The sequence below is a fragment of the Pipistrellus kuhlii genome, unplaced genomic scaffold, assembly GCF_014108245.1.
Source record: "Pipistrellus kuhlii isolate mPipKuh1 unplaced genomic scaffold, mPipKuh1.p scaffold_m20_p_10, whole genome shotgun sequence".
In the NCBI taxonomy this organism is placed as follows: Eukaryota; Metazoa; Chordata; class Mammalia; order Chiroptera; family Vespertilionidae; genus Pipistrellus; species Pipistrellus kuhlii.
In genome coordinates this window covers 2,569,233-2,713,411 of record NW_023425405.1, presented here as the reverse complement: position 1 = coordinate 2,713,411, position 144,179 = coordinate 2,569,233, and the positions used below count along the sequence as shown (strand labels likewise).

At 36.0% G+C, this 144,179-nt stretch overlaps 1 protein-coding gene and 1 long non-coding RNA gene across 5 annotated transcripts; one reads left to right on the top strand and one right to left on the bottom strand.

Moving 5' to 3' along the window:
* Positions 1-65,255: 65,255 nt before the first annotated feature.
* Positions 65,256-142,110, top strand: TFEC (transcription factor EC). 4 transcript variants are annotated; one of them, XR_004985768.2, is made up of 8 exons: positions 70,158-70,406; positions 94,775-95,002; positions 121,605-121,719; positions 123,875-123,931; positions 127,561-127,636; positions 137,611-137,758; positions 139,068-140,297; positions 140,573-142,110. XR_004985768.2 is itself a non-coding variant. In XM_045576137.1 (7 exons), the coding sequence occupies exons 2-7, from the start codon at positions 94,823-94,825 to the stop codon at positions 139,440-139,442; spliced, it is 951 nt and encodes a 316-aa protein (XP_045432093.1). In that variant the 5' UTR covers positions 65,256-65,701; positions 94,775-94,822; the 3' UTR covers positions 139,443-142,110. The 4 variants fall into 4 exon arrangements, 3 of the variants coding, with proteins under 3 accessions (XP_045432093.1, XP_045432086.1, XP_045432099.1); XM_045576137.1 differs by lacking the exon at positions 70,158-70,406 and adding an exon at positions 65,256-65,701 and having other exon boundaries at positions 139,068-142,110; XM_045576130.1 differs by having other exon boundaries at positions 139,068-142,110.
* Positions 80,609-112,468, bottom strand: LOC123651727. Its single transcript, XR_006740601.1, has 3 exons — positions 112,326-112,468; positions 100,301-100,394; positions 80,609-80,888 (listed from the first exon to the last, which is right to left on the bottom strand). It is a non-coding gene; the product is annotated as an uncharacterized LOC123651727 (long non-coding RNA).
* Positions 142,111-144,179: the final 2,069 nt, after the last annotated feature.

Genomic DNA, 144,179 nt, shown 5'->3' with positions numbered 1-144,179 from the left:
TTTCAGTTTCTCTAATTGATAACTTTAATGAGGAGATTAACAAATAAGCTGATTGAAAATGTCGAAGAAGATAACAGATTTAAAGTGCTTAGCAAAATGTTCAATATATAAGTGGTTATTGATTCCTTCTTCATGAGATTTTAAAGATCAATGCTGCTTTGGAAATAAAACTATGAGAAGATGATGCACAATAGAAGACTTGTGCTGCTATTTAATTATGCTCATAGAAACATAACTTAATGAATAGTTTCTTCTAGACATCCTTGAGCCAGACTGTATCTACCGATTATACACAGATAGCTATTTTATTATGCTGTCTACCTTTAAAACAGGATCCTATTATGCTAGTTCAGAAATATTGCTGTTTATGCCATTAAAAACCTCCAGAGAATCTGCATTCTCCCTTGGATCACTCACAGAGGCGCCTCACAAACCTTTACAGCCATAAATTATTAATCTCTAAATTAAATACCTCCTACTGTACTTTTGGACTTTTCTCTTTGGTAGTGTAATCTTTTATAATATGTAACTATTGAGTTTATTTTTGTTTGAAAACTGTCAGACTATACTAATCATGTGTAAATCTTTTACATTTGCCTCATTTATTGCAGTGAAAATAATGGAAGAGCCCTGAACAATTGTGTATAAGTGCACGACTCATCAAGGGGGTAAAGGAGGTGCCAGACAGCCTTAAAATTAATTTCCCCATTAGAAAAAAATGCCAGGAGGCAGTCCCTTGGTAAAAAGAAACTCTTTTAACTTTTTGTGATGCAGACACAATCAACTGGCTACTTTTAAGACATGATTACACACAAACATTTTAGTGAGACCTTAATAATAACTGAATAATAATGTCGATTTTTTTTAATGTCCATTATTTTAGAATTTGCAAACATTTTATTGTTCTGAATATATTTAAAATGAAGAAAATAATGGAATAGAAAGTTTTAGTGTTTTCTAAATGCTGAGAATTTCTTCTTCTTCATTTGACTGACCATCAGCAGTGTGGTATTAAACAATGATTCAGAGACAGGGTGAGTGACATGTCTATTCTTGTCCCCAGTCAAGACATTCGCTGAAAAATTGCTCCAGGCCATAACTTTGGCATGCCATAGGTTAAATAAAGGTCAACTGCGAGTGCAAAATAAAAATCAGTTGATCTTTTGGTGTGAAAGAGGCAAAATAGTTATCATTTTAGATGCTTTTAGTGCTCTTATAATTCAAGGATTTTGCATTTCTTTTTTCCTCAACTGAGATTTTTCAGGCCAGTGGTGTCCATAATGAATACTTGTGCCTTGGGGCATTTTGAAGGGGAAGAGATAAAAACTTACCATATTTTTAAAAAATATATATATTCTTACCTATACAGGCTCTTGCATGATACTAACAGTGATATGGCTAGCCCTTAGGGGCTGAGTACGTTTTATATTTAAATTAATCAATAGTGATTTGGATAACAGATCTCCGGAAAACTAGGTTCTAAACCCATGTTGACTCACTTGATTTCTGTAAAGGATATTTCAATACGGACTTGTAATTACTTTTTAATATTTCTTCTAACGTGTTTTTGTTAGGGAAGTAGTCAAAGGTTATGGAGGCAGTTTATCAGTCCGTGGGGCTCAAGAGCTTCATGTTCCTTTGGGTTTTAATCTTGGCCACATCACATTCTTTACACACCTGCCTGCCAGGCTGTTGAAAGGATTGCTTTTGATGGTTCACATGATGTGACCATCACACAGTAAGAGCTTATGAAAGGTCATTTTGAATTAGGATTATTTTCATTCCTGTTCTGTATCTTCTGCCAAGAAAATATTGTAAGTAGCAAAAATTAAACAGAGGACTATCCGATTATCTGGTTAATTCTGACCCATGCTAACAGATGCATAATAAATGCCGCTGAGTGCTGTAGGGTAAAGAGTCTTATGGTGATATAGATGCTACCAGGCACACTCTGCTCTGCGGCTGGAGACTTGGATTACCTGTGCAATTCTGATAATTTTCCACAAGGAATACCCTGAAGGTGAGAGGTAGGTAGATAGCCTTTGAACAATTTCCAGGTCAAACCAGACAATACATTTCTACATGAACTAATGTGTTTGTGGGTCCAGAAGAGTGGGTGAAGTTTCTTTGTTGGAGACAATGACAAAGCACAGATCACAGAGAGCCATTTAGCCTGTGCTTGAACATCCCAACGGACTGAAAGCTTATAAAACTCCGAGGCAGCTATTTTCATTGGTGAATCACACTAATTATAACAGTTTTTGTGTGTGAGAGCCAGATTTTATCACTGTGCAATTTCCGACCTTTAGTGTGGTTTTATGGGGTAACATTAAAATAAATCTATTTCCCCTTCCACATGAAAGTTCATTACATATTTCAAGACAGTTAATATGTCCCCGTAATTCTTTTCTTTTCCAATCTAAACTACTGTTTTCCAGATAATAGTTTTTCTAGTTTCCTAAGCATCCTTATTCTTCTTTTCCCTAGTTCTTACAAGTTTTTGGTTAATGTTCCTACCATATTTATTTGTTTTATCATATACCAGGTAAATGAGTCCATTTTGTACAGCAATAGTGATAGCTATTATATATATATATTATTTAATCTTTACACTAATCATATAAAATAGGTTTTTCCAATAAAACATCTAATAAGGCACCTCTTGAATCTATAGTGTCTCTAAGTAACCACCAAACCTTGTGTAACTTACCCTTTGTGTGCCTCATTAGGAAACTGGGGATTATAATAATCCCTACCCTATAAGGCAGTTGTAAAGATTAAATTAATTGTATGTAAAACACATAGAAAAGGATCTGGCCAATAAAAATGATTGTAAGTGTTTGTGAAGCAAGCAAAACCAGGTTATACTTTCACTCTATACTGTAGTCCCTCCCTATAGTGCTTCTTTTGAAGTGGATTGGATATGCTGAATAAAGGTCCCTCAAACCTGTCAAAATCATAATCTCTCAAACCTGTGAAATATTATCTTATATGGTAAAAGGGACCCTGCAGTTGTGATTAAGTTAAGGATATTGAAATGGGGAGATTAGCCCAATATAATTACAATCAGTTTTTAATTGATTTTTTTACAGGGAGGAAGGGAGAAGGATAGAAAGTTAGAAACATGGATGAGAGAAAAACATTGCTCAGCTGCCTCCTGCACACCCTCTAGTGGGGATGTACCCGCAATCAAGGCACATGCCCTTGACCGGAATTGAACTTGGGACCCTTCAGTCCACTGGCCCATGCTCTAGCCACTGAGCCAAACCGGTTAGGGCTACAATCAATTTTAAAGAGGGACACAGAACTCAGAGTCAGGGAGAAGGACATGTGACTATGGGAGCAGAGACTGAAGTGGCACCCTTAGAAGATGGAGGAAGGAGACAGAAGTCGATGCTGGCGACCTCTGGAAGCTGACTGCAGCAAGGAAACGGATTCTCCGCTAGAGCCTCCGAAGGAACCAGCCCTGCTCACACTGACTTTAGCCCATGGAAACCGATGTCAGATGTCTGTCTTATATGATAAACTAAAAGTTATATTTTTAAAAATATATTTTATTGATTTCAGAAAGGAATGGAGAGGGAGAGAGAGATAGAAGCATCAATGGTGAGTGAGAACCATTGATTGGCTGAGTCCCCCAGACCACACACCCCTTACTGGGGATTGAGCCCACAACCTGGGTTTGTGCCCTTTTCCGGAATTGAACTGGGATCCTTCAGTCCTCAGGTGGATGCTCTATCCGCTGAGACAAGCAGGAGAGGTAAAAAAAAAAAAATAAAAAAAAAAAATAAATTGTATTTTTAAGACACCATTTACAGCATTCACAGGAAATAAATACAGTGGACATCCCACACTGTCTGAAACCTTGTATTGGAAAATAACTCAAGTATAAAGAATGCAAGTTACTTCTATGTTGTATCTTAGTCAACATACAAGAAAATACATTTTATGTGCAGAAGATTCTCAGTTTCATGTGATATTGCTAACAACCTTGTGAAAGAGATTTAATGAAAAGCCATACTTAGCAGCATTATATCTGCCTACCCTTGCCCGACTTACTTTGGTATCACCAGTGCTCAATGATCATCAACATGGGGACAATTTTCTCTTTTGTCAATCATTGAATGTTATTTCTCCTTTATTTCCATCCTCTGTCAAATGTCTTCCTTTCTCCCTCGTCTTTGGGGCATCCTTTGGATCTTTGAGAGGGAGATGCTCCAAGGTTTCTTCCTAGCTAGTGTTCTCCTTGTAGTCCCTCGAATATTTGTTGCCATTTTTTGCACTCCATCTTCTCTGAGGGAGTCTCTGATGTTTCTTATTGCTGGTGCATTGTGTGGGTGCTGTTTTTAGGAAGCTTCAATTATTTCGAGGGAGAGAAGAAATGTTTTCCACTCAGATCTACTTCTCTTGGCACAGCTTCGCATGCCCTGGGATCTACATCCTTCTATCTTTCTGAAGTTTGGATGGGACTATGCAGAAACTCTCCATCTCTTTTGGAATTTTACCCAATTCCCTCCACCATGTAGACCATGATCAAGTGTAAAGTATAGAATTGCTGCTTTTAGAAAAACAGACCTTTTACCTTTCCTCTCCACAAATTATCACAGGCTTACACCTGCCTATTAATTCATCCCTGATTCTTATCTTTGGTTTTTGTTTTGTTTTTAAGGTCACATAAACACTGTCTGGACAGTGGAAGTCGCCAAATCTCTTTCATGGGACTTAATGATAAACCCGGGCATTTCCCACCTTATATCTATTGAAATTTTGAATCCAAAAAAAATATTATATATTTTACACCTAAGTAAGTGTGATCCATTATTCTATACTGTCACACTATTAATAATAATAGTCATTTATTGATTCTGTACTATTTTCCAAGTACTGTCAGGGGTTTAAAGTATTAAGCTATCATTAATAATGATTGATACATAATAATAAGGTAATAGTAATTTTACTTTTAAATACTGACTTTGTCATTCAGTGAATATTATTTCTTATGACTTCATTCTCACCTGCCTCGACCCACATTCGAGCAGCTTCCATTCCATGTATTACTCTAAGCCATGTTAAATATGTTAAACAGCAACAGATGAATGAAAGGTTATGGGTTCCCATTGATTGCACATGTTATTCAAGGTCAGTTTCCTAAATTCCTGTTTGTCTCCAAAGGACCCTAAAATTTAGACTCTCAAACTTGAGAGATATTTTCAATATACCAACAAGTGAGCATTTTGGGAAAAATTAGATGCATGTTGAATTATTAATCAGGCCTCATTGGTAACGGTGCTTTTAATTACTTTGACCCTAACTAATAATAGAACTCACATAGATTCATTTTGTCAGTGAAGCCCCCATTCAATTCACATTATGAGACTTTGTGAAATGCTTTGCTGAAACCAAGAATTATAATCTTCCTGACAATCACCTTAGGAAGACACATCACTAATTATATTTTATAGAATGCTTTTTCATAACAAATTACTACAAACTTGATGACTTACAACACCAGAATTTTTTCCTCTCATAGTTCTGGAGGCCGAAAGTCTAAAATAAGGGTTTCAACAGGAGTGGTTTCTTTCTGGAAGCTTAGAGAGAGATTTCCATGCTTCTCTCCTTGTCCAACTCCAATCTCTGTCTCAATCATCATATGGTTTTCTACCCTGTGTCTGTCTGTCTTCTCTGTGTCTTTTCTCTCTTTCTAGAAAGACACTAGACATATGGATGAAAGACTTATCCTATTTTAATAAGAGTGCATCTTAACTTGCAATTAAATTAAATCTGCAGACTTCATTTCCAAACAAGTTCATATTTACAGGAACCAGAGGTTAGGACTTTAGCATATTTTTTAGGGGCAGGGAAAACCCCCAATGCAATTCACAACAAGTAGAGAAAAGAAAATAATAGTGACGTGACTAAGACATACGTACAGAACATGAACTCATGACTTTTGTCTCAACACAATACTGTTGACTCCATCTCCCTTTCTCCAAGTGAATTCTTTATTTTTTCATGACTGTGTAGACTAGCTATTTGAATATCTGCTGTGGAAGTTCATGGGGGCTGAAATCAAGCTATTTCTTGGTTTCTGAATCTATCATGTCCCATTTTTAATAAGTTATTATCATTAATTTTGGTTCTTCAACTACTTTTTTCTTCTTCTTTTTTTTGTGTGTTTTTTTTGTTTTGTTTCCAAGCTCAAATAATTGCTCTGGGTTTGGACAATTTAATTTATTTAAATTGGCTTACTGATCCCTTATTAATTTCACTCCTATATTGAGCTCTGTTTTCATTTTAAGGGTTGTTCTATGCATTCTAGTCTAAAGCATAATTCAGAGTTGAGTAGTTCTGCTTTTTATGCTCATATCCATATTCCTGGGCTGTAGTTTGTCATAGAAATTGTTGGTCTCTTCCAAGATCCACCTTGCCTTTACAGTTCTGCTGTCCTCCAGAAAAGAGCTGGCAATGCAAAGTGTGGCACAAATTGTCAGGTGCACAGCCATGTTTAATGGGTTAACAATTGGTAATTACTAATTTCTATTATGTGCCAGAGGCTACATGCAATGAGGATTCTAACAGTGTGCGAAAGGCCGCAATGAGATCTTGCCCTTGAGGAGCTTGCATTCTAATTTGGGGGGCACAGCAGAGGAAACAGATAATTGCAATCGTGTATGGTAACTGTGGGGGGAAAACAGGTGAGCAAAGGGGTTGCATGCATACAGAAGTCGTTCCTTACCCAGCTGTAAAATCATTGCTAGTACCACACTTTTATAATTAGTTATATTCTCTCAAATATTGTTCCCTTATAATTCTAGATTATTATCTTTTTTTTGAAGGCACATGCTCTTTTTATGAATCCTGCTATGCTCAGGACTGGGGCATCCAATATACGTTTTTGCCTTACAATATTGTACAACGTACTAATTATACAAAATCCATATCATTAGACTTGAGTAACATTAACCTCTTCTCTTTTCTTGCAGATTCATATCAATGATATAGTTTTCTAGAGAAAAAAACAGAAAGCAAAGGTTGGTATGATATCTCATAAAAGAGTAAACCAGAGTTTTTCTAGGTGAGGTATCTTAAAGATATAAATTAGGACATTAATTCTAAATTCCCCAGGGTGCCTTTACTTAATCTAGCCACTTCGCATTATTATAATTTTTATGTGGTGTGAGATTTTATAGAGACTAGAAAGAGGAAGACATTTTCCCAGCTACACTGCACAGTGACATGCGTGGCCATTAGCTGCACATTCAGTTCCCCCGGAAGCTCCCCCCTTTTGCTTTCCTGGCTTTTCAAGAGGTTACTTCTAGGACAGCACTGCCCTTCCGTCTGCCATGGTGCAAGGCAGAGAGAGTGGGGGGATGCGGCAGCCATTGTGCTCTGTTTTTCTGTGTGACGGTTGTTCCTATTTTGTGTTTGTTTCTCCTCTAATGAGGAGACAACTTTCATCCAGGGAGATGGATGGGTCACTTGTTAGTGCACTTAACTTAAATACACGGAGGCACTCCACCAGCTGGAAACTGTGACTTGCAGTTGAATTATTTTTGCACAGCGAATGGTTTTCCCTTTGACACATTTTAATATACTTGCACACTGAGAGCAAGAGTGGGTGAACAGAAAACAGGCTGTTTTATTAACCCAGCAGTCAACTTTGAGGCTTGCACATGTCCACTTTTTTCTTGCCTTTGTACGTAATCTCAAGAGACTGGTACCTGACTTTGCTCAGAATAACAAAGTCAGACACAAATCTCCAAACACAATTGTTAGCTGAATGCCAACTGTTTCTTCTCATCTTCTTCTTATTCTTTTTTTTTTTTTTTTTTTTTTTTTTAAACTTGAACGTTAAGAATTGTGGCTCTATAGGTGAATGATAAGCATTAAAGAGTGAGTTTGTTTTTCTTTCAGATGTTACCCTTATAATTTACTAGATGTATTTTATAATATGTAATCTCAGGTGATAAAGTAAAATAATTTTTGCATGCTTTTTTTTTTTTTTTTTTTTTTGCAGCACACTTTTTTCCTTTTTTTCTTTTTTCTTTTAAATCCACTAATACTGAGAAGAAAAGAAGAAATCTATGTTACAAGCTTTAGCTGGACTCTAGTTTCTACTGAAACAACAATGAGGAGAAAAGGAGAGGAGACTTCCCTTAGCCAGGAAGCCAGAGCCCAGCACACACAGGTCCGCAGGCCATTTTTATACACAATGTTTCAGAGACCTTTCTCAGTAAAACCAGAAATGTCTTTAAGTCAATTACCATCCTTTCCCAAGTTATATATATTTTGAGAGAGAGAGAGAGAGAGAGAAAGAGAGAGAGAGAGAGAGAGAGAGCCATAGGTTCTAAGTAAATAGTAGGCAATCACCTCTCAAAATCCACATATTTTAATTTCACTCAAAAGTTGAAGAGAACAAAAGAATAAACATACAGAGACTTCACCCAGCTCCCAGTAAGTGGTTCATTTACTAGCCTGCAAATGTTAGAGCAACAAACCATCCAAAATATATATATTTAACTTCCCCATCATTGTCATTATTGGGATAATAATATTACTTGATATTTGAGAACATTTTTATTTCTCAAAGATGTTTCATATCATCTCATCTGACTGTCTAAACCATTCAGTGAGGTGTGCCATCTAAGTAGGAAGGTTATTAAAAATGGTAGCTTTCTAACAGCATCCCAAGACTCCTAAAACACAGGAAGTGCTGTGAGGTATAGGAAAAGATGCTGTCTTTAAGCTACCATTCTAAGTTTGCATTGTTATATCTGTAATATTGGGCTTTTTAAAGTATTGTTTTGTTGAGAGGCTCAAGGTGAGAGATAATAATTATGTATGTCAAAAGTGGTTATAAAGTTTGAATGGAGATTACTTTTTTTGTAGAGGGTCTATCTCACTATGTGTAGGTACCAATTGTATTTTAGGTGGCAATTTTGTATTGTGTTAAGAGGTTAGAACACATAGCTTCGAAGGACAACACAATGAATATATGACCCTAAGGCTAGTAACTTATTTGAGGGAGCACACCTAGTAAGTGGTGGAGGCAAGATTAGAATCCATTTCTTCAGACTTCCAGTGTGCTTCGATAATTCATTTTAACTTAAATATTACATTCTGAATAGCAACTTTGAGCAAGTTCTTGAGCTACAAATTATAGGGTCCAAATATGAAAGAGACCTTGTTATGAAGGAGTTATAATGTAGAAGGGTATATAAATAAATACAATGAAATAAAGACTATGGACCATAGATGTGACTCATAGTACTATATATTTTTTTCATGAGTAAGACACTATTTTTTTTTCTAAAATCATTAGACTGAAAATTGAGGGGCATCTTAGACACAGAGGTTCCCCTTCCCCCTTGAGAAGGGAGCTGCAAGGTATAGCTGCCCTTACCTTGTCAAATAGGCTTCCTCCAGTCACAAGCCTTATTGTTACGGACGTCAGCTGATGCCTTAATTGGAGGTGGAGGTGGAAGTGAAGAGTGCCCAGATGCGACAGGGACCAGAACTGTTCTGAGTCCATAAAGTTGTCAAAAACTAAAAAGATAAATACCTGTAAGTGATTGTCTTACTTTGCAAAATTTAAACTGTATGTAATCAACTATGCAAAAGAGCATAGAAATAGAGCTGCAGAGAGACGGGAGTGGTCACAAGGCCCGCGGGCCAAATCCGTCCCGCCAGGCCTTGCAATGTGGCCCGCACCGCGCTGTCATCACTGCACTCCACTGCGTTTCCATCACAATGACAGTTTATGACTGTTCAGTAAACCATTCGGCCCGCGATTTAGGCTGGATTTTAGATTTTGGCCCCTTCTCTGATTGAGTTCGACACCCCTAGGTTAGGGGGTGATCAGGATGGCAGGCAGAAGCAGTTAGGGGCAATCAGGAAGGCAGGCAGGTGGGCAGTTGGGAGCCAGCAGTCCTGGATTGTGAGAGGGATGCCCAACTGCCTGTTTAGGCCTGCTCAATAGGTCCCAGATTGGAGAAGGTACAGGCTGGGCTGAGGGACACACACTCCCGTACACGAACTCTGTGCACCAGGCCTCTAGTGTTATTAGAATTGGGAAGGAGTGCTCTCAGACGTAATCTCTAAGAAATTAGCATAATCCAGGCAATCTTCCAATTTGTGGCTATTAATTATATTTAATTGTAATTTGGGTATTATAAATATGTTAACTAACTTGTAGGTTTGGTCATTTCCTCCAGATATAAATATCATTTACATTTATGCTGAACCTTTTGAAGTTGTCTATCTGAAAGACCTCTTAAAACCACAGATTTTTTTTTTAATCCTCACCCAAGGATATTTTTTCCATTGACTTTTTTTTTTAGAGAGAGTAGGAAGGAGGGAGGATGGGGGAGAGAGAGAAACATCAATGTGAAAGAGAGACATTGATTGGTTGCCTCCCGCACGTGCCCTGACTGAAAGGGGCAGGGATGAACCTGCAACCAATGTACATGTCCTTGATTGGGAATTGGATCCCCCACCCTTCAGCCCACAGGCCGATGCTCTAACCACTGAGCAAAGCCAGCCAGGCCTAAAACCATAGATTTTTAATTAATTTCAGACAGAAACAAAAAAGGAAATAGTGCCAAGTGGCCTGGGCCATGTATTATGCCTTAGATATTTTTAAAAAGTTCCTCTGACTCTGTTAATAAAAAAGGGATGGAAATTATAGAAGCCAGAGTGCTGAAACAAATAAAGTAACAGCCATTCATTGCCTGTAAAAACTTAAAAAACAAAAAACAAAAATCAAACAAACAAACAGAATGAAGGAATTTCTTTTCCCAAAGGTTCCTTTCTGTTGGAAGTATGAGAATAAGCAAATGTAGCTAGTATTAGTATCTGATAATGAGTAATGGATGAACTGAAATAAGGCTGTGGTCTATGCTAAAGTCATCTAACTTATGATCAATTTCATAATCAGGAAGCCTGAAGAAGACACCTAATCTCTTTTGTGTTGTCTGAATAACATGTTGTATATCTGAGACTCATAGCATCTCATAGCCTGTGGAAAAGCTTATAGACCCAGAGCTTGCTATCAGAGGATCCTGGCTTACTGCAGCCAAGTGGGGGAGGGCAGGGAGTGTGGTCTGTTCTCTTGGATTCTTCAAGTGTGAGACAGTCTGGTACTATGATTCTTATTAATCAGTACTTGCTCCTTAGTGTCTGTCATGATTTTAGATAATAAAGTTGAGAGAATTATACAACCTTTTGGGTAATAACATCCAGAGATCTTATAATATTATTGTTCTTCACAATGATTGGCATATAATTTCAGTCTAATTTCCTTTTACTTACCTTGAAACATTGAAAACTGGTCACCTTTAAAATCTCCCTCCACAAATGTTGTCCATCTTCAACATTTCATTGTCTGTCCCCTTTTTTTTTTTAAAAAAAAAATGTTTTTTATTGAGTATTTTTTCCATCAGATTCTTTTAGGAAAAAAATACATTTTATTGATTTTTTACAGAGAAGAAGGAAGAGAGATAGAGTTAGAAACATTGATGAGAGAGAGTCATCCATTAGCTGCCTCTTGCACGCCCCCTAATGGGGATATGCCAGCAACCAAAGTACATGCCCTTGCCCGGAATCGAACCTGAGACCCTTGAGTCCGTAGGCGGACGCTCTATCCACTGAGCCAAACCGGTTTCGGCTGTCTCCTTTTTTTGAACCTTTTAATGAATCATTATGACTAGTAGTCACCTCTTCAAATTTCTCGTAACTACCTGAAAATGTGCACCATGGGGATTGGTCAAATATATATTTTATTGAAGCTTTAAGATAATATAAGCTCAACATGTAACTTTGTTTCACTAATTTTTAGTGGCAATAGTACCCGTGTTTCCCTGAAAATAAGACATCCTCTGAAAATAAGACCTAGCGCAACTTTGGGAGAAAAAAATTAATATAAGACACTTGTCTTAATTTCGGGGTAACAGGGTATTATCTTCATTTTCAATTATTTTTAAACATGTAAGTCCAGATACATAGATGCTGATTATTTCTAGTAGCTTCCACTAGATGAATAATGTTGTCTATATGTGGCAACTGACCCTGTGGGTAAAATCTCAAACATTAGAATAGTTGAGAAAAACAGGAATAGTATACATTTCATTCCAAGTTACATTATGTAATATTACTATATAACTATATAAGCTAAAAAATTCAGTACAAGATTTCAGGCACTGTCTTGTCTTGGCGTATTCGTTGTTTTAGCTCACTAGATTCATCAGTCCCTGATCCCTGCACTTCAACTGTCTAGAGTTTGGGTTTAAAACATTGTCTTTGTACAACTTTTTTTGAGACTTGAACAGTGTGATTTCAAGCAGCACTTTGGGCAGGATCACTTTTGCTTTCTGGTGGCTTTATTAGAGAAAACTAACTTTCCATGTCCTGCCTCTTAGTTGGCACTGAGCTGTAACAGTTTCCCTTTGCCCATTGAAGTCCTATACCTATTTCCCACTCTGCTTTTTCAGAGCTTGAGACGGTACATCCTACTTTCTTTCTTTCTTTCTTTTTTTTTTTTCCTGAACAACAGACATTTATACTCTCACAGTTCTGAAGTCTGGATATTGGAAATGTGCCCTCGTGGTTGGTGTCCCCTGAGGCCTCTCTCCTTGGGTTGTGGATGGTCATCTTCTTCATGTCTTCACCGAGTCTCCCCTCTGGGCCTGTCTGGGCCTAAATTTTGGTTTTTTTTAAGGTTAAGAAATGAGGGATTTTTTCCCCTCTCTTGTGTAAATTTCAAGTATACAATGTTATAATTTGATATCTGTAAACACTATAAAGTGATCACCCCCCAAAATATAATTAGTATCCATCACCTTATAATTTATTCCCTTCACCCTTTTGCCCAACCCATTTACTATCTGGAAACCTCTAATATGTCCTCCATGAGTTTTCTTATTTTATTTTATTTTTTGTTTTTGTTTTTGCATTTATGCTGCCCCCTCCCCATTTTTTTTAAGATTCCAAATGTGAGTGATTTATTGCACTTAGTCTAATACACTCGAGGTCCATCTGTGCTGTTGTGAATAGCAAGATTCATTCTTCATTAGGGCTGAATAGTATACACACATCCTCTTTATCCATTCATTTAACATATCAGGTGCCCATATGCTTCAAATTAATGACTTTGTTTTCTTTGGATAAATGCCCAGCTGTGGAATAGCTGGATCATATGGTAGTCCTTTTTTTTTTTTTTTTTTTTTTTTTTTTTTTTTTAATTGTTTGAGGAATCTCCATACTGTTTTTTATTTTTATTTTTTTTAATAATAGTTACACCAATTTACATTCCCACCAATAGTATACTGATGCTGATGTAATAACATGGTTATTATTAAACAGCAAAGTAGGAAAGGGAAGAGCAGTTCAAATACATGCCTAGTACGGTCTGCATGAGCTGGAAAGGTGCTTTCCAGTTAATCACAACTGAAAACGTGTCAGTGGTCAAGATGGGGGTGGTCCCCATTGAAGTCCTCCCCCCCCACCTTCCCTCTCTCTTTCCCCAGGTTTTCCCCACACTATTGTCTGTCCACGGGCTAACATATGCATATACATTCTTTGGCTAATCTCTTCCCACTGCCCACCTCTCCCCCCTCTGAAATTTGTCATCTGTTGCATGCTTCAATGTCTATTTTGTTAATTAATTTCACATAGAAGTGAGATCATGCGATACTTGTCTTTCTCTCACTGGCTTATTTCACTTAGCACGATATGCTCCAGGTCCCTCCATGCTGTCTGAAAGGGTAAGGGATACTTGCCTTGCTTCCTTAAATTGCTTTAGTAAGTTGTCTTTATCACAACGTGATCTCTCGTTTAAATTCATTTATAAAAGAAGACAAGAACTGGGGAGGAAACAGCTCTCTCCCTTCCACCTGAGGGGCTATCCAATAACACCTTTTCTGGGGACCCTGGGCTGCCTGTAACAGTACCCTTCTCTCAAATAAGCAAAAAATCCAACAACAATATTGATTTCCTATTTCCTTTAAGATAAAGTTCAAACTCCTTAAGTTTTTCCTGGTGTTGGGGGAATATCTTTATTCCTCTTACCTACCTTACTTTGAATACTCAGAAGAATGAATGATGGAATCTTGAGCAATTTCCACTGTATTATACTTTTCTCAGCTGGACTATAGCTATTAGAAACACTCCTATATAATAAAAGGTTAATATGCAAATTGTCCCTTTAAGAGTTTGACCAGCCAGGAGTTTGATCGCTTGCTATGATATGCGCTGACCACCAGGAGGTGGCATGGAACGATGGAAGGCCCTCACCGGCAGCTGGCAGCCAAGGGAAGAAAGGCCCTCATTGGCCCTGATTACTGGCCAGGCCTAGCGACCCTACCCATGCACTACTTTTGTGCACTGGGCCTCTAGTTTAGATTACATTCTTCAATGAATACTTTGTTTCTTATTTATCATTTTAATAATTGAGGATGAATTGTTAAACTTTGAAGAAAGAGGAATGTGGTAGTGAGGAGACAGAGGGAAGCTAGTTAGGTAGGGGGTGGGGTGAAAAAAACCTGAAAACCCAGCTGGGTGTAGTTACTAGGACAACCTAGCTGGCGGGGCTAGGGGGTGGTGGAAGGAAGAAAGGGTACATGCAGGAGACAAACTTAAAACGTACGGGCGTCACTAAGACAGGCAGCTTGCAGATAACCAATCACAGGTAGTAAGTTGTATAAACCAATCCCCAGGACATTGTTAAGGCAAAATTCTTCTGAAAGGACCAATCAGGAACTAAAAAGCATATATACAACAAAGCAAATGCTCATCCTCTTCTCTCTTCCCTGCACGTTAGAATCTTAGGTTGATGGCAGGAGATGCTCTCCCCCTCGCCCACGTGGCGTATGGCCATTCACACGTGGACTAACAGACTTTAGTTAGCTGGGATGCTGAACTACTCCCGACTGTAACACGGAAAGGAAGCTCTGGGCGCGGGGCTGCTCCTGCAACTCCAGCTACACCTTGTCCAGGACTGGCTTCTCTCCATGAACTTTGGTTCCACTATTTTTGTCTGAGACTTCATTCTTCAATTTTGCAAGATAACGAATTCAGACTCAAAAACCCCACATTTTGGTTTCAGTAGGATTAACAATTTATGATAAAGACACATTCATTAAGATGAAAATAAATACAAAGGGCTATTAGCAAACAAAACTTAAAATTTTCCTAAAGAATCGTATTTGGATTTGTTCCAACACATGAACAAATGTTTCACTGAATCAGTTTTCAGACAGTATTAAATGGCCAAATAATTTTTTCTAGGAAATTTTCAAAGCACTTACTGCATCTGTCCAATTATAGCCATAGAAGTGTGTCAATAATATCCTCAAGCATTTTCTCCGTCTGAGATATCACTTAATGACATTTAATAATTTAAATATTTTCATACTGTCTCCCACATCAAACTTTCCCCCCCCTGCAATCAATGCTTTTTTAAAAGTAAAAATTTCTTTGCTGGTTCTTGTGAGTAAAAACAGTCCTCTTTTCCACCCAATTATTTGGATAGTCAATCAGGTCTGCTACTGGGGCAAATCATGTAAATGTTTTTAAAACTTTAATCCTTGTATTGAAAGCTACACGCAGGAATGTTAAACTTATTCAAAATGATTACTTTTCGATTCTACCTTCATCTTCTTTTCTCCCATTACCATTGCAGCATATTGCAATTGCCTTCTTTCTTCACCATTATTAACTTTTCCCTTTTTATCAGAAAAAAGATCTTGCTTTCTTTGATTCTCTTATTGATATTTTAAAAGAACTTTTTTCCCTCTCTTGCTGTCTCTCTCAGGCAAGTCACATATCAATTGTACCTTATCATTTCATTGTCAGTCTTTGTGACCATTCTCTTATCCCAGCCGAGTTTCTTCCTTTTTCTATTTTTTTGGGGGGAGGGATGGCACCGGTGTTGGGAGTTTCATATCAGTTTCAGGCCTGAAGCAAAATTCATTCATTTCAAATGGAAATTGCAGTGTGTATCAAAAAGGCAAGGTGTCTTTCTTTCTTTCTTTTTTTTCTTCAATAAAATGGAGCCTGTGCAATTCACACGCATTTAAAGAAATTTTAGTATAGAACTCCTAAATAAGTAATAACTGGGAAATTCTTATCTTGGGCTTTAGTCACTGAAGATGAGGAAAGACATCTGCTTCAATACCCCCATCTGGCTTTTACACATGCATTTAAGACTCAGTATGCTCTTGCTCTTTCTTTTATCTATGCCCATCTGCTTGTATACCCTAACATATTTTCAGGCCCTTGCCATAGGGCAGAAGTGCCAAGCAATTATTTGTTGAGATAGATAGCCCACATGATACTGTAAGTGACATCTGTTTTGTAGGCAATCCCTCCCTGGTGGCAGGAGTGTCATATTGGCAGCTCATAGGAATATTGGAATTGACATACAGGAACAATGGGATGCTTTATCCTATCCTGGATTCTCACTCGGAGAGTATCTAATACCAGATGCTTTAGAGGACCGAGTAACCCCCTGACTCCCTCTTGTTCTCTTTACACCCCTGGTAATCGGCAGCACTGCACTATGGGGAACATTTCTTCCTGACCCAGCTGGTAGTCAAATTGTGCCCTACAGCATAAAGATGGGCATATTTTAAAGTTTATTGTAGTTAAGATGGTGAAAATGGGATTTTAAAATATGAATGTGCCTACTAGATTGTTTGATCTAAATAATAGCTGTAATCATAAGTTCCGCAGATTACTCTTAATAAGTTATATGGCAAAATTAAAATGACAGATGGACATTTAATCTTCCAATAGTGTGGATCCCATGTTTGTCAGGGGTTCTTCTTTAAACTATTTCAAACAGATGATAAGAAAAAAGCTCCTAGTCCATAATGGTTCAAGACTTGACTCTTTGCATAAAGGTGTATTTGGTGAAAACATATTCATTGGTTCTGAGTAAACTCAGAATTTATTGATTTTTTTTTTTTTTTTTTACCATTTGATATTAAGAAGGCAGACAGAAATTGGAACTAAAATTGTTATTGGCATATTTAACATAATTCATGCAAGGTAGGTTCTGGATAAATTTACACTGAATTCAATGTTCCAACTTATCTACATTGATATTACTCTCTTCAGTAATCTTTAGGAAACCAAGAACAACTTCAGATTAAAAAAATTAGAATAGAATTATTGTGAAAGGTCTTAAAGTTTTAGTTGAAATGAAGATGCTCATTTACATAATTTGACCTATTTACTTGAGTTGAATTAAAATTTAAGCATTTAGCAATGATAAGGTGTATTAGTTATGTATTATTGCAATACTTACTACTACTGTATGAAAATTAGTGAACTAAGTAACGACCATTTTTCTTTATGGTTATCTGGGTCAGCCATACGGGCTGGGTTCATGTTAGTGGTTCTTCTGCTGCTCATTCTATTCACTGACCATTGTACTGGGGATTGATGGTCTAACACTGCCTCCCTCAAAGGCCTGGTTGTTGGTATTGGCTAACTGCTAGACTATTTGTCTTTAATAGGACAAGCTGACTTCTTCATATGTGCAGAGTTCTAAATCCAGGAACTAAGGGGGCCAGCCTTAATGTAGAAACATTTTAAATTTCTGCCTGCATGATGTCTCAGCAGCCATGCCAACTAAGCCCAGAGGCAATGTGGGAAAACACTACTTAATGGCATGGATTCAGAGAAGTATGCTTCTTTTGGGTGCTCTACCTATAATAATCTACTACATATTATTATCAAGCATTATCAGTGGCATAATCTTACCTTCCTGATACTCAGCACAGTACAAGCCATCACTAGAATATTGTGCTACATTCTATGAATCTGTAAAAAAAGAGAATTGATTAAATCACATAAAGTTTATCTGTCCTTCTTTCTATATATTTTAAATACAAGTCCCTTTCCATATATATGGTTTGCAAATACTTTCTGCAAGTCTATAGTTCATCTTATGCTTTTAATAAGATATTTCACAAGGTAAATTTTGTAATTGGCCTAAAACTGCAGTTGGACATCCCTCTTGCAAACTGAGACAGCTGGCTCCTAACCACTCACCTGCCTGCCTTTCTGATTACCCATAACTGTCTCTGCCTCCCTGCCCAATCACCCCTAACCCCTCTGCCTGCCTGATCATCACTAACTACTGGCCCCTGCTGGCCTGATTGTGCCCCCAACTACCCTCCCCTGTTGTCCTGGTTGCCCCCAACTGCCCTCTCCTGCCAGCCTGGTTGCCCCCAACTGCCCTCCCCTGCTGGCCTGATCTCGCCCCTAACTGCTCTCCCCTCCTGACCTGATCGCCCCTAAATACCTCTGCCTGCCTGCTCACCCCTAACTGCCCTGCCCTCCCAGACTGATTTTGCTCCCAATGTCCTCCCCTGCCAGCCAATTTGGTTCTGATTGGTCAGTTTATATGCCAGTCAGTGTCCCTGGGCCTATCAGTGGGGCCTGACCAGAGAGGTGGGGCTGATCAGCAGCCCCTGCAGAGATCCAGAGAGAAACAGAGGCACCAGTTGCTGGCGAAGCTGGTAGAGAAAGAGAGAGGCAATGGCTCATCAACAGCTGTCACAGAGGCTGCAGATCAGACCCTGCCTCTCTTTTCAGGCCTCTCTCTGGGCCTGATCTGCAGCCCCCTGGAGCAGTCAGTGGTGGGTCACCATGCCTATAGCTATAGCAGTAGCCATGGCAACTTGTAGACTGTAGCCATGGCAACCCAGCACTGACTGCAGGACTGACATCCGGTGTTGGTTGAGCAGGTCAAGCCTGCGGTCAGTAGTTACAGATCTTGGGTTTTTATATATTAGGATGAACGGGGGACAAGTCTTTCATATTACTTGTTTTCTATTTATTCCCTCTGTTTCTCATGTTTCTGTTTCTTTCTCCTTTCTTCCTGTGGATTGCGTGGGCATTTTTAGAGGTTTTTTTATTTTATTGGTTATAGTGTTTTTGAGTAGATATCATTGCATAGTTTTTTAATGGTTGCTCTAGGTATTATACTATGCATATATGTACTGTCACAGTATACATATGTAACAGTCTACTGGTATTGATATTTTAGTACTTTGACTAAAGTGTAGAAAATTGACTTCCATTTGGGGCCTTTACCCTGCTCACTTTTAAAATATGATTTTCTTACTTAGTTTTTCTACCTACTTTGAGCACACTTCAGATGGCATTATAACTTTTGCTGGAATGATCAAAAGTATTTTAAAACTCATGAAGAATGAACTCTTAAAATATAATAATAAGAAAAAAATACTCTAATTGAAAACTAAACAAAAGATCTAAACAAATAACCTCAACATAGATGGTCCATAGGTATCATTTAGCCTATTCAAATATGCTCAATATCTTACATCATTACAGAATTTCAAATGAAAACAGCAATGAGATAACACTACATAACTATCAAAATGACCCAAAACTAAAACACTGACAATACTGAATATTGTCAAGAAGGTGGAGTAACAGTAAATCTGATTTATTATTGGTGGAAGTGCAAAATGGTACAGTCACTTTGGAAGATAGTTAGGTAGTTTTTTAGAAAACTAAAAATACTCTCATGTAAAGACTTTTTTACATAGATGACTAGGTTATCTGTGAACACATACAGTATTATTTATTCTCAAACTATTTTAAATTTCCATTTCTTGTCTTATTGAGTTAGCTGGAATTTCCAGGAGGATGCTGAAAACCATTGGTAAGAACCTTACTTTGTTCTTGATCTTATCCAGAAAGCTTTGCATTTCTCATCATTAAGTAAAATGTTAGCTGTATGTTTTTTGTAGACATTCTTTATCAAGTTGAGGAAGTTCCCCCTATTCCTAGTTTGTTGATAATTTTTATTATGAATTGATGTTGGGTATTGGTTAAATGTCTTTTCACATTTATTGATATAATAGAGGCCAGGTGCATAAAATTCATGCACTGTGTGTGGGGGGTGTCCCTCAGCCCAGCCTGCACCCTCTCCAATCTGAGACCTGGTGGGATCAGGCCTAAATGGACAGTTGGACATCCCTCTCACAATCCAGGACTGCTGGCTTCCAACTGCTCACCTACCTGCCTTTCTGATTGTCCCTAACTGCTTCTGCCTGCCAGCGTGATTACCCCTTAACCACTCCCCTGCCAGTCTGATTGAGGACTAATTGCTCCCCTGCCAGCCTGTTTGCCTATAACTGCTTTCCCCTGCAGGCCTGGTCACCCCCAATTACTCTTCCTTTCAGGCCTGGGTCCCTTTTGTCTTTCCCTGCAGGCCTGGATCCCCCCAACCTCCCTCCTCTGCCGGCTTGGTCACCCCTAACTGCCCACCACTGCAGGCTTGATTGCCCCCAACTGCCCTCCCTTGCAGGCCTGGTCCCTCTCAACTGCCCTCCCCTGCTGGCTATTTAGTGGTGGTTATCTTGTGTCCACATGGGGGCAGAATCTTTGACCAAATAGGGGCAGCCATCTTGTGTGTTGGAGTGATGGTCAATCTGCATATTACTCTTTTATTAGATAGGATAGAGGCCTGGTGCACGGGTGGGGGCTGGCTGGTTTCCCCTGAAGGGTGTCCCAGATCAGGGTGGGGGTTTCCTTGGGGCATGGGGCATCTGGGTGAGGGGCCTGTGGTGGTTTGCAGGCCTGCCACACCCCCTGGTGACCCAAGCAGAGGCCCTGGTATCTGGGATTTATTTACCTTCTACAATTGAAATTTTGTAGTCTGGAGCGGAGCCAAGCCTTCTGCTCGCTCAGTGGTGGCTGTCATTTCTGTTGGGATTTGTGTATCTTCTATAATTGAAACTTTGTAGCCTGAAACAGAGGCCTGAGCAGGCCAGGGTGTGCAGAAAGCTTGGCTTCCTCCATCGCCAGGGGCAACCCTAGCCTCCCCCTCTTTCCAGCTCTTTGGCTGCCTCCTTTTCTGTTTGGATTTATGTATCTTGCATCATTGAAACTTTGTAGCCTTGAGTGGAGGCCTAGGCCGGCAAGGGCAGGTGGAAAGCTTGGCTTCCTCCATTGCCTGGGAAACCCAAAATTCCCTCCTGCTCTCTGTGGCTGTAGCCACATGGTTGGGTTTATTTGCAAATTTGCTCCTGATTGGCTGGTGGGCATGGCTGGCAGCCATAGTGGAGTGACAGTTAATCTGCATATTACTCTTTTATTAGATAAGATTATGATTTTTCTTTTTCAGTCCATTGAAGTGATGGATTATATTAATTGACATCTGGATTAAATCTAAGTTGGTCATGTTGTATGATTATTTTTATACATTGTTGGATTTAATTTGCTAATATTTTGTTGAAGATTTTTTTCATCTATGTCCATGGGAAGCATTAGTCTGTGTTTTTAAAAATATATATTTTATTTATTTTTCACAGAGAGGAAGAGAGAGAGATAGAAACATTGATGAGAGAGAAACATGGATCAGCTGCCTCCTTCACACCCCCTACTGGGGATGTGCCCACAACCAAGGGACATGCCCTTGCCCAGAATTGAACCTGGCACCTTTCAGTCCGAAGGTCAACACTCTATCCACTGAGCCAAACTGGTTTCGGCAAGTCTGTTGTTTTTTCATGTCTATTTGGTTTTGTTATTAGGTATTAGGTTTTGGTATTAAGGTAGACCTGATCTCATAGAATGATTTAGCAAATATTCTCTCTACCTCTATCTTCTGAAAGAGATTATAGAGAATATGTGTAATGTCTTCCTTAAATATTTGTTATAATTTATCAGTAAACCCATTGGGGTCTGGTGTTTCTGTTTTGAAAGTTTATTAGTCACTGATTCATTGGTGTAATAGATATAGGTCTATTCAGATTGTCTATTTGTTCTTGTGTGACTTTTGGAAAATTGGGTCTTTTAAGGAACTGGTAAATTTAATCTACTCTGACAATCTTTTAGTTGGTGCATATAGATATTGGTGTTCAAAGAGGACACTGATATTAAATTACTGTTTATCATATTTGTTAGTTTTATGTTTGTTGTCTTTGTTTTTCCCCCCACTATTGCCTTCTGCTCTTTTTCTGCCTTTTTTGTTTTTTACTGAACATTTTATGTGATACCATTTTCTGTCCTTTCTTAGCATATTTATTACCCCCTTTTTAGTGTTAGCAATGTGCATATACAACCAATTCAAGTCCATTTTCAAATAACCCTATATCACTACATGGTAGTGCATGGAACTTATTATAACAGACTAATTCTAATTTTATTCTTCTTGCTCTCTGAATATTTTTTGTCATTTATTTTACTTATATTCAAGCATACATATACACACAAGCAAATAAAGTCAAATACATTCTTGCTATTATTATTTTGAATAATCTAAATAAAATCTTAGTTAAAAATAAGAAAAATGAAGGCTTTATTTTACTTTTCTTTATTTTTTTCCTGATGCTTTTTCTTTCTTTATGTAGATTTGAGTTTCTGACCTATATCATTTTTCTACTCTCTGGTATTTCCATTATGTGTATATTACATTTTTTTTAATAGTTGTCTCACAGTTCTTGAATTATCTGTCCTGCATTTTTCAGACTTTATTCTCTCTCCTTTTAGCTTTGGAAGTTTCTACTATCATATCCTTAAACTCAGATATTTCCTCAGTTATATTCAGTCTATTAATAAGCCTATCAAACATCCTTTATTTCTGTTATGGGGTTTTAAATTTTTACATTTCTTTTTTATTCTTCTTTAGATTTTCATCTCCTTATTTATATCATATATCTGTTTTTGCATATTGTTTACTTTTTCTACTAAAACCCTTAGCATGTTAATTACAGCCTTTTGTTTTTGTTCTTTTGACTTATAATTCCTATACCCATGCTCTGACTCAGTTCTGATGCTTGTTTAACCTCTGCAACTGTGTTTGCTTTCTTGCCTTTCAGTGTGCCTTATATTTTTTTATTGAAAATTGGACATGAACCGAAACTGGTTTGGCTCAGTGGTAGAGCGTTGGTCTGTGGACCGAAAGGTCCCAGGTTTGATTCCGGTTAAGGGCATGTATATCCGTTGTGGGCACATCCCGGTAGGGGGTGTGCAAGAGGCAGCTGGTCGATGTTTCTCTCATCGACGTTTCTAGCTCTCTATCTCTCTCCATTCCTCTCTGTAAGAAATCAATAAAATATATTAAAAAAAGAAAAAAAAGAAAATTGGACATGAATTAGGCTAAAGAATCTACTGTAGCCAAAACTGGTTTGTCTCAGTGGATAGAGCATCGGCCTGCAGACTGAAAGTTCCCAGATTCGATTCTGGTCAAGGACATGTGCCTTGGTTGTGGGCATGTCCCCAATAGGGGGTGTGCAAGAGGCAGCTGGTCGATGATTCTCTCTCATCGATGTTTCTAACTCTCTATCCCTCTCTCTACCTCTCTGTAAAAAAATCAATAAAATATATTAAAAAAATAAATCTACTGTAAACAGCATTTTATTAATATAGCCATAAATTGTGGAGAAAGGGAAACATTCTCTTGTCTTGTGATTAACCTCAGCTTTTTGGTGAGCCTGTGCCTCTGGACTGCAAGTTTCACAGCTCCTCAATCCTCACTTCCACTTACCCTAGGTGGGACAAATATGCCAGAGGAGGCTGAAGTTGGGTATTTCCTTTAATCAGGTATTGTAGTTTAGGATCTGATTAAATAGTTTTTCCTGAGAGAAGGTTTTGTTAAGAATAATAGAATGATCTGGTGCATTTCAAATTGGTTGCTTCCCCACTACCTTCTCATGAAGCTAGAGGGAATAATTTTTCTTATTATTCATTACTAGAAGCCTGATGCACGAAGATTCGCTCAAGAATGTGAAAGTACAGTCAATTTGCATCTTTCTCTTTTATTAGTGTAGATGAGAACCTGGTAGCATCCCTGGAGGTAAATCTCATAAAAGTGGAAGGGCCTCATATATCTGGGTATCTCTAGTGCTCTTAACTCTCAGTCTTGTCCTCACCAGGCCTCTAGCAATTCATCAATTAAAGTTTCGGTTTTCCTACTTTGGCACTAGTTCCCAAGGGGTTTCCTGCTATGCATTTCTGCCTGGTTAGTTTGTCCTTTTCAGTATCTGCCTGTCTCTCCAATTTTGGGCCAGCAATTTGCCCTTTAATCTCACTTTTCCGATGGATCCAAGAAGAATTGTTTAATTACCATTTTTTCACTTTCCATTTATTTTTAGGATAGAATGGCTATGTCTAAGCTCCTTACATTCTGGACTAGATACTGGGGTCCAGTGGGAAATCATAGGCAGGTGGAACATAGGCAAGGGAAGACATGGCAGTTTGAGCAAGCCTAACCACAGAAACCAACCAAGTAGAAATAACAAAATGTGTCTGGATTCAAAGTGGGAGGCATGGGAAACCAAGGGAGGGCCTGTGACAACAAGGAGTAAGAACACAGAAACAGAAAAAGTTCAGCACAGGAATGGGAAAGAACACACAGCAACAGGAAAAGTTCAGGTGCATTTCTGGGCAAACACAACTGAGGGGATCTGCTGGGGCTGACTGGCAGACCCTGAGTGACAGAGGAGTGATTACTCTCACACACGCTTCTGTGAAAGATGGCTAAGGGACTGCTTGGCTGTCACTGCCTCCTTTGGTTTTTATTGTCATAACAGCTTGAACTAAAATTAACCTTTAGATACAATTAGAGGGGTAACTATCCTTGAGAAAGAACATGCTTCTACAAGGTCAGGTCTTTAAAGACTAAACATAGAGATTCTAGCAAGACACCCTGGGGGCTCAGACATGTTTGGGAAAGTCAAGGCAGGGGCTGCTGCCTTTCTGCAAGGTCCCCTCAGAGGCCCCCGGCCTTTCAGAGAATCCTCCTTACAGACCTTCCAACCAAGTCCCATGCTTCCCCACAGGAATCAATCAGGTGATGAGACAGATAGACAGAGAGCAGGCTTGTAGCAAAAACATACCCTGGACCACACGGCTTTGAAGGGCAGCCCATTATTGGGGCCCCCTCCCCTTGTGAAGAGTCTGAATCTGCTTGTAATACATTTCCCACACTTTTGCTAAAATCTTCTGGTCCGTGGAGCTCGGTTTTTGACATCATGTGACACAATCGGGGAAAACACCTCGGCTCACTGTTTGGTTATCACTACCAGGAGTCACACCCTTACTTTGTTTTTGCAGTTGGTATAGTGGCATTAGTGAAATGTTTTCCATTTTCAGTAAGACAAACAGCTCACTGAGGAAATAGGTGTTAAGGTGAGCTAAGGCAACAAAGGTTTAAAAATTCAGTGGTTTTTATGGCCAAATATTAGACAACATTTTGAAAAGGTCAATGTCTAGAAAGGATATTAAGTCACTAAATTTGTTTTATGAACTCTGTAAATCTTGAATACCATTTTAATGATATCTTTGCAAGGGGGTATTAATTAAAATTGAAAATATAACCAATTTTCTCATTATTTATATATAAAAGTAGCAATTCATCTGCTGGGTATCATGGGCATATATATTGAAAGCACAGTGTGCTACATAAAGTCAGTGATAGTTTAATTAGCATCTGATGAGAATTAGCAATTTAACTTCAATTTACAGCCTAAAGGTGAGGGGAGTCATTCCATAATGCTGGTGCTATTCTAATAATGAACAGTAAATTGATCACTGAATAAAAAAAAAAACACAAAAAAAACTAGAGTAGAGGAAAACCTTACACATGTGAATGAAAAGGAGACACATGCTAATGGGAGGTCTGAAATTAAAACCTTTTAATTAAAAAGCAGTTTATTAATATAATGAGTAGCCATGTCCTAGGCCAGTATCATCCCCGACAAAGATCGACTTTGATCTTTACTAAGTCTATTGTCTTTTTATTTATAAGATACTATGCCTGTGGAATGTCACTTGGAATTTCTCTTTTTCCAGACCCCCTGGGGCACAACAAATGGCACCAGGGTGAAGACCACTTGTTTCCTTCACTTAAAAAAAAAATTTTTTTTTTTTTATTGATTTCAGAGAGGAAGGGAGAGAGAGAGAGAGAGAGAGATAGAAACATCAACCATGAGAGAGAATTGTTGATCATCTGCCTCCCACACTCCCCCTACTGGGGATCAAGCCTGCAACCAGGCATGTGCCCTTGACTGGAGGTGAACCCAGGACCCTTCAGTCTGCAGGCCGACTCCCTATCCACTGAGCCAAACCAGGTAGGGCTGCTTCCTGCACTGTAATTGTTATCATGTTAATTGTTGGCTGCTAACTATCCTGCACCCACCTCTGTAAAAGAAGCATGAGGCTATTATTTTACTTTGTATCCAGTCCCAGAGCTGTCCTCCTGCTTTGCTTTCTCCCACCTCGCTAATCTATCAATGGGTTTCCTGCAACCTCCTTTGATGGTAATTTGTAAAAATTGGTGACAAACCACCATTCTCAGGAGCATTATACCAATATGTTGAGATTCTGCTTCCTGGCAACAGTTTGGCTCAAATACACTCACAAAAATCCTTTACTGGTTTGAATATTTTTTTATATTAACACACAGGTTTGCTAATTTATAAAGCTATTATATCCCAATTAAAATTTAGTCTAATTTTTAATTTTTAAATATATTTGTCATACACAGTAATGCTTATGGGAAGTTAAACCTGTATCTATGCTGGACCTCAGAAAAATGAGAAAAAAACAATCGAATTAATAGCAGTTGATCTTGCTCATCTAACTTTAAACCAATTCTGATTTTCATAAAATTAGTCTGGTTACCAGATGCTGGGGGCAAATTTTCTGCAATGTTTATCATCTCACACTCAGAAATCAGAATTATATATGTCCTCTTCTACCTCCTTAAAATATTTAAAAGTATAAATTTATTGGTCTCCAACCTGTCTCAGTAGTTTCTCTCTGTGTTCTCTATGCTTTTAGGTTTCTCTTGTGGAATTTGTTTTTTGCAAAGTCACCTCACTTTTATAATAAATTCTATTGATTTGTACAGCCGGGGGGGAAATGGATAATGAAACAAAACAACAAGCCCTCTGTACAACAGCTTTGTGACTTTCAGAGTAACAGTGGGCATCCCAATAAGATGAAACAAGTGAACATAACCACATTTCTGATACCGATTTTTTTTCTGGGTGGGGTTATATCTACACAAACTTTTTTAGGTTGCTCTCCCTACTAAGGTATATCCACATCCTATCTAATAAATATGGCATATGCAAATTAACTGTCACTCCATCAAAATGGTGCCCGTAGCCACAAGATGTTGGTGCCCAGGACCCTCAGTCCCACCAGAGTCATCCTATCTTATCCCACTCACTGATCAGAAAACCAGCAATTTTGCCTTTTTCGTTATAAACTTTTCCTGTGCTTCTCATAAATTGTGGAAAAGCCATGACAAATAAAAGGGAGTTCATCTATACTAGGATATTTAGCAGAGGACTTAAAAATAAACATTTATAGGCAGGAGGGTATACCAACCAAAACCCCTCTCCTCACCCAACTTGTGCTTCAGATTAGCTGAGAGCCAGTCTGAACTTCATAAGCCAGATATGTACATTTGCTTGCCTTGCTTCTTTAATAAATGTGCATGCTTTAATTTTTTTGATAACTTCACTTTAAAAAAATATATATATTTTATTAATTTTTTACAGAGAAGAAGGGAAAGGGATAGAGAGATAGAACATCAATGAGAGAGAAACATCGATCAGCTGCCTCTTGCACACCCCCTACTGGGACTGTGCCTGCAACCAAGGTACATGCCCTTGACCAGAATCGAACCTGGGACCTTTCAGTCTGCAGGTCGATGCTCTATCCACTGAGCTAAACTGATTTCAGCAACTTCACTTTCTTTACATTTTTAAATAAATTCACTTTAAATAAACTCACAACACATACTTCCTGAAGTCTCTCATTTGCATTCAGCCCTAGCCCACTGACTCAGACCTCTGTGGTTCTGTGAGAGTTTACCATCACCAGTCAAATATTAAATGGTTGGTTAAGTAAACTTAATCCTCAGAATTCAAAGCCTCAAATTCTACATTCTGTATGGTTTTTCCTAGAGCTTCCTTGCCCATTTAAGATGCCTTGTGCCTTTAGGATCTCTGGTCCTCACATAAGTCACTGAGAAATTTTCTTTTGCTTTCAAAAACAAAAATGAAGGCCTGTTTTATGAACTGTACCTGTAAATTTTTACTTTCCATTGTTTATACAGGGTGTCCCCAAAATACATACACACACTTTAACAGCTGAGTTTTGAAAATGAAATGTTTTTTTAAATAAATACTGCCTTTATAATTATTCAAAGTGTGTGTGTACATTTTTGTCACACATGATATGTTCTCTAGACCACATTAGAGAGTTCATATATTGTCTTACCATGATTTCATGGATGTCACGTCTTGCCTTTTATTAGGAAATTTTCCCGTGAGGACAAGGCCAAGTCTTCTGCTTTCTTTTAAACTTCAAAGTGTTCAGTCTGCTGATGTGTTAACTCAATAGGTAGTCAGTGAATGGTAATTGGTTGAATAAATAAGCAATTAAAGTAATGCAATTTTTTTTTGCCTTTGTTAAGAATGGTTAATCTGTTCCTTCTTTGGACAGGTTTAAATTGCTGAGGGAATTTGTTGGGGCTGTTTGTGAACTTCAATTGCTTTTCTGTACTCTATGGAAGGTGGCTGGTTCCCTAGCAATGATCATGCTCACTTTTGAAATATGCTTTTGGGCACAGGATTAGAGAGCCAATCTGGCAATTACTCGGTGATTCTTGAGGTGACCTACATTTTCCACATTAAAAAAAATGAATGAAGAGAACAGTAATCATCCTGGAAATCTGCCTTTGTTACTTGGTAGATTTTGCCCATCTCGAACAAATGGAATGTATCAATGTATCAGTAGCATCAGTTTTTGCCATGGCCTTGATCTTAAATCAGAAGAATATTTCCAAGAGGGTATATTGAATACAAGGTCAGTTAACACACACACACACACACACCTCTATCAATCTCTCTTTTTAAATTTGTGTTTTAAAACTTCACCACAATGGGAAAACATATTTTAGTTGAAAACTAAAATACTGAAATATCTAATAATGCTTATTTTGCCTCAGGTAACATATTTATTTTGAATTAATGGGTGCATAAAAGATGTATTTGCCAAGATTTTTGTCTGTTTACTCTGCAGTTTCAAGGCAGTGTTTTGATCCTATTCAAACTAATTGAACGGGGCGTGTAGGCTTTGTCAGTTAGGTGAAGTTCAAGTTGTAACTAGTATTAAAAGAAGGAAAATGTGAGAAACAAACAATAATGTCCAACTTTTGTTGTTTATCCTTTTTTTGTTTGTTTCATTTATTCTTACCGCTTGTATATTAGGGCAATGGGAAAGAGCGCTTTCTGAGTTCACAGGGAATTCCTTGGAGCCTTTGCAGTGAGCTCTTATCTTTGAACGAACAATCAGGGGTAAAAAATGGCCTGTGTTTGGAAGTTTAAATGATGTCTTTATGGGGCATCTAGTAACTTTATTGGAGACAAAGGTCTGACCATATTTCCACTAAAACAGCACTTTCCAGGGCAAACAATGTCAGTGTAAAAATTTGCTCTGGGCTAAAGTTGGCATCAAGATTCTAGCCTTGAAGCTATTTTGTTTTAGAAATTCAGTTGAACCAGTTTAGCTTACTGGTTGAAGAGGATGAATATATGTGTTCTATTGCTTTTCTTATTTTTTTAGTGTAGTTAAGAAATTATTTTGATGACTTTTGCAAATGTGCATTTTTTTTTCTATACAGCTAGATACATGTTTATAAAAGAGGTGTTTGGACCCAGGCACATAACGGATCATAGAAGTTGCATTCTATTTCAGTGCAAGGAGTTTAGCAGCAGCTTACACGAAGAAGGGAAATTTTAAAATCATGACTAGGCTAGCCATTCTCCTTTCCTTTCTGTTGAATTTTAATTACCATTCTTCTAGAATTTGACTCTGGGAGGTCAGATCTAACTTTCTCAAAATATTAATATTGTCACTTTGCATTTGCTAACAATTCATTGGGATTTCTACTTGAGGGAAAGATGGTGTCTTATAACATTACAACTTGAGAAGCAGTGGGGAGGGTAATGGTAAAGATATATTCCAGATCTTAAAAAGCGAGTAACAATTGAACGATCATTTAGTGTTGGCCTCCTCAGAGTTCTTGGTCCTTAATGTGGTGTCATTATTTTAGCAAAGGGCCATGACAAGCCAGAAATAGAGAGAGTAATAAATAGTCTGACAAACGGGACTAGAGGAGATGAAGGGGGTTGGAATGAAGTAATTAGTTCTTTGAATTCAAGGTGGTGGTGGCTAACATCCATCTAGAGCACCCTTCTTTACTGTAAGTATGGAGCTTTGAGTTTAGAGAAGAAAATCATTATAATAAAGCTACTTTTTAAAATTGTCATTTACCTATAATTTATATTAAGAAGAATAGCTTACTATCTTAATAAATCATGTGTGAGAGAAGTTAAATTTAAAAGAGAGTAATGGCATTCTAAAATGAGGAATAGACAAACTACCGGCTCTGACAGATTATTTTTGCAGATGTTACGTAAGAGTCAATTAATTCATGGCACTATTTTTGCCATCCTGATATTAAGTTAGAGCATCTTATGAAAGAGAGGTTTAAAGGATACATTTAATAACTATGGAATTATTTTTGGTTATTTTTGTGTTAATTTTATCAAAAGGTCAATATGAAAAATTCTGTCATTGATAACACTGGGAACTAACCAAATACATTCAATATACAGTTCTAGTTAAAAGCAACATCTATGTAACATGAAATTAAAGATAGGTATAACTTTACTAGAGCTAATAATGTGATCTTAGATTTATATTGGCTATATTTTATTCTTGTGACATTTAATGAAATCTATAAACAACAAAAAAATGTTATTCAATAACTAGAGGCCCAGTGCACAAAATTTGTTCATGGAGGGAGGGTGTCCCTTAGTCTCCCCTGCACCCTCTCCAATCTGGGACTTCTTGAAGGATGTCCTACTGGGTTACAGGGATCGGGCCTAAACCGGCAGTAGGACATCCCTCTCGCAATCTGGGACTGCTGACTCCTAACTGCTCACCTGCCTGCCTGCCTACCTGATTACCCCTAACCACTCTGCTTGCCAGTCTGCTCACCCCCAACTGCCCCCTGCTGCCAGCCTGCTCATTTCCAAATGGACCCCTGCCAGCCTGATCACCCCCAACTGCCTCCCATGACAGTGTGCTCACTCCCAACTGCCTCCCCTGCCAACTTGCTCACCCCCAACTGTCCCCCCTGCTGGCCTGCTCACCCCCACCTTCCCTCCCTACTGGCCTGCTCACTCCAAACTACCCTCCACCCCCACTGTCCTGATCATCTCCAACTGACCCCCACTGATGGGGTGAGGGACTGAGGGATGTTTTCAGGTTGGCCACACCACCTTCAGTGTGGGGGTCCCCACTGGGATGCCTGGCCAGGCTTGGTGAGCGGCTGATGGCTGTTTTCAGGCTTACCAAGCCCCCCAGCTGGGACCCTCACCCCATGGGAGTGTGGCCAGCCTGGGTGAGGAGCTGAGGACTGTTTTCAGGCTGGCCATGCCTCCCCAGTGATCCAGGTCCCCCAGCCCCTCCTTTTTTTCTTTTCTTTCTTTTTTTTCAACTCCTCCTTGAGCGGAGTCCAGGGTTGGCTGGAAGCAGGTATCTGGAATTTATTTATCTTCTACAATTGAAACTTTGTAGCCTTGAGAGGAGGCCAGGGCTGGCCAGGGCAGGAAGAAACTTGGCTTCCTCCATTGCTACGGGCAACCCAAACCTCCTGCTTACTCCAGTTCTGTGGCTGCCATCATCTTGATTGGGCTAATTTGCATACTCACTCCTGATTTGGCTGTGGGTATAGCAGAGTGATGGTTAATTTGCATGTTTCTCTTTTATTAGATTATATACTTTGGGCTTTTAAACATATTTTTATTTAAGCCAAGAAGTTGGCCTGTTCTTTTAACACAGCTGCTTATAGAGTAGGGGATTCTATCATGTGCTTAATGGAAATTAACAAATGCAATCCACTCCCACTAACAACAGAGGAATCCCACCAACTGAATCCTCTGGGAACACTTTTTTGAAGAAGTGTCTGTTCAGGTCCTTCATTTTTAAAACTGAATTGTTTGGGGTGTTTTGGTGTTGAGTTGTAAAAGTTCTTCATAAATTTTGGATATTAACCCCTTGTCAGATGTATCATTGATGAATATATTCTCAAATTTAGTGTGTTGTTTTTTCACTTTGTTGATGGTTTCCTTTGCTGTGTAAAAGCTAAGTTTTACATAGTCCCATTTTATTATTTTTTCTTTTGTTTCCCTTGCTCAAGGCAATATATCAAAAATGTTGCTATAAGAAATGTCTGAGATTTCACTGCCCATGTTTTCTTCTAGGATTTTCATGATTTTGATTCTAACATTTAAGTCTTTGATTCATTTTGAGTTCATTCTTGTATATGGTATGAGAAGGTGGTATAGTTTCAGTTTTCTTGCATGTGAATGTCCTATTTTCGCAACACCATTTACTGAATAGACTATCTTTACCCCATTGTATGTTCTTGCCTTCTTTGCCAAATATTAATTTATCATATAGGCATGGGTTCATTTTTGGGCTCTCTTTTAAATTACATCGATTTTTATGTCTGCTATTATGCCAGTACGATGCTGTTTGATTATGGTGTATTTTATAGAACTAAAACAAATAATTCAAAAATTTTATGGAAGCACAAAAAGCCTTAGGAATCTTGAGAAAGAACAAAGCTGGAGGAATTACACCTGATACTACAGGGCTATACTAATCATTAGCTTGTTTTCGTCTAATGAGGAGCTTTTGCATAAGCTCTTTGTATGTCTGGTTCCTTTCCGTTCTCCAAGTTAATGGTTCTGTTTTTTTCTTTCTTCAGTTAGCATTTAATTTGTTGATCTTTTGACAACTTTGTTAGCCTAAATTTCTGTGAGGGCAGAGACTCTGACTAATCCACCCTTTATTCATAGAAGTTAGCAAGTGCTTGATATGTAGTAGCTGTTTAATAATTACTAATTGATGAAAATACAACATCAATAACAAAATAAATTATGTACTTACTTGGTGCATAGCTCTGAAATAGATGCTTTAAACAAGTGCCAGATACTTACTGAAACTTATATGTATATAAAGCAACGAGGGACGTACAGGCAGCAGCTGATCAATGATTCTCTTGAATCATTGATGTTTCTATCTCTCTGACCCTCTCCCTTCCTCTATGAAATTAATAAAAATATCTTTTTAAAAAGATTCTAGAATGCCAAGCAAACATTTCAAGAATATGTTAATTGGTATAATGCAAGGTAGCTGGATACAACTGGGGAAAGTGTCAGAGTAGGGAGAATCCTTACCAAGAAAGATGGTTTGTGCAATTAGCTCTCTGAACTTTAACCCTTCCAGAATAATTAATGAGTGACAGAGGGAATCAAGACAAAGACACAAAGTAACATGGTGGGTGCTAGCAATGCATCAGAGAATGCCTGTAATTGGCCCTGCGGTTTTCATTCTTTACCCTATTTCTTTCAATTCATTAATTCAAAATAATGGGGTCAGGTTCATTATCAACAGGTTTTTAACCGTAAGAGTACAACATGACAACTAAGCTTGGATTGCTGCAGTGTTGATGGTTAAGTAAGAACTTGTATCGAATAGTTGGTAACCACCCTTTGAAGAGGGAAAATAGATTCCTTCCAAATGAATCAACAGCTTTTACACACATATACAGAGTCTTAAAAACTTTATTTTCTCCAACTCTACAATGCTGGAATATGGTTGGTGTGGGCAGGTAAGTATATTTACATTTGAATGATGTTGGAGGCTGTGGTGAAAGGCTTGTACTTTCTAATACAAATGAAACTGAATTATTGAAACGGAATTATTGGCATATGACATGTAAAAAAAATCTAGGGTTTTGTCACTCCAAGCATGGAATTGTTGATTGTTTATTATGCTATTTTTAAATTATATGGTTTGAAGAAAATTTTATTCCCTTAGATTATTCACTTTAGTTCATATTTGAGAAAAAAATGGGAAGTTACTTGGAAAGTTTCTGACAATTTTTTCTATTTTTTTAAAAATTTAGTAAGCTAAATTTGTTTTATGTATGGATAAGTTTTAGTAGCACCTTATGTTGTGCATAAAATATATAAATATCTTTGAGAATTATGCTTTACTATTTGATTTTCTGTGGTCATTATGTAATTTAGGGTAAATTTTCATTTTTGTACATAGGTACCTAAAAATATTTTTTGACTAGTTAAAGTCTTTTGAAGTTATCGTTGCAGTTATTAATTTATATTACATAGAAGTAGAGCTAATTTCAATTTTAGACATTTATAGGTATGAAGCAATTGAAAGTATTAGTCTTAAAAAATCTCTCTAATATTTAAAATTTTAATTATTTTCACATTATTTATTATTTATCTAAGTAAAAACTTATCCATGTATTTTAAATTAGAATTTTATTAAAAGCTTCTATATTTTTATTTATTATGTTTTGTTTTTCATAAGCATATTATATATTTATATATAGCTTTATATTTGTTTTAATGTTTTAATGAAATTTCTCTCAAACAAGAGACAAATTGGAATCAAATACCAAGTATGAAATTGAGTTAGACATTTAGTTTTGTGATTTGAGTAATTAGATATTTATTAAAATATAGTGAAAATGATTGATGGAGATGAAACTGACTTAAAATGTACACACACTCACACACATATATTATTTCATACTAGTTATCTAGGATATAACTGCTTAGAACATAATTTGCAACAAAACTTTTTGATGTGATTACTAATTCATATGAGTATATTGTTGGGAAATCATTATGATTTGTTATAATAAATCTACAAACTTAGCTTTTACATTTCCTGGTAGGCAGTGTTTACTTTAGTATATTTTCTTTTGTTGTAGATCATAACAGTGCCTCAAATTTTAAACGAAGTAGAAACTTATTACTATTTAAATTCTCTATTGTTTGAAGTATTACATATAGCATTATATATGTCTTCTTTTCCCTCTATTTCTCTCTGCCCAGCCATCCCCACCTCTCAGCAGAGGCCCTCAGCCCCCTAGTGTCTGTGTCCATTGGTTATGCTTATTTGCATGCATACAAGTCTTTTGGTTGATCTCTCACCTCCCCCTCCTCCTCTGCTTTCCCTCTGAAGTCTGAAAGTCTCTTTGATGCTTCTCTGTCTCTGGTTTTGTTTTTTTCATCAGTTTATGTTGTTCATTAGATTCCACAAATCAGTGAGATCATGTGATATTTATCTCTCTCCGACTGGCTGATTTCCTTAGCCTAATGCTTTCCAGGTCCATTCATGCTGCTGCAAATGGTAAGAGTCTGTGCCTTTTTACAGCAGCAAAGTATTCCATTGTGTATATGTACCACTGTTTTTTAATCCACTCACCTGCTGATAGGCACTTAGGCTGTTCCCAAATCTTAGCTATGGTAAATTGTCTGCTATGAACATAGGGGAGCATATGTCCTTTCTGATTGGTGTTTCTGGTTTCTTAGGATACTGTAGATTCCTAGAAGCGGGATCACTGGGTCAAATGGCAGTTTCATTTTTAATTTTTTGAGGAAACTCCATACTGTTCTCCACAGTGGCTGCACCAGTCTGCATTCCCACCAGCAGTGTACTAAGGCTCCTTTTTCTCCACATCATCACCAGCACTTGTTTGTTGACTTGTTGATTAAAGGCAGATGATATCTCATTGTGATTTTCATTTGCAACTTATTATTATTTTCAACCCATAACAGAAAGCACCTTTTCATTTTGTTCGATGAATAATTTATGAATACACAATATTGGCTAAATATTTCCTGTTTGGGAGATAGCATATTTGTACTTATAATTTTAGAGTTTTAAGAGTTCTTAGGGAACACCTTTTGACTTTAGTTTATCAAGTTAACCTAATAAATAGTCCTATGCAATGTTAAATCTGGGGGAAGTAGTAAATTTAGGAGTGAGGCTCTGGGGATATTTTTCTCTCAGTGTTAAAGTCTTCACTCACCTGAAGTATATGTGTATGTATGCATACATATCTATCTATTACATATCTATTACATATACATATTTATCTATTACATGCATATCTATTACAATCTTTTTTATCTAACATAAAAAATAGATTGTAATAGATGGATTGGAAAATCAAAGATGAGCCTGGCTGGTGTGCTCAGTGGTTGAGTGTAGACCCATGAACCAAGGGGTCACCAGTTCAATTTCAGGTCCAGGCACATCCTGGGTTACGGGCTGGATCCCCAGTAGGAGGCATGCAGAAGGCAGATGGTCAATGCTTCTCTCTCAACAGTGTTTCTACCTTATCTCTCTAGCCCTCTTCCCTTTTCTCCTACCCCCAAAAGATCAAACAAACAATAAAAACATTAAAAATGAAAATCAAAGATTAATAAAGTGTCATTAGTAAGCTCACAGACTATTGGCGAGTAAACAAATAAAAATAATATAATAATGTCCAATGTTATAATAAAGATATGAATAAAATTCTTCCCAAGCAGAAGAACTATCCCTGAGAGGTCTCCTAGAAGATGTCAAAGAAAAGGTGGCATGTAAACTACAGTTCTGAGAGAGAGGCAATCAGGCAGGGAAAGCAAAGAGTGGAGGGATGTATTAGACTAAGATACACAGGCATAAAGAATACACGGTGTTAAAAACCAACAAAGACAGCAAGCTAAGCTGAGTACTGAGTCCTCACTGAAAGTTGCAGAGATATTAGTTTAATTTACTGTGTGGGTTGAAAAGTCCCGTTCCCGCTCCCCCACTATGTTAAGGATTTTGGACTTGATTCCGGGAATTATGGGGGAACTTTGGAACATCTTTAAGAGCATGTGCTTTAGGAAGACAAGAGTATAAGCAGTGAGAAGGTGGTCTGAAGAGAGTGGAAACAGCTGCCTTGCAGCAAGAACTTCTGGAAGCTGTTATGATTATTTAGACAACATACAATGACCCACTCAACAAGATGGGGCAGTGGACGCGGTGCAGAGGAGAACTGATTTAGAGAAGACACCTGAGAAAGATTCCAGTGGATGTCATTCTGCCGGGTGAAGTGTGTGTGTGTGTGTGTGTGTGTGTGTGTGTGTGTGTGTGTGTGTGTGTTGGGACATAGAGGGAGTAATATTTCTTTGTGGATAGATAAGGATATGCGCATTTTAAAAAACAGCATCATTGGGATGTAATTCTCATACGATTCAGGTCACTTACTCAAAATGTACAATTCAGCGGTTCTTAGCATATTCAGAGTGTGCAAACAACATCACAATTTAAGTTTAGAATATTTTCATCACCCCCAAAAAACCACTGTACCCATTAGCAGTTGCTCCTTATTATCCCCGTTTTTCCTCAACTTTGGGCAACCATTACTCTGGTTTCTATTTTTTTTCTACTCCGGCCATTCCATATAAATGGAATCGGCAGTCTTTTGTGACTGACTTCTTCGTCTTAGCCTAATGTTTTTGAGGTTCATCCAAGTTATAGCATGTGTCAGAACTTCATTCTTTTATTTTGACTAATGATGCTCATTGCACAGGGATATTGTATTTTATTCATCTGCTAATTGATGGGTATTTGTGTTGCTTCTACTTTTTGTCTATTGTGAATGATGCTGCTATAATATATGTGCATGAGTTTTGGGTAGATGTATGTTTTCATTTCACTTGGAGTATATATACAAGAGATAAAAATTACAGGGTCATATAGTCAAGCTACATTTAATATTTTAAGGAACTGCCAAATTGTTTTCTAAAGTGGCTGCATAATTTTACATTTCCAGCAGAAATATATGAAGATATCAATTTCTTAGTACTCTTACCAACACCTGTCATTGTTTCTCTTGTTGTTATAGTTATCCTAATATATATGTGAAGTCATTATGGTTTGGATTTACATTTATCTAATAAGTAATGGTGTTTTGTATCTTTCATGTGCTAATTGGCTATTTGCATATCTTCTTTGGAGAAATATCTATTCAGATTATTTGCCCATTTTAAAATAGGGTTCCCTATTTTCAAATTGATTTTGTAGAGAGAGAGGAAGGGAGGGAGTGAGCAAAGGGAAGAGAGAGAGAGAGAGAGAGAGAGAGAGAGAGAGAGAGAGAGAGAGAGAGAGAGAGAGACCTATTCATGCAATTATTGGTTGATTCTTGTATGTGCCTGACCAGACTCAAGCCTGTAACCTTGGTGTATCTGGAGAAGGCTCTAACTGAGCTACCTGGCTGGGCTCCCTATTGTTATTATTAAGTTAAAAATTGTTTATATATTTTGCATAAAAGCCCTTTTTGAGTATAAGATTAGCAGATATTTTCTCCTATTAGGGGACTGTCTTTTCACTTTTTTGATAAAGTGTTTTGAAAAGTAAATATTTTTGATTTTGCCTTTGTCACTTGTGCTTTCAATGTCCTATCTAAAAGCAAAATATTTCAATTTAAAAATCCCTTTTCTTACACAATAACCATATAAAATAGCTGCAAATGTGTATGTATTTTATTTAATCATTCTGCATTGAGAATATTGGTCATGTTCCTATTTACAGCTTAGAGGAATATTTTAAGTCAATTTCATTGTGCATAATTTGAAAGTACATATGTGTCTATGTGTTGCTTTGGGGTTTATACTTTTTTTAAATTTTTATTCTGTCATGTTCTCCTTAGAGTATTGTTTTTTCAAATTAATTTTTGAAAAAAATATTTTTTCATGATTTTCTAAAAAAGACTAGCATGAATAGTCACATTGTTAAATTTGATTTTAACCACCTGATAAAGATATCTCGCATTCCATAATTTGGTCATAGGAGAATGTTGTTACTTTAAAACTAAATTTTGTCATTGAAAGTTAAATTTAGATTAATAGGCACTGGTGTGTGATATATATTAAAATATGGTATTCAGACCCACTACCAAAAGGATATGTACATTGAATGTGTTTCCTTTTGTTTCCATTGTATTTATATTTATGCTTTCTTTATATCTCATAACCCAGTAATACTAATTTCTAAAGGTATTTGTAAGTACTGTACCAAAATACTAAAATGCCTAACACTATAAGTTTGCATTGGGTGATTTTAAAAAACTTATAAGTTCAATATTTGTTCATAAATATTAGATTTATACAAAATCTTATTTTTTCATATAAATATATTAGGGTATTTTAATATAAATAAATAAAAGTGATCCATTTGTTTACTTTTAGGGATTAATTTGATCTCTGTCTTTATCTGGTATAAAAGAAGTATTACATAAATATTCTTGATATGTCAATACAAATAAGCATATTGAATTGAGTAGGCTTTACAAAGCATTAACAAATTTGAATTTTTTTGATATTTTAAAAATGGTTGTATATTCTATTTCTTTAAAAAATATTTATTTTTTATTGATTTCAGAGAGGAAGGGAGAGGGAGAGAGAAAGAAGCGTAATGATGAGAGAGTATTATTGATCACTTGCCTCCTGCATGCCTTCTACTGGGGCTAAAGCCCACAACCCGGGCATGTGCCATGACCTGGAATCGAACCATGACCTCCTGGTTCAGAGGTCCATGCTTAACCACTGAGCCATGCCCTGGGGTGGTTATGTATTCTAGATCAGTAATCTGAGTTAAATTTCTAAAAAATATATAAATTGATTAGTGGAAAGATTAATTATGCTTGGCAAAAGATCATTTGGGAAGCTTTTATAATTCTTTAGATAAGAAATCATGAACCCATCAACTAAGTCAGGGGCAATGAGTAGGAGAAAAGTGAGATTTTTAAATACTGATTAATATATTACTGGTATACGATTAACCATTAATTATGACTTCTTTGGAAGAAGCAGCAATGTTCACTAAAACCTACATGAATAAATCATGTCAATCTAAAATTATCTTTAGGAATCATGATAGCCGACTATTACATTATTGATTAACAATGTTCTATCAACCTGGAGGAAAGGCTTTAGCCTCATTTCAGAGAATACATTACTTGATCTTTTTCTTGTTCACATTTTTGTCAGCAACATGAAGAAGAGAAATGTATCAAATAAGTACGCAAGATTACTCAAGCCCTCCATTTCTTACTGAATCAATTCTGTTGAGACATATGTTTAGACTTTTTAAATTTTGTTTTCCAAATCAATATAGGTATTGATAATATTCTATTATCTTTTAAAGCTTTTCTTTATGTGTTATTATGTCCCTTTTTAAATTCCTTATATTCTTTATATCTTCTCTATTTTTTGATCAATTTTGCCAGAGACTTATCTGTTTTGTTATGCCTTTCTGCTCAAAGAACTAACTTTAGCTTTGTTGATCTTCTATAAAATACTTTATTTTATTTTATTGAATTTAAAAAACAGTCACTCTTTCTATGAATGAAAGCTCAGAATGTTAGCCAAGAGTCAAGTGCAGAAAAATGTAAGGTTTATAAACTCCAAATGAACAAATCTTAACAAATTACATTTATATATATTTTCTATTTGTGAAAAGTTGTGTTCTTATTTCTATTACTTCTCAGTGTTTAGTTTGTATTTATTTTTATTATTTTGCTGGATCCAAGTTCAGTATATTCTATTCTTGTAAACATCCTTGGAAAATATAAATGTTATTGTAAAAATTAGAAAGTGGATCTTTGTTAAATAGCCTGCTTGTAAATTTTGTAAATTAAAGAACTAGGTATATTTAATAGATTTTCTACATTTGCTTTATGAATCATATATATATATATATATTAGATTTATTATTTATTATTAAGGCTTGTGAAGGCAAAGCATTCTTTTCTGGTAGGGTCAAAATAACCATTAAATTTTTTTACATACTAGTATACATTAAATTTATTTATTAAATAAATTTTATGTTAAATTTATTTCAGAAATCTCTAGTCAAAATATTCAAAGTCTTATAGATACAATATATTATATATATATTTTGGAATATTAGAGAACTTTTTAGTGTCAGAGTCCCAGCTTAATTATTTCTTAGACATATATCAATATGTGTATTTTCCATTTTTTTTTGCCCTCACACTTACATATACACCCCCACTGTACACCCAAACTTTACCGTCATGCATGATTTTAGAATCATATTATTTAATGCTTGTTTTTAGGTTGCACTTAATGTAATAACTTCAAGTTGAATGCTTACAGTTGTGGATATCTAAAGTTCCTAGTCTACTGAAAACCACTTTTTCCCATATCTCTCTTGTTGTCTTTATTTCTTATTTCACCTTTTTTCCTATAATTAAGAGCCAGGAATGGACATCTCACTGAGCCATTGTATTTTCTCCAAAATCAGAGGCGTTGCAGACATTCTCAAATTAACACTGGACAATTATTGATTGATCTCTGCTTTATACTTGGAAATAGCTATGAAAATTAGGTCTTGCATAATAATCTGAAATTAGTAAAACAAACTTTGTATCGATAGAAAATTAGGTATTAATATAAGCTATGAAAAATTAAGAGCTTTCTTAGGCCCTGTCTGTGTTTTATGGTGTTGTCTGTATGGACAAGAGTGGTTGTCTCAAGAATCTTTCACACTCTTGCCTTAGTGAGACTTAATATTCAATAGTTAGATTCTAAGCAGTGTTAGCAGAAAAATAAAGTTTGAATATTCATTGAAAATATTTGTATCTTACAGAAAGATGGTCTAAAAGCTCATGATATCATTTTAAATTTTCCTTAAATTCAAATAATTCTTAGGTGAGAGAATTATTGAAGTCCTACTATTTCAATTGAAATTACCACTTGGCTAAAATGAATTACGGTCTTTAAACTGTACTTTGACTTCAATATGACATATACTACTGTGTATACTGTGTTTGGAGAATAATGTGGCTCATTGTAAATTATATTATCTTTGTAAAACTATGAGGGCACCATTCAGCTTCCTGAAGAGACTATTTATACAGGAGGCATCCATGTAATGTATTTAGGTCCAGATATAGAATTTTCCAAAGGTTAAGTACATTTTTTTAAACACATGAAGCAATTACAATTTGGCTTAATTGCTTTATTTAGTAAACTAGTTTAACACTTCCCTAGTTAAATTCAAAGCTTTCAAGTGTTTTAAATGCTTCCTAGGCTCATTACAACTCAGAGAAAGCAAATTTTTATTCTTCAAAGGCAATTTGATATTTTAAAATTAGAAGATATGCTGCTCTTTAGATGGTCTCATATAAACATTCTCTGACGGTTTCTAAAACATGATCCCCTATTTCATCTCCACTAACCCAGAATTACAAACTGAAAAAAGAACCTAATTTCTAGCATGTTAAATGTTGACTAATCTCTTAGGGAGGAAACTACATTAACCTAGATAAAAAGAAACATGTAAATTATATTAATTTCCAATGAGAAATGCAACTACCAAGGGTGTTACCATACTTATATCCTCTGACATGTAGGGGTGATCTTTATAGCTGTGAGATGGGCCTGGATTCAGAACAAAGGGGAGTTGGTTAAAGGGACTCAGATATTTAATGGCGGCAGATAATGAAAAATGGGTGAACTCATTCTCTCAAAAGGGAACATCAGCCTGTGTCATGTAAACTGAGCATCTAGTTCCTTGGACTGATTTGAATGGATAGTGTCAGTGTTTCCCAGGAGGATTCTAATTTTACTTTGTTTCCTTTGCTGACCAAGATTCCTTCCGTTTGATGTATTCTTTCTTTAGGTAAGATAGGAATCTCAAACAGGTCAAATTTAATTTTTATCTGGCTGTGAAGCCATTTCCTCTCCTTGAGATGACGCTGTGTTTGGTCTCAGTTCTGTGGCAGAAGACACTCTGATGTTCCTCAGGAAATATCACCCCCATCAGATCCATCCACTAGTATAAGTATTCACATGTGTATAGTCACTTTTACATTAGCCACTAGCATACAGTAGGTAATGAATAGCATTTCCTTGTAATTAATTTATTGAAGGACATTTGCATTGTTTACAATTTTTTTTTTTTTTTTACAAATAAAGCTATTATAATTGTGTACAAGTCTTTGCATAAATATATGCTTTCATTACTCCAGAATAAATATCTACATGGGAATGGCTGTGTCATATAGTTGATGAATGTTCATCTTTTTATGACTTTGCCAAACTTTTTCTATAGAGTTTATGCCATTTATACATTCTGCCAGCAATGTATGAGCGTTCCGGTTCTTTCTCAATCTTGCTAACATTAAACATGGTCAATCTTCTACTTTCGGCATCCTAATATGTGGATGGGTGCATAGTGGTGTCGCACAGTGGTTTTAAGTTCAATTTCCCTTATCGACTATTGATACTGGACAGCTTTTCATTTGCTTATTGCTATCCTTAATGTTTTTGATGAAGTGCCTGTTCACATGCTTCCTCCCCCCCCCCCCCCCCCCCCCCCGCCTTTTCTCACCATGTTATTTCTATTAGCTTTTGGGAATTCTTTACGCATTCCAGGTACATGCCGTTATCAGATATATAATTTACAAATATTCTGTCCTTGTCTCCTACTCCTATTTTTTCATTATCTTAATAGCATATTTTTTTCAAAGAGCAGGTGGTTTAAAATTTACTGATATTCAATTTATCAAAATTTTCTTTTTTGAATCATCTAAGGCATCTTTGCTTTAATATAAAATTACAAAAAAAATTTATCTAGTACTACTTTCTTCCCCCTGCCCCAAGTACTTTCTTTGAGAAATTTAGTAGTTTTCGGTTTTATATTTAAGAAGTTAATCCATTTTGACCTATTTTCTGTTTATGGTGAAAGTTATGGAATGAAGTTTATTTTTTGCATATCTAAATTTTTTTTCAAGGGAATTTGTTGAAAAGACTACCTTTTCTACACTAACTTGTCCTTACACCTTTGTTGAAATCAGCTGTCTATATCTGCATGGATTTATTTCTGGACTTCTTATAATATTTGTCCCATTGCTTAGCCTAACAGGTATTTTTACACCAATTCTACACTGTTATAATTATGGTAACTTTATTATTCCAAACTTCATCTTTTTTTCAGTTATTTTTAGTAGTTTTACATCCCTTTAAATTTCTATAAGAATTTTAGAATCAACTTGGCAATTTCTGCAAATAGCCTAAGGATTTTAATTGATATAGTGTTGAAACTATGAATTAACTTGGGTACATTTTGACATCTCAAATATTGAGTCTTTTGCTCCAGGATCATAGCGTACCTCACTAATTATTTAGGCCTTTAATTATCCTCAGCAATGTTTTTAAATATTAAATATACTGGTAGTTCACATAAGATTTATTCCTAAATATTAAATTTTTGATGGTATTTATTTATTTATTAATTATATTTTATATATATATGTTTTACAGAGAGGAAGGGAGAGGGATAGAGAGTTACGGTAGAAATATTGATGGGAGAGAAACATTGATAAGCTGCCTCCCGCACACCCCCCACTGGATATGTGCCCGCAACCAAGATACATGCCCTTGTCTGGAATTGAACCTGGGACCCTTCAGTCCACAGGCCAAGGCTCTATCCACTGAGCCAAATCGGTTTTGGCTGATATTTAGATATTATTGCTTTTTTAGTTTCTATTTCCAATTGTTTATTGCAATAGTATAAAATTGTCATTACTCTTATATTGATTATTTTTAAAATACGTTTTTATCAATTTCTGAGAGACAGGAAAGGAGAGGAATAGAGGAATAGAAACATTGAAGAGAGATAAACATCTATTGGCTGCCTCCTGCATGCCCTCTACTGGGGATTGAGCCTGCAAGCAGGGCATGTGTCCTGACATGGAATCTGTGAGCCAGTGAACTTTTGGTTCATAGGTTGATGCTCAACCACTGAGCAACACTGGCTGTGCTACATTGATTTTTTATATTGATGTTGTACCTTACAACCTTGAAAAAAATCTCAATAATTCTAGTAGATTTTTTTTTTTTTTAGAATCAATTGGATTTTTTACATAGGTAATTGTGTCATTTAAGAATAAAGACAGTTTTACTTATTTCTTTTCAATCTACATATCTTTTATGTTGTTTTCTGACTTATTGGATTTGATAAAAACTTCAGCATAATATTAAGCAGAGGTTTTGAGAGTGAAAATATTTGTCTTGTTTCTCATCTTAGTGACAAAGCATTCAGTCTTTCATTATTAAGTGTGATGTTTACTTAAATGCCTTTTGATGAGATTGAAGAAGTTTCTTTTATCCTAAGTTTCCTGAGACTTTATATCAAGAGCGGTTGTTTTATTTTGTCAAATGCTTTTTGATGGCTATTTAAATGACCATATCCTTTTGCTTTAAAGTCTGCTGATATGGTGAATTTCATTTATTGATATTTCAATGTTAAACTAACTTTGTGATCATACGATGTACTCCAATAAATCATGATTATTTTTCCAATTGATATATTGTTGAATTAGCTTTGCAAAAAAATTTGTTTAATATTCTTGCACTATGCTTATAATGATATTGATTTGTTGTTCCTTGTGTTGTAAAATCTGGTTTTGGTTCTGAATAACACTGGCCTCATAAAATGACAGAAGTAACTCCCTTCTTTTTAAATTTCTGGAAGAGTTTGGGTGGAACTAGTATAATTTAATTCTTAAAATTTTGGTAAAACTCACCAGTAAAGCCATATGATCTTGGAATTTTCTTTGTGTGAAGGTTTTTAATTTTATATATTTTTTTCTTTAATAGGTATAAGTTATTCAGGTTATCTATTTCTGCTTGAAATCTTGTTTTTCTCTTTTAAAGAATTAGTCCATTTTATTTTTCAAGTGCTTTAATATTTTTGGAACAATGTATTCTTTTTATAATATGTAAGATTATTTTCTTATTTATCTGTAGTTATGCCACATTTTTACTTCCTTATTAAGTTATTTGTATTATCTTTTTTTTTCTTCTGGTCAATCTGGATAGGATGTTGTCAAATCTAGTGATTTTATCAAATAACCAGCTTTGGGATTCATTTATTGATTTTCTTCTATTTAATTAATTTTCACTATAATTCTTATTAGTTCTTTTTTTTTAACTTTGGATTTAATAATTTTATCTGGCTACCCTCCCCCCCCCCACTCCTATCTAGTTTCTTATGGCTTAAAAGCTAATGCCTTTTATATGAGATATTTTTCAACTTATTTTTTTTATCAGAGGCATTTAGTGTAAAAAATTCCTTCCTGCCCAAACCGGTTTGGTGTTGGTCTGCAGACTGAAAGGTCCCATGTTCGATTCTGGTCAAGGGCATGTTGCAGGCACATCTCCGGTGGGGGTGTGCACAGGTAGCTGGTCGATGTTTCTCTCTCATTGATGTTTCTAGCTTTCTATCCCTCTCCCTCCCTCTCTGTAGATAAATAAGTAAAATATATTAAAAAGAAAATTACTTTCTAAGTATTGCTTTTCCAGCATCGCCCATCTCTAGCTCTGTTCTATTTTAGATTGCATTCAGTTCCACATACTTTATAATTTCCCCTTTGATTTCTTTTTAAAACATGGGTTTTGGAAATATATATTATTTTGTTCCAAATGTTTGGTGATTTTTCAAAGATCTTTGTTTTGAATTCTAATTTAATTATATCATGAAAAAACATATTTTGTATGACAGTATTCATTTTAAATTTATTGATATTTGTTTTATTGCCTATAACATGGTTTATCTTGGTAAATTTTCCATATGCACATGAAAACAATTTGTATTGTTGAGTGGAGTGTTTTAAAAATTTCAATTAAGCCAAGTTTGATTATATTCAAGATTTCTATGTTCTTGCTGATTTTCTGTCTCCCATCAATTCTGGAGAGAGGCTTTTAAAGTCTCTGATTCAAACTGTAATTATTTTAGTTTCTGACTGTAATTCTATTATATATTTTGAACCTCTGTCATTTGGTGCATAACTTTATTGGTTTGTTTTTCTTGATTAAATTTTATTGTTCTAACTTATTTTTAATTTTTTAACTTTATTTTCAACTTTAACTATTACAGATGTTCCCAATCCCCACCTTTTATTTTATAGGATATACACTGAGTGGCCAGATTATTGTGTTTTTAGAAATCATAATAATCTGGACACTCAGTGTATATAAAAAACTTATTCAACTCAACATCAAGAAAACAAACAATCTAATTAAAAAATGGGCAAAGTACTGAATAGACACTTCTCCAAAGAGGACATACAGGTGGCTAGAATATACATTTAAGACGGCATTTTTTAATACATACATATATGAAAAAATGCTCAATGTCACTATTCATCAAAGAGAAGCAAATTAAGACCACAATAGATATCACCTTTCACTTTCTAGAAATGAAGAATGACATAGCTGAAATAAATAAGAATACACTGAAGGTAATACACAGAAGATTAGAGGAAGCAGAAGGTCACATTAGTGAATTAAAAGTCAGGATAGAAAAAAAATAACTCACAGAATCCAAAATAAAAAACAATTAAAAAACAGGAGGACAGTTTAAGGGAGCTATAGGACAACATAAAACAACAATATCCATATCATTGTAGTTCCAGAAGTAAAATAAAGTGAGCAAGGCATAGGGAACATATTTGAAGAAATAATGGCAGAACATTTATCTAACTTGGTAAAGGAAAAAGTCACACAAGTTCAGGAGGCACAGAGAGTCCCAAGCAAGAATAACCTAAAGAGGCTCATGCCCAGATATATAATAATTAAAATGCCAAAAATTAAAGACAAAGAGAATTTTAAAGCCAGAAAGAGAAAAACAAACTGTAACCTACAAAAGAACTCCCAAAAGCTGACACTGTTTTATCATCAGAAACTCCACAGGTGAGAGGGAATGACATGAAGTATTCAAGGTAATGAAAATCAAGGATCTAAAACCAAGAATCTTATATCCAGCAAGGCTATCATTCAAAATAGATAGAGAGACAGAGAACTTACCTGACAAAAAACAACAACAACAAAAACACACACACAAAAAAAACACCCCCACCCAAAAAAACAAAACAAAAACCAAAACAAAAACAAAAAACAAAAACAAAACAAAAAAACCCCAAACCAAAACAAACAAACAAACAAAAAAAACCTAAAGGTGTTTATCACCATCAAACCAGCATTGAAAGAAATAGTAAAGGAATTGCTATAATAATAATATTAAATAGAGATAGAGAGAAACATAGGCATAAACAATAAAATGGCAATAAATAAATACCTATCAATAATAACCTTAAATGCAAATAGATTAAATGCTCCAATCAAAAGACACAGGGTAGCTACCCTACCCTGCCAGCCTGATAGTCCCTATCTGTCCTTCCCTGCTGGCCATCTTGTGGTGGCCATCTTTGACTACATGGAGGTGGCCATCTTGTGTGTTTGAGTGATGGTCAATTTGCATATTACCTCTTTATTATATAGGATAACAAATGTCTAATACCTTCAACAATAAATACTTATTTTAAAAAATGGGCAAAGGACCTAAATACACACATCTCCAAAGAAGACATACAAATGACCAAGAAATATAAATAATACTCAAAGCACTAATCATCAGAGAGATGCAAATTAAAATGACAATGAGGTATCACTTCTTATCTGTCAGAATGGCTACCATCAACATATAAAGGAGGATGTGGAAAAAAAAGGGAACCATAGTACACTGCTGGTGGGAATGTAGACTGGTGCAGCCATTATGAAAAATAGTGTGGAGTTTCCTCAAAAAAAAAAAAAAAAAAATGGAACTGCCATTTGACCCAGTGATCCCACTTCTGGGAATATATTCTAAGAAACCTGAAACAGCGATCGGAAAGAATGTATGCACTCCTATGGGTATAGCAATGCAATTTACAATAGCTAAGATCTGGAAACAGCCCAAGTGCCCTTCAGTATATGAGTGGATAAACAAGCTGTGATCCATTTACACAATGGAATTCTAGGCAGCAGTAAAAAAAGAAGGATATCTTACCCTTTATGACAGCATGGAGAGACCTGGAGAGTATAAGCTAAGTTAAATTAGTCAGAGAAGGACAAGAAACACACGATCTCACTCATATGTGGAATCTAAGGAACGAAATAGACCTAGTGACATAAAAGCATGGAACAGATTGACAAATCTCAGAAGAAAGTTGGGGGGTGTGGGAAGAGATTATTCAAAGAATCTATATGCATAAATGCATGGTCCATGGACACAGAGAGCAGTGTGGGGGAAGCCTGGGGTGCGTGGGCAGGATGGAAGGCATCAACGTGGGAAATAAAAGGGACATCTGTAAACTTTCAACCATAAAATAATTTAAAAACAACAACAACAAAATAATCCAGAGACAATATGGTATATATGCACTAGATGGGAGCATCTGAGGATGCAGGTTATTATAGTAAAAACATTATAGCAACAGTAATAGGAATATCTTGTCCTTGAATTAAACTTGCCATTAGTTAGCTTGACACATTTTAAGCATTCTGTTCATTCTTTAAGTTTTATTTGCAAAAAAGGAGATTATTATAGCTATACTCTCTTCTTCACAGAATTGTGAAATCATTGGTATGAAGTCAGTAAAATTACTTTGAAAAATAAATATTTTTGGTTAATATAAGAACTCTATACAATTTTTATATCTTACTTTTATATAAAATATTTCTTACAAATATTTTTCATTATATAATCTATGTATATTTACTACCATTTTTGCAGGAACAGTCCATAATATGAAAACTCTAAAAGTCCCTAATAAAGTCATCAGTTAACAAATATTAAAAAAGTTACATTTTAATTTATTTGGAATTCTTTAGGTTTCTATTATTTTTATACACAGATGTCCCTATACTTTTTAAATTTTGTCTATATAATTGAATAAGTATTTAAATTAAAGGTGAAATAATATAACATTACATTGAAAAAGGGGGAAAAAGAGCCATACTTAAATAACAGACATCACTGTATCATTGATTCCAAACTGTGCAGCCTGTTGCTTTTAAAAGCATAACTTCAAACAGAATGCTAAATCCGTTTTAAAAATAACTATAGAAATACTGAGAGAAACCTTTTGTCAAAGATGAAAGAGGATTTGTGATAATGCATAGCTATTTGCCTGTCATCATAAATGGACTTACAAAACTGAATTAACAGAGATAATTGGGGATGGCCCAATGATATATTATTACACAGATAACTAGTGATAAAAGTTTTAGATTGAAGTTTATGCTTTTGAAATGTTTTTGCTTCTATAAAATGCCATATGCATTTATGTATTTATATAAATATAATTTTGTATTTAAGATCATGGAATATACTTACTCTAATTTAGTAAACTGGAAGTATAAAATTTACTTGGTAAGTCTTATTACTTTATTTGCCTAAGTTAATGCTATTGATAAAAATAAACTACTATATCAAATTTAGGAACTCAATCTATTATATGAGAAGGATCAAACTGTATTCAGATGCTGGACCCATTAGGTTTCACAGGTAAAACATAAGACGTTTTATATTTGAGCTTTAAATGAACAAGATATAAGTCTTTTGATTTATGTGTATATTATACACTATTAGGGAAATGCTAAAAATTAGCTTTTTATTTGAAATTAAAATGTCTTGGGAACCCTATCTTTTTATTTGTTTAATCAGGCAATTCTTCATCAATCACCATCTGAGTGTCAATCCCCTTTATTCCCTAAATATTTAGTCCATGGATCCTTGTCATTCTCCCTAAGACTGGTTCTGTCTTGGTGATTTTGGTCTTTTAACTTCTTTTCTCCTTTAGAGATATTGGGATCTATTATGTTAAACACCCTTTAACATGATTATATTCTAGACCTCATCACAGCAAATATGAGCACATAATTCATAATCTTAAATTCTAAGAATTCCACTCTATAACTAACACTTCTGCTTGGCTGGTGTGACTCAATGGGTGAGAGTGGATCCATGAACCAGGAAGTGATGGTTGGATTCCCAATCAGTCATGTCTGGGTTGGGACTCCATCTCCAGTGGGGGGTATGCGAAGGCAGCTGATCAATGATTCTCTCTCATCGTTGATGTTTCTATCTCTCTCTCCCTCTCTCTTCCTTTCTCTGAAATCAATAAAAATATTTTAAAAATACCTAACATTTCCGATTTTTTATTTTATATCATTAAAGACCCACAAGTCCAGAATTTATTCTTTTTTACTTCACTGGGACCTACAATCCATTGATTCTCCCATCATTTCAGTACCATCATCCTCATGATCTTAATTCTCTCCTTGTTCAACAGTTTCCACATTCCTCTTGGAACTATAGAATTATTATTATATGAAGCTAGACAGGTGGAATTGAGGATTTAAATCCTGCCTTCACTATTTACTAGCTATAACCTTCAATCATTTACTTAATCTTTAGGCCTTAGTTACCTTACTTAAAAAAATGCCAATAAAAACGTGCATGCCACATGAGGTTTCTGTGAAGAAAAAGAATTAATATAATGTGCTTAGAACCTTCCTTAGAACCCTAGTTCCTATTGGCTCATAGTATGCACTATAGAGTTAGCTTTTGCTATAATTGTCAATGCCATTAACATGATCACCAATGGCAATATCAAATGCCCTTGTCCACACTCTCAAATCTTTTGTTCCATCTCTTTATTCACCTTTCTTGTCTGGCAAAACCTCAATATTATTTAAATCCAATTGTACTATCTACATCACACATAAAGTAGAGAGAAAATTCAAAACAAATCAGCTATCGAGTTTCAAGTCTGTGAACTTTGAATTGGCCCTGTTCGTTGTCCAGAAATCCAATTACGCGGTCAAGATTCATCCCATCTTTGTCCCACGCCTCCCCCTTTTCACTTACCTTGAATACCTCTCCTCACTCCTGCATTCTACTTCACTGAGGAAATCTGATCATCAGAAGAGCATGTCCAAAACTCTCACAGCTATGTTTCTCAGGTTTTCTGAATCTGTCCACAGGCTCTGGCTTTCCTCTTTTCACTGTGAATGGACTCTACTGGCAATTTGCATTTGTAATATTTAATAGGCACTACAAAGTTAACACATCCACACTCCTAATTTCTCCAGCAGATTATTCCATCTCAGGAAACAGCAGCTCCATCCTTACAACTAGTTCCTTAGTACAAAGCGTTTGGCACTTCCCTTCCTTATATACCCCTCATCCTTTGCATGAGGCTCTGAGCACCTGACATTTCAGAAAGTTTACTTATCCAATTCTTAGTTCTAATATCTGGAGAAAGTAGAGGTCAATGAATAGTACCACCTATCAAAAATTTGGGGAGAATTAAACCAATAATGCATGAAAAATGATGACCAGAGTGTCTGGTTTGTAGTACTATATATTAAATAAATGTTTATAGCTACTTTTATTATTAATACTGCTCCTGTTTGTGTTTTTCTTCCCCTGGATGATATTAATGTCGATAACTGTTCACACACACACCAATGAATATAAAACACCGTAGACTTAAATTTCATCAGATGTATATTAATTAAAAATGATATTTTCCTAAGTTCTATAGAAGAGCAATTTGTAATAAAAAAGTAAAATATAAAAATTGTATAGAGTTCTTATATTTAACCAAAATACTTATTTTTCAAAGTAATTTTACTGACTTCATACCAATGATTTCACAATTCTGTGAAAAAGAAAGTATAGCTATAATAATCTCTCTCTCTCTCTCTTTCTCTCTTCTTTTTTTTTTTTTTTTTTTTTTTTTTACAAATAAAATCTCAAGAGTGAACAGAAAGCTTAAAATGTGTCAAGCTGAATAATGGCAAGTTAATTCAAGGACCAGATATTCCTATTACTGTTGCTATAATGTTTTTATTATAATAACCTATATCCTCAGATGCTCCTATCTAGTGACTATATACCATATTAGCTGTGGGTTATTTTGTTGTTTTTAAATTATCTTATGGTTGAAAGTATTACAGATGTCCCTTTTATTTCCCACGTTGATACCTTCCATCCTGCCCACGCACCCCAGATTTCCCCCACTGCTGTCTGTGACCTCCCATCACATTTTGTAGCAGCCTCTGAAATGGTGACACTCCATTAAATACTACTAAGATGTGGGTTTTCACATGGGATTCCTTTCCTGTTTACTATTTGCAGGTGAGACTTATTTTCAATACTTTTCTTTGAGAACAAGAAATGGTTCATTTTTAACATATTTTGATGCATGTAAATAGATATGTCAAATTTGATCATTGCTAGCTTAGCAAGTTTTGTTAAACAAGAGCTCCTTATTTTTACTTAAACCCTTATGTGCTCTAACTCAGGTTTAACAATTTATGTCTCAGCCCATAAGAATTTGATGAGGGACTTTTTAAATAACTTTTTTTTCTCTCATTTATAAGCTTATTCCTCTTTGTATAACCTTCACTCACACCCCATATAGTTTTTCAAAAGTTTTGGTTCTCTGTTTGTGGAGTATGAGAATTCTATTATTAATGAATTATTGGTGAATTTTTTCCCTGAATTGTCTTGAGAGAATAATGTTCTCATACTCAGAAAAAGTCCTTTAGAATGAGTTATTCTTATAAAAATCATTACGTCCACATATGTGCATAAGATACTCTATGAGATTTAGTAGTCCCATCACATGTAAGCTTCAGATATTGTTGCTTTAATGCATTCCCTCACTACTTTGATAAAAGCTTTAAGATGTTGCTGCTAGTTCTTTGATCATTTCCTCTGATGTTACAGTACCTTTATTTTTTCCCCTCTAAAAATCTGTTTTGCATAAACATGAGAAGTCAAGCAGTTTGAGTTAATGAATAAAAAAATTCAAGTTTTAGTAACAAAAATACTAATATATGTGATCAATTCTCTCACATATTATAGTCTTCTCTCTTAATGTATAGAAAGTTTATTTATTTTAGATTTATGCAAAATATGAATCATTAGCTTTAAAAAAAGACAAAATATGCTATTCAAGTTTATAACTTTGAGGTTTATACAGCTATTTTTCCATTAAATTAATGAGATATATTAATGTAATTGGGAGAAGAGTTATATTGACCTAGATATTGATTTATTCTTATTCCTTTTCTCCATCATTACTGCCTGACTTCTGAATAAATCTTACATTCTCTTGAATTTGGGCGTGGGTATTTTTATACACTGAGTGGCCAGATTATTATGACCACATGACATTTATAGGCAAATTACTGCATCGTATGGTATATGGAAGCTAAAGGCCTGTTCAAACACCTTTTCTGTCTGCATTTACCAAGATAAAAGGTCTCCAATTCACACAGAAACACAAGGGTTGGACAGTCGAGCATTGGAAAAAAGTCATGTGATCCAATGAATCACGTTTCCAGTTGCATCATGCAGATGGAAGAGTGAAAATTTTGCAGAAACAGCATGAAACCATGCACCCCATATGCATGAGTACAATCCTTCAAGCTCGTGGGGGCAGTATTATGATTTGGGGCATGTTTTCCTGACATGATTTGGGCCCTTTAATTCGTGTGGAACAAAGTCTGAATAGAACAACATACCTAAGTATTGTTGCTGATCAAGTTCATCCTGTCATGTTGATGGCATATCCCAATGATGATGGCTTCTTCCAACAAGACAATGCGCCATGCCACGGTGCTCATGTTGTGCAGGAGTGGTTTCAAGAACACGAGGGAGACTTTACCTTGCTTAGGTGGCCCCTACAATCACCAGATATCAATCCAATTGAGCATTTGTGGAATGAAGTTAAAAGAGCCATCAGGCAGCTGGTTCCACAACCATCAAATCTTACAGAACCGGACAATGTGTCAGATTTCTTGCATCACCTTTCAACATCTCGTGGAGTCAATGCCAAGAAGAATCTCCACAGCATTGAAGGCAAAAGCTGGCCCAACGAAGTACTGATGGGGTGGTCAAAATAATCCTGCCACTCAGTGTATACCGCTTCTAGCTTCCAAATCATCTTGTGTCAATTACATTTAATAAAAATTCATTATGGATTACCTATCATGTCCATACTTATGTTTAACATTTCTCTAGGGGTGAACTATTAGCAAATTTTTAGCAAATTAACAATGAACTTAAGTTCTGCTTTCAATTAGACCACAGAGTTAACAAAACAATATCATGTATATGAAATTAGCTTAAAGTAGATCTTAAGCATCCTCACCCCCCAAAACTTAACTATGTGAGGTGATATAAGTGTTAATTATCTTTATTGTGGTAATCATTTCACAATGTACATATCTATTGATGCCCTAAATTACTTTAATCTAGAGCTGATATGTAAATAGATTTGTACTTGTATTATATTATAGCTGTATTTCTCTAGTATTTAATTGGATATATCTTCAATTTTTCTTTTTTTATTTCTTTGTTCTTTTCCATTAATTAATAGTACAATGAAATGAGCCATTATTGTATGGGATATGTAACACTTACAAGTATTATATTGAATTAGAGGCCCAGTGCATGAAAATTCATGCACTGATGTGGAAGTCCTTCAGCTCAGCCTGTCCCCTCTCACAGTCCCGGAGCCCTCAGAGGCAGGAAGTGACCTGGTGATCAGGGGAAGGCACACCCCATCACCCCTTTGATGCTGCCACTTCCAGCAGTGCAAGCTTCAGCCAGCCCTGGTTACCTGAGCCTCAGGTGGGAGCTGAGGGTACTGGGTGCACCATCTTGTGGCTATGGGTGCCACTATCTTGTGGCTATGAGCATCACCATCTTTGTGATGGTGTGATGGTCAATTTGCATATTCTCTTTTATTAATTGGGGTAATAAGGAACTTACACCGACTATAATTAGTATGTTAGTCTAGATATACCCAGTTATTTACCTTCTGGGAAATATTTCAGTTAACGGATTTAACAGACCATGACAGGAGTCAGATATTCTGGGGAATTTAATATTAATATTTCCTTGAAGGAAACCTCTACCTACTAGGAACCTATAGCATTTTAAATGTCCTAAGCCATGGCAGTGTATATAATTTATATTGCTATTTGAAAACTCTCAAAATAAAAGTGTACAATCCATTGTTAATTCTCTACCATTTGGCATACAAATAACAATTCTCACAAATGCACAGGTCATTCATGGAGTATGGTAAATCTTGGTTAAATGAGATCAGCTTAGTCCTAATGGCAAAGGTGCAGATTGGAAGGAGGTTTGAAAAGAGCAGGATAGTTATCACTGGCCGTGACATTAGTGGCTAAACATTGTACATGTCTAGACTTTGCAACTGCATGTTTATGCTTGCCAGATTCAATGTTGCTGGCCCTGGCACTCAAAGCTGACCATCACAATTCTGTGTAATTATAAGAATGAATCATGTTGGCTACTTTCTAAAATACTATTAAAAAAAGACTATGGGTGCCAAAGTATTAATTTTCCTGAGATTTGTTGACTCCTTTATTGAAATCTATAAGCCTTCTGTATTCCTTTATTTAATTTCCAAACCATAAAGCCCTTACTGACCAAAGTGAATTTAGACATCACCACATTTCTTGTCAACAAGAGTATGAGTTATCCTTAAAATAACACTTATGGCTTCCTTTATTCTACTCTTACATGAGAAACAAGAGAATCTTACCCTTCTCTCCTTCTTCTTCTACTTCTTACTTTGTCAGAATGTAATTTTAGCAGAGTTAAAAATAATAAACATTATAAATTAAACCAATAAGTGTGCATTGAGGATCATTTTGTATGCATGGGAATTATTTAAACCTCTAAAAGAGTAAAAAAAAATCTTAAAAATTCTTGTACAGATTTCTTTATTCTGTATCTCTGATCTGATTACTCATTCTAGTTTTATTCCTTAAAAAGTCATTGTATTGTTCTAATTCTTATAGTTTTCTCAGGAAAACTTTGTTCGCTTGTAACAAAATTTGAGTTTGTAAAATTTCATTCTCATAATTTTATGCTCCTCTGAAAAATGCTCCCTTTGCAGATAAATTCTGGAAGATATGTTCAGTAAAGAACAAAAATCATAATACCAATAAGCATGTATATTCTTAGATAGAGCTTTTCTTCTAGTTTAGTTATTTTCTTCCCAAATCATGATAATAAAAATTATCACCTTTGATTATCTGTCTATCTGCTCCCTCTCCTATTCCTATACCAATGCACTACTCTTATTTGTATTTGTAATATTGGATAGACTGATTTGTTTCTTAGGTGACATTATGGAAGTACTGATCTTTCTAAAGAGCTATTCCCTTGAAGAGGTTGACTATTACAAACTATTAGGAGAGTGTTATAGTCATTGGTCTTAATAATAAATATCCTCCTTCTTACTTCGCTCAACACATGATAGAATTGCAGGTTAATTTCCTTTGAAGAAGGCATAACCATTGGCAGCTTTGGCGAATGGATGATGAATGGAACTTATGAGTATCACTTCCTGCAGAAGCTTTATGAACCTGCATGCCATTCTCCTTATCCTCTTTCCCTGCCTCAGTGGCATGGAGATGGAGCCTCCAGATCCTGGATCTCCCACTAGTCCATACTGGACATGTAGAGTATCAAATAACATTTTGTTTTTTAATTCCTTGTGGCTTTTGGGACTTGTTTGTTACAACAGCATACCCTATCCTCCCCTGTTTGACAGAGAGCAATTGTACAATTTTGGCAGATTGTAGAAGTCTTGTCATTTTTTTAATCTCCAGGGAGCTGAAGTGTCAGTCATGGGAGATGCCATCTCATTTGGAGTATCCTAACATTGCAAAAGAAGAAGCTTTATACTTTTATATATGTTATGGATAATACATCATCTTGTTTAAGGATAGCAGTGCTTAGATTAAATGGCAGTCTCCATGGAATATTTTTGATTTATCAAATTTATATATAATAATCCCTTCCCAATTTTAGCTATATTTTTCCTTCTTTACCTTAAAGATTCATTACCTTCAAAATGAAAATGCTTTTGGGAGGGAGAATATTTTATGTCTCATCAATCATTTATACCTTAGTGAATAAAGTGTATAATGAATTAATTATAGAGTTTTCTAAAAATAGTTTTAGATAGTGGTAAAGTGGGAGATGATATGGCATCATGGCACCTGTCTGACAAAAGGGAAAAGGACATAGACATTGCATACTAAAGACATGTTTCGCCTACTCTATAAATTTCAAAAGGACTGGCTCTTTGTTTAATACCCCAGTGTATGCCAAGATTAAATATAAGCTCTAGTGAAATCTTAAAGCCCTTGGCATCATGGAATAATTAAATTATATTAATGTCTTTAAGGTTTCTAGAGACTCCTTGTTCTTCAAAACCGAGTTGGGGACAAACTTAGGAAAGTCACTTGATTCTCTGGATTGAATTTACCCATTTCTTTTGGAACAATGATAAGTGTTGACATAGGTGGATTAATGAGTTGATATTTTTTAAGTTCATTGAGGTAGATAAAGAGCATTTTGGAAATGAAAAAGCATGAGTAGCCAAGACCGGTTTGGCTCAATGGATAGAGCGTCGGCTTGGGGACTGAAGGGTCCCAGGTTCGATTCCAGTCAAGGGCATGTACCTTGGTTGCGGGCATATCCCCAGTGGGGGGTGTGCAGGAGGCAGCTGATTGATGACTCTCTCTCATCGATGTTTCTAACTCTCTGTCTCTCTCCCTTCCTCTCTGTACAAAATCAATAAAATATATTTAAAAAGAAAAGAAAAGAAAAAGCATGAGTAATGTGATTATATATATATAATCATGCATGATGCTTGGTGTGCTTCTTGTTACGGACATAACTTCAATAGAATAAAACTTAAAGTTCAGTTTTGAAATATATTTTTAAAATTTGCAAATACTATACTTACTAGTATGATAGCAAAATAGTAAAAATATAGATGTTTAAAATGTTAATATTTTAGTGAAATAAACTTCTGTAAGTTAGATGTATGTAGTTCTTTTTTTAAAAAAAAGTTTTTAAAATTGATTTTTTAGAGAGAGGGGGAGGAAGAGGGAGAAAGAGAAACATCAACATGAGAGCAACCTTGCTGGCTGCCTGCTGGACTTCCCCTACCAGGGGACTGAGCCTGCAATGTGTCCTGACTCAGAATCAAACCAGCAAACTGTCAATGCACAAGAAGATGCCCAAAGAACTACCTGATCCTTACCAGTCAGAGCTAGATGTATAGAGTTCTTAAATGATCCTGGAATTCAAGATCAGACTTGACATATAGTGTTTTTCTTAACTACTATTCAGACAGACTCTGGAGTTGGGTAAAAACAGGGAACATTCATTTTCTAACTTCTGCATTTCCCCAAACTGGTAATGAAATCAGACTTTTAAATAATCAATATCAATTATTTGCCAAGTGACTTCTCTCTGAAAGTATAATTCATACTTACGATCGACATAAATTATATGCTCACATCTGATTTTATTTGATTATTTCCCATGGCAATATTGATCTTGGACTTCCCATCCAAACTTCCTGGAAGAGATATATATTTCTCTTTGGTTTATTTGATTCCTTTTTAAAAAGATAAGCTAGGGCCTTAGCTAGTTTGGCTCAGTGAACAGAGCGTTGGAGTGGGGACTGATGGGTTCTGAGTTCGATTCTGATTATGGGAACATGCTTGGGTTGTGGGCTTGTCCCCAGTGTGGGATGTGCAGGAGACAGCTAATCAATGATTCTATCTTACCATTGATGTTTCCATTTCTCTCTCCCTCTCTGAAATCAATAAAAATATTTAAAACTTAAAAAAATAAAAGATCAGCTAGGTTTTTTTTCAGTGTCACAGGGTTGTGGAATTCCCAGCCTGAGGGCCATATAAGGCCTGAGAAACCATTTGGTCTGGCTCTGCCAAGGCATTAGGGATGAGTTAATTAAATATTTGACCAAAGATAGCAAGCTATTTTTTAATTTGATAATTTTGTATCACCCTCAAGTGATACTATCAATATCTAAACTTTTTAGCAGAAAAAGTTTCCTCACCCCTGGTAACATATTGGAAGTTTTTAACTAATGATTGTCTTTAACTGGCTACTTGTTAGTAAGATTAAAGGCATACTTATGGGTATATAGATTCTCAACATCCCTGCCATTCAAAGGATTTTTAAAAATAACCCTTTTAAAAATTATTTTTATTGTCGAGATTATTCCAGATGTCCCCGATTTTCTAAGTCATTTATTTTTTCTCTTATCTTTATTATTCCTTCCAAGTCATGTGGTCTTTTTTGTTTTCTTAATTCTTTAGTTGTAGGTTAGATGGTTTATTTATCTTCTTTTGCAATCTCCCATAGATTTGGGGTTGTTGTGTGTTCATTTTCATTTGTTTCCAGGATGTTTTTATATTTCTTCATTGATTTCATTGGTAACCGATTCATTGTTTGTTAAACACTACTTAGCTTCCATGTGTTTGAATTTTTTAAATTATAGTTGATTTCTCATTTCATGCCTTGTGATCTGAGAAAATGCTTGATATAATTTCAATCTTTTTGAACTTATAACATTGGTTTGTTTGTCCTACCATGTGATCTATGTTTGAGAATGTTTCATGTGCACTTCAGAAGTATGTGTATTTGGAAACTTTGGGATGAAATGTTTTGTAAATATTAATTAAATCCATCTATTCACCTACTGATGGGCACAGGGCTGTTTCCAGATCTTAGCTATTATAAATAATGCTGCTGTGAAGATAGGAGTGCATATGTTCTTCCTGATTTGTGTTTCTAGCTTCTTAAGATATATTCTTAGAAGTGGGATCACTGGGTCAAATAGAAGTTTCATTTTTAATTTTTTGAGGAAACTTCACATGCCATTTTTATTCTCTAAGCCTGTGTTCCCCTTTCTCTATTTTTTCTTGCAACAGTCCCTTAAGCATATCTTGCAATACTTGTTTAGTGGTAACAAACTTATTTAGTCTCTTTTGTCTGGGAAGTTCCTTATTTCACCTTCAATTTTGAATGATAACCTTGATGAATAAAATAGTTTTGGTTTCAGATATTTGCTTTTAAATACTTTGAATACTTCATGCCATTCCTATTGTACCTGCAGTGCTTCTGTTGAGAAATCTGCTGACAGCCTTATGGAAACACTCTTGTAGTAACTGCCTGGATCTCTCTTGTTGCCCTTATGATTCTCTCTTTGTCTTTAATGTTTGCCATTGAATTATGATGTGTCTCTTTGTGTTCAACTTGATTAGGACTCTCTGTGCTGTCTGAACTTATGTGGCTTTTTTCCTTCATTGGGTTAGGGAAATTTTCTTTCACTATTTCCTCAAACAGTTCTTTATCTCTTACTCAACTTATTTTCCCTCTGGTACCCCAATGTGAATGTTGTTCTGTTTCTTGTTGTCCCATAGTTCCCTTAAACTCTTCTCATGCTTTTTAAGAGTGTTTATTTTTTATTTTTACTGCTCTAACTTAGTGTTTTTATTTTCTACCATATCTCCCATATTTCCGATTCAATCTGCTTCATCAAGCCTGCTTCTAATTCTTTCTAGTGAACTCTTGATGTCGGATATATTAGTGTTCATTTCTCACTAGTTCTTATTCATGGTTTTTATGTAATTTTTCATGATGTAGTTCCCACTATGTTCATTGTAGTTATCACTAAGTTCCTTGAGCATCTTTATAACCATTACTCTGAACTCTATGTCTGATAAATTGCTTACCTCCATTCCATTTAGGTCTTTTTCTGAAGATTTCTTCTTTTCTTTAATTTGGAGTGTTGTTTTTTTTCTTTGTTTCTCAATTTTAGTTGTCTTTTTGTGTTTGTCTCCATGTATTAGATATAACTACCATGTCTCCTATTCTTTGTGGGGTGTCCTTTTATAGTAATGTCTTGTGGGACCCAGTGATGTGGTTTCATTAAACTCCTGTGCTGGATGCTTTAGGAGGGACCCTTTTGTAGATCATTTGGGTTTTCCTCTTGTAATTGGGTCTGGATTGTTGTTTTCCCATTCTTGGGTGAGATCTTTTATCAGGCTGGCTAACTATGAGTCTCAACACCAACCACATTATGTGAGCTATTGTACAGGTCCTGACAGGACAAAACAAACCAGAAAACAAGTGGAAACATAGAAAAGAACCAGACAACAATAGCAAAATAACCATAAAATAAAAGAGAATTGGGAAAGGGAAAAGATAACAAGGATAGTAAGTGAAAAGCAAAGAAAAAATTAATAATAATAATAATAATAATAATAATAATATAAAAGAAGAATACCAGAAAAGGGGAGGAAAATTCTTAAAAGGAGAAAGAGAAACAAGAATAAAGAGTATTAAAAGAAAAACCATTAAAATGAATAGAAGAGCCCTAACTGTTTGGCTCAGTGGATAGAACATTGGCCTGTGGGCTGAAAGGTCCCAGGTTTGATTCTGGTCAAGGGCATGTACCTTGGTTGTGGGCACATCCCCAGTAAGGGGTGTGCAGGAGGCAGCTGATCAATGTTTCTCTCTCATTGATATTTCTAACTCTCTATCCCTCTCCCCTCCTTTCTGTAAAAAAAAAATCAATGAAGTATATAAAACAAAATAATAGAAGGAAGAGAAAAAATTATTAAAAGACAAAAAAAAAGAAAGAAAAGAAAGGTAAAAAGAGGATAAAGAAAAGAAAAAAGTAAGTAGAATAAAAAAGGAAAGAGGCAAATAAGAAATATGAAAGAAACAAGAAAAAAAGAAAGAAAAAAGAACAATAATAATAATACCAAAGCCAAAAAAAAGAAAAGAAAAAGAAACAACAAAAAAACCAACCACGTGAAGTTCGGACAGATTTCAGTTTGGATTTCCCTTTGTATTATATCCTGCTCTTGTGTTGCCCGAGGCTGTTTGATATCCTGGTTTCAGAACACCCTGGAGATACAGTTTTGCTAGCCAATGTCAGAAGTTGCCCACATTTGGCTCTTAGCACCCTGTTCAAAGCTGCAAGTGACCCACAGCTTGTGGCTGCCTCCACTGGGCTTCGCTGCCCTTGGCCAAGCTGAGCTCCTAGGCGGTTTTTTTTTTTTAGCATTGGTAGAAAAGGCTGCTAAAATATTGGAGGGGATGGCTCAGCACAGGTCTCCTGGCTGCCACCCTCTCTGCTGCTCTCCCTAGTTCCTTCCTCCCGTCTCTCCCCTGGCATCTTCAGTAGGCACTGCTCTCCCTCTACAGAAACCCACCATGAGTGTCTGAAAAGGAAAATCCTATGTGCCAGCCCTTGAAAAAAAAGTGGGTTTATCTCCAAGGGCTCAGCTCCCTGGCTGACAGGTTGCTGTGTGGGTGGCTGATCCCGGCTCTGAGTATCCAGACTTGGGAGCCCTTCCTGGAGTCCAGGCTTCTCTCCTCTCTGGGGGATCCTCCCCACCTTTGGCCCTCTGCTCCAGGAGCAGGGACAGAGCCTCTTGCTTACCCACCCTTCCTGCTAGTCTCCAGGTGGCTTCTGCCCTCCCTAGTTTAAAAGTCTCCTCCTCAGCTTGTCCTCATCTGGTATTTCAGGGTGAACATGCCCCGATTTAGTTTTAATTCCAGTTAGACTCTGGGAGGAGGTGGGAGAAGGTCCATTTACTCTGCTGCCATCTTCTAATCCTTTGGGACTCCTATGAAAGCAACCCTAATAACAATAAATGCATTCTTTTTCCTTTTTGAAGGGCTAATATTCCATCTTCTCATCTGTTTTCTACTTACTTGCAGAATGACTTTTAAAGTTAATTTCCAAAGTGTGTTAGCTGCCACTTGGCAAACAGCCATTTTTTTTCTATATGAACTGTTAACATTTTTTTTACTTAAACATTAACGTAGACAGCATCTATTATTGATGACCTTATAGCTCCCAAATATGTTTGACTTTAAAAAAGAAACAATCCCTGCTTTCTACACATTGTTTATTTCAATATCCTATTTCACCCCAAAATCAGATGTAAGAAAATAATCCTTTTATTCCTTACATTATTATTTTTTGATTATCTTATATAGATTACTATTTTTTTCTGTCTTTAATTTAAACCATAGGTAACTTATCTTCCCAAATTCTATTAGATTTTAATCTCTTTCAGGGTAATGAGAATAACTGTTTGTCTTTGTCTTCTAGTGCCTGATACATGGTAGAAATTCAATAGAAGTTTATTAATAAATGAATGAATGAGTGAATGAATAAATAAATACAGTATTAGTTTTGATGGAGAGGTTAATATGAAGAGTATTAAGCCTTGTTATTTATTATAATATATACTGTCTACCGTGTGACAGGATCAATTCTAAGCACTTGGAGCAGATGCCAGTCATGCTCTGTTCTTCCATTTCCCCTTACTATCGCAGTGGAAGAGAGCCTTCTTCCCACAGCCTGCAAGAGCAGTGTGTCAGCGGGATGCCTTCAGCATGGCAGAATCCACTCTGCTCATGTGTAACATGGGTGGGATGAGTGATTTTCTAAAAATACAAAGGCAAGAGAAATCTAAACGTAACCTTTGCATGAAACTTCAGTAATTCACATGAATGTTTTGCTTCACATATATTGTTTTTAAATATAAGTCAAATAAGCAAATGGTTATCAAGTTACCAAGTGAAGGCAGATTTTCACAGCACAAATTATAGTTTGGGAACAAAGTTGTATCTTTTGATTTTTTTTTTTTAAGTTCATGCAGATAACTACTATTCAGAATGAGACCTCTTTCGAAGATTCATTTATGAAGCAGTGAGTAAATAGTATTCATGTCCCTTAAAAAATACTGCATTATGAGAAATAATACATCAGACATCTTATAAGCTAAATCATATACCTTATATCTATATGAGAAGAAAAAATATTCTTGGATAAGATAAATATTTTCCTGGAGTACCATTGAAATGAAAATTATATGTAAGGAAAATGTGATTATATGAAATATAGGAAATTTGATGGCCTTGAGTAAAAACTTAAAATCTAGTAATATCCTGCCGAAACCAGTTTGGCTCAGTGGTAGAGCGTCGGTCTGCGGACTGAAGGGTCCCGGGTTCGATTCTGGTCAAGGGGATGTACCTTGGTTGCGGGCACATTCCCGATAGGGGCTGTGTAGGAGGCAGCTGGTCAATGTTTCTCTCTCATCGATATTTCTAGCTCTCTATCTCTCTCCCCTCTTCTCTGAAAAAAATCAATAGAATATATATAAAAAATAAAATAAAATCTAGTAATATCCTAAAGAAAACTGCAATTCATTTAAAAAATATATTTTTATTGATTTCAGAGAAAAAGGGAGAGGAAGAGAGAGAAACATCAGTGATGAGAGAGAATCATTGATTGGCTGCCTCCTGCACGCCCCCACAGGGGATGGAGCCCGAAACCCAGGCATGTGCCCTTGACCAGAATCAAACCTGGGACCTTTCAGTCCACAGGCCAACGCTCTCTCCACGGAGCCAAACCAGCTAGGGTGAGAAAACTGGAATTCTTAAAATTGAAAATTGGTGTAGGTCAGTTTGGTAAAAAAAAAATTTAAACGTGAGGCTTCACAATAAATGTGGAATCTTAAGTCCATTTTTATAACAACCACGTACTGCTTGTGTATATTCTGGACAGAAATGTTACTTATGGGGCAATAATGGAATATACTTTTGTATAATGGAGAGCTTTTACTGTGGCCACAGCACTGTGCTGGAGTAGTTTGGCTGGAGTGCTGTTTCTCAATTTGGTAGCATACTTTAGATCCAGAAAGGAACTTCCCTTACTTGAAAATGCTGTGTCATTTCTTCTTCCTTAACTGAAATCCCAACCAAGGTTCAGGAAATGCCCTACTGAGCCACTTCTCTTTTCTCTTTCCTCTACTAACTGGATTTCAGCCACTCCAGATTATTCACCATCTGATCTTTTACGATGGGTGTCTCTTTGGCATGGTGCTTATGCTATGGGAAGAGGGGTTATACTTGGTGCTGTCTGTAGACGTGATAAAGTGATAGCATCCAATCATTGCTGGTAGGTAACCAAACTGGCAAATTAATCTTCTGTACTTTAAACAAATGCTGAAAAGGAGTCTAATCAGTATCTATTTTACTTTGATATGTGTGGCTTGTTTATGATTGTGGTTTCATTTTCCATGATCACTAGACATCAGAATATTAGAGTAGTCAACTGTGGTTTGCTGTAATTTGGGTAAAATATATCTGAAACTCAATATCATATGTTAACCAAGATGAAGAAATCACTGTTTTAGTTCATGATAACCAAAGCAATTTCTCCTTCCAGTTTAATAATCTCAGTTACTAAGTTGGGACATAATTTAACATTTTATGGCATCTTATATATTATTTTATGAGTAAAGGCTAATTTCTGTTTATATTTTAATAATATGTATTTCATTGGTTTTTAAATGTAGGAAAATATTACTGCTCATAGCAGAAATAACACCAGATAGTACTTTGACATATGTTATTTTCCTGGAGTTAAATGTTCTTTAGGGTTTATAATGGACACTTTCCTGGAGTTAAATGTTCTTTTGGGTTTATAATGAACATTTGGATCTAGAAAATTTGTGTAGGAGATGTTAAGAATTCTAAAGCAATAATTGTTTACAGTAATAGTCTCAATTATAATAATGAAAGTTGGAGTAGAGACTTGAAAGTTATATACATGAATATATACACACACCTATCTGTGCATGTATTATTTATATATATATATTTGTTTATATGAATAATAATTTCATACTTTTAATATCGTCTTAAAATGTTTTTTGGATATAGACATTTTGAGAAAAATAAACCTGAGGTAATCTTTAATTAATTTAAGGTAACATATTAGTAAGTTACTTATTAGAAACTTTATTTAAACTTTAAGAGACTAAAGTAAACTTCACAATTCTTCCATGCTGAGAGACTATATCAACAAAGCAAAATGAAACAGAATATGGAGTTCATTATCAAGATTATTCAGTCAATCCTGCTCCACTTCTATTTTAGATGAATCTGAACATAGTTTTATACTTTTGAATAGCTTTTGAATTAGTGCTAAATCTTTTATTATTTTGGTGGGAGCTATTCTAAATAAGCCAAACTTTGTGATATCAATTTTCAGAATTAAAATATATTTTTAAGCTATAAAGCAAATAAAATATGCATAATTTTCATGTTTTCTATTTCTTTGGTTTTAATTATTATTATAATCATTTTTAATTTTTAGTTCCATTTCAAAGAAGTATGTATGAGTAAATTTTGTTGAACTGAAACTTTGATCTGATGTCAAAAATGAAATAAGGTGAAAAATGTTTCTTAAAAGCCAACTTTAATTTTAATGATTGTGGCACAATGGTTTGTTTTAAGTACTAGAAAAACAAAAAAAGATGCACATTTCTCTCTTTTAAGTAATTTTTTTGAAATTATGGTAATTAACAGAGTGGACATAGAAAATAAATTTGAAAACAGTGGTTTGAAGAGTTAGACGAAGGAAATAAGGCAAGGAAAAACTGAAAAAAATTCTTAGCCAGTAATTCCAAACAAACTAATGAAATGTGTTTCAAAGGGAATAATGATGACTATTGATAAAATAGTGACTATATGATACATGTGGAAATGCAATCATTCAATTCTTTGTAAGTCAAATTCCAAATAAAATTATATGAAATCAGCTAGACATGTCAGATTCTTTATGGAAATAAATTTAATTCACTTTATAGTAAGAAGAAAAAATAGATTAAACAATGGAGTGATAACAGATCCAGAAAGTTAATGTTTACAAATAGCAGATGGCAATTTTTTTTTTTTTTTTTTTTTTTTTTTTTTTTTTACTATTTGGCAAAAAAAGAAAGAAAACCCCACAAATGTATAATGCAAAATATAGTTTCTGTGCAGGCTTTACTGATTATGTTTATTAAGATCAGAAGGAAGAATCTGTGAGGCATAGAGCAGGTGTATGAACAAAACTGAAAGAATCACACATGTCCTCAAAAACACACCGTAACCTATGAGGGAAGAGCTTAACAGTAGTCTTGTGAAAAAAATGAATAATAAGAAACTAATGTACAGAAGTATTTCTTATTTTATACAGTTGTGAATTACCAGACAGTTACAGAATCTGTGGGCTGGGGTGGAGGTGTTTGGCAATATATCAACATCTGGCAAATATTACTTTGCCTGTGAGACTAGAGGATGATCGATGATTTTGTGATTCTGTTTAATTTTATTTTTGGAGCATAGAAAGCCTAGGTAACTGCATCAACAAAAATAGAATAGTATGAGAATGTATTGCAGGCAGTTTACATTAAACATTAGAAAAACTGGAGGAATCAGTATTATTGAAAAGCAAAATAGTAAGATCGCTTGTGGAATTTCCTCAGGTAACCTGTTTTAAGAATAGATTGCTTAAGGAGAGAAAGCCCTTCTTTCTGATTTTGTAATTGCTCTCAGGATACAGAGAGAGGTTGGGGCTAATGATTGTCACTTTTATTTTTTTCTCTTCAGATTTGAAAGAGTAGGTGACAATTCAAAAGTAGAATTTAAAATTCTTACACAACAATTTCAAACAAAAGAAGCAAAGAATCTAAGAAATAGAGATTGAGTTTTAATAAGGATTCCCATGCCTCCTTCATATTCATACCATGTGAGAATATTTCAAATCATCTCTTGCCTTTTCTGAAACACTCCTCCTCAGCCTGCACACTAGAACAGAGTGTGATTCACTCTCTAGCTTCTCCCACTGGCCAAAGAAACCTTTCATTCCCCCTTCATTTTTTTATTTCTTATTGTGTGAACATGTTTCCAATACAGAAGTTCATATGCACATGAACAAATTAAGTTCTGAAACATATTCAGCTTCCTTGGATATATTTCCATCCAGATAAAAATCTAAGCCAGAACTTTCTATTTGTTTAATCATGTATTTTGCTATATCCTTCTCTCCCTTTTGTCAAAACCCATTCTCTCCAACATCTTTTCCTACTCACCCCAAATTTAGATCAGTACAGGCTACATTGAAAATCTGGCAGGTAATGATCTCATCAAGTATCTTGAGGGAGTTTTTCAGCAGCTAAGATGTTTACACTCTTTACTTCCTTTGATCCTGTGCAAATTCAAATGGATTTGAAACAACTGAACAATCTGAGGTCTATAACAGTTTTGTAAGCAGCATTTTTTTTTTTAACATCAGACTTTAAATTCTGGTAAACTTTTAGGTTTCTTAATTAATTGTAGTCTAAGAGGCATCTAATCCTTTAGTTATACTCTCGAATGTTCCTCTCCAGTCAATCTCTTTTCCTTTCCTGTAGCTAATGATTGTCCTTCACACATGCAAGGCACTTTTCACATAACAGATACTTTTTATCATTCCATAGTACTATACTTATTATTATATGTTTTTCCCATAATCATATTAAGCTCTTCTACCTTTTTCTCTGCTCTCAAATTTTAAAACATTGATAGTTTGTATTGCAAATACAAACATTTTTATTAGCTTTTTGAATGCTTATTGTAGACATGTAAGTGTAGAAACAAGTCAGGGGCAGAGTCTGCCCCCACGAGATAACTGATAACACCATCATTGGGAGAATGTAAGAAACGTGTGCTTTTATCTTGATCAATCACTCAGTAAATTTCTATATAAGTTTACTTAAGTTTAAGGTAAAAGTAGAGGAATGTACTGGGTGCTACACTAGGTTTTGAGGATAAGCTATGTAAGATTTATTACCTGCCAATGAACAACTGCATTTCACCAGTTAATCATCCTGGAAAGTGCCATATACAGTATATATATATTTATATGCTATTAGTTTGGGGTTTTGCAACCATCAAAAATATAATGGTTGAAGTAGATACTGAAAAATAAGCAGATATTTTCTAGGCAAGAAAAGGGTAAGAGAAAGACATCAAAGCGAAAACCAGCATGGAGTTGTAAAAGCATGGCACATTCAGCAGTCTTTGATTAGAGCTTGGGATCTTCACAAGGGAAGTAGCTTGATCTGACTGTGTTTTAGTGGGATATCTCTGTCCATTTGGAACACACACTAGAGTCCTTAGCTTTAGATTTTGTTTACAGAGTGTATCTGCTGTAAGAGAGCAAGGACAAACATGTGTCTCTAGGTAACAGTTTGCAAAGTGGTTGTACCCCTGGCAAGAACAGAAGACAAGTATTTAGCTAAAAATATGATAGAACCTATTTCATAAGAAAATCAAAGGTGATGGACTGTGTCATTTTTCACTCTAGAAATAAGTACTTAACATAAATGACTTCCAAAGCAGTAGAATAAGCAAATATTTGCAAGTGATCTAGTCATTTCTTTGTGGTTGCTTGGCTTAGTCCTGATAGAACTTACTGTGAAATAGGAAGTCAGTTCAGCATTTTTAGCTTGCTAATTTGCCATGTGATTTTGAGTAACTTTCTCTCTCTCCTCTCCTCTCCTCTCCTCTTCTCTCTCTCTCTCTCTCTCTCTCTCTCTCTCTCTCTCTCTCTCTCTCTCTCGTGTGTGTGTGTGTGTGTGTGTGTGTGTTTGCTGAATATTTTCAGTTAAATTAATATCTAGCATCTAGTGTGGTGGGCGAAGGGATCTGGACTGAGTGTGAAGAAAGAGTCTAGTAGTGTTAAAGTTTAGGTCTGCTGTGCCTGAAGAATGGTTCTGAATTTATTCCTGGGATACCAAACTTATATTGAATATGGGAGCTCTAAGATTGGCAATGCAGATCAGAGCCTAAATGTAGGAACTCTCTCCTTCCTATGGGATCCAGGATCTTACATTTCAGATAGATTTTCAGAGCATAAAGGATAACCATAAACTACTACTTAATACATGTGGCATTTCTTCCCTTAAAACCGTCTCCTAAAAACAACATCCAAGGATTTTTACCTTAGGACAGAGCTCTCAGAGCAAAATATAGAATGAATTTGGGAAGTAACCTTTACTTTTTTGTTCCTTTATAGGTCCCCTCTGCTTTTCCATATTTTCTAAAAAAATTTATTGCCACTCAATTTGTTTCAACATGAAACACTGGTTATAGTACGTAGCATCTACATTCACTTATACTCAGTCCTTTTGGACACTCTCAGTGGCATGCGTGACAAAACTCGAGTCGTTTTCTAAATCCAAAACAAACAGCAACAACAAAAGAGCAAGCAGAGATATTTTGAAATACAGTGGTAGGAGATAATTTACAAAATAAATGTATACAGTAAAATAATAAGTCCTCTACTGGGAATAAAGGAGAGTCAGTAAAGGCTAACTTGCTTGAGGAGGAGTTATCTTAGAAGAGTTTTAATCAGTATCAATATCAGCTATATTACCTGAAGTCTTTTTTCTCCACCAGCTGGTAATAGTGAACATTGATTGGGCTCTAGTCAGGTACTAAAGGCTTTACATGTGTCACCTCTTTTGAGCCTGACAATACCCTTGAAGCGGAAAGCTGTTATCTTTATTGTTCAGAAAGCTGAGGTTTCAGAAGGATAGTTAACTTTCCCAAGGTGGCCAGGGAGGAAGCGATGGAGCAGGGGCTTGGATCCAGGTCTGCGTGGTGCTTAAACACACGTAAATTATACAATCATCTTTCCTCCCACTTTTAAATTTAAACTTTATCTTTGTTGTTCTTTTTCATTCATTTTGAACAAGAGCCTATCTTTATACCACCGAAGGAAAACAGTTCAAGAGAGAATGGATAGGGAAAATCAGAAAGAACTGCTATGCTAAAAATGGTTCCTAGGCTTATGTATGGATAATGAGGTCTTTGACTGTGTTACATTTGCAAAAATAGCAGTTGCAGAGGTAACAAGGGACCAGAATAGATGGCTCCAATTCATAAAAGAAAGGGGCAAAGTGAAGACACTCATTAATGTTGAAGCAGTAGAAGGATAACTAGTGACAAATATCAAGTAGATTTGCTTCAGTTTGGTCAGAGAAAGGTCATTGATTATTTTTGGTTAAACTGGTTCACGGAGGCCAGGTCTCCACTAAAAAAGGGAATTAATTGCTTCCATTTCCCACTAATTGCCTCAACATTTCCCTTTGCTTTGTCATTGGAGATTTGGTCAGACAGGCAAAAAGTCAAAAGTCAGAGTTTGATGGAATCTACATAAAAAGGGAATCTGAGGAGACCAAATTATGGCATTTGGTGTAATAATGATAATGATAGTTAGCATTTTTTCCTGGGAGTGCTGTAGATTTTTAGAGACCTTTTCAATCTTTAATCAGACCGTAGGGCACATTTAAGAGAGTTCACTGTTTTTATTTCCATCTAGAGGATAAGGCATCACAGAGAGATGAACTAACCTAGGGCAAGTCTCCTGGGATGTGAATCCTATAAATTGGAGTATACTCTCCTATGTTGAGTTTTAGCTGGAAGCTTGGGCTCTTCTCTGCTATCATTCATTCAAGCCCCTTCAGAGTTTTTAGGCTTTTTGTACATTATTGTCAGATTACAACCTCTATCAATGACAGAAAAATCAGCCAAGAAATAGTGTGAAAGGTTTTGATGTTACTGTAGTTGCTTAGTTTGAAGGCTATTAATTGATGCTACAGCCATCTTGAATTAACAAGGAATTGGCCCGGCTTGTGTGGTTCAGTGGCTGAGTGCCAATCTAGGAACTGAGAGAGGTCACGGTTCTATTCAGGGTCAGGGCACGTGCCAGGGTTGTGGGTTCGATCCATAGTGGGGGACATACAGGAGGCAGCAGATACCTGGTGTTTCTCTTGCATTGATGTTTCTATCTCTTTACCCCTCTGTTTTGTCCTCCTCCTCTCAAATCAATAAAAACAGTTAAAAAATTAACAAGACATTCTACTTTGTATTTGATGAATTAAGCAGTCTTTGAAATACTTGCTGAAACCGGTTTGGCTCAGTGGATAGAGCATTGGCCTGCGGACTGAAAGGTCCCAGGTTCAATTCTGGTCAAGGGCATGTACCTTGGTTGTGGGCACATCCTCAGTAGGGGGTGTGCAAGAGGCAGTTGTCGATGATTCTCTCTCATTGATGTTTCTAACTCTCTATCCCTCTCTCTTCCTCTCTATAAAAAAAATCAATAATATATATATATATATATATATATATATATATATATATATATATCCTGTCCAGCTCCACCAACACCCTTTGAGATTTTAAGTTTTATATTTCAGACTTTTTTTTTTTTATTTCTTTGGAACACAAAATGGCAGTATAGATAGTGGAAAGAGCATGGGCTCTGGATATGATAGGTCAGCATCCAATCATTTTGGCTTCTCTGATTTATTTGTAACACCTTTAGAGGTCCGATAGATAAGTTCTCTTTAGGAAGTCACAAGTCTGTGCTATCAACTATTCTTTCCTCAAAGAACCAGAAATATATTAATGTATCACATCTAGGATCTTAGTAACATGGTAAATTAGAATGAACATTTAAAGCAAGATGATCAGGTTTCAAAACAAGTTCTGTCATAGCCAGTGTTTAATCCCAGATTGTTCATATAATGTGATTGAAACTCAGTTTCTTCATAAAAACCTGCTATACCTTGTTGGGTAACTAGTATGTGGTTATTAAATGTGACAGGGGAGGTAAAACACCTAACTCAATGTCTGCATAGATGGGGGCCTAGAGACTAGCCACATGCTTCTGAGTGGTATTATAAATAATGAAGATATTAAATGAGGACACTATTAATTGAAGCAAAACCAAACAAGCATAAGATGCTGGTCTAAAGGAAATTTAGTTCTTTATTAAAATTCTTTATTTGAACAAGATGCTCTCACAGTTATGGTGAACTTGAACTGGACTATATGTACCTATGGTCAGATGCCTCCTATAGCAAGTCCCCCTTCCCCTACCTTATTAAGATAGCTGCGCTCACATGAAGTCATTTAGTAATCAGCCAGACCTAGAAACTGACTGGTATTGCACTCATTGCACAGCTAAGGGTATTTACATCCTGAGAGGGAAATATTCCGCTCACAGGCACATAGTAGATTGTCAGTGAGAAGCACAAGTTTGAAGTCATATGGGCTAATGCCCACACTTGCAATTTCAGTTGGTGCTCTAACAATGCTTTTTGAAGCATCAGATTGCAATTCAAGATTGTCAAATCGCCCCCACCCTCATCAAGTAAGAGGATTCTTAAAGCTTATCTTTCTTGTGACAAAAAAGGCTATTCACACTAAGAATAGAAAAGCATTATCAACAGTGACATCTATGTCACTAAACTCTAGTTTAGGTTCTTTCTAAGAGCTTTAATTTAACCTTAGAAAGTATAACTAGCTGATTCGCTTGTCAGGACACATGTCTCAGTCTTCTAACCAAGAAATGCTAGGAACTGGGTATATGGGTCCTTCCTGCTCCCATGGTGCTTTTCTCTAGCCTGCCCCTCCTCCTCGCCTCCCTCTGTACCTCTCAGGCGGGTCCAGGGAACTTTTTCTGCCCAGTGTTGAAGCTTCTAAAGAACCAGGATCAGCTTCTAAAGAGAGCCCTAATTATCAAATGATTTGCTCACAACTTTTTGGACTCTTTTAAACAATGCCACTTAATAAAACTTTCAAATACATAAACAGGGCATACCTACTAAAACAGGGAGAGCTAAGATTGGTTTGACTGTTTTGCCTAACGTGACTGCTTGTCAGTCAAAAAGTTATCACCAGTTAAGCAAACCATTTTGACAGGTTCTTGGCCCACTGTGACTGCTTGTTTGACTGGCTTGCCTGTCAGGTGTAAGTGGTCAGATTGACTGGAGACAATCTATCTGGGAAATTTATCTTCGGCGGACGTGGGTGTCTGTACACCAGAATCTACTTTAAATAACTTTATTTGAAATCTGTACCTATTTTTCGGGGACCAGTGAGAGAAGTTTGAAAGTGACACATTGCCGCATTTGTCTTTCTAGAGTGAGATGTCTTTCCACTTGCTAGGGCTGGCAATATATTTATATGCCAAAAAATAATCACACATTTCCCTATGCACAGATAGAGTTCAATTACATTGAAACTCTACCCTAATTTGGGCAAACACTAATAAGGTGCCGTATTCTCTTCCTCTTCTGAAGGGTTGACAATAGACATATGACAGCAAATGACTTCTCAGAGATCAGGTTACCAATCCGGTCATAAATGAATTGTAAGAAAAAGTTGACCTTGCCACTAATCATACTTATTCCTAGAAGAAGAATTTGAGAGAAGGAAAACACCACAACACAAACAGCAAGCAAAACCTTTGAGGAGGCAAGAGAATCTGGCTGCCATTTATTATTTATGCTGCTTTTAAAAATCAAGCCCCTGTGTATATCCATGCTTATGTTTCCCTAGGATATTTTCTTTGAAACAAGCTTCCAAGTTTGGGCAAGACAAAAACACCTCTATAAAGATGAGGAGAATGATGTATTCACACATTTACGGTGTGAAGATAATAGGCTTGTTATGCTGTAAGCACATTGTTATACATTCTGGCCTAAGTGGTTGAGTATCCTAGTCATTTACATTGATAATTTGAGATATCCTGCTACAGTTTGAAAGACTTTCATGTGCTGCTTTCCAACACTCCTAAAATTCTAACTTTTTCCATGAAAATGTCTTGTACATGTGCAAGACCTAGACACTATTTTGTGTACTTTGATTAAATAAGTTCAATGGTAAGATTAGGTGCAAGTTGGGGCCAATGTATCGGTAGTGAATAGCATGATGGCATTATTCTCAAAATAGCTTAATAGTCATAGCTTCTTTTGTGTTAGAATCACTTGATGCATCATTCTTTTTTAAAAATTTTTTTTATTAATAGTGGGAAAGAAAGCTTACTTTAGCCTTTCTTTCAAACTTTTTGCTTTTTAGTATTTTTATGATTGTTTTAAGCAATAAGTCCTTTGACCTGAGTAAAAGTAAGCAGCAAATTATATGTCATAGTTTGAAGAATGCTAGAGAGAGTTCATATGTTAGTAATGTTTCAATGATCAGCGTGATGTTTCAGATGTTTTACACCTCAAGGATCATTCCTGTTGGCTATGAAAATGTACAAATTTACCTCTCTGGCAACAACTCATGCTGCTGCTTGTTACATTGTTCCCTGTTCAGCACTGGGTATTATTATTTAAATACATTTTTAAATTTGAAATGGAATCAGCTTCTTTTAATAATTATTCTGTTGCAAAACAAAATCTCAGTAGGGAGACCAGTGGAGATTGGAGCCCTAGCTTTGCTTTAGAGCTCTTTAACCTATGCACTCTCTTCACTTTCTGATGTGCAGAGCACAGAGAACAATGCTGCTCACGTCACTGGCTTGTTGTGAGGATTATGCAAGGTGAGACTGGCTAGTGCTCCAAGCTCTGTGCCTGACACAAAGCAACATTTTCTATATTCACCAGCAATGTATGCCATTATTATCCCTATGTATGATTATTAACATAGTTGTTACTTTAAAATATATTTTATTGATTTCAGAGAGGAAGGGAGAGGGGGAGAGAGCCATCAAAGAAAAGTAAAGCTAGTGTTCTCAACCCACCATCTAGAAGGGTTCAGGAATCCAGAGAAGCACTGTGTATAAATTATTAAAGAGTCCAAAGATGAAACATAATTTTGGAAGGCATTTGGGGGCCAGAGAAAACTTAGTTAAAGGAATTACATTCTCCTTGTCTCAGGACTCCTTGCTTTTTATTAACACAAATTGTACTAAGGCAAGTTAGATATACACTTCAAAGGCCAAGGTTTGGTACACAGAATCCATTGTCAGATTGGTGAATTGCCTACAGTTATTTAGATGTTTGGCCAGTAGGAGGCAATAACATATAATTAAGATGCCCTTAGTTGACTGACAGCAGACAATCATTTTATGCATCCTTTCCAGATTTGGGGAAATGCCCTCAGCCATTTCCAGATGATTCAGCCCCTGCTGACGTGCTGGAATTGGCTTCTGGCAAAAACAGTCCAGGACAATATCCAGATTGAGGACTTAACAACTTTTGTGATCTTCCGTTTTAGTGGGACCTTCCTTTTCTTTTTTCCATTTAGTAGGTTTTATACACTTTATTTCTCTCACCCAACTTTATATCTCATCACCTCTATCCACTCCCTCAGCAGATGAATTTGCCTATAAATTTACTGAGAAAATCTAATTTAGAAAGAAAATATTTTCAACTCCCTCCTGGAAATCTAAAAATATCTTTATTAAGATACATTCTTCTTTCTTTTCCTGTTTCATAGAAAGAAGATGCTTTTGTCAAAACTAGATCCCAATCAACATCTGTTTTCCAGTCACTTACTTATTCAGTCATTCTTTCTTACTTATATCTACTACCTCTTCTTAATTAAATGTAACCCTGTACATGTAAACATGAAGTCTCTATACCCAAACACACGAACATACACACACAACAACAACAACAACAACACTCCCATTTATTAATCCAAGTGCTATCTAAATTAACTAAAGTCCCCCACGACTTCTCATTTTGTGGTCAAGTATTCCAAAATTTTAAAAGCTGATTAAGAATATAAACTTTGTAATTAGACTTCCTAGGTTCAAATCTTGCCACTATTAGCTGTGTGTCCTTTGACATGACATAATCCATTTAAACGAATTAGGAGACATTATAATCAAGTTTTGAGAGATTAGAAGAAGTCAGTCTTTCAAAGAACCTCTCTCTCTCTCTCTCTCTCTCTCTCTCTCTCTCTCTCTCTCTCTCTTCTGTTAGTAAGTTGTGTTTACAGCTGTGAGAATAGATGGCATCCACGGTGCAAAGAAGAGGAGAAGGTGCCTTGTGAGGAGTCCTGTGGCAGCTCAAATTTACTTCTCAAACCTCTATATTCCAGGGCCCATCCTCACAGGCCATCTGAACAGAAATGCAGATTTGGGAGTCAGGCATGTAGGAGGTGTTTGAAATCCTGAGAACAGATGCTTCCTCTGAGAGAGTGTGGGGAGAGAAGAAAACGCACAAGTGCTGAGCCCTGAGGTCTCCTTATTTACAATTCTCCATGCCCCTCCTGTCCCTGCAGGCAGACTTCCATTCTCACCGCCTCTGAGAACCTTCTCCTGAGGAACACCAGTGACCCAATTATTTCCCAGTCTGTCAGCAACAGCTTCTGCTCTTTCTCTTCCCCCATCCCTGTAGCATTGGACTCTTTAACACTTCTTTCTTACTTATTTTGTCTTTGTCACTAAAAAGATTTTTTTTTTTTTTTTTTTTTCTATTCCTTTAGTCTTTCCTGTGTATTGCATGCTGGTGTTCCTCAGAGGTCTTTACTTGAGGTCTTTTATCTTTGTAATTTTCATCCTGTGTAGCTTTATCTAAAACTCTGATTCAAGGACTTCTTCTAGGCTGGCAACAAAATCTGTATTTCTAAATCCACACATTTAACTATTTACCAGATCTCCCTCTTGGGAGACACTCAGATTTCATCGAAATTACTATCTTTTCATTAAAATGTTGCCTCAACTCCTTATTTTGATAACTATCATCTTCTTCCAAGTTCCCCTTTCATATTTAAGCATCTTATGTGACTCCTTCTTCCTCTTCACTATATGTATAAATGAATCAGAAGTCATTATATAATATATATAATTCCTCTATATTAGGGATAATACTTGACTTATCTTTTAAATATTAAATATTATTGATTTAACTTGGACCCTTTATTCTTCTCTCCTGACATGTTACTGAAAATTCCTGAATATACCTTTTGTGCCCAGTCTGGCTTTTCCATAATTCAGTCTCCATATTGTTATTTGAGAGTTATTTCTGAAATACTAGTTGATCATGTTACCATCCTCCTAAAGGCATTTTATGGTACATTTTATGGTACTATAAGGGTGATATTTATTCTTCTTTATGAGCTGACTTCTGTCTAGTTTTCCATTTTCATCTGTCATCTACACTTTCTTGAGATTATGCTAAAAGAGAAAGAAAGAAAAAGAAAGAAAGAAAGAAAGGAAGGAAGGAAGGAAGGAAGGAAGGAAGGAAGGAAGGAAGGAAGGAAGGAAGGAAGGAAGGAAGGGAGAGGGACAAAGAGAAAGAAAAGAACAAAGGAAGATAGAAAAGAAGAAAGGAAGAATATTTTCCTTTATAACTTTTTTTCCCTGGAATATTTAATAGCATTGAGAAGTTCAAGGTGTTAGATTTAGAGAACTGACCTCTATTAGGATTTTCTTCAACTATTATAGGGAAATGTTATGCTGCCACCATATCCATGCAGGGTGTTTCTTTTCTTTTCTTTTTTTAAAATATATTTTATTGATTTTGTACAGAGAGGAAGAGAGAGGGATAGAGAGTTAGAAACATCAATGAGAGAGATTCATCGATCAGCTGCCTCTTGCACACCCCTTACTGGGGATGTGCCCGCAACCAAGGTACATGCCCTTGACTGAAATCGAACCCGGGACCTTTCAGTCCGCAGTCCGACGCTATATCCACTGAGCCAAACCGGTTTCGGCCGTGCAGGGTGTTTCTTAAAAGCCATCAACAAAATTCCTAGTGCTACAATGAGAAAATAGAATTTGGAATTAAATTTAAAAGCAGTACATACATATTAGTTCTCTATTGCTGCTGCAATAAAATTCTACATCTTTAGACTTAACATGGCACACGTTACCTTATTTAGAGGGCAGAACTCTGCAATCTTTTTCACGGAGCTAAAGTCAAAGTAGCACCAGGGACTCTTTTTCTGGAGGCTCTGCTAGAGAACCTGTTTCCCTGCCTTTTCCAGCTTCTACCTGCTGCCCATGTTCCTTAGCTCCCCGTTTATCACTGAGGCATCTGCAACCAGAGCCACATCTCCTCCTGTTCAATTCTGATCCTCTTGTCTCCCCCTAATAAGGACCCTCCCTGGAGATTACATTGGGCCCATCCAAATAATACAAAATAATCTCTCCATGTAAAACTCCTCAATCTAATCACACCCACAGAGTCCCTTTTATAATGTAAGCTTACATATCCACAGGTTGGAGTATGACTATGCAGGCATCTTTATTGTTGAGGAAGTCATTATTTTAACTGCCTCAGAATAATCATAAATAATTGATAAAAGTTTAACAGGCTAAAATATTTTGCAATGCATTTTTGTTTTCTCATTTTAGTTTTCAATAAAAAAGTCAAGTCTTATTTTAATTGGATTGTCTGCTAAGATTATATGGAAAATAGAATCCTGGATTTTCTCCTCAGAAGTAACAGTAAAATACTTTCCACATATTTCAAGGCTACACTATTACCTACCATGTTGATTTTTTTATTTCTCAAAAGTAATTGACACAAGAGAAAGTTCTTACTAGTAACATTTTGTTATTTCAATTCTTGCCACCTTTTTATAGGCATTTGTTCATTTCTTAAATGTATCCCTGAGAGCACAAAGTTAAAAAATACTAAATACAATAGACATGATATTTATATAAAACAAGCCAAGCTGAAAATAATACTTTCTCCCTTTACCTCCTTCCCCATCCTTCCTTTCTCTCTTATGAAAAGGAGTTAGAGATTCTTAGGAAAGAAACACAAAGACAGCAGCAGTGGTATAAGGAAACTAAAATCTCCCCTAGGGAAAAGGTCTAGGGCTCTTCAGGACAGTGCGCATTTAATATCCTACATACACCCAGAGACTACAGTGGAACAAAGCATCTTACAGAAAAGCTAATCTCCAGTTAGTATTTTCTGATAGTAGATTTTGATTGTAGCGTTGTCCCATACTCTATAGATCTCAGATCTTCCAGCATCTGAGGGCTACCAAACAGATGAAATAAAACACAAAATAAAACAAAAATATCATAAGTGAATCAAGTAAAACTGTATTAAGAGTGGAGGCAACACCAAGGTTTTCCCACCAGAGAGTAGAGGTGGTTGTTCACATTTGTGTTTGAATAAAGAACACCCCCCCCCCCCAAATAATGGGGGATGGAGTTAAGTTTTATTTATTTATTTATTTATTTATTTATTTACTTACTTACTTACTTACTTACTTACTTACTTACTGTGAGTTAATAATAAATAACTTGCATTTGAAGCTGTTTGTAATCAAAAGACAAGAAGCTGAGTTCAGTTTTTGCCTGTATAATTGTGAGGAACTCAGGTAATCAGTTTGAGCTTCAATTTTTTCATTCATAAAATGAAGATAAAAATCTTTATTCAACTCATTGGAATGTTTGATTCAACTTGTGATTGTGGCAACTATTATTTTGCATTCTGAGCTTTCAACTAGTCCATGAGGTACTGTAATCAGTATTCTTGATAAATTCATGTTTAATGGCAATGTACTTTCTATAATTACAAAAAAATTAAAACAGAAGTAGGATTTTTATTATAAAAGAACATTGTTCTTTGGTGACAAGGGTAAGGTAAAACTACAACAATGATACAACTGAAGGCCTTTCCTACAAGAATGCACACTGCATAATCACTTGAAGAATTTGATTGATGGAGATAATGTAATAACAGCTACATTTAGAACATAGAGAATAAAAAATCATCATATTTACTAGTTAAGTAAAACAAAGACAATATAAATTTTACACTTTCCTCCTCAGAAATGAAAGTAATATCTACAAAAATTGATTGATAGACATGTACTTATATAACAAAGCCATTTTCCTCAGTTTGTCAATCAAAATGAGAAATTTCAAAGTCTCGTTTTCTGCTAGATCATTTTAATATTTAACTACCTAAAATACCCCCAATCATATTCTTTAGAAAATGGTTAGAATGGAATTCTGCAGTTTTAATGATGACATTTTATTATGATAAAAATGACTTCATTAATTGATGATCATATATCAACTCATAAAGTGGATAAAATATTTTAAAAGCTTTCAAATCTAAGATAGTATAAAGCCATTTAAAATGTTTAGAAAATTTTTGAGAAATAAACATTTATAATCCTTTTACAAAATTATATATGAATTTCATTATTAATTTAACCACATTAATTGCCCACTTTCTTTCTTTTATAAAGTCTGTATATGTTGATAATATATTGATATTTTGCCAAATCTAACCCTTAAGATATAATTAAATATAATGCATTAGTAACAGAATGATACAGAGATGGAAAGAAGGTTTGATTTTTATCCCACTTGTCCTTATGACTGGCTTTAGTTCTATTTTAGAACATGTGAGTTTAAAAAAAAAATGCAGTTGATGACTTTCCAAGAGGTTTGATTTATGACCTTTTAAAAAATTCTGTCTTGTTTCTCCTTTATTCTCTGCATCCTTTAAAGAACATTCACAACTTCATAATGAAAATAATATCAAGGATGAAAAAAATAATACATTCAAGCATTTCATGAGAGCTATGTTTTAAGTTGAAAGTAACTGTAAAGCATAAAGCATCATTTAAATACAATTGTTGATTTCTGAAGCAAAATGTATTTTGCTTTATAAAAGTAGTCATAATGATATTAATGCTTCAGCATTATTTCAGTCAGCTAAACGTCTTCATGAAAAGAAATTTAAGAAATTTTACTGAATCTAGCTTAAGTAATTAACTTGTGCTTTCTATACTTATAGGAAACAACTGAGTTGTGTAAGAAACTTCTAAAACACCATATAAACAATGGTATTATATTATTTAAAGGTAGCCGGTAACACCAAATAAAAATATAACTAATAATACAAAATATAATGTTATACCTGGATAATTTATTCTTAAATAATGGAACAATACACTTTTCATTCATAGAATTGGTTTATTGAATTGGAAAGGACATAACTTTTTCTTCTCCTCCTCCCATTGGTCCCCTCCACCTGGCATCCGTCCCCCCTAGGCCTACCACACTATTCTGTGTCCATGGTAATGCATATATGCATATACATTCTTTGGTTCATCTCTTTCCACCTTCCTCCCCCTTCCTTCTGAGATTCCTCTGCAGCAGTTTTAACCCACCCTCCGATGTTCCCCAGTGTACCAAGCCAACCCACCCTCTGATGTTCCCACGTGTACCAAGCCGTGCTCCAGCCCTGTGCATTTATTTACTGGAGGTGACTGATAAACTTAGTGGGCTTTTCAGTATACATTTAGAATTACAGTAATGCATATAGAAAACTCTTCTGTGAAATTAAACTTTTCATACATAATTAATTATTTTTAAACAGTGAAATGTATTATTTAATAGACTATTATTTTTTTAAATTACCTTTATTGCTGAAAATAATACAGATGTCACCTTTTTCACCCATTGACCCCTTCTAGTATTTACCTGACAATGTAACACATACAAACATCAAATAAGCTTTTTGTTAAACGTGTGAAACTGAACAATGGAATCTAGGGAAAAATAGAGGTTAGAATCACAATAAATTTTCCTAAATGTAATTAGAACTTGGGAGTCTCCCCTGTTTTGTTCCAGGCCTCTCCTCTTATAATTTTGTACATCCTCTAATGATCATCTCATCAATTATCACCTAAGTATTGATGCTACATGAATTGTACACACAGCCCATACCTTACTTCTGATTTTCAGACCCAGCTGCTCCCTTCACATACCCTCTTTACCACCTTCAAAACATCACAAACTCAGTGTATTCAAAATCAAACTTAAGATTCTCTCTCTAAGACCCAGTCTCCTCTCTGAGCAAAACTATCCATTTGGCTACTTAAGCCAGAAAACTAGGGTGTCATTTCTTTTCTTTTCTTTTCTTTTAATTATTTTTATTAATTTTTTTACAGAAAGGAAGAGAGAAGGATAGAGAGTTAGAAACATTGATGAGAGAGATTCATTGATCAGATGCCTCCTGCACACCCCCTACTGGAGATGTGCCTGCAACCAAGGTACATGCCCTTGACCTTCCGGGACCTGGGACCTTTCAGTCCGCAGGCTGATGCTCTGTCCACTGAGTCAAACTAGTTTAGGCTCAGATGTCATTTCCTAATCAATTTCTAACATCTGTGGAATCCAGCTACTTGTTTCCATGGTACCACTTTACCCTGATGGACCTAGGACAAGCAGCTATGTCCCCTTCCTTATGATAAAGAAAAATAAGGTACCTTTCTGTACTTAAAGAACTTTATGGATTTGTCCCACTGGCTTACCCACTTCATAGCACATCATAATCTCTCTCATCGAGTCCTCTCAGTGCATTATTCTCATCTTGCTTCCTCCCACCAGGGTTTTGCACATAATGCTCCACTTCCCTGGAGTGCTTTTTCAATACTCTCCCTCTAGTTATTTCCTGTCATTTTCCAGGTTCAGCCCTCTTGTTCCTTCCTCAGGAAACATACCTCTAACTTCTGTCTAATCTTTTTCTACATGCTCTACTTCCTATCATGTATAGCACTTGAACATTTACAGTCATTTGAGTGATTAATTAAAAATCTGTCTCTTTCACCTCTCCATGAGCTATGTGAGGAGAGAGACTTTGGTCACCATGCTTGACTTTACTCACCATAATTACCAACCCAAGTGGCTAGCATATATAGACATGCATATATTTGTTAAGCAAATGGATTAGTAAAATTAGTAGCAGAAACTGACTTTTTTCAGAGATAACTATTATTTGAATGATTTGTTCCCATTTTTTTCTATGTCTTTCTACTTGATTTTGTGAGAACTTTTGATGTCATAGGATTTATTACATTGTGTTATAATTATACTAGAGGCCCGGTGCATGAAAATTTGCCTGTTCACTTTCACAGTCTGGGAGCCCTCAGGAATGGAAGGCGACTTGACAATCAGGGGAAGGCAATGCCAATCACACCTCTGCTGCTGCTACTGCTGGCAGTGCAAGCCTCCGCCGGCCCCGGTTACCTGAGCCTCGGGAGGCCCAGGGTGGCTGGGCAGCCACTATCCAAGGCTTGCCTGCATCTTGGGCCAGCCCTGGGCGGCTGGGGGGCTGAGGGGACTGGGTACCACCATTTTATGGCTGTGAGTGCCACCATCTTTGAGGTCACAGCAGTCAATTAGCATATTCCCTCCTTATCGGCTGTGGGAGCTGCCATATTTGTGATAGTATGAGAGTCAATTAGCATATTCCCTCTTTATTAGATAGGATGTTTAATTATCCACTTTTCCTAATATTCTGTGAACTCTTTGAAGACTGTGAACACAATGTCAAATATTAAGCATCGTGGCTTAATATTTTTGCATGTTTCATGTTTACTTATTCTAGCTATTGATGATGTTGCCAGTTGACATTTGTGTGTGTGTGGCTCTTGTATTGTTTTGAAGTCAACATAAGCTGGTCAGTCTCAGTGTGATTCTTGGTTAAAACCACAGCTATTGCTGCTTTATCTAATTCTTTTAGTGGTATAACATGGTAATTTTACTAAAATACTAACATAAACAAGACAAATCAATACAGTAGATGGAATTGGATTAATTGTAAGATATTTACAAGAGAAACTTAGACTTTATAGTGCAAATATGAGTGCTTGTGAAGTGCAAGCACTTTTCCTACTAGAACACTATTGAATTAGGAAAACTCTGATTAATAACATTCATGCCTCCTAAAGTCTTTTAAGTGTGTATCACTCCTCAGAGACACACTATTGGAATTATCCACATCCAAAAAATTGGGACTGAAGGAATATATTATAATCAGATTTTATGTTAGTATCTTTCCAATAGCTTTGGATTATATAATACTCCACTGAAATATGCTGACATTTATGCAGAAGCTAAGTAAAACTTTTGATGAACTGAGCCTTTCTTTGTTCAGTTGTTATATCTCAATCAGACAAGCTCGACTATATAATTTTAGTTTTAGTCAAGATGAGATTTATGAGTATATAAATATCCAAAGACTGCTGTGAAGAAATTGAGGGTTGAAGAAATGAGTTATTAATCTTTACTACAGAACCTTAACAAATGTCATATAGCTTTTATAAGTAGATACCTAGGAGGTAGTAGATTCATAAGCCACCCAAAATAGATTTCATCTTATAAACCTCTGATACTTAGAACATAATTAATAGTTACCTATTACTCTCTTGTGAAGGCAGAGCTTTTGCTTCATTTATTAAATTCAAGCTTTAGTACAAAATTAACAAAATGAAATACTGTCATAGTGAATGGGAATGTCTATCTTGCTTTTTGATGTGTGTGTGTGTGTGTTTAGTATGCTTTTATTCACTGAATATATTTATTTCTGCCCTTGCACATAGTTATACATGCTTACTAGTTAGGTGCCGATGTTTGCTTGATTAATTCGTTTGACTAGTCAAATTAATGGTGATAAAGAGTCTTGTTACTGAGCTAATTTCTTCTATGATGCTTGCCATCACTTTTTCAGTATTGAGTTTCGAAAGACTAGTACCCAGACCGTGTTGCATCTCCTCCCAGACTCTGTGACCTCCGTTTAGATAAGTGGTCTCTGAATAAATGTCAGCATATTCCAGGTAGGTGGTGACACATGGGTCACAGACCTGCTTCTGGAGAGGAGCGACTTTCCCAAAGGACTGGCTCTAGCAAGGAATAAACTCATTCATTGTTTGCTGAGTGACCGTTGAAAGAATTAGCTGAGGGAGGGCTTTTACCATATCTTATGCTTTCTTTATCTAAAGATAACATTTAAAAATATCTTTATTGTTGAAAGTATTACAGCTATCCCCCATTTTCCCTCATTGGCCCCCTCCATCCTGCACCCTCCCTTCCCAGGCCTTCACCCATTGTCTGTGTCCATGGGCTGTGTACAAATGCATAGAAGTTCCCCAGTGAATCCATCCCCACCCACCTTCTACCCCTGCCTTCCCTCTGAGATTTATCAGTCTGTTATTTGTTTCTATGTTTCTGGATTTATTTTGTTCATCAGTATATTTTGTTCATTAAATTTCACATATGAATGAGATTATGTGATACTTCTATTTATTTGGCTTACTTTGCTTAAGCTAAAAAGTAGCATTTTTAAAGAAGCTAAAATATATACAAGCTTGCATGAATATAAATACATAGCAATATTCAAGGAGTTATACTACAACTAGTAAATATGACATGTACACCTTATACATAGAGTTTGTGAAGTCCTCTAAAGTTTTTTTATTTTTTATTTTTAGCATGACTATTTATTTATTTCTAAAATTTCCTTGTACAATATACTCTCCCGATTGCTATCTACTGGATGGATTCTGAAATCCATATAAGAATTGGGTCAGTAGTGTAGGATATTGAAAAATAAACTGGGGGCATGAATTCATGTGTCTAAGAGCATAAGTTGGAAAAGACTGTGTGAAGATGAGAATGACTCAACATGTGGACTCTGAGGGTCTTTCCAGCTAGCACTGCCTGACTGGCTCACATTCCTTCTCAGCTCTTCCACCCTGCAGGACATTTTATATCCAAATGCAAATTGGACCACCTAAGATTTTCTTTGTATTCATTAATTTCTAACTAAATATTTGCCAATTTATAGAATTGAAAACTTCCAAGGTTGATTTTAAATTTGAAGAAAAAAAAGAAGACATCAGGTATTTGATACTCTGAATCATCTTCTGCTGTTGAAACTGCTAATGTCAGAGAATGAGATCTGACTTTTCTCTATGCTATTAGGTTGCTTTTGCAAGAATTTCCTTCAAATCTCTCCACAAAGCAAAATTCCTATATCTAGTGTAGTTAAAAAAGCAAGAATAAAAAAAGGGAAAAAATAAAGATCATATATATATGTACATTTTGTTTTTGTGATTGTGATTCCTAATGATGTTTTCTGCAACCATGGCAATTCTTTTTCTTTTCTTTCTGACCAACTCCTTTTCTTTAGCTCTTTGTACTTGCAGGAGTTTGTGTGATTTAATCATTTTTAAGCTTTATTTTTATTGTTGATACTATTTCAACAGATGTCCCCCATTTTCCTTCCCTTTGACCTTCTCTTCCCAGCCTGTCTCTGCCCTCCCTCTGGTCATCACCACACTATTGTCTGTGTCTATGGGTTTACATATGTTCTTTGGCTAATCTCTTCACCATTTCCATCCAATCCCGGACTCCTGCCTCCCCTCTGAGAGTTGTTAGTCTGCTTCGTGTATCCATGCCTCTGGTTCTATTTTGTTCATTGAATTCCATATATAAGTGAAATCATATGGTATTTGTCTTTCTCTGATTGTCTTTTTTTCAATTAGCAAAATGCTCTCCAGGTCCATCCATGATATTGCAAAAGATAAGATCTTTCTTATTGCAGCAAAGCATTCCATTGTGTAAATGTACCATAGTCTTTTTATCTATTAATCTACAGATGAGCTCTTGGGCCGTTTCCAGATCTTAAATATTGTAAATAGTGCTGCTATGAACATAGGGGCACATATATTCTTTCTGAGTGGTGTTTTGGAATTCTTAAGATAAATACCTAGAAGTGGGATCACTGGGTCAAATGCAAGTAACATTTTTAGTTTTTTGAGGAAACTCCATACTGTCCTCCACAGTGGCTGCACCAGTCTGCATTCCCACCAGCAGTGCACTAGGCTTCAGTTCAGAAATCAACTCTCTATTAGCTATGTCATTGAAAATATGTTCTCCCATAGAGTGGTTTCCCTTTTCATTTTGTAGATGGTTTATTTTGCTGTGCAGAAGCTTTTTTAGTTTGATATAGTCCTATTTTTTAAACAGTTATGTTTTGTTTCTCTTTCTCTAGGAGATATATCAACAAAAACATTGCTATGAGAAATGTCTGAGATTTTACTGCCTATGTTTTCTTCTGGATTTTATGGTTCTGTTATAATTATACATATAAATCTTTTATACATTTTGAGTTTATTCTTGTGCATGGTGTAAGTTGGTGATCTATCACTTTTTTTGCATGTACCTGTTCAATTTTCCTCACCTTTATTGAAGAGACGGTCTTTCCTCCATTGTATGCTCTTGTCTTATTTGTCAAACATTAATTGACCATGAAGGCATGAGTTTATTTCTGGGTTCTCTGTTTTGTTCCATTGATCTATACTTAATTTAAAAAAACACTTCAAATTACTCAATTAGGCACATTGTTTGGGTTCTCTTATTAATGGGTCTAAGCATTTTTATAGCTCATTAGTACATATATTTCTTTTTTATTAAATTTATTGGGGTGACATTGATTAATAAGATTATATACATTGCAAGTTCTAGTATATAATATTGTAATACATCATCTGTATATTGCCTTGTGAACTTAGAAATTTAATCCCCTTCCATCACCATATATTGACTCCCTTTACTGCCTTCAACCTCCCTCTCCCCCTTCACCTCTGGTACCACAATATCTATATTTGTGCAGTTTTTTTAAAGACCTCTATTAGAATATGGGAATTTGACTACATTCGAAACAGATTTCTTTAAACAATTTTAAGGCAAATTTTATATTTTTATAACTTCAAATAATGGAACTTAAAAAAACCCACAAAAACACATGCCACACAATTCTATCTAAAGCCCAGTTTGAGACAATGGATGGAGTAATGATCTAACCAGGTGATCTTTCGGTTTTGTGTATCCAAATATAGAGTCTGCAGGAAAATCGGCTTTGAAAACACTACTCTGCCTTTGTAAGTGCTATCAAAGTTTCAGTCAGATCAGTACCAAATTACATATTTTGGCTTTTCTGCTTGAGCTGATTCATATTATTCTGTGGGCCTTTGACCAAAAATAAATATAGTGATGTTATAGTGCATGGCCTAGATTTCCCCCTGCATGACTGTCTTGCCTCTGATTAAATCACATAGAACTGACATTTTGTACAAAACAATGGTCAAATATTCGCAATATCACAAGTTGTACCTAATATATATATATCTTATAATACATGTTTATAATTATAAATATAAAAAAAAATATATATATATATTTAGTGTCCATTTTTCTTGGCTGCCAGAATGCTCATGAGTAAATTTTATATTCAATTACAATATTAATCTTCAACCTACATTTTCTGGTGTTACTATTTCTTACCACATTCACAATTCCTGCTTGTTTACAATCTTTCAGCAAAGAAAGAGACTATAAATAAAAATATTTTAAGTGAAATAAAACAGATTTATGTACACAGAGAAAACCTTAGGCTTAAACTGACCATTACTATATTAGTTTCTAGTAGCAGAGTAATAATATTGAGTCATAATGCATAGTTCTGGAGGTATGATTTACTTACTGTTTCCAATAGCAAAATCCCCTATAACTAGTTGGTCTTAATCTCTTTCACAGGTTAATGAATCAAATCACAATATATAGCTGCTTCAGCCTGCTAGGTTAAGACTATTATTCTGATAATGGCTTATCTGTTTATGTTGTGGATTCCAAAAGCTCTCTAATGTCACTAAAGTTAATCATTCACTCTACTTTGCTGATCCATTCATCCAATAATTCATTGAATATATACGGTTTACATATTTTTAAAAGCCTACTGTGCGGGCCTAGCTGGTTTGACTCAGTGGATAGAGAGTCAGCCTGTGGACTGAAGGATCCTGGGTTTGTTTATGGTCAAGAGCACATGCCTGGATTGTGGGCTCAATCCCCAGTGGGAGGTGTGCAGAAAGCAGCTGATCAATGATTTCTCTCATCATTAATGTTTCTATTTCTCTCTCCCTCTCCCTTCCTCTCTAAAATTAATAAAAATATAAAAAAACAAAAAAAAAACAACCCTATTTTGTGGCATTATCTGGATTATGTGTAGGAAATATGACAATATAGCAGCCAGCAAGGTAAACACAGTGCTAGTGCTAGGGATCACATATTTTTCTTTCCTGTCTAAACCATGACTAGACTGCAAGGTCTTCGAAGGCAGACAATGCAACTATCTCCTTTGTACCTTCAGTGTACCATTCTGTACACACATTCTGGGGACTGAAAACATATTTCTTAACATTTAAAAAAAATATTGATTTGAAAGAGAGAGAGATATTTTTTATTTCACTTATTTATATATTCATTTGTTGATTCTTGTCTGTGCCCTGTGTCTGGGGAATGAACCTGCAAACTTGGTATATTGGAACAACACTCCAACCAACTGAGCTACTGGCTGAGGGCAGAAAACATATCTATATATAAAAAGCCAGCAAGTGGAACGCCATAATGACCAGAACAATTGGTTGCTATGATGCCTACTGTGCCCAATGAACCAGCCTGATCAGGGGGTGGGGCCAGCCAGCCAACATCCTGTGGCCCCTCCCCACAGCTGGCCCTGCCCTTGATTGGACTCTCCCAGCCCAATCAAGGGCTGCGTGGCTAGCCAACCTCCCCATGGACCTTCCGCCAAGCAGGCCCCACCCCTGATGGGCTCCACCACCCCATCAAACTGAAATCCTACCCACCCCACCCTCATCAGCTCCACTCCTGATCCACCCCCCCCCATCCCAATAGGGGAGAGGGCTGGCCAGCCAACTCCCTATGGCCTCTCCCTCCAGCCAGCTCCATCCCCAATCAGTACCCTGCCTATTCTGGAGTGGGGTCAACTGGCCCATCACCCACAGCCCCTCCCCACAGACAGCCTCACCCCCAATTGGTCCCCATCCCAATCAGGGGTGGGGCCCACCTGCCAATTGCCCACGGTCCCTCCCCCCAGCCGGCCTGGCCCTGATCAGGCTCCCATTAGTGTGGGCTGGCTGGCCAACCTCCTGCTGTCTCCTCCTCCCAAGAGGCCTGGCCCTGATCCACCCTAATTGGGGCTGGGCTGGGCTGGCCAGACCTCACCTGTGCATGAATTCGTGCACTGGGCCTCTAGTTTTTTACATAAGTGAATAAATAAACAATGGCAACCTATAGTTTCATTCACTTCATCCAAACAAATACTAGTACCTTCAGTAAAACAGCTCTAATACATAGTTTCATAGTTGTATCTTTAGATCCCAGGCAATGTAAAATTATTTTAAAATTGGCTCATATGATTTAACTGATGTTTTACACTTAGCCTTGTTAATTGAAGGGACTCTCTTTCCTCCATTGTGGCCCTATCTGGTTTGACTCAGTGGATAGAGAGTCAGCATGTGGACTGAGAGATCCTGGGCTGCATCATTGTCCTGATATCAGTCCACAATTAAAAAATATAGAGATTTTTCTGGGCAGTAGCTTAATTACATTCCATTGATTCCTTTTTTACTCTACTGAGCTTCTAGACTCTTTTGCTTTGTTTACAGCTGTTGCATACATTGGGTCCAAGTTATTCTTCACGTTTGCCTGCTAAACATTTGGAATTTCTTAAATAACCAATAATTTAGGCAGAATTAGAGTTGATTCCATTTTATATTTTATTTTCTCTCTGTATAGAGTGGTCTAAAGAGGAGATGGTAGATGGGAAAGGAAGATATTTTAAAAAAATATATTTTATTGATTTTTTACAGAGAGGAAGGGAGAGAGTTAGAGAGCTAGAAACGTCGATGAGAGAGAAACATTGACCAGCTGCCTCTTGCACACCCCCTACCGGGGATGTGCCTGGAATGAAGGTACATGCCCTTGACCAGAATCGAACCCGGGACCTTTCAGTCCGCAGACTGATGCTCTACCACTGAGCCAAACCGGTTTCAACGGAAAGTATTTCTATGAGCTCCTTTTCACGACTAACTTTGTGATTTCCAATGTCTTTTAGTTTCACTTTTATATTTTGCATTTGAGATGTCCTTCTTTTTCTTCTTTAAGGAGACCATCTCCTTCCAACACCTGATTTATAACCATTTTATCTTTTAATTAGTTTTTTTAAAGCCACTTCTTTGTGTGGCATTTTAAATTTGTTGTTTACATTACTGAGCCGATAAGTGTAATGTTTAAGAAGGCAGGGTCTGTATTCTGGCTTCATCCCTTACTTGAGGAGTGATAACAGGTAGTCACTTTATCTCTAAGTCTTGGTGGCTTCATTTACATGCCGCAATGGAGATATTAATACCTGTCTCCTAAGGTTCTACCAAGGATTATATGGATGTGGATAAATTGCTTAGCACAGTGACTGGTAACTATTGCATATTATTGTCATTATTATTTCTTTTGCTGTAGTTGATATTAATAGTGTCTTAGATGGAAAACTCCTAGGGCCCTGGGGTCACGTCTATGAGTTCTCTTGTACTCCTGATGTAACACAGATTCCAGTACTCTAATGAAGCTTTCCTAGGAGAAAAGTGGATGAGAAGTGAAAAATGAATTAGTTAATAGTATAAGTTCTGATTCAACATACTTAAAAATATATATATATATATATTATTGATTTTTTACAGAGAGGAAGAGAGAGGGATAGAGAGTTAGAAACTTCGATGAGAGAGAATATGGATCAGCTGCCTCCTGCACACCATGCACACCCCCTACTGGGGATATGCCCACAACCAAGGTACATGACCTTGACCAGAATCGAACCTGGGACCTTTCAGTCTGCAGACTGACGCTCTATCCACTGAGCCAAACCGGTTTCGGCTCAACATACTTTTTGTTAGAAGAGATATTTTTCATTTGTAAATATACAATGAACTCTTACATTTAGTTTCATTGTGTAAGAGATTCAGACTTGTGAATATGAAAATAGTATTTATAATGTATATTTCATAAATGCATATAAATGAAGAAGAAACTTAAAACTGTAGAATAATCTAAATAGCCACCCTAAAAAATTACCCATGGCATTTTAATGCAGTGTTATTTTACCAGTACAAATTTAAAGTTCGTAGTAATATAATTAGTAACATGTAAAATCTTTATTACCAATCTTAATCTTTTGTTATATGACTGAAAATTATTGTATGGCAGTAAATTAAAATAATGCTAAAAATGTCAGCATAACAAAATTAAACTGAAGTAACTACTACAATATGGAGCACCAAACCAGCTAATTTAAATGCAAAATGCTTCATAAATGCTATTTATCTGAGTTAATGCATATTAAGGGCTTTAAGGAGTAGTTTGTGTAACTGAAATAAACAAAAAATAAGCACTGCGCAGCCATCTTTTCTGTTGTTTAACATGAGGAAAATATTAATTAGGTCTGTAATAGGCCACTTGAGGAAAATGTATCCGCATCACAGCTTAGTTAATATAAAGGGGCTGGCAGGCTTTCAGAGGCTTTTAAGAGGAAAGCTTGAAATGCTTAAAGTTGTCCTCATACAAATAATGGCATGTTGTTAACTATGACAGCTAGACTGAAGATGCTCAGAATATTAAGTCTGTGATTTGAAAAAGGAGTTTCAAAATATTAGATCATTTTTTATGTCATTCATAATGATTCTACCAAAATTTTGTTTTTATAAAGTGGAAATATGAATGGGTTTAAAAATAGGAGTATTAAAAAAATTAAAACATGCCCTGTATAGAAACTGGAAAATATAGAAAAGTGAAAATAATTACCTAGATTTTCACCGCCCATAAAATACCACACTTAATATTTAGTGTGTGTGTAATTTTGCTCCTCCTGGGTAATTTAAAAAAATTAAATAAAAGATAGTAATTATATCATACTAGAGGCCCAGTGCAGGAGATTTATACACTTGGGGGGGGGGCTGCGTCCCTCAGCCTGACCTGTGCCCTTTCACAGTTCAGGAGACTGCAGGGGATGGCCATCTGACAGCTTAGCACTGCCACAGAGCACCACAACTGCCCCTGCACTCACCAGCTGTGAGCCTGGGTTCTGGCTGAGCGTTGCTTCCTCTTTGGGAGCACACTGACCACCAGGGGGCAGCTCCTATGTTGAGCATCTGCCCCCTGGTTGTCAGTGTATGTATAGAAATTGGTTGTTCAGCCATTTGGTCAATTTGCATATTAGCCTTTTATTATATAGGGTAGAATATTTACAGTATATTTGTAATGTAAAGAAATCTAATGAAATACAAAAATCACTAATAATAATGAATCAACTGCGCTTTCCTTGTATTATTTCAACCTTTCTTTTTGAGACCTTTAAAAAGTATTTCTAGTTATATATTGATTCCAAATTTTGTTTTATTTGCATGTAATTTTGAGGGTTATTCTTAAAAACATGGTTAGCATTTAAAATATTTTAGTAGACTTTGAACTATAAATTTGAGAGAAACTAGATCTTATAGTGTGTTTATTGCCATCTATTGTATAATAATAAAAGTGCAGTATGAAAATTGACTGAATGGCTGAACAGTGGGACAATCATCTGGACGACTTTCTGGATGACCTTCAAGGTGAAGCTGGTGCTGCAAGGGCCTACTCGTGCACGAATTTCATGCATCGGACCCTTAGTAACTCAATGGTTGAGAATAGAACTTTGAAATGCCAGATGACACTACACATAGCAATTGCTTGTTTTATATTTTGTAGGTCCCCACACATCTGGAAAGTCCTGCCAGACATCAAATAAAATCCTCCATGACCCTTGACCACCAGATCCTCAATCAGACTATTAAACAGTCCTACACTTCAACGCAAAGCAGTGCACTTGTGGTACAGCATGGACACCCATCCCCAGAGAGTGACTCTGGCATCACCGGAAATCCACTCACCATGTTGCTAACTCTTGGGAAAGAAGATGACAATGTGGAATGGCAGGTATGTATAATGGCTTCTCATGAAAATATATAATGAAGTGTTTTTCTTAAAGTATTAAAAAAACGGAAGTTCACATTTTGATAGTAAAATTTCCAAATACAAATTCACTTAAGAAAAGAAGTGTCTTAATTCATTAATTTGTAATAATTATCAATAGTTATGCACAGTAATTATGCATAATAAAATATAACAATTTATGTCAATACTCATTTCAGATATGTATCAATATAGGAAGTGAAAATAACCTCTAACTAATATATGTTGAGAAATTTAGCTTTTTTTTAGGGGAGAGCATGGAAAGATCTTTGTTATAAAGTGTAAAAAATGAAAATATTTTCTTTTTCAATAACAGATTTCCCTCAGCTGAGAATTAAGCACAGTCCTTCCCAAGCAGAGTACTCAATAACCGCTGAAAGAATTATGGGTCCATTGAACATACTAGAACCTGGACTCTTACCACTTTACTGACAATTAAGCCAAAATTTATTCTGGAGTTATTTGGCTTTTGTTAATATAAACAACCTATACTTAATCTTTTTATGATAACCATTTAAAATGTATTTTTCTTAAGTTTCAGATATATAGCATAGTGATTAGACAGTTATATAAGTTAAAGTGTTCCCCTTTCCCCAGATATTTTCAGTCCCCACCTGGCACCATACATACATAGTTATTATTGACTATATTACCTATGCTGTGACTATCCATTTGCACTTTTTGATTCCCTTAACATTTTTACCCAATATCCTTCCTCACCCCCTCTATGGCTGGGTTTTGTATTAGACCTCTGCCATTTTAATTATGGTCTGTTTTGGTGTGTGCCTCTTTGAGTCCATATTGTTTAGGACTGTCTTTGTTTTATGGACTTGTGTGTCTTTTATCTTCACCAGGTTAGGGAATTCATTGTTCTCAATCCCTTGCTCTCTTGCTTCTCCTTTTGATACTCCTATGATGCAAATGTGGTTACTCTTTATGGTGTCCCAGAGATCCCTTAAAATACCCTACTTTAGCAGAAACCGGTTTGGCTCAATGGATAGAGCGTTGGCCTGCGAACTGAAAGGTCCCAGGTTCGATTCTGATTAAGGGCATGTACTGTGGTTGTGGGCACATCCCCAGTAGTGGGTGTGCAAGAGGCAGCTAATTGATGATTCTCTCTCATTGATGTTTCTAACTCTCTATCCCTCTCTCCTCCTCTCTGTAAAAAATCAATAAAATATATTTTTAAGAGAATACCCTTACTTAAAAAAAAATCTTTATCTTTTTTGCTGCTCTGATTAGGCGTTTTCTATTGCCTTGTCTTACAAATTACAGATTTAGTTTTCTGCTTCAACTCATCTGCTGTTGATTCTTTCAAGTGTATTATTTATTTCTTTTTTTATGTTTTTTGTGTCCCTTTTGATGCTTACTCTCTCTTTAACTTTCTCTGAGCTCATCCATTATTCCCCTAAATTCCTTGAAAATCCTTACAGTAAATTTTTCAAACTCTGTATCTTGTAGAGTGCCTGCCTCATTTCATTTAGTTCATTTTCTGGAAATTTCTCCTGTTATTTCATTTGGATATGCTTATTTGTCTCCCCATTTTGGCTGTCTCTATGTATTTGTGTATTAGGTAGATCTGCTATGTTTCCCAGTCTTGGTATGGTGGCCTTATATTGTAGGTATCCTGTGGGGCTCATTTGCATAGTCTCCCTGGTCACTTGAGCTATGTGCTTCAGAAATGCTTTTTGTGTGGGTTATGTGAGCCTGCTAGTGGTAGTTGTGTCTTGATTTTTGTTGGCCTGTTTGTGGATTGACTCTTGGCTCACTGAAAGCGAAGATAGACTTTGACCACAGTGTACAAGCTGCTTTGCAATGGCTGATCTCACAAAATAAAGTTACCCTCAGGGGTGTCTGGTGCATGCTGAGATTTTCCCTTGGGATGTGTCTCTTATGGAGCTAATTGTGTCATGCTCTGATGTGGTCTGAAGCTAACCAAAAGGTAGATGTGTTGGTACTGGAGCTTTTTGAGAGGGAATCTAGTGGAGGTCAGTGTCAGATACTGCCTGGGACTGGCCCTGGGCTACCTGTTAGGAGCTCCAAAGTAATCCACAAATTTTGGCTACCTCTGCCAGGCCTGGGTGCACATGGGAGGGGCCAGGATTCAGACCATGGCTGACTTACATTAGCACTGAGTTCAGGTCAGGTCAGCAAAAGGCCCAAGGCACCCTGAAATTCACCTCTGTTTGACAGACACCTGTTAGGCTCCGTCTTAAAAGAGTTTCTTGTGTTATGTAAGTTCTATGAGGTAGTTTCCTAGTGAGTCACTATGTAGAGGTCAGTGGTCTTTACCAGGTTGATTCAGATTCAAACTTCATGCTAGTGCTGGGTCTAAGGCCATTCAGCAATTGTCCCAGAGTATACCAGGGCCATCTACCACCTGCCAGAAACTCAAGGATCTTTGTGGTGAGGCTGTCTTAGGGAGTCATCAGGGTGGGCCAGCAGGATTCATCAGGCTAAAACCCACCAAGGTTTGTCCATGTGGAGGAAGGGCTCTACATAGGAATGGTGGCACCCATTAGGTGGGCAAGAGAAAAAAAGGCCCTCAACCTAGAACCACACAATTCAGTTTCTGATAGTCCCAGAATTTTCCCAGACCTCCTCAAGAGTCCTCCGTGAATGTCTTTACTCTGGGCCCCAAATGGCTACAGCCTGCAGACTCCCACACAGGGTGTAAGCTGGGAAGAGAAGAGCCACAGGAAGTCAGAAGGGTGAAGCCAAGTCAGTTTCCATATGATGCCATATGATGCTCTACCCAGTAAAGATGGCATCACTGGATGGTGTAGGCGGGCGTCAGCCTAGGACTTTAGCTGCTGTTTCATTAGCCTTCTCCATAAAGCCACACTACCCAGGCCCTCCCTGCATGAGACTCCAGTTTGCTTTGATTTGCTTTCCCTCCATGATGTTCAGGATGAGTGGTCATGGGTGAGATTTTGTGTGCTGGCCCTTTAAGAGGGCGCCTAATTTTCTAGCAGCAGCCTGTCATTCCCTGGCAAACAAATCCTTACTGATTTCCACGCCAGATGTTACATGGGCTCCTCTTCTCTGGCTCTTCTGGCTGGGTATCATGATTGGAGAATTCTTGTTCCTCGGGGCGGACCTTAGCAGCTGAACTATTCCTTTAGATTCCTAACGGCCCCATGTGGCTGTCAGTCTGGTTCTTTTCAGTGTCCACCCTTCCAGTGAGTCTCGATGTGGCTTCTTCTGTAAATCCTTGGCTATAAGACAAAGGTTCAGCTAGTCTTTATTTGGTTATTCAGGTTGACTGTTCCGTAATTTAATTATTCCATAATTTTGCTTTGGCCCTGGGAGAAGGTGAGGGTAACTTTCACCTACACGGCTGCCATCTTGGAACTCCCTCAAGATATTTAGCTTTAATTTTAAAGGTTTTTAACTAAATTAATTTACATTATTTATTAATAGTTATATTATTTCTACACATTAAAATAAAACCGAAAGAATTTTGAATAGAAGTACATATATGTTCTAGAAATATTCATTAGAATAAACTAATCTTCTTGCTCTTTGGAATTATATATGAAATTTTTGTACTATTACCTATTTATTCACTTCTACTTTTAAAGCATACTTGCCGACTGCTTAATATGAGGCACTAAGGATGCAAAATGAATGAGAGTATCTAGCTTCATAGAATTTATACTTATTGTGACTTAATTGTAAGTGAGCCTTCAAAAAATGTCAAAAAATGAATTGAACTGGGAAACAACTAGAACTGGGGAAAAGACTTTTTAAAAAAATATCTCAGTATAGAAAAACTATATTAAAAACTGAGCTTTCTATTATTTCTTTTTTTTAATTTTTCTTTTCCCATTTGATTTGTTAGAGGGAGCCGTGGTCCATGATCTCCCAGGTTTAATTTCCCAATATAATTCTTGATGAATATTACTAATTTCAAGTCACTGCTTTTTAGATATTAAGTCTATAGCCTCCAGGTATAAAAAAGTAATGCTTAATATCCTATTATTTAAATTCCAAATGATAAAGATTTTTATTGTGTGTATTAGTTTTATATTAATCTGGTATATTGTTTAATGAAATATAAAACAACCACAAAACAGGATTAATTGAAATCCAAAACTGAATATAAATCTCCACATGTATATTTACTTAAACTTTTCAATAGTTGGTCTATAAGGAATCCCCCCTCCCAAATGTAGAACTAGGTTCTCTAGTCACTCTATGAAGATCATAAAAATGTATGTAGAATGAAAATCATCTGTACAGTAAATATTAGAACTAACCCAGTACAATTTATCTTACAACCACCTTCTTCCAAAGTTCATTTCCTTCTGTGAGAGTTATTTCTAAAGAAAAAAAGACAAATCCCATAGGATATACATATGCCAGCCAATTCTGGGCAGAACTCAGACATGATCTTATTATATGTCTTAGGGAATACGTGTTCTAAAAAAGAAGAACAAATAATTAACATATGTCAGCCTTCTCAGTTTTTCTTAGTAAATGTTTTGTATTGTTAGGCCCACAAGTTACTTTTTAAAAAGTATTATAATAAGTTCATGCTTTATAAAAGAAATTAATGTGACCTTTGTGGGCTTTTTGGTGATATTGGCCAAAAGAAACTGCATGGCTTAGAAGGGTTGAAACTCCAGAGTAGTCTCAGGGGAATCATCACATTGATTACACACACACTTTTTTTTTTTTTTTTTTTTTTTTTTTTTTTTTTTAGTATTTATACTTCAAAATATGTATATAGAAGTCTCTCCCATCATTGATGTTCGTTATCATAATTTAAATCAATGTTATAGTTCTAATCAGTGTATGCTCTTTTTGAAGTTGACTTGTGTACACATTTTCACATACTGACAAGAGGTGTCCTATGTTTTGCAATATTCCAATATTCTTTTATTGATGCTAGGAGTCCACGTAACAATGTAGAACATGTGCATTCTTAAGAGTCACGCACCAAGAGGTTATAGCTACTACTTACTAGCTATGTGGTCTCAGTTCTTAACCTTTCTCATAAACATTTCTACATCTTGAAGAATTGTTTTGATGCTTACACTTTTTGTTGTTATTAATTCTCAACCGAGAATATTTTTCCATTGATTTTTAGAGAAAGTGGAAGGGAGGGGGAAAGACAGAAAGAGAGAAACATCATTGTGTTGAGGATTGAGCCTGCAACTAAGGTATGTGTCCTAGACCAGACTTGAACTCAGGACCCCTCATTTCAAAGGCTGATGCTCTATCCACTGAGATAAACCAACTAGGGCTGATACTTACATTTTGAAAGTTCCTAACCCAAGGGCAGTGTGGAGGCTCAGGAGATGGTGGGTGTTGCTATCTTTTGGTATTTCTTTCTCCTAAGCTTGTCCTCCTGTTACATTAAGGAATGTTTCATTAATTCAGAGAAGATCCCAGAAACCATAGCTACCAGAGGATAAGTCCATGAGAGGATCCTTAGATTCAGGATTTGAGGAGTGGAACTAGGAGTAGCTTGGTGAGTAAAGGCATCTGAGACAATGAAATACAAAAATAAAAAGCAGCATTTTATAATATGGGTCTTTGCAGGATAAAATCCAAATTTGTACTCATGGCACATAGAACCCTTCTACACTTAATCCTTGTCTCCTGACTCACACTGATGATAGTGCTCTGTGTTTTAGTCCTATTGGTTTCAGCCATATGATTCTCACAGGGGCCACGTTTTCTCTTTTTATATCATTTCTTGACCAACTACCCATTCATTCCATGTGTCTGCATAATTTCAACTCACTCTTGGAAATTCATTTCAGGTTTCTTCTCTAAGGCACTTTCCCTGGTGGTCCTGGATGCCTATTCTCTGGGTTTTTATCAAATGGATAAAAATTTAACATATCATAGGATTTTCACAAACTACATTTTAATTATTCGTTGTCTGTTTTTTCTTATCTTCTGTAACTTTTAGGAGCTCCAAGTTGAGGGGAAGATAAAAGAAAAAGTAAGCACATAATTATAACATGTAGAAAGAGCAATGGTATGTGTAGATAGGAACAGAGATATGCTGTTCTTATCAGAAAAATATCCATAATAAGACTTAGGGTAAAATGGCTAATGAGATACTGAGCCAGGTGAGATAGCATAAGCCAAGAATAGAGATGGGAAACAGCATGGGTTGAGCAGAAAGTGAGAAGCAGATTATGCAGATGGTGGTCAAAAGAGCGTCCAGAGAAGCAGGCAATAGACAAATCACAGAACGGCTGGTACCCTGTTAGACAATATCACACCCTTTAAGGGTTTAAATGTGGGGCTATATTGACATCATCAGGTTTGACTTTAATCTTCTTCTGTCAGCTATGTAGGAGAAGAAGCCTGAATTGAGAAGTTATTTCTGTAGTACAGTGAAAGATGGTGAGGCCCTCTATGTGAACATGTTAGGACTGAAGTATCTGTGAGCCCACCATGTGGAGATGCTGGTGACAGCTAGATATTCAAGTTTCCTTGAGGAGAAGTAATACAGACTGAAGCAAGAGATGTGAGAGTTGTCTGCATACAGGTAGTACTTGAAAACTTAAATGAGAGAGTCCCTGTAGAGCATGAATGTACTGAGGAGGGTAGTGAACTGGGATAGGATTGAGGATATCACCAACATTTGAGGGTGCTCAGAGGAGAAGGGCCATTGACATAATGCAAAAAGATAAGCAGTGTGGTGTCCCTGGAGCTAAAGAAAGAGTTAGTTTATAGAAGGAAGGAATGATCCACACATTCAAATGTTGTAGTTGAGTCTAGTAAAATAAGGACTGAAAAATGTCTATCAAATTTGGAAGTAAAAAAAAAAAAAATCAAAGAAAATAGCAACCAAAAGAATTTCTTTAGGATAGTAGGCAAAAATCATTCCACTTTGAATTCAGAGTTTATAGCAGGGGGAAAATTGAACTCCATGGATATTTGGGATGGTTGTGCAGAAAGATAATAGGACAAAAGCATAGAGAGTAATAAAATAAAAATTGTGCAATTGATCTGCAAGAGGGTCAAGACTGGATGTAAAAGGAAGTTTTTATTTGATGAGTGAGATAATGGAATTCAGATTTTAGAAATGAGGTAATTTAGAGGATGACATGACCTAAGGAATGGTATAGAGAATAGGTGAAGGGTTAAATAGATGATAGTGGTGAGCACTATCATTGATATTCAAAATATTCATCCATAATTGTTGCTTTATTTTTACATAGAATTCTGATGGTTGTTACTATAGGTATTTTTAAGTACATATGCCTTTCTGATTGCTTGGTGTTATTTTTTCTTTAAAATCTTACCTTACATCTTATATGGCTTAATGCTAAAGTTGCTACTGTGGCTTTCCTCATGGTCATATTTGTGGCACAAGTTTTCACTTTGTTTTAAGCTTTCTCTATTGTTTTATTTTAAATGTATCTCTTATAAATATACTATTGCAATACCTTTCTAAAACCAAATTTGAGAGATTCTTTATTAGTTTATTAACTTATTTACATTTTTGTAATTAGTGTACTATTAGGATATAATAGTTATCTTTTTTCATATATTTTTTAATTACTATACATTCTATTTCCTTATTTTCTATCTTTTCTTTTCTATCCATCATTGGTCACATTAAGCTTCTCTCTCTCTCTCTCTCTCTCTCTCTCTCTCTCTCTCTCTCTCTCGTTATTTCTAATGTTTAAAGTCACATGGTTGTATGTTTTATTTTTAATATCTATATCATTGTTTAACAATATCCATGTCACACTTTTAAGTAAAACTGTATCTGAGTATGGTCATATGATTTCATTTCTTTCTTGTTCATACAGTCATTATATCACAAAAATTTCATTGCTATTTACTCATTCTTTTTTTATATTTTTATTGATTTCATAGTTGTAGTTATTATCTGACTAAATTACCTCCTGAAAGAGTGAAGAGTATTTTTAAAAGGTACTTTTTTCTTTAAAGCTTCTGAGTTTCTATGCCTAAAAAAAACTTTATCTCACCCATATACTTACAGGATATAGTCTTTGTTTTAAATGTTTAGGTTCAAAGTTACCCACCTTCAATACTTCAAAAATTATCCACATTGTATTCTAGCACCCTGTGATTTTGAAAAGCTTGATTCTTGGTCTTTTGTAGACCTTTATTTTTAAATCATTTGCATCTTATAAATGATTTCCTTTGTCCTTGAACCTCAGACTTTCTACAACTATTATATCCATTTTGATTTTAGTGTAAATAACATGTTCTTTTTCGTATTTTATTATCTTCATCTATCACTTTGAGGGTGCTTATTTTGCAGATTTGTAATTATCCTTTTGTCTGATCTGTTAATCCTGTTTTATCCGATGCAAAATGTTATATTTGTTGGTTTTAAAAAAATATCAACTAAATTTCAAGATGTTTAACTGTGAAGAGTCTTGGAAGCTGTAAAGCAACGTTTTGGACTGGATTTTAAATCTTTAAATCATTTTAGGATAATAGAAGAACCAACTTCTTCAATAAATTAGGGGAACAGATAGTTATGTCGGTGGATGACAGAAATAAGAAATAGAGGCGTTAAAGGCAAAAACAGAGCCTGCAAGGATGAGGGAACCACCACGTGTAGGAAAGAAAGGGTTCTCTTTGAAAAAAGAGAAACCTTAGCATGGTTACAGGCAGGTGGGAAAAATATAGAAATGCAAGAGACTGCGTTAAGCATACAGCAAACATAAAAGGGTGAATGACTTATTTGTAGCTGTTACCGAAACTATCAGAGTACCCCGAAGAAAAATATTTATTTTAGGTCTTCTTTACATTTGTTTGGAACACATTTACTGTCCAGTTAATGGCAGAGAGTGAATGAAGGAAATATCATGACAAACAAAATAGAAGCAGAGGCATGGGTACATAGGGAAAAAACTAACATGTCAGAGCGGAGGAGGTGTGGGGGACTGGATGAAGAAGGTGAAGCGATAGCCCCAAACACATACACATAACACACAGACAGACAGCTTGTGGTGATAGTCAGAGGGAAAGGAGGCGGGGGCTCTGTGCAGGTGGGGGCTTCGCTTGGGGCGATGGGCACATGATGCACTGTGCAGGTGATGTTTTATTGAGTTTTACTTGGAACCTGCGTGGTTTTGTGAGCCAATGTCACCTCGGCAAATTCAATGTCATAACAATAAAGTCAACTAAAAAATAACAAATTAAAAACATTTTCCCATGGGAAAAGAAGAAATATCACAAAATTAAAATTTGAATTTAACGACACTAAATAATATACTGCAAAACTTTCAGAGACTGGACTAACCAAAGAAGCAAAACATGCATATTTATTATCCTAGACCCTCTTAATGCACATAGAATAACATCTAATGTTCAGACAATGGTCTAGAGCTACACTCTTGTTTATGGTACCCACTAGCCATACGTGGCTCTTTAATTTTAAATCAATTCAATGCAATCTTTAAATATTGAATAAAATTAAAAATTCAGTTCCTCAATTGCACTAGCCACATTTCAGAGCTCAGTAGCCACGCGTGGTTAGTTGCTGCTATATGGACAGCACAATTGAGGATATTCCCATTACTGCAGACATTTTTGTAGGACAGCACTGAGGATTTTACAATGTAAGTTTCTTGCCTGATTTTCAACTTTGTCTGAAACCTCTCTTGCCCTTGCTCACTCCATTTCCTTCCCATGGGTCCTCTCACTCTCACACACTCTGAGCTTGCTCCTAACTTAGGGTCTTGGTCTCTTTTGATTTCTTTCCAAAGTCTACCCTTTCCCATGTTCTTCATGCCTCTGTCCAAATATCAGTAAATTCTTCTCTGACCATTTTCTAAAACAATACTTTTCCCCTTCAGGCTCTGCTGACTTCCTGTTTTAACTTCTTCAGGCCACTGTTGTTGAGCTGTGCATTGTGTGTTTCCTAACTAGATCTTGAGCTCCAGGAGAGCACAACCGTTGTTTCTAGATTCCCAGGATTTACAACAAGGTCTGGAAATAAGTGTTGCTCAATAACTATTTGTCAAATTAATATATGAATAATGTCCTGATTTTTTGGCATATGACCTTTGGGGCATCATAGTAGATGCCTCTGAACATTTAATTCTCTAAAGTTTGCAAAAATTCTGCTTAGAAGATATCATTAACAAGAATCATAAAATATTTTTATATGTATCCCAGAATTTACACCTGTATTTTCTGCACATCATGGGAAGTTCAGAGTATCACAAGTTATATGAACTCAGCATTCTCTCTGTGTGTGTCCACACGTATTTTTAAAAATTTCACTGAAGAGATACAATGAGAAGTAAGAGCGTTAGCCAAGCTAAAGAGAAGTGAAGAAGGCTGGCAAGCCTGGTATGTTTAAAATATAAGTTTCGTAAATCTCCAGCCAAAGAACAGAAGGAAAACAAAGCTATTTTTTAAAAAGAGTTGAGAAAGGGAGAGGAAAGCTTATTTAAATCAGGACTACAGAGCCAGATTTCCAGGATTTCAATCCTGCCTCTGTCATTCACCAGCTGCATATTCTGGAAAAAAATTATTAAACTTTATTTTCTCTCTATTTGTCATCTTTACAATGGACAGAATGGTAATATCCTCTTCACAAGGTTGTTGTGAAGATTAAATGAACTGATATACACAAAGCACTTAGAACGGTGCCCAACATACTTCCTGTACTATATTAATGCTTGTCATCGTTGCTATTTCAGGTGACTGTAATTATTATTTTGTTGTTATTGGTATATTATTATTGCTTATTGTGGAAAGTTGAATACATTTCCATGTAGTTTGTATTATATTTGACTATTGATATTTGAATATCCAACTGTGAGATGCAATAGAAACATTTTAGAGGAAAAATTAAAGTTTGTAGGAAGTCATCTTTTTATAAGTTAAGGATATAGGCTGTGGCCTGAGTTACTTTATGATAAACACTGTATTTATGTAGATACTGATTTCCAAGGGACCAGCCCTTGGTGATTTGCCTAGCCATCACCTGCCACTTGATGGAAGCAAATGCAAAACTAAACAAAACTAAACAAAACAAAACAAAAAAAACAAAAAAACATGGACCAGAGAGTGTCAGGATGACATCATTTTAAGCTGTAAAATAATCAGGATCTTAATATATATATAACTTTAAATATTAAAACATTTAATGATGACTACAATTTTTTTAATGCAAATTCAGGATGAAACACAACTTATATCCTTCTACACAGTCTTCAAAATGTATTATATTTTGCTAGATGGAGGACATTATTGAGGATATAATCAGTGTGGAATCAAGCTTTAAAGAGAAAGGAACAGACTCTCCTCTGCTAATGAAAAGAATAGTGTTTCTAGACATGAGGAGGTTAATGAGATTGAAATAAATAAAAGTTTCTAGTTATAAAAATTTAAATTACTTAGCAAATGTTTTTTTTTCTTCTAAACTTTTGAAACAGACACAAGATAACAGATAGATATTGGAAAATATTGTTGCAGAAAAAAAGATTATTTGATATTATTGAGGAAGATAGGTATCAGGGCTTGCACTATCCTATTTATTTAATCTCTAGAAACACCCATTTACTTTATATTTAATCTTCTATAGCATTTTCTGAGTGATTTAATGTCCAGATCTTCTGTTTGAAGCACAGAACATAACCAGACACCCTCATGAGTTCATGACTGAATTTTGTTTAATTTACTGTGACTAATAGCTATTAGATTCTGAGGCTCTACATCTTGTAGAATAAAGAAAAATATAGTAAGGACAAAAAATACTTCTGAGAGAACAACTGGAAGTTAAAGATGAACTGAAAAAAGAGAGAGTGTGTCTTAAAGCATGTAGACAGATGTTTCTGTTGGAATCAGCCCAAATTCCTGGAATAATAGGCAATGAAGGGTTGGCACTTTATTTCCCATTTTACTGCCGTTGCCTTCTCATTTTTTATTTATTAATCACTAAAGATGTTATCTCTAAAGAGCGCGTAAACTCTTTTCACACTTTTTGAAGAGTTATGCTTGGTTTGTTTGTTGGTGGTATTAGACTTTATAGAAAACGTGATAAAATACAAAAGAATGTAATGAATTGTTCATTTGAGCATTTCATTTAAAGATAGTGAGTTCTGCCGAAACCGGTTTGGCTCAGTGGTAGAGCGTTGGTCTGTGGACTTAAAGGTCCCAGGTTCGATTCCAGTCAAGGGCATGTACATTGGTTGTGGGCACATCCCCGGTGGGGGGTGTTCAAAAGGCAGCTGGTCAATGTTTCTCTCTCATCGACGTTTCTAGCTCTTTATCTCTCTCCCTTTTTCCTCTCTGTAAAATATCAATAAAATATATTAAAAAAAATAAAGATAGTGAGTTCTGACTGCGTTGCACAGTGTGGATATTGCTCATCAGTAATCAATGGGCTAGGCTAGATTAATGGTGGCTGTCTTAAGTTTCTTAAAAATTGAAGAAACCTTTCCCCCTTTTTTCTTCTTTATTTCCAAAAAAGACTAAAGAGAGAAATATGTCTTTCCTTTTATTTTACTTTTTTTCTGAAATGCAGCACCTCCATTTTATAATATGTTACAAATGCTAGTTTTAACTGACAAAGGTCACATGAGGTTTTTTTTTGGCTGGCAGCCATTTATATTGCCCAGATGCTATATTGAGGAAAAACATAAACAGAGGGAGGAAAAAAACTGAAGAAGAATTAGAAGCAATGCTCCTTATATGTCCCTGAAGAATGTTTTATCTATGGATTTTACATTATGTAAGATGTAATCTTTATTTTGTAAGCTAATTGTGTCATGATATTCTGATTACCATAACTAGATGCATCCTAATGGATACATTTGGTTAGGTTTGGCAACAGAAGAGAAGGGAAGCTTCTTTTCCCGTTAGTTCCAGCTAAATCCCTGGGATAATTCTCACTGGAGCAACTTTTGTCACATATCTATGCCTAACCAAACTTGTCTAGGTCTTGGGCCTGCCCTAGAGCTATGGATTGAGCAGCTCTACACAACAAATTACCTAGATTGAGTGAGAACCAGGAGAACAGGAGTTGTTACCAAAATAAATGTGAATGAATTCTAGTGAGGTTAAACAACAGTTGTCCATTATGGTAAGCTTAAAAAGTGAGGGTACTTACTACTAATAATTATTATTAACTAGAGGCCTGGTGCACAGATTTATACACCGGTAGGTCCCTCAGCCTGGCCTCCACACTCTGGCAATCTAGGACCCCCCCCCCCCCCCGAGGGGGGGGGGGATTTTCGACTAACAGTTTTGACCTGCGGGGATCAGGCCAGAACCAACAGTCCAATGTCCCCGGAAGGATATAGTAATGCACGAAGTGGCAGGCAGCTGGGGAGGAGCCCAGGTCAGACACCACACTGGGCCCTGCTGTGCCTGCTGCAGCTGCAGCTTGGCAACGCCCTGCTGAGGAGACAGGAGAGCCTGTGCTGCCTCAGATAAGCTGGCCAGCCATTAGCACAGCATCTGGCTCCCATTGGTCAGCTGAGCAGTGTTCCCACTGTGGGAGCGCACTAACCACCAGGGGCAGCTCCTGCATTGAGCGTGTGCCCTCCTGTGGTCAATGTGCATCATAGCAATCTGTTGACCAGTTAATTTGTTCAGACACTTAGGCTTTTATATATATATATATATATATATATATATATATATATATATATATATATATATATATATTTCACCTGCTTTTGACTGGCAGTTTTATAAATATTTTTTTCTCTAATTCTCATACAAATAGGCAACATCTCTGGGGCAGTCTACCATGTGTTCTTAGATGCTGTACCACTCCTTTGTTGTATAGTCTCACTAGAAAAAACTGGGATGTCAGTTAGTTATCCCAGACCACTGCATATAGGCTTAACTAAGATTCATGGTGTAACTCCTGTTCATGGGAAACTTGGAAGCTGCTGACTTGCAGCTTGCGTTACTTGGGGAAGTTCTTCACATTAATCTAGCTTGAATGAAATAGTTCAAGATTTTCACAGATCTTTTTAGCCCATATATTTCTGATCAAGAAATGAATTCATGCATTGAGTGACTGGACTCAGAATAATTAAACAGAAGTTACATCTCAATTTTTATTTGGTCAATAAATTTAACCACCTATAATTTAATTCTTACCACAACAACTATGCAAACAGGATTGGGAAGGGTCAAAGAGCAAGAAACATTTAAGCAAATTAATTGTGCTTTTCTCAACAACTTACCTTTCCAGTTTTCCAGTCTCCTTAGTGTGAATGGTGTTTTTCTCTTCCCTATGTGGTAGCCATCTTCTCACATGATGATATCCTAGAGCTCATTATAACCAATTTCTCTATCTCATAACATTTACTTTACACTTTTTGGCCATTACATCCTATTTTTTCCTAGTGTTCTTACTTCACCAATTGTTGAATCTGTGGAGATTGCATATCAATTGATTGACTCTATCATTGTTTTCAATAACTATTAAAACTCACATTTTAAAACTTTTCTTTAACTTGCCTAGAGTCTTTGGTCAAGCACTATAACCAATATTCTTGCAAATGCTCTTAACATGTTATCTGTTTCTTTCATGTTATTCTACTGAGAAAACCCCAACCCTAGTTAAGCTTATTTTTCATCTTATTCCACATCTTCATCTAAGCAGTGAACGGATGAAAATTTCACCACAATGCTCGTGGTCCTCACCTCGAAGTTTCACTGGGACTCTCACTCCTTCCAGATAATGCTATTACCATTCCCTGGCAAATCTTCCCATTAATTAAGATAATACTTTAATACCTTCTCTCTCTTCTCAAATCTCTATGATTTCTTGTCCATGCTCAATTTTTCAGCTGATTTCTCTTTCACATCACATTTCATAAATCCCAATCAGATTAGGATGTACTCATTAGTTTTTACCATCAGTTCTATTATACTGTACCGTTTGTATATGCTTTCATTTTCTTCTGCCACCCCTTCTATAAAAACAGAATAATTGCCCTAGCTCATACTCTAAAACCAGCTCTACTACTTGTGTCCTAGACCCACCCATTCTTGTCTTCTTAAGCAGTTTCCTTCTCTAAATAGCAATTCCTTCTCATGCCATTAGTCTATTCTGACCTAATGGGTTATACATGTTTGCATCACATTAGTTTTTAATAAGACTCTTTAAAAATAAAAATAAACGAATCAACTCCCTTTAGATACCTTTTCTCTCTTGTTACCATACCATTTCATGACTCTCGTTATGCAAAAAAGCTACTGGTTCCATTTTTCACCCTGCCTCCATTTCTTCACCATTCACTGTCTACTCTCTGATAGAGCTGTTGTCCTTCTGCTTCTAAAAGGAATCTTAAAACCAACCAGTGTCAAAACAAACAAATCGAACCAAACCAAAACAGCAACAACCAAAAAACAATAAATGCAGAAGCCAACAATAAATTCTCCATTCTCAGCTGACTTGGCTTCTTGGTGGAATTTGCCATGGTTGACCACTATCTCCCTCTCTAAGTACTACCAGGGATTCTGTGGCGCCATATTTTCTGGGTTTACACTATCTTGCTGGTTCTTTCTCCTCTAAGATTTGTCTAATTGCTAAAGTGTCCCCAAGCCCAAACTAACAGACCCTCTTTTCTCATGTATCTATACATCCTATTGGTAATATCAACCCATTCCAGCCTAGATTTCTCCCTTAGATGCTGGACTGATATATTCTACTGTTTACTTGACATCCTTAGTCTTTCTAAGTACATTACACTTAATATGACTGAAAAGAAGCTTTTGTCTTCCCCAATCTACTTTTAGCTCATTTTGAAACCCACAAGTAATTTTTCCTTGCTTCTCTCTTACTCCCACACTTCTACATCTATCAATATGCCCTTCTAAACAGTATCCAAAACTGCTTGGATTGCACGGCTTCTTATCCGCTCATCTACTAAAACATTTCCCAGACTACCATCATGTGTAACTCGAACTTCAGAAACAGACCCCAACCTAACTTCCACGCTACCTCTTGTCTTTTATAAATCTTCTTTACACAGTAATCAGAATGATCCTCACAAGGCAAAAATTAGATCCTGTTTCTCTTTGTGTAACATTCTATTAACTTCCTGAAATCTTCAGAATATAATACAGATGCTTTACTGGAGTCAGCGCTTTCCTTTAACCTTGGGTTCTGGCCTTCATAGTCTTCTTTCTGTTTCTTGAACACGGAATCATATTATCACCTCAGGATCACTGAACTTCCTTTATGTGGCTTGGAATATTCCTGTGCTAGATCTTTTTTTAAAAAAAATATATATCTTATTGATTTTTTACAGAGAGGAAGAGAGAGGGATAGAGAGTTAGAAACATCAATGAGAGAGAATCATTCATCAGCTGCCTCTTGCACACCCCCTACTGGGGATGTGCCCGCAACCAGGTACATGCCCTTGACCGGAATCGAACCTGGAACCTTTCAGTCGGTAGGCTGACGCTCTATCCACTGAGCCAAACCGGTTTAGGCCTGTGCTAGATCTTTGATTGGAGGCCTTCTTTCGTTTCAGACATTTAGTCAATATCACCTTATCAGAGAATCCTTCCACAATCAACCTTGCTAAAACACACATCCCACCACTCCCTAAATCAATATCTCATTTTTGTTCCCTCTTACATTTATGATTTGAGTAGTACAAATTATCCTATTTATGATTTTACTAGAGGCCTGATGCACAAAATTTGTGTAAGAGGAAGCCTTCCTTCCCCTGGCTGCCTGCACTGGCTTCCCTCTGGCACCCGGGACCCAGGCTTCCCTCACAGCCCGGCTACATTCGGAAGGACGTCCAGTCTAATTAGCCTATTACACTTTTATTATGATATTATAGATGTACGTATCCCTAGAGAATAAACTCCTTGAAAATAGTGTTTTTGTCTGTCTTGTTCACTGCTGTGTCTGGAGCCTGTTCTTATTTCATTTTCAGCAGCCTGCACAATGCCTAGCACATCATAGGTACTAAGCAAATACATGTTAAATACATACTATAAAGTTCACACAGGGTATTGAAAACATTTTTCCTATTATCCAGTACAATTTAAAATTTTTTAATGGAAAAAAAACAGTAGTAGTAAGGATATCAACAATAACAATAGCTACTGTACCTCGGGAACTTATATGTGAAAGACAGGGGAAAAGCTTACTGTGAAAAATTGCATTTAATCAACACAGCAAACATATGCACTAGAGACTATTATTACCTATTACCAGTTTACAAACAAGGAAAGAGGTTTAGAAAAGTTCAGCAAGTTACGCAAGTCTATACCGATCGTGAACAACAGGGAAGGGGTTTGAATCCAGTTTGTATGATTCCAAACGCAGCAAACCTACCCAATCAGCTGTGCAGCCTCAGAGGAAGTGCGGAATCTTGGTATTTGAAAGGACATTCGCCTGATCTGATCCTCTGCCACACTCCGGCAGAATGCTTGTTTAGCCTTTGAGTTTGGGTATGCTTCCTTATAATTTCCACCCATTGGTCTAGTTTCACCCCTTCCTTTCCAGTGACATGGTTGTGTTGTGCATAGTAAGTAATTTCTTTTATCGTATGTAGGTATTTTTCAGTCAGGTGTCTGTAAATGCTGGTGGCATTTGGCAATCTCAGTAACCTGTCACAGTTCAAGATGATTCCAGAGGGGAGGGTTGAGTAAATATTAACAAGCCCCTGTGCTTGGTTGGAACTTGAAAGGACTGCATAACATCCAGCATTTCTCTGTCACAGTCTAGATCAGATTAGTTTTAAAGTCCAAGGAAGAGCCAAAGTTCACCTGAGTGCAGACATCACTGCACAGCACTCATTGTTTGTTCATAAGTTTAAGGAAAAGACAATGATGAAGGAGAAAGAGAAAACCATTGCTATTGTGAAGGTTATAGACACTTCAAAGTTAAAACTGGTGAGCAAGTATATTTTGCCATTCTTTCAATGTTTGGAGATAAAACTACCTGAAATACTGAACTTAAACTTTATAAACTAATAGTCAGTAAAATAAGAAATGTTTAAATTGAACTTTGAAATGTATAATATGTAATCCTCTGTATTAACAAGCTTGTTTACTGACAAGATAGTTCTTAGTGTTCAGAATGCAGTAAGCTTTTTTTTTAAAGTAAAAAATTTGTTAAAAATAAAATAATGTTTTATTGTGACTGTTATCAAAAAGTGGAGTTCCACTAATTATTTATTGTAGTGTTTACATTAAAATAATGACTATTTTACTCATTTTGAACTACATAAATTACATGCATATAAAGTGCATGATACAAAGGTATTTACAAGTCACCATTCTCTGTTTTGTATTTTATCTTTTCTATTTGAGTTATAAGCCAAACGAGTACAAGGGATCTCTCCCTCCTGCTCCACATATTATTTTCATTTACTTAGAATAGAACAATAATAATAATAACACAGTGGGACTTCACAATGTTTGTCACTCAAACTTCATAGCTCTACTTTAGTAACTAAAGTTAGCAGGAGATCAATTGTGTGTCTTAAAACAAGGAAAAAAAATAGTTGAACACATTTACATGAATAAATACCCGAGAGAACAGAAAATAATATTTAAATGCTAGCTTTCCCAGTATGCATACATTGTGTGTATAAGCTCCTCTGCAGTGCTCCCTCTTTACACCTGAAGTTTACCTCTTTTTGGTCGATAGTTATTTTGTCTAATGGTCTCTTGCTCACTTTGATCATTTTAGATTCATAATGAATATCTTCATAGAAAGGGAAAATAGAGAATCCAAAAGAAATCAAAGTTTTCTGTTTCCCATAAATATATAATATAGACATCATGCATACACATACATATATAAGGGTTCAGGATATTTTTTACTATTTATATTTTTAAAATATCTGGAAATTATATACACATAATTTAAGATATAAGGAAAGATATGTATATATAGAAAATAATCTTCCTTAGATGTATCTTTCCTTATATGTTAAAGTGTGTATACATTTTCTTATACTTTTCCTTATAATGAGATTATCTGGAAGATAGTTATATCACACAGATTCACAAACATAGAATATGCATGATGCATATACATACATTATACCTATATGCATATGTACAAACATATACCTCAAAATATTATCTGCATTTCAGATAAATACTCAATTTTTAGGAATATGGTGAGTGTAGACTATGATACCCTCTCTCTTGCTGAGTGACATACATGAACAGGGATAGGACAATATATAAATTGAAATTTTAAATCATGGCTAGGTTAATTAGTCGTATAGGGTTTTAGTGAAGAAAAATAAAACAGACTGTCATGAGGAAGTATGTTACAGATGATTGGGACATTAAATTGAGGTTTAAAACACAGGTTGGCTTTTGATACTTAATGAGGACTTTTGTGGTTCAGAAAATAGCGATTGGAAAGAATAAAACTGAGAAAATATGGCCCAGTGGCTCCCAACTTTTCTGAGCATTCAAAACAGTTCTTGCCATTAAAAGTGTTATAGCGCCGAAACTGGTTTTGCTCAGTGGATAGAGCGTAGGCCTGAGGACTGAAAGGTCCCAGGTTTGATTCCAGTCAAAGGCATGTACCTTGGTTGAGGGCATATCCCCAGTGGGGGCTGTGCAAGAGACAGCTGATGGATGATTCTCCCTCATTGATGTTTCTAACTCTCTATCCCTCTCTCTTCCTCTCCGTACAAAATCAATAAAATGTATTTTTAAAAAGTGTTTCGGCAAGGACTCTTTCTATAATAGAGTCAGTAGTTAAGAATCCAGCCTTGTGTCTGCAGACCTAGGTTTAAATCCCAATTCCCCTATTTATTATTATTTTTAAAAGTTACCTTTATTGTTGAAAGTATTACAGATGTCCTCTTTGGTGTTTTCCCCATTGAACCTCTCCACCCATTCCAGCTCCTCCCAGACCTTCACCATTCTATTAATGCATATAAGTTCCCTGGTTAACCACTCCCCCTGCCCCTCTCATATAGCTTTCCCTCGGAAATTCGTCAGTCAACTCCATGCTTCTGTCTCTGGATAGTTTTTATTCATCAGTTTATTTTGTTCATTAGATATCAGTTCATTTGTTCATTTGATACTTATCTTTCTCTGACTGGTTTATTTTGCTTAGCATAATTCTGTCCAGCTTTTGCAAATGGTACGAGTTTTTTCTTTTTTGCTGCCATTAGTATTTCATTGTGTGAATGAACCACAGCTCTTTTAATCCACTCAGCTACTGATGGGCACTTGGGCTATTTTTGAATTGTAGCCATTGTAAATTGCACTGCTATGAACATAGTGCATATATTTTTTCTGCTTGTGTTTCAGGTATCTTAGGATATATTCCTAGAAGTGGGATCACTGGGTCAAATGGGAGTTCCATTTTTTTTTTTTTTTTTAAGGAAACTCTAATCTTTTTTTTACAGTGGCTGCCAACTTCCACCAAGCCCCCTATTTATATAACTGTATGGCCTTGAGATAATTACTTAACTATTTTTTTAGAGTTTTAATTATTTTATATTTAAAATAGTAATTATGATACCTCATAGAGCTGTTAAAAGATTACTAGAGATGTTATTAGTTATTATTATAAAGCCTACTTAGATTAATGGCTGGCAAAAATAAATACTCAAATATCTATGACAAAGTATATATGTTAAGATAATGTTTATGTTTTATTATCTTTAATATTTTATGTATGAATTCATAGATTCCTTGTGGCAATAATCTTTCCCTCACCCTCTCCCTCCCACTGGAGTCTGAAATCTTTTGTCTGAAGCCATAACTTAGGGTATGTGCATGTGGTGATGAGAAATCTTTAAAAATTTGACAATCGTTTTAAATAATGTTGACTAGATAATATAGGGCCAACAAGATTTGAAAGCTAGATAAAGAAGTTTGAGTTTAATATATGAGTTAAAGGGGAGATATTTTATACTTTAGATTTTGAGCTTGAATAAATCAGAGGAAGTTGTGTATTTTAAATAGATGTAGAGGATAAGTTGGGAATTGAGAGGAATGGAGGGATACTAGATAAAGGGACATAATTTATGCTTATGGCCCTGTGGTTCATGAGGTACAAGAACAGATAAAACAATTTAAACTGATAAATTATTCTATATAATAAAAGCCCAACAACCAACCACTGGAATGACCAGAACAACCGGTTGACCAGTCGCTATGACATTTATTGACCACCAGGGGATAGATGCCCAACGCAAGAGCTGCCCCCTGGTGGTCAGTGAGCTCCCACAGAGGGACCACCGCTCCACTGACCAGGATGAGCAATGCTTCCACAGCAAGCCAGTCCCCGCTGGCCACACTCCCCACCAGTGCACAATGCATGCACCAGGACTCTAGTTTAAAAATAATAATAATAAATAAAAACATCATGCAAAAGTGAGTGATAGATCAAATATAGTGTATAGAAAGGAAAGAGAGAAAAACAGTCAGGAAAATGTGGAATTTTAGGGTCAAATTATGTATGTTATCCTTTAGTATGTGTGGCCCAATAAGAGTAAGTGGACATATGAATATTTTCACAGTTTACTTAGAGGTTTCTATAATAGTTTAGAAACTAAATTTTATTTTTTTCATATGTAAGCATTGATTTTAAACATAGACAAAGCTAAAGTTTTCAAGGATTGTGGAAATTATCTTCTCAAAAACTAAGTGTTTTATAAAAAAATGAGGTTGAATTCTATCAGATACTTTTTTTTTTTTTTACTGAATCTACTGAGGTGATCACAGATTTAATTTTGTCTTTGAGCATCCTAAAATGTACTTATGGGAAAGACAAATTGATCATAGCAAGTTATCCTGTTAAATTTTCTTGGATTCATATAGCTAATAAAATTTTGCTTAAGATTTACAGTCATAAGTGAAAAGGGCCTATAATTTTTCTTTTCATAATGTCGTTGTATGATTTAAGTCTCATTGGATTGGGACATATTCCCTCTTGTCTCTGTTGTCTGAAGATGTTTGTACAAAATTGGGATTTTTTTTTCTTAAAAATGTAACACTTTTGCCCATAAAACCATCATGTCCAGATTTTTTATGTACAATATGTTCAAAGTTTATTTTGATAGTTTTAATAATCAAAAGACTGTTTAAGCTATTAATTTGTTCTTCAGTCACTTCTACTAAATAATACTTTCTAAAATTTATCTTTATTGTTGAAAGTAGTACAAATGTATTTTTTCCCCCCACTGATCTCCTCAATCCTGTACCCACCCCTCTCAGGCCTTCATCACACTATTGTCTGTATCCACAGGCTATGCATAAATGCATATGTTATTTTTCAATAAAAATATGCACTTTAAGCATTCATAAGCACTGACAAATTATTGTGGGTAATATCTCTTATCACCTTTTAAATTATGGTAAAAATGTACATAAAATTTGCCATTATATACAGTTTAAAGTATATAATTCAGTGACATTAAATAAGTTGGAAATGTTGTGCAACCAATACTACTTCCAGAGTCTTTTCATCATCCCCAAACAGAAACTTCCTCCTTTAAACAATAGCCACTCATTTATCCTTGCCCTCAACCTCTAGTAATTGCTACTTACTATCTGTATGATTTTGTCTAATTTGGTACCTCTTATAAGTAGAATCATATAATATTTGCTTTCCCCCCCTGTCTGGCCTATTTTATTCCATATAGTAATGTGATCAGGACTTTATTTCTTTTTAAGGTTTTATAATATTCCATTATAATATATGCACATTTCATTTATTCATTCATCTATAATATTATGGGCATTTAGGCTATTTCTATCCTTTGTCTACTATGAACAGTGTTAGTATAAATGTTGGTGTGTAAGTATCTATTTAGGTCTCTGCTTTTAATTTTTTTGGTATGCTGGTATTCATAGAGGCAGGATTGCTGTAATTCTACGTTGAACTTTTTGAGAAAAGATCATACTGTTTTCCATAAGGCTACGCCATTTCACTCTCCCAGCGGCAATGCATCAGGGTCCCAGTTTCTCCTTGTTGTCACCACTTTTTACTTTCCTTTCATTTGATAAGCCATCTTAATGAGTGTGAAGTGGTATCTCATTATTTTTAAGATGACATTTTATAATTTAATATTTTTTATTGTTGACACTATTGGAGATGTCCTCTATTATCACTGCCTTTGCCCTCTCTACACAGTCCCCACCCTTGTCCCTGGGCCTTCACCATACTATTGTCTGTGTTTATGGGCTTCGCATTTATGTTCTTGAGCAACTAATCTCCTCACTTTGCTTTATCCATTCTCCCTACCACCGTCCTCTATGACATTTGCCAGTCTATTCCTATGGTTCTGGCATATTAGTGAGAACATATGGTATTTGTTCTTCTATGACTGTCTTATTTCATTTATCAATAGTATAAAAATCTCCAGATCTGTCAATACTTATGCAAAAGGTAAGAGCTCCTTTTTCTTTTTTTACAGCTATGTAGTATTCCATTGTATAAACATACCACATCATTTTTATTCACCTATTTACTGATGGGCACTTGGGCTGTTTTCTGATCTTGGCTATTGTAAATAAGTTTGCTATGAACATGGGAGTGCATACGATCTTTCTGATTGGTGTTTGAGGGTCCTTAAGATATAGATTTAGAAGTGGGATTGCTGGGTTAAAAGGCAGTTCTATTTCTAATTTTTTGAGGGAACTCCATATTGCTTTCCACATTGGCCGCACCAGTCTGCATTCCCATCAGCAGTGCACTAAGGTCCCAGTTTCTCCACTTCCCTGCCAGCATTTATTTGCTGATTTGTTGATAGTTGCCATTCTGAACAGTTGTGAGATGATACCTCATTGCAGTTTTAATTTGCATCTCTCTGATGATTAATGACGTTGAAGTGTCTATTCAGGTTCTCTGCCCATTTTTATATTTGATTATCTGTCTTCTTTTTGTTGAGTTGTATAAGTTCTTTATATATTTTGGAGATTAACCCCTTATCCGATGAGTCATTGGTGAATGTGTTCTCTCCTACACTGGGTTCTCTTTTGGTTTTGTTGATGACTTAATTTGCTGTGTGAAGCTTTTTAGTTTGATGTAGTCTCCTTCGTTTATTTTTTCCCATGTTTTCCTTGTCCTCAGAGACCTATTGTAGCAAAAATATTACTACAAGAGACGTCTGAGATTTTACTGCCTATTGTTCTTCTAACATGGTTATGGTTTCATGATTTACATTTAAGTCTTTCAACCCATTTTGAGTTTATTCTTCTTTATGATGTACGTTGGTGATCCAGTTTCATTTTTCTTGCATTTACCTGTCCAGTTTTTCAACATCATTTATTGAAGAGATTAATGGTTGACAAAGGAAGCAAGATCATACAATGGAGTCAAAACAATCTCTTCAATAAATGATGTTGAAAAACTGGACAGTAAAATCTCAGACGTCTCTTGTAGTAATATAATAAGCATATTATGGGCATCCTTCAAGATGTCCTTCCGGATGAACTTCCAGACAACCTTCCAAATGATGGGGCTGCAAGGGAAGCCTGGGTCCCAGGTGTCTGCCAGCAGCCGAAGGGAAGCTGGTGCTGGCAGCTGGGGAAAGGAAGGCCTACTGTTGTAAAAATTTTGTGCATATGACCTCTAGTTGACTTATAAAGGGCATGGGTTGATTTCTGGGCTCTCTATTTTGTTCCATTGGTCTGTATGCCTCTCCTTGTCCCAGACACAAGCTGTTTTGATTATAGTTGCTTTGTAATATAGTTTGATATATAGAATTGTGATACCTCCAACTTTGTTCTTCTTTCTCAAGATCACTGGTACTATTCAGGGTCTTTTTGGTTCCACATAAGTGTTTGCAATATTTGTTCTAGATCTTTGAATGCCATTTGCATTTTAATCAGAATTGTATTGAATCTATAGATTGCTTTGAGTAGTAAATTTATTCCTAGGTATGTTATTTATTTGTTGTATTGCAATGGAAATGGAATAGTTATTCAGCTGGCATGGCTCAGGGGTTGAGCATCGACGTATGCCAGGAGGTCACAGTTTGATTCCCAGTCAGGGCACAGGCCCAGGTTGTGGGCTTGATCCCCAGTGTGGGGCATGCTGGAGTCAGCCAGTCAATTTCTTTCTCATTATTGATGTTAATATATCTCTCTCCCTGTTCCTTATTCTCTGAAATCAATAATAAAAACATTAAAAAATTAAAAAGAAATAAGATTGTTTTCTTCTTATTTTTTCCTGTTAGTTTATTACTGGTGTATAAAAATGCCACCCTTTCTGGATATTAATTTTGTACCCTGCTATTTTGCTGAATTTTTTTATTAGACCTAATAGTTTTTTGGTGGAGTATTATGGTTTTCTATGTACAGTATCATGCCAGCTGCCAAAAATGACAGTTTTACTCCCTCCTTTCTCATTTGGGTGCCTTTTATTTTTTCTTCTTGTCTGATCATTATGGGCAGAAATTACAACACTGTGCTGAATGAGAGTGTTGAAAGTAGACATCTCTGTCTTATTCCTGATTTTAAGAGAAAGAATTTTAGCTTTTTCCCATTAAGTATGATATTGACTATAGGTTTCTGATACATGAGAAGATGCTAGGTATGCTTTCTCTTTGATCCAGTGAGTTATTTAAGCTCACTGTTCTTGATTTTTTGTCTGGAAGATTTATCTTGTTTTTATATTGAAATGTTAAAGTCCCCAATTATGACACTATTGCTGCCAATCTCTCCCTTGAAGTCCACTAAGAGTTTCTTTTAAAAAAATATTTAGGTGTTCCTATATTTGATGCATATATGTTTTCAAAGTTTATTTCCTTATATTGTATAGATCCCTTAAGTATTATATAGTGACCTTTTGTTCTCTTTTATGGTCTTTGTTTTGAATTCTGCTTTGTTAGGTGTATTGCTATACCAAGATTTTTGTTTATTTATTTCCATTTGCATGGAATATTTTTTTCTATCCCTTCACTTTCAGTCTGAGTGAAGATTTTTCTTCTGAGGTGGGTCTCTTGTAGACAGCATATATATAGTCATGTTTTCTTACCCATTCAGTTATCCTATGTCTTTTGAATGGAGCACTTCTTCCATTTACATTTAAGGTTATTATTTACAAGAGGCCCAATGAACGAAATTCATACACTCATGGGGAGGGGGGGTGTCCTTCAACCCAGATTGTGAGAGGGCGCAGGCCAGGCTGAAGGTCCCCACCAGTGCATGATGAGGGTGAGGGAGGGACACAGGAAGTTGACCAGATGGGGAGAGGATCACTGGAGGGCTCCAGGATGTGCCTGGCCTGTCTCGCTTAGTCCCGATTGGCCAGACCCCAGCAGCCTACCAGTAAGAGTGTCTTCCCCCTGGTGGTCAGTACATGTCATAGAGACTGGTGGACAGGTCTACTATCTGCCCCTGGTGGTCAGTGCACATCATAGCAAGTGGTTAACTGGCCTTAGCATATCCTTAGCATATCACACTTTGATTGGGTGAATGGCCAACTGGATGACCGGACACTTAGCATATTAGGCTTTTATTATATAGAATAGGTACTTAAAATTCAATTCATACTCACTATTATTTAAAATTAAAATATATTCTATAAATTATTTTCAAATAGCAAATTTAAAACACACACCTAAATATACCAATGTTCAGAGAAGTTTTAATTGACCATTTCTTTCTTTTTTCTCTAAAGTTATCTGGAAATATTTTGAATGTGTATAGTGGTGAGCAGGGAATTTCATCAGTTAATATGGGCCTTACAAATGCTTCCTGTTCGAGGAGTTTATCAATGAAAAAAGAAATTACAGGTAATGTTGCTTTTATAGTTTTATTCTTTTGTCATCAACTATATAAGAGAGGTATAACATATATTACCAAGCTAAATAAAAATTTAAAAGTATTAACAAATTTGTTAGTTAAAATGGGGGACATTTAGAGAGTATAACTTACAGTTCAATAAATATAAATATAAAGGACTTTATGTAAAATAGGCTCATTTAGATATTAAATAGATGCAATTTGTTAACATGGTTGAAAATAATAGATTAGGGAAAATTAGTACTTTTGTATGTAGACTTTGATATAAAATAAGCAGTTAGATTTTAGTTTGTTTTATAAATTGCACCATAGACTCACATTTAACTTTTCTCAAGTGGATAAAACACCTCTATTTTAAATAATTTTTTTCAAAATTGTTAACAGTTCAAAGATATTATAGGACCATTGTCCTGTTCTTTCAATTTAGAGATAAGAAAACAAATGTTTAGAGGAGTTATTTTCCTAAAATCATCCAGCTGAGTAGAGGAAGAAATGGATCAAATAAGGGTTCCTTGACTTATATGGCCAGTATTAGTTCCTCCACATGTGGAATCTAATGAACAAAATAGATCCAGAAACATAGAAGCATGGAATAGACTGTCAAATCTCAGGGGAAAGCGGGAGAGGAAGGATGGGAAGAGATCAACCAAAGAACTTGTATGCTTATATGTGTAACCCATGGGCACAGTCAATAGGGTGGTGAAGGCCTGAGACAGGGCAGGCTAGAAGTGGTCAATGGTGGAAAAAATGGGACACATGTAATACTTTTCAACAATAAAGATTAAAAAGAGAATAAAATAAAATTCAGTGGACATTTCTGTAATATATATATATATATATATATATATATATATATATATATCTCAATATATATATTAGTTTGGTGCCCAAACATTGTTCTTTAATAATTTTTAAACAGTTAATATTAACATTTTTAGTAAATATAGTATGTCCATTCTGGAAGCCTAAGCAATAATTCATAAATATCTATGATTTCAAATAACTTAAGCTAAAATTAATGACTATAGTTTGAAATGAACACATTTAAATAATTGTATTACTTAGTTTAAAAACTAGAATAATTCAAAGAACACTGTATTAATTATCTATTGCTATATAACAAATTATTCCCAAACGTAATAGCTTGATATAATAAACAATTATGATCTCAGACCGTCTCTGTGGGGACAGAAATCCAGGGATGGCTTAGGAAATTGGTTCTAACTGAGGGTTTCTCATAAGGCTATAGTCAAGATATTTGCTGGAGGCAGCTGCTTGACACTAGATTGGCTGGTGGATGTGTTCCCAAGGTGGTTTGCTCACAGGTCTTGAAAATTAGTGCTGCTTGTTGGCAAGTGATCCTTATCCTTTACAAGGTGGAGTTCTGTAGGGCTGCTCAAATGTCATCCTGACATGACAAGTGGTGATCTGAGACACAGCAAATTGGTAGCTGAAAATGTCTTTTATGACCCAGTCTTGGTAGCCACATGTCATTTTCACAATATTCTACTGTTTTCACTGGTCAATCCCTATTAGCATGAGAAGGAATTACCAAGTCTGCGAAGATCGTGAATGAGAATCATTGTGGGCTATGTTGGAGGCTTTCACAAATGCTCACAACCACATAGCATATAAAGCGTCATTTATTGGAAGTGTGGAGTTATGCGATAGTGATATTAAAAAATGCACTTAGTTTCAAAACTTAGATTGTAGAAATTATAATTATTTATGAAAATGTATGTTGTAGAAATTTAGGTTGGAAAAATGTTGAATAGTCTTAAAGTTCTGGAAATAATAATGATTGAGCAGTTTAATATTTGCTGTGCATTATACCTCTTTTAATCATCTCAATACTATACCAGTTTTGAAGAAGAAGAGCCTGAGACACGGAGAATTTAGATAATAGATCACATGGCTACTAAACAGAGGGCCAGAATACAAATTCAGGTTTTACTACTCAAAGGCTAATGGGTTTGCCATTGCCTCCTATTAAGCATACTGTGCTTAATTTCCTAAATATCTGCCTACAAATATACGATTTGAAGCAAATATTATTATATTTTTACCTAGTGTTCCTGAATTATGTTGATTAAAGTGGTATAAAGTAGAACTAAGAATTGTTTTAACTTTCTTTCTTTTGATCAGAAACTGATACTCGAGCTTTGGCAAAAGAGAGACAAAAGAAGGACAACCACAACCTCAGTGAGTATATTTTCATTTTTTTCCAAAGAGAGAGAGAGAGAGAGAGAGAGAGAGAGAGAGAGAGAGAGAGAGAGAGAGAGAGGGAGAGAGAAGGAAGAAATGCATGGATATAAAATGTGTATAGTCATTCGTTGTCACTCCATAAGTATTTTGAGGTCATATGACAAACAATAATAGAGCTATTTGGGGAAATTTAAGTGATGTGGACTCTCAGAAAAGCTATCCTCTTTACAAAGTGAAACATCTCAAATTCTCTCCTGGATCACTCCAGCTCAAGAAGGCTGCGTGGGAAGGAGATGCGTGCATTTAGTTACATTTGAACTCTGTTGTGACTCAAAGGTTTAAAAAGTTAAAAGTGACTTTAGAAAGCTTGCACCATTTAAATAACAAGAAACATAACTCCAGGTTCTTATCTTCCTGTCAGTCTTCTCTTCCCTTCCCCATGATAGGTTATTTGAAAGGTATTACTTACGTTGGATTGCTGAATTCCACCTGTCCAAAAAAAAAAAAATGTCTCTGCTGCCTTCCGAGGGTCCAGTTTAACTCTGGTGACAGGTCCCATGAGATGAAGAAAAATAAGCAAATGAAGCAGCATAGCCACAATGCTGAGCTAGACAGGGTTTGGTCATGTTTCAAGTGCTTAACTGTCTCACCTGAGCTTGACCAATTGAGTGTGAAGTCCTTTTGTTCTGGGACCCCAATCACAAAATGAGAGAAGAATAAAATAAACTAAAAATAATAAATCCTCTACACAACAAACCAGGAATTTCCTCACATGTGATTAGCTGGAGTGGACTCTGCACAAACCTGCATCTGTTTGTTCCTATGCACCTGCCTATGTCACACAGTACTCAGTTTGCTGACTGAGTGACTGAGGGACGGACTGATAGGAGGTTATAACGGTCCTTGGGATAGGAGTGGCGAGGGGAATTATTTGATTCTGATAGCTTCTAGCGGCAGAGCAGATACAGTTTGGTCCAGAATATGAGACAGGTAGAACGTCAGTAAGAAGAGCTAATTATTGATACAAATAATTAATACATTAAGGAACCATGGGCTTCTATTTTAGTTTTAGCCTGCTAATTATTATTCTCCTTGCTTTTTTCTTCACTCTTATATCCATAGCTTTAACAACTGGCCATTTAATATAAAGTATGATAGGTACCTGGTATGTCCATTATTGAAGTATTTTCTAATCTGGTTTTCCTTTCTAATACCAGATTAGAAAATACTTCAATAATGGACATACCAGGCACCTATCATTTTAACCTTGCTTTTTGGAAATATCAGAGTTAAAACATCAATTCACAATTTAAATATGATAAATCTAAGTCCACTCTTAGCATTTGTGAACATTGTGTCAGGAAGACAAGTGCCACTTACTAGATGCCTTAGTATTTAAAAGCTAGAAATTCTAAAAAAAAAAATAAAAAAAAAATCTTTTCCATCCTTCCTGAGGATTAGAAGGCCAGGTGTGAACTTGCAATTCTCAGATCCTCAGAGTTCTGAGTGGGAATGTTAGGGCGGGGAGATGTCAGCCCATCTCACCTATGCCTTCACCCCATATTCCATTCTTACGCCATCAGTGGCCTCAGGCACGAGTGTGAAAACCTCATCCAATGCACTGCAGCTCCATGCAAATCCCTGCAAACAACTGCCCCTCGTCCACATCTTGGGCCTAGGGGTGAGCACACTGATGCCACAGTTCATAGAGGGACAGAAAGGGGCGTGCCCGGGCTCTGGAAGTGGGCCCACGGCATTTGCAAAGTCCTCAGTGGTGTGGCTTAGAAGGGGCTCACTTGGCTGCCTTGCTCAGTGGGAATGGGGGTGATGAGAAAAGGCAAAAATGGTTCCTCTTAAGTGTGGAGTCCTAGATAAGGGCCCCTTTCGCCTGGAATCCTGGATCTAAGGACAGGACTGACCAAACATATCAAAAACTTTGTGAAGAGTGAAACCAGACATGGCATGAATTAACCTAACAATTTTTTTAAAACTTGACTCTTTTAAAAGTAGCTAGTACTGACATGAAAACATTGAGAAATCAAAGATCTCATTATAATTAGCCATTAAACATGTATCGAGCACAGTCTAAATTGAGTAGAAACCTTTGATATTCACATACAGTGCATTTAAATAATAGATTTTGGAGAAATATTATAGGACTAACACCCCCCCCCCCCTTATTCTGAGATAAAATAACATCCTTCATAGCTGCTATTCATTTCATGTTTAAGATTCTTTTTTATAATATAGAAGTGAATATGTGTGAATATAGAATTATTAATAAATTCTCACTGTGAAATATATATGTATTTCTACCAGTTTTACCTTATTTATTTTCTTTTCAATTTTATGTTTTTAATGTTGTGTCATTGTTTTTTGAATCACATGTACAGGAAAAATAATATTGATAAAGAAGGAAAATAAACTCTCTGTAGAATCATTTATATTCTAATTTCAGAGGCATTTCAATGTATTTTTTTCTGAAGGACAATTCCATGTATGGTAAATTGCTTTGTAGTCTAGTTTCACCAACACAATTGATAGTATTTCATGACTTTCCTTGTTTCTGGTAGCAGATCTTAAGTTTCAAACATGTATTGTTTAAGTATTTTCCAATATTTTTATATATGATTTTCTTTTTTTCTTTATGATATTTTTCTGTTTTCAATTCCCTGTAGCAGAAGATAAGACTATTCTATACTCTATGACTGCTCTTAGAGGGGGTCAATATAGGAAACTATGTATTTGTCTGTCTGACATTTATTGACATTTATTAGATGCACTAAATTTCCATTAGCAAAGAATGCATAGACATTCAAACAGAGAAAACAGTCTCTGAATAAGAATCCATATCAATAGTTCTCAACGTGTGGGCCCTAGACAAGCAGCATGACCCAGAAGCTTGTTATAAATGCCAATTCATGGGCCCCAACCGTGACCTACTAAAATCAGAATCCTATATGTGGGGTACAAATCTATTTTAACAATACTTCCAGGTATGTCTGATACCCATCAAAGTTTGAAAATCACTGCTCCATATATTATTGAGAAAATTTAAATTAGAACACTATTTACAGTCTAATCAACATATATTTATTTAGCTCCTCCTATATGCCAACCACTCTGGGGTTATAAAAATGAGAAAGAAATTGTCTCTGCCCTCAAGGAGGTCATAGTCTAGTTGGGCACACAAAGCTACAATGTGCCAAACTCTGTGTTAGGCCCGGAAGTATATAAGAAGAGTTAAGTATGGCACCAACATCAAAAGATTATAATCCTTTGGACTGACAAATGCATAGGTGTGAAATAATTATATATATATATATATATATATATATATATATATATATCAGTATGAGTAAATATTATAACATTTCAAGGAATTAAATACATGTTTTGGGGAGGACATATTTTTAAAGCATTGTATATAATAGAAATATAATTCTAATATTGGTATTTTCACTTTCAGAATAAAATATATTAATTTTTTATTTTATTTCTGAGAAATATTCTTTTAAAAAATGGAAATTTTCATTTATTATTTTTAACAATTATTAAGAAAGTTGACAGCTATTCAAAAATTAATTGTATTTTAATGAAAATAATAAATAATTTTGTTTTAATAGTTGAAAGAAGAAGACGGTATAATATTAATTACAGAATCAAGGAGCTTGGCACTCTTATTCCAAAGACTAATGACCCGTGAGTTCAACAATCATTTCTATAATAATGTTATGGTTTTACTACCCCCCAAAATGGGTGGGAGGGGAGAGGGTAGAGGAGGACTAATGACTAGGAAATTAAGCAACTTATGGTAAAGATTAGATTGCTTCTGGTCTCATTTTAAAAGATCTATACAAGGGTGATTGTCATTAAGCATCAAGGTTGTTATTAACAGTTGTCCTTTTGAGCTATAAAAAAATAAGTAAATTAGTCTTCTCAGATTATGTGGGCTTTTCTGTGTGACATTAATATTGACAAATTTAATGGTAAGATCATATGCTGTCCATGATACAGACTGCTATCTATACTCAATTTATGGTTATAACAATTTTTCCAATGTAAGATTTAGATATACATGAAAATTGCATTGTTGGATTTTCAGAGGTTCTAAGTTCCTAGAGACAAGCAAGTAAAACAAATAGAATAAATACTATCCTAATATATAAAAACCTAGGTTCCATAAACAACTGACCAAAGGCTCAACAGGAAGTCAGTCTTGCATTCAGTGACTCTGTCACAGCACTGCTGAGGGGGCTGCCAATCAGCCCCACTTTTCTGATCAGGCCCAGAGATAGGTCCAGAGAAGCCAACTGATATAGAAACTGACCAAGCAGAAGCAAATCTAGGTGAACTGTGAGGAGCTAATGGCTGCCGAGGAGGTGGAGCTTTTGATGGTGACTAAGTTAGAAACTGTCCAATCAGAACCAAATCTGGGTGACCTGTGAAGGCAGAACCTAAGGTGGGAGCTGAGGAGGGGTTTTAAGGGCAACAGCTATTAGGCTTAAGGTGTAAGAAAGCAGTTTGATTTTTTAGTGACCAGTTTGGCAGTATAGTGCACATGACTGGCTATCAGTCCAGATATAGATATTATGTATTTTTGTCTGTCAAGAGCATCTCCTGCTAAAAAAGGCTTTCTCCCACTCCTATTTAAGCATCCTATCCTATATAATATATCTGTACTAATAAAATGGTAATATGATAATTAGACTAGGTCAAATGGTCATCTTCCAGACATCCAACTTCCTTACAAACAAAGCCATGATTGTGGGAGCTGAGGCAGAGGCTGTTAGGGGTGATCAGGTTGGCAGGGGAAGGCGGTTGGGGTGACATCAAGCCAGCAGGGGCAGGCCATTGGGGGCAAGATCTGGCCAGTAGGGGAGGGCAGTTGGGGGCAACCAGGCCAGCAAGGGAGGGCAGTTGGGAGCAACCAGAATGGCAGGGGAGGGCAGTTGGGGGCGAGATCAGACAGACAAGAGGAGGGCAGTTAGGGGCCATCAGGCAGGTAGGCAGAGGCAGTTAGGGGTGATCAGGCAGTCAGGCAGAAAAGTTAGGGGCAATCAGGCAGGTAGGTAGGTGAGCAGTTAAGGGCTAGCAGTCCCAGATTGTGAGAGGTATGTCTGATTAGAGAGGGTACAGGCTGGGATGAGGGAACCCTCCTTCTGTGCATGAATTTCATGCATTGGGCCATTAGTTATATTATAAAAAACATGTTGACTGATGCCAACCACTAACTGATTATCATAATGAATTTTTTAGTCAAGTTTTGGTATTGTACAAAGTCAGTTAAACAGATGTTTGAGATTTTGAATTTCAACAAATAGTTGATTAATTAAAGTATCAATTTAGAATAGTGAATGTTTTTCCCAAAACAAACAAACAAACAAACATGATCTGTAGCATAAATAATGACTTGAGAAATATTTCATTCAGACTGAGAACTGGCCTCTACAAATGCTGGCAATTACCCATAATTCAGGAACAATGATGTTGGATAAAGTGATATTTGTAAAATGTGGAAATACTTTTCCTTATATCCAAATGTGCCAATTCATTCAGACAATTCAATAATTGGTGACAGAAGGAATGCAATATTTGTTCTCCTGGGCGTCTAAAATACCATAGCAGAAAGAGCACTGGAGATGGAGAATCTGAAGAGTTCAGTGTTAGTTGAGGCCCTACTAATAACTCTTCAAGAGTCTAAGCACCCAGCTCTTCCTATTAGTAGAAAGATTAAACATTTTCCTGATAGGATTTTTTAAAAAAATAAATCTTTATTGTTCAGATTATTACAAATGTGATCCTCTTCCCCCCCCTCAACTGCTCCCCTCCACCAGATTCCCACCCCACCCTCTGTCCTTTCCCCATCCCCCATTGTCCTCATCCATAGGTGCACAGTTTTTGTTCAGTCTCTTCCCGCACCCTCACTCCCCTTTTCCCCAAGAATCATCAGTACACTCCCCTTCCATACCTCTGATTCTATTATATTCACCAGTTAATATTGTTCATCAGATTTTTTTAATTCCCTTGGTTTTTAGATTCACTTGTTGATAGTTACGTATTTGTTGATCATAATTTTTATCTTTATCTTCTTCCTCTTCCTAAATAACCTCCTTCAGCAATTCATATAATTCTGGTTCGGCGGTGATGAATTCTTTTAGCTTTTTTTTATTTGTGAAGCTCTTTGTCCTTTGATTCTGAGTGATAGCTTTGCTGGATAGATTATTTTTGGCTATAGGTTCTTGCTATTCATCACCTTGAATATTTCTTGCCATTCCCGTCTGGCCTGCATGGTTTCTGTTGAGAAATCAGTTGACAATCATATGGGTGTTCCTTTATAGGTAACTACCTGCTTTTCTCTTGCTGCTTTTAATATTCTTTCTTTGTCTTTTGCTCTTGGAATGTTAATTATGATGTGTCTTGGTGTGGTCCTCCTTGGATTCCTTTTGTTTGGGGTTCTGTGGACTTTCTGGACTTGTAAGTCTATTTCTTTCCCCAGGTGGGGGAAGTTTTCTGTCACTATTTCTTTCAGTATTCTTTCTGTATCTTGCTCTCTCTCTTCTTCTGGAATCCCCATAATTCTGATGTTGTTTTGCTTGAAATTGTCCCAGAGGTTTCTTACACTATCTTCAACTTTCTGGATTCTCTTATCTTCTCCTTTCTGCAGAGGAGTGTCCTCTGGCTCTTCGTGTTCTAAATCTTTGTCTTGATTCTTGTGATCTTCCAGTCTGTTTTTAGGACTTTGTATAATATTTTTTATTTCAGACAATGTTTTCTTCATTTCTTGTTTATCCCTTATTATTTCTAGTTGCTCCCTTTTCATATCCTCATAGGTCTCATTTATTTTATCGGCCTTTTTTAGGATATTGTTGAATAACCTTATAACTGTAGTTTTGCACTCAATGTCCAATCTTTTCTTTTCCTCCATCTCCTTCCTTTGTCTCCTTCCTCTTGTCTGCATTTTAGTTGTTTCCCTGATTTGATGGAATAGCTTTGTGTTCTAGATGTTCTGGTAGAGCCCAGTAGCACAGCCTTCCCAGTTACCTGCGGTGGACAGTCTTGGTGTAGCCCTTTGTGGGCTGTGTGTGCAGTCTTGTTGTTAAGCCTTGCTTATTGTTGGTATCACTGGGAAGCTTTGATCTCCAAGCCAATTGGCTGTGAGGATCAGCAGAGTCTCAGCTAGGAGGGCTTCTGTACTCTGCTTGGATAGGGCGGGGTCTCCGGGTGGCGCAGACAATCTTTGGTTCCCTGTCAGTCTCGCCTTAGAAAAGACCTGTTCGTGGAGAGTTTTGGAAGATTGGTTGCAGGCACGCACGCACCTCTTTGGTAAAGGCGCAGACAAGCTTTGGATTCCTGCAAGTCCCTCCTTAGAGAAAGCCAGCCTCTGGGAGAGCTTCTGTGCTCAGCCAGAGATTGGGCGAAGTCTCAGGTTGGTGCAGACAAACTGTTTTCCCTTGGGCTCCTCCCCAAGTCCCGCAGTAATGGCCTCTGGCTTCACACACCTCTGAGAGATCTCTGCCCACTGCCTGACACTCTGGCCTCTCCCTGTCTGGGGCCGTCTATCAGAGCAATAGGCTGATTCTGTTTTCCTCTCGAACAAGAAAGCCAGTTGCGCTTTAGCTGTCTGCCCTCTCCGTGCACCGGGAGTAAGCCAGTAGCGAACTCAGCCCGGCCCGCCCTCTCTGCCCGCCAGGAGTAAGCTAGCAGCAATCTCTGTCCAGCCCTTCCTCTCCCCGCACTGGGAGTAAGCCAGCGCCTTTTCGTGCACACAGTTCTCCGTACCTTCACAGTTCCTGAGGTTCAGCGTGCCTTCTCTCTCCTTCCCAGATGGCAGAGCCTCCTCTCAGCTAGCCGTCCGGCACTTCAGGGCAATGCCTCCCCTGTTTTTCAGTTCTAACTTCAAATTTGTTGTGGTAGGCTGCATTCGGGTGTCTACCCTATGCTGCCATCTTGGTGTCTCCTTATAGGATTTTTTAACACTTAAAATATAAGTGCACATTTGTTTATCAATCATTTTATGTAAATCCAAGGTCTTTTTATTTGAACATGTGTTTTAATTTTTATTTCAGAAACGGTACTAAAATGCATAGTATAATTTATATTTATTTGTTTGTTTGTTTATTTATTTATTATTTAAAAATATTTTTACTGATTTCAGAGAGGAAGGAAGAGGAAGCAAGGGATAGAAACATCAATGATGAGAGAGAATCATTGATCTGGTTGGTGCCTTCTGCCCGCCCCCATCTGGGGATCAAACCTGCAACTCAGGCACATACCCTTGACCAGAATCAAACCTGGGACCCTTCAGTTGGCAGGCCATGCTCTATGCACTGAGCCAAACTGGCGAGGGCCATGGTATATTTTAAGTAATTTAAAATAAAACAAAAACTTAGAAAACACAAGCATAGATGGATTTTAAAAATGTTTATACCCTAATAACTAGTGATGTTGAGTATTTTTTCATATATTTCTTGGCCATGTGTATGTCCTCTTTAGAAAAGTGTTTATTAAGGTCCTCTGCTCATTTTCAAAAATTGGTTTGTTTGTCTTCCTTTTGTTGAGTTATATGAGTACTTTATATACTTTGGAAATTAACCCCTTATCAGAGGATTAACAAAAAATAGTTTAAAAACAATTTTTAAAACTTGGATCATGAAATCAATCAAATGAGACAGACCCAGAATTTTTAAACAAAGAAGGAAGAATGACATTGAATCTATCTAAAGTATTACATATTGCACCTAAGGAGGATAGTAATAATTTGTGAAACACATCATAATTTTATGCACTGTGTTAATTTAGAAAACATATTTCTTACGGTAGATGCATTTGAAATAGCGGGAAAGCCACAGATTTGCAGAAAGATGACTGAATTGAATGAAGAGACCTGGGCTCATCTTCTAAACATCACGTGCTCTTGGGAAAATAGCAGGAACTGTGAAGTACTTGATCTCTGAGGACCCTTTCAGCTAATAATTAGAAAAAACTTAGGTGTTGGCTTAAGAAATCAAGGCTAAAAATCTAAAGACATTTTCAAATCTATGAAGTTGTCATTTCTGTGTGTCAAATACATTCATAAATTTTTTTTTTTTTTGTTAGGCCAAAATAGTGTGGTCAGAAATAGAAATAATGCAGTGAATAGCTGTAGTGAAGATACATAGGTTGAAAAAATTAAATTAAAAAAACAACAATGAGGGGATGACAATCTTCTGACCATTGCTAAAAAATAAACCCAAATGAAACCACCAAACACAAAAAGTGAAGAGCTTCTACAGATGTGTGATTGTGGACTACTTTATATGTGCTTTTTATGAATCATATTTATTAAAAAAAAAAAGTCATATTAGATATCAATCCTAAGAAAGAAGAACAAAGTTGGAGAGATCACAGTACCAGATATCAAACTATATTACTAAGCTATCATTCTCAAAACTGTCTGGTACTGGCATAAGAACAGACATATAGACCAGTGGAACAGAACAAAGAACCCAGTAATTGACCCAAGCCACTATTCTCAATTAATATTTGACAGAGGAGGCAAAAACATACAATGGAATCAAGACAGTCTCTTCAGTAAATGGTGCTGGGAAATTTGGTCAGATACATGCAAAAAAATGAAACTAGATCACCAACTTACACCATTCACAAAAACAAACTCAAAATGGCTAAAGGACTTAAATGTAAGATGGGAAATCATAAAAATCCTATAAGACTCCATAGGCAACGAGATAGCAGACATATGTAATAGCAATATCTTTACAGACACAGATTCTAGGGCCAGACAGACTAAAGAGAAAATGAACAAATGGGACTACATCAAAATAAAAAGCTTCTGCACAGCAAAAGAAACCATCAACAAAACAATAAGAAAGCCCACTGCATGGGAGAATATATTTGTCATTGCTATTTCAGATAAGGGTTTAATCTCCAAAATTTACAGGGAACTCATACAACTTAACAAAAGGAAGATAAACAGTCCAATCAAAAAATGGGCAAAGGACCTGAGTAGACACTTTTCAAAAGAGGACATAGAGAAGGCCGAAAGACATATGAAAACATGCTCAAAGTCACTAATCATCTGAGAGATGCAAATGAAAACAACAATGAGGTACCATCTTACACTTGTCAGAATGGCAATCATAACAAATCAACAGTCATAACAAATGACTAGTCCTGGCAAGGATGTGGAGAAAAAGGAACCCTTGTGCACTGCTGGTGGGAATGCAGACTGGTGCACCCACTGTGGAGGACAGTATGGAGTTTCCTCAAAAAGTTAGAAATGAAACTCCCATTTGACCCTGTAATCCCACATCTAGGACTATATCCCAAGAAACCAGAAACACCAATCAGAAATTATATATGCTCCCTTATGTTCATAGCAGCACAATTTACAATAGCTAAGATTTGGAAACAGCCTAAGTGCCCATCAGCAGATGAGTGGATTAGAAAACTATGGTACTTATACACAATGGAATACTACACCACTTTAAAAAAGAAGGAACTTTTACCATTGGCAATGGCATGGTTGGAACTAGAGAACATTATGCCACATGAAATCAGTTGGAGAAAGACAAATATCACAAGATTATTTGTAGAATATAATGATCAACATAATTTGATGAATAAAAATAGATACAGAGACAAATGGCAGGGGAGGTTAGAGAGCAATCAAAGGACTTGTATGCATGCACATTAGCATAACCAATGGACACAGACACTGGGATGGTCAGGGCTTGCCTGGGAATGGTTGGGGGGGCGGTCAATTGGGACAAAAAGGAGACATACGTAAAACTTAAGATAATAAACAAAAGAAAAACTTCAGATGCAAAAAAAAAATACTCATATTAGTAAAAATAAAATATTATAAAAATATTCTAAATAAATTATTCTATTGATACCATAGTATTTTTGGTTTTTTTCTACCTTTTAATTTGAAAAACTGGTTATAGCACTTTTTTTTTTGTTTTTACTAAATTGTTTTCTTTTTCTCTATAATCATAACATTATCCTGCTTTTATATATTAACTCGAGGCCAGGTGCACAGTTTCGTGCACTGGTGTGGTCTCTTGCACTTGGGGGATGTTGGACTGCCAGTTTCAGTCTGATCCCTGCAGGCCAGGCAATTGTTGCCCGAATCCATGCACCAGGCCTCTAGTGTGCATATAAGGTCTTTGGTCAACCTCTTCCTCTTCCTGTCCTCTCCTTTCCCCCTTCCCTCTGAGATTCATCAGTCTGTTCCATGTTTCCATGCCTGTGTGTTGAGTGTGTGCCCCCTGGTGGTCAGTGTGCATCACAGCTACCAGTCAAATGGTCAAATGTCAAAAGGTTGCTTATGGTTTTATATATAGAGATGGTAATTGAGGTAGTATATGTAATCTAATAAGCTTTTTTAAATGTTCATGTGAGCAAGAAAAATCAAATCTGTCATGATGACCACTTTTTGTATTAATGTTTTAATGTTTTGAAGTGGATATGCAAATGACAACAGACTGTGCATTTTCAATAGTTTTGCCTGCCATATTTCTGCTTCAATGTATACACTTCTGCTACCTGCTTTAAATCCATACAAGTTCCTCAAAAGTTTTAAGTTGTTCAAAGAAAATTATTTTGTAGAAAATGAAAAATTAGTATCAACATTCATTCCTGAGGCACACCTTTACATGCGTTGGTATTACAGTCATTTAAGATGTTTTTTAATGCCTGGCTTCTTGAATTTGTCTTGTGAGAGAAGTACACATCTCCTTAATAACTTGAGAAAACTTGAAATATATTAAGAAGAAACCTCATGTTTAAAATGGCTTTAAAATAGAGTGAACTTTTAAAAATTGAGTACAAATACATCTTGTAGAAATTCAAGGAAGACCCATTGAGTGGACTCTACCACCATTTAAAAAATTTATTTTAGATCTAAATAAACTGTGCTTTAAACTTCAAAGTTAGCTAGGTTATTTTTTTCATCTTAGTTCCTCTGTCCAAGTTTTTTCTTCCCATAAGAATAAATGAAAAAAATTTGGGGCCACAAGGCTCCCTGCTGCTTAGAGTTTTTCAGATGCAAATACTTCCTTGGTTTAATGACAGAAGTAGCTGCTTTTTCCCTGCCTTCACACCACCAGATAAGTCACTTGTGGGAGAAATGGGACCAATAGCTGTTACAGCCCTTGAGAACTGACAAAGCATTTTCAAACTTGAGCTAGACACTGAGTAGTTTGACATTTCAGTAGAAGGCTCCTCCAGTCCCTAGTAAGCATGTTCACTTGATGGGTAGAAAAATACAGCTCCCTTTAATTGGTTGAAATTAATGGAAATGTCATCTAACATGAACTTCCAATGATTCATACTATACAAGCCAGATTTTTTCTTAAAGTCTCTTTCCCCACTTCTGATCACTTAGTAAATATATATTGAGCTCAAGATATTTTACTAAGGTCAGGTAAACTAAAAAAAAAAAAAAAAAAAAAAAAAAAAAAAAAAAATGCAGTGTAATACTTTTGTTATTTAAAATATATTTTATTGATATTTTACAGAGGGGAAAAGAGAGGGATAGAGAGTTAGAAACACCGATGAGAGAAAATCATCGATCAGCTGCCTCTTGCACACCCCCTACTGGGGATGTGCCCGCAACCAAGGTACATGCCCTTGACCAGAATCGAACCCGGGACCTTTCAGTTCGTAGGCCGACACTCTCTCCACTGAGCCAAACTGGTTTTGGCTGCCATGTAATATTTTTTTAAAATTTCCCTACATGCTTACTTTAAGCTGTATTTAAAATACCTCATAATTCTCAATTGAAAATTCATCAAGGTTTCCCAAAAGCTCAGGTTGATTTTTAGCATTTAGTTTGGCCTCATTCTCCTCAAATATCATTAACTCTCAGATAACATTACATTTACTGATATGTATTTTCAGATATTAAAATCAATAGCTTGTTCTGTGATTTCAGATTTATCATCCTCCTATTTCATAAATGCGTTTAAATAAATTTTGTTCTATGCAATAGCCTGAAAGTTTATCTGATAATGTTTAATGTATTTACTTAAATGAAACATACTCAAAAATAAGTATCCAGCTTTTTAAAAAAGCATCGATACATTAGTGCAGGAAAAAATTGCTTAATAATTCTAGAAAGTTTTGCTGTATTGCATAAAACGATGTTGCCAAATTCTGATTTCTTTCACAAACACTCAGGATCACCACTGAGGAGGGACCTTCCCCCCACCCCCCTTTTTCCCCTTAGAAGCATAAAGGCAACCTTATTAGAAAGTAGGTACATTTGAAACGATCTTTAAAAATTTAGGCTTACGTCCTCAATAATGTACATTTCCTAGTTCATTAATGCAGAAATACCACACATAGATTTTAATCTCAGAGTTAATAATAAAAGCAATTTTCACTAAAAATATAAAAACTGTAATGGTAGAATCATGATATTGCATTTAGCTCTCCCACAAAAAAGTCACTTTATTACTTTCCTTTGACACTTATTTTCATTCTGGGATTAATTTTACTATATAAGGGCTCCTTAACTATTCTATTAAAATTTCTATTCAGAAGCAATAATATCTAAGAGTGAATAATAGTCATGTAAATCATTATTTCACATTAATGTAAAAGATTTTTAAGTTCTTATGAATTCTGCTGACACGCACAATTGTGAAAAGGTTATCTCTGTTCTACAGTGATACGCGCTGGAACAAAGGGACCATTCTGAAAGCATCGGTGGAGTACATCAAGTGGCTACAAAAAGAACAACAGAGAGCGCGGGAATTAGAGCACAGACAGAAGAGATTGGAGCAGGCTAACCGGCGCCTTCGACTCCGGATTCAGGTTGTTATAAGAATGTTGCCACGAACCACGCAGCTTAACTGTGACTGACTTGTCATCGCTTTCATGCCTTGGTCTCATTTATTGTTTCTTATTAATAATTATTTTTTCCTCTGGCGGGTAACTATTGTCTTTTAGGAATTCATGCATTGGGTTGTTTCACTTCGGTTTTGATGAGAAATCTAGGGTTGAGAAGGCTTTAGCAAAATAGAATGAATGACAACTAATTGCAAAATGCAGAAAATAAGAATGGATTTTATAAAGGCACATGATATTATTTCAGCCAAATAATAATAATGAACTAGATCATTTCCTTCTCTACATAATATAGAACATTCTATTCTCCCTTCCCCCTCTCACTTCCTTAGTAACAGTGCTGTGGATTCTACTGCCACAAGCCATATTGTGCAGGTTTTCTACAGTTACTGTTCTTCTGTTCATGTGACACAAAGTATTAAAGTATGGGTTTTTATAACTCTCAAGTTGTTTTTTAAATCAGTATGCTTATAGCTAGGTAAACATTTACTTTGTTTCCATGGAACTGTAATATAGTGAGAAATTAATCTGGAAAAATAAATGGAATCCCTAGAGGATATGGCTCAGTGGTTAGAACCAAAGAACTGAAGGGTCATGGGTTTGATTCTGGTCAAGGGCACATACCTGGATTGCAGGCTCCATCCCCAACCCAGTCAGGGTGTGTGTGAGAGACAACCAATTGATGTCTCTCACATCTATGTTTCTCTGTCTCTGTCTTTCCCTCTCCCCCTCCACTCTCTCTAAAAATTAATGGAAAATTATCATAACAAAATAAAAAAAAGAAGCTTTTCTACTCACTTTAAATGTAGTTTGAGTCACTATGAAACCATAGTGTATTCCCTTATAGAATAAGGGGAAGGGAATTTTTTTTAATCTGCATATTTTTAAGGGTTATTTTTTAGTCAATAGAAATACAGCAGATTCTATTATTTGCAAGAATGTTTATAATTTATATTACTCTTCATTTTGAATACTTAATATTTTGGTTCTATTACTTATTCTACAGAGTTCAGTCCACTTTCTTTATAAAAAACATATTTTTATTGATTTCAGAGAGGAAGAGAGATAGAGAGAGATAGACACATTAATGATGAGGGAGAGTCATTGACTGGCTGCCTCCTGCATGTTCCCCACTGGGACGTGCCCTTGGTAGGAATCAAACCCGGGACCCCTCAGTTTGTGGGTGGATGCTCTATCCACTGAGCCAAACCAGCTAAGGCTTGAGTTAAGTTCCCTTTCAAAGTCATTATTTAATCATTCTCCTTTGAAATTGCAGGAACTAGAAATACAGGCTCGTGCTCACGGTCTTCCATCCCTGGCTTCCCTTGGCACAGTTGATGTGGGTGCTCATGTCAACAGACAGACCCATCCTGAGCAGAATTCAGTGGACTATCACCAACAGTCAACTCATTTGCAGGGAATGAACCTTGAGTTCTGTGACCAAGCTTTGTCCTTCTCCGATCCTTTGTCACACTTCACAGATTTGTCATTCAGTGCTGCTTCAAACGAGGAACAAAGATTGGATGACATGCTCCTGGACACTTTATCTCCTTTTGGGACAGACCCTCTGCTATCGGCCGCTTCCCCTGAAGTTTCCAAAGAGAGCAGCAGGAGGAGCAGTCTCAGCTCAGATGATGGTGATGCGTTATAAAAAAGCAAACACACCCAGTTGATCAACCAGGAAACAATGCCATGCTGATGATATGCAATTATGTTCAGTGCTTCATATATTGCTTTGGCTCCATTTTCCTGAAAGGACTACATTGTTCATGAAAAACCGATGGAGTGAATAACAGCAGTATAATGAAATTACAGGAAGAAATATGGTGCTGAAGAATTATTGAGGGCTAAAAAAGATGTTTTCCTTGGACAGAGTCCAAACGAACTTAACTTTTATTTCCTGGAAATAGCTCTCTACTTGATGTACTAACAGACTGCAAAGAGTAAACCTCAGAAATACGCAAACATTTTCTTCGTTATTCACTAGTATTTCCTTCTTTTTAACTCTTAAAACAGTTTTCAAGAATCATGATCAATAGATATGGTAGTTTATTGCCTTTCTCCACTGTCTGGTTAAAAGACAGATTATCTACCAGTCATAATGGAAAAGTGGATCTACAATTAACTTTAGAATTTTCTGCAATAAAATACAAATACTTATTTTAAAATGTTTTCTAAAAGTGTATGCTACTTACTTTAGTCTGTTTAACTGCACAAATTCTAAAAGTATCTCTGTGTATTTATGAAGACACTTCCTGTTCAGAAAAGGGAACACATTCAATACCTTCCTTAAGAACGTGGATTGGAATTTTTGTCCCTTCACACAGACCTACCCCAACATACATGTATACAATGAAGGTAGTATGTGTTTTTCCCTTCACTTTTTGCTTTTCTATTTTGCATAAGAAATCACATTCCAAATTTTTTTTCATCAAGAAGAGATGTTGGATAATCTATTCAGCAAATGAACTTGAAAAAGAGTCCTGCTACTATGACAATTTGTCAGGTATTTACAGTTCATCACTATGTCTAGTATGGAATGTAAAATAATTAGTTGCCAATACAGTTTTGCTTCACATTAACAAAATAGTGAAAATTGGATTGCCAAGTAACAAAATAATTTGTAAAACAAAAAGTCTTATACATTCAGCTCTGAGCTAAAGTTCTATTCTCATAGAACTTAGAGTACCCTGTGATTTTTGCTAGCTTTGTTATTATTTGTTAAGAATATTTATATTTATGATGTTTTAATAAAATTTTTCTCTCTTGAGTTTGTTTTAGGAATGGGAACTGACTTACCAAATACGCTGTTCTGTGCTGCATCTCTGTGAGTGCTCATCTGACCAATGAGTATTTGTTGAGCAATACTCAAAAGTTTCGTGAAAATGTACAACACATAAAAAGATATGGTCTTACCCCTCATAGAATTAAAGACAACATGAGAAACAACAAAAAAAAGATAAACAACATATAGAATTAAAGCCCACGTGGAGCAGCATAGGGTAAAGATTACAAAGGGTCAGAAAAATGAAAATGAATGAAGTTTGGAGAATCACAAAAGTCTATGGGAAGAACAGAATTCAACTTCTTTTAAAAGTGTATAAACTGAGTGAAGGGAAGGGAAAGTAGAGCAATGATATTAACCAAATGATAAAAATGAAAGTAAGTGGAAGTACCCTAATGGGACATTATTAGAAACGGAACATTTACCTGGCCACCCTAGAAGATGCTTGTTGGGGAGTTCTGAAAAGTATTATTATCAACAGGTTGTGAAAGCCGTTGAAAACTAGGATAAAATGACATAGTAGAAATCTGATATATTATTAGGAGAGAGAAGTCTAAAAATTAAAATGCTTTGGCATATTACTAACACGATTGAGATGTAATCTTTCATGCATATTAACTTGGTGATAAATGTTTCAGAGTATTTTAAGTATTACTTACATGGAAAATATACATCATCACAAAATTTGAGACTAATGATGATGAAAGAGGGAAAATATTACATCCTTATGGTATAATAATTATCTCAGGCTTAGTTTATAACATTAGCTTAGAGATTGGATAATTAATTTTCATTGACATGGAAAAAGTAATTCTTAATTTATAGGAACAATCATTAAGCCAGAAATATAAATTCACTTATAATATGCTATGTGAAAGAGAGCAATAAGATATACTTCCTCAAGAATATTTAGGAGAAGATTATATACTTTTAACTTTATGACAAAATTAGACTTTTCTACCTGAGGTGATAATTTAACATTGAAAATTACAGAGAAGCAAAATATTTTTGGGTCCATGGAAAACATATCATATATAGATAGAGACTAATTTCTGTTCTCATATTATCAATTATTATCTTTTCTTCAAAGTCGAAAAGACTTGCTTGGATGAAGTCATTACCCCATCATCATGGTTCCACTCCAAATACTACTACCTAGCCCTGAAATCTATTTCTTTTATCTTAGCTAATTGTAATAACTTGACACCAGATCTGGACAAAAGAGATCTGGAAAGAGAATCAATATCTGTTGCTACTTGCAGATTATAATAGCTATTAGGAGATTATAAAATGGCTAATGATTTTTAAAAAAAATTAAGTAAGAGTGTTCTGTGTCACAAGTTATAGATTTTCTCTCCAGAAAAATACAGAATTGTATATACCGGTACAGTGAAAAATATGCATGCACAAAGTAGTGTTAGCCTGGCCAGTGTTGTTCAGTAGTTCAATGTCCACCTATGAACCAGGAGGTCACAGCTTGATTACAGGTCAGGGCATATGCCTGGGTTGCAAGCTCCAGCCCTGGGAGGTTTTGGGGGAGAGAACGTGCAGGAGGCAGCTGATCGATGATTCTCTATCATCATTGATGTTTCTATCTCTCTTTCTCTCTCTCTGAAATCAATTTAAATAAAACACCACACATTATTTTTTAAAAAGAGAGATTTTAAGAACTTCCTACATATACATTCCTGTTTCCCCGAAAATAAGACATCCTCCGAAAATAAGACCTAGCTCATGGAAAAATAAGACATCCCCTGATAATAAGACCTAGCGCAACTTTGGGAGCAAAAATTAGTATAAGACACTGTCTTATTTTCGGGGAAACAGGGTAGCTCCATAGATCCCAGGTGAAAAATTCCTGCATTAGGTCTGTTATTTTAATATACAGTATGTCTCTGTGTATCCACAAAGAGCTGAGTACACAGTTAACATTACATATAATAATGGAGGAGGAGCCCTAGTTATCTGAGTATCATTATCCCAGCACCAATAATGATGATGTTTCAGAGGGAAGTGAAAGAATTCTATAGTCCAAACACTAGACAATCTACTAAGGGAGATACTCTTATTAAATAGTCCCCTTTCAAACACTCTGTTATGTATGTATGACTCCTGCTATATATTTATGTCAAATATTTATGGGTCAGTTTCTCTGACTACTGGATGTTGCAACCATCTTACGATAACATTGAAATGGGTAAAAAGTAAAAATTATGAAAATCCTAAAATAAAATTGAGTAGATAAGAATCATGAATGAACCTTGGGAAAATTGTCCAGAATAGTTTTGCAGAAATTAGACTTAGCATTGAAAGAATAATATTGTTCTATTAAACAATTTTATCACAAAATCATTAACCATCACTGGATTATTAATACACAATCAAGCCTGTTCACTCAAAGGATTAATGCATATGTACAATATCATGTCATCTGTGAATAATGACAGTTTTACTTCTTCCTTGGCAGTTTGGATACCATATTTTTTCTTCTTGTCTGATCATTGAGACTAGTACTTCCAGTGCCATATTGAATAACAGTGGTGGGAGTGGCGGATATCCCTGAATTGTTCCAGTTCTTAGGAAGAATTGTTTTAGTTTTTGTCCATTGAGTATGATGTTGGCTGTTGGTTTGTCATATACGTCCTTTATTATGTTGAGGTATGCTCCCTCTATTCACACTTTGCTGAGAGAATTTATATTAAAAAGTGTTAGATTTTGTTGAATATTTTTTCTGTGCAATTGATATGATCATGTGATTTTTGTCTTCCAATTTGTTTATGTGATGTATCACATCTATTGATTTGTGAATGTGGGGGTGGAGGAAAGAGATTGACTGGGAATCTTATATCCATATGTGCACAGCCCATGGACAGTGACAACAGTGTGGCAAAGGCTTGGGAGAGGCAGGTGCAGGTAGGAGGGGGGTTAATGGAGAAAAGAAACCCAAAATAAACAATAAAGATAAATTTAAAAAAGAATTATGCATAATTGCAGTGAAAGTTAAAACTTTGTGACAATAAGATTAATTAATTTTTTGTATTATTTTTAATTGTCTTTGAATGATAATGTCCTATCCAATCTAGTTCTCTATTTTTTCTAAAATATTGGCCACCTTTTCATAGATTTAAATAAATGAATCTTCCCAACTCCCAATTATATTAACAAGGGCCTCTGGTGAATTGATATATACATTCATAATTTCTATTCAGTTCTTTCTTCTCAAACTTTTTCCATAGCCGAAGAATATATTAAAAGACCACATTTCCTTAGTTTATATATATGATATTAGTGATTATAACTTTTTAATGTGGGTATAAAACCTCTAAATAATCACTAGTGAGATGAGCTGAGGATATTGATAAATAGACTTCCTCCTCCTTTTTAAACTCATGTTCCACTCAGATAACTGTAAATAAAATATTTAATAGCTCCTGCTTTAAAAAATTAGACACAATGAGTTTCTTCATTTGGTATACTCACCTTCCTAGAAGTGGGGGACAAGTTAGACTTCACAATGAAATCAAGAATGTATTCTTCCTCTGTTTTGATAGATTTGAGTCATATTGGCATTTTCTTATACTTCAAGGTATTGTGAAAATACTT

Coding starts and splice junctions, on each gene's coding strand:
- TFEC (XM_045576130.1), top strand. CDS start 70,323: ATGGTTCTGAATTTATTCCTGGGATACCAAACTTATATTGAATATGGG. Junction 123,932..127,560: donor GAAGGACAACCACAACCTCA/GTGAGTATATTT, acceptor TTGTTTTAATAG/TTGAAAGAAGAAGACGGTAT. Junction 137,759..139,067: donor GCCTTCGACTCCGGATTCAG/GTTGTTATAAGA, acceptor TTGAAATTGCAG/GAACTAGAAATACAGGCTCG.